General features: G+C 49.5%; 1 protein-coding gene across 3 annotated transcripts; it reads right to left on the bottom strand.

The window, feature by feature from the left end:
• Positions 1–10,658: 10,658 nt before the first annotated feature.
• Positions 10,659–125,757, bottom strand: TPO (thyroid peroxidase). Of its 3 annotated transcripts, XM_038006477.2 has the most exons (16): positions 125,664–125,757; positions 118,336–118,420; positions 103,866–104,035; positions 101,432–101,564; positions 87,524–87,653; positions 85,101–85,307; positions 64,865–65,386; positions 57,510–57,768; positions 53,481–53,651; positions 47,887–48,124; positions 45,882–46,090; positions 45,331–45,498; positions 38,100–38,231; positions 29,698–29,797; positions 13,596–13,725; positions 10,659–11,905 (listed from the first exon to the last, which is right to left on the bottom strand). In XM_038006477.2, exons 1-16 carry the CDS (start codon positions 125,755–125,757, stop codon positions 11,852–11,854), a joined length of 2,802 nt encoding a protein of 933 aa, XP_037862405.2. In that variant the 3' UTR covers positions 10,659–11,851. The 3 variants fall into 3 exon arrangements, with proteins under 3 accessions (XP_037862405.2, XP_072878830.1, XP_072878831.1); XM_073022729.1 differs by lacking the exon at positions 38,100–38,231; XM_073022730.1 differs by lacking the exon at positions 53,481–53,651.
• Positions 125,758–129,319: the final 3,562 nt, after the last annotated feature.

The following is a 129,319-nucleotide window of genomic DNA, read 5'->3' as shown; positions in this document are numbered from 1 at the left end:
CCAGTGATCCCTGTTACATCACCAACAGCCAGAGCCATGCTGTCAGCACACACGGTGTGGGCTCACCTGGCCTCGCTGGAGTCAACAGGGACCTCTGGGAAGGACCTTCTCAGGTCCAAACCTCCCAGCTTGTTGAAGTTCTGACTTTTATTTGAGCCACACAAATTGCCAACTCAATAGGGTTGGAAGACCTACTGCAAGTTTGGAGTTTTGTTTGTTATTCTTCAGGGATTCTGCTGACCCCAGATTCAAGACTGATTTTTTTTTTTTTTCCCCAGAGGTTAAGGTTCTGTTTTGAATTACTCATTAGAGTTTCTAGAACTTTTTCTCCCATTTGAAATTTTGGTCAGGGAGAAAACAGTTTCTCTTTGAAAGGAGAAATTGAAGCTTTGTGGATTGAGCAAAATGTGTAATGTTCAAAACTGGCCAGATTCTGAAGGCCGATTCAATAAAAAAATCTAAACTTTCTTCTTGAGTGACCAGAATTATAAAAGGTCCTCTAGGAGGACGAGGTAAGTCCCAGAAGGGAAGGACAGTGTTCCTCCGAACTGAAAAAGGCCCCGAATGATAGTCACGTGTGCCGCGTTAATAAACAATGAAGATGCTTTTATGAGAAAGGCTGCATTACAGGCTCGTATGGCCCCAGACAGACTCGCTGCAGCTGCAGAGGGAACCATCACAAAGACTGAACGTCATGTCCCGAACCCAGATGAATCAGATAATGACCTTAAATTAAATACCGATATGAAAACCCAATAACCAAACTTTCAGATCCAACACCCTCTCCACACAGTTGGTTAAGCAACTGGTGTGGGTCTTGGGGAACTTGGCGGAAGAAGCTGTTAATCAGTCGTTGGCTGGGTTCTAGCCATTAATGGAGGATGCAGCTGTGTAGCCTGACCCAGGTCACCACGTCACTTCCTTCATGTGGCTCCAGGCTCGGCCTATACCCCGTCAGTTCTGCATAGCTTGGCACATGGCCCTAGCCATGGGAGACAACGTCCTAGGAATGAACCTTCCTAGGTATGTGGGACTAAGCCCCTACACATACAGAGATCCCAACCATCTGCGTTCAGCTACTAAGCCTTCTTCAAAAGATCATGTTTTGATGATGTGATCAAAACATGGAGATGTGAAATTAATCCAAATCGAAAGCTGTCAGAACTATACCTGATTTTGAGCCTTGAGAGGAATGTGGCTATGGGAACTGTGTCTCATGGCGTGGAGCTGCACCTTCTGCTGCTTTATTCCGGGTCACATCTCTCCCTCATTCCTGTCCTGTAATGATTAGGAAAGACTGAATAGCACCAGAAGTGAGACCCCCCTCAAGACCATTACCCTTCTTTATGGAATGTTAAAACAATCTTAAAGTATAGTGAGCTATGACCAATCAAGTCCAATCACTATAACCTATGTCCTGATCTTGTTGGAAAAGGCTGCAACCTGTCAAACCTCTGCCTCTGACTATGTAAATGAGACTTTAACTCTCCATTTTGGGAGTCTGTGTTTCCTATGTGGCTATCCTCAAACTTCGTGTTCAAATAAACTCTACACTTCATCATATTTTTGGATTCTCAGTATTTAAGCTTGAGCACTGCAAAGACACATAATGATGTTTATATGCTGTCAGCATTCTATGGAAGTTTAATGCAATTAAAATTGTGAAAAGGGCCAGGTGCAGTGACTCATGCCTGTAATCCCAGCACATTGTGAGGCTGAGGTGGGCAGATCATCTGAGGCCAGGAGACAGACACCAGTTTGGCCAACATGGTGAAACCCCATCTTACTAAAAATACAAAAATTAGCTGGTGTGGTGGCACACACCTGTAATCCAAGCTACTAGGGAGGCTGAGGCAGGAGAATTGCTTGAACCTGGGAGGTAGAGGTTGCAGTGAGCCGAGATCGTGCCACTGCACTCCAGTCTGGGCGACAGAGTGAGACTCCATCTCAAAAAGAAAAAAAAAAAAAGTGAAAAGACTTTTTGTCTCAGTGCACATTACAACTACTCAAACTAGTTATGGGTCTATTTTTCTTACCGTTTTTTCAGCTTCTGCAGGAGGTGGCTGCCCTGTGCTGGTCAGGATGTCAAGCACCTTGGGACTCTGCCCATTAAACCACAGGGGATTTCCTCGTTATTGCGACAATTCCATCCCCAGAAATAGTCCACGTGCCTGAGGTGGCGGCCGTCTCTTCCTAGGGAGACTGTCGGAGCTTCCTTTTAAACAGACTCTGCTGTCTCTGTGAAGACGTTCAGGTGCTGAGCACGCGGAGGGCGGGGGTTGGGGGGACATGAGACGGCAGGCAGCTCTCTAGCGCCCTTTTCACACGTGGGTCGTCACCCACCGACTTTGGATCTCTGCGAGTGGGAACTGCACAGGCCGGGATGTTGTCTGGGGTCATTGCACCGAAGTGTTCCATGTGCAATGTGGTTAGAATCTTGTCACCCTGGGAACTGGAAGGTCTTTAAGATCGTGGCACCCCACCCCTCCATCATGCGGATAGGGGACCTCAGGCCCTCAGGGGGATGAGAAGGATCAGGCTTTGGGAGAGATTAAGGAGAGTCAAGTGCAAAATTCAGGGTCTCTGGAGCCCTGGGGTGGAGCCTCACCCTCATCCCGGCCCCGGCGTCCTCAGCCTGTGGGCACCCAACTGCTCCGACGCAGCAACTGGCACGCCCACCAGCCCCAGGGAGCGGCCCCGAGTTTCCAGGGTTAGGAGTCACCAGGGAGACAGCGATTCAGACTCCGGCTCCGCAGAAACCTGCAGGGACCTCCTGGAAAGGAAGCTTTGTCCTAAGGCTCCGCTTTGGGAAGACGCAGGGCGGCCGCTAGGTGGCGCTGCAGAGCCGCGTCTCCGGCCGCAGGTGCCCGCGCTGGGGAGCGGGAGGCCAGGCTGGGTCATCCTCCGCTGTCACTGCAGGAGGCAGAGACCCCACATCCCCCAAAGACGGAGGGGCTGGATTCCACCAGCAGCGGAAAGCGTCATTGCAGCAGCTGAGCCCGTCTCTCCGCCCTTGAAAATCAAACCACATCTTAGGACAGTACCAGGCTTGCGAACGAAGCGTCCAGGGGTGGCCCACGTGGGATGGATGGTGAGACCGTGGCCCCCCTCGGTCCAACCTCACAGCCTCTCCGCTCTCCCCACTTCCGAGGCAGATTTCTGGGAATTTGGGAGTTCAGAGGGAGGAGAAATAAGTCGTTTGTCAGAGCCTGATCTCCAAGGTCCCTTCCTGAAGAACAGGTGCTCCTCACACGACCAAGCCTGGCCTGGCCCAGGTCTCTCCGCCCAGCAGCCCTGCGCTCTGTCTCTCCCTTTCCCCTTTCCTCCCTCCCTGCCTCCCTCCATTTCTCCCTTCCTTCCTTCCCTCCCCGCACAGGATCTGCTATTCCTTAGCTGTGAAACGCGGGCACAGGGCCTGTGGTTGCACAATGGGTGACAGCAGTAGTAGTACCATCAGGCAGGTCAGTTGACTCAACAGAACCGGGTCAAAGTCCTCCAGCCCAACGGGTCCAGCTCAGTCAGGCTCTGCTGGTCTACAGGAGCCCAGCCCTGGAGCAGGGACATCTTTGCGTCAACAGTGCGGCATGAGATGGGCTGGGGTGAGTGCCCGAAGCCAGGGGCTGATGGAGGGCTGGGGACCCACCAGGAGAAGCCCTGCTGTCAGCTGCAGAAGAGAAGCAGCAGGTGTTAGGTGACTGGAGAGGGGGTGGGGGAGGGGTCCTATGGCAGATGGAACTTGTCCCTGAAGAGGCAGGTGTCTGGAGAGGGGGAGGGGGATCCTATGGCAGGTGGAACTTGTCTCTATTTACCTGGCTGGGGTGGGGCCACAGCACAAAATGGATGCCCTGAAAAATTCGAACCAATCTGGAAAATGTGCATCCACCTCTGCACCATGCCTGATCTGCACCATATGTCTGCTCTCTGCCTCCCTCTGGGCCAAGGCTTACCTGCCCTGCAGCCTCAGGAGTGTCAGCCGGTTTCCATGAGAAGGACCTAGAAGCCACTGAGTAACTACTATGGGCGGGCACTGTAGTCATCTCTCTGCTTGGATTCTCTCATGAAGCTTCTCAACGGGAGCCACGTGAGAGCTTGGGTTGCAGCTGCCATCTTGAATTTTAAGAAGAAAAGAGGAAAGGAGGAAAAGATGGAGGAGGGGAGGAAGAAAGAAGAAAAGGAAGGAAGGAATGGAAGGAGAGAGGAAGGGAGGGAAGGATGGATGGGGGAGGCAGGAAGATTTAAGAAAAAGGGAAGAAACGCATTGATTAGGTTAAGGTGAAGAACCTTCTCCTGGAAAGTGTTTTCTTGAATAATAAGATGGAAGACCTATTTATCCCATTACAACACTAAGGTCGTTCAGAGACAAAGTCCATCTTAGCTAATAAGTCTTAGCTAATACTGAAGGTTTGGAAAAAACCTAATTTACAAGTACAATTTTTTTCCTTACCACCCAAGGTCAGATCAGATCTTGCCCATCAAAGCTTGGCCTGTCTGCTTTTCTCTTTGGGATGGCCGTTTTTATGCTCTCCCTGGAGCACCTGTTGGTATGGATCATTGCTCTAGGGAAAGAGCTGCCAGGCTCCAGCTGCTCCGGGATCCAATTACTTACCAGGACTGAGGACTAGAGGTCCTCCGCGGACAGGTGCTGGGCCCAGCCTGGGATGAAACTCGCTCCTGTAGAGACCAAGGGTGGGTGAGGGGAGGAGGCAGGGACGTGGGGCCAGTCCCTCCCGGAGACGGTTTCCTTCTCCTCACCTGTTGTAAGGCTCGTGGTGGACACTCCTGCACCCAAAGTCACACCGACAAGAGGAGGGCATGGCACGCGTGTTTAGCCAAGGCCTTCTACCACACATGAGGACCCAACGCCCCGGGAAACGGAATTCGTCGGCTAAGCCTGAGGAAGGAAGCAGGAACGAGGGAGTTCTGAGAGTGGACAGAAAGGCATGTCCTGGAGCTGGTGAGCCAGGAGCCCGGCCAGGCCCCTTGGCAGAATCCTTCTTGGGTCTGTGCTGGAATCGTCCCCTGGGTGCTGGGCAGGACACGGACACTCGAGGCCTTTCCTGGGAGAAGCAGGGAGGCAGAGAGCTACCCTCCCAGTTTTATGGCTTTTGCTTTCAGGGAGAAGAGCCCTAGTTTCCATTATGCCTTTTGTGGGGAGAAGGAGGGTGAAGGCCAGAGAGGACTTCTCGCTTCTGTGGACTTCCGGGTCTCCCTCAGCTCAAAGCAGGCCATCCACCAAGATGTTGCATTTGGGGTATTGCATTTTGAACCCCGATGGGGGAGTCAGAAAATGCATATGAAATTGCCTGCAAGAATGGCAGAGTCATGAAAAGTGCATTACATTTTTTTTTAGTGGTAAAGCAAAGAGTCAGGCTCTGACCACTGTTTCATTCTGTACTTTAAAGATTCCCAAGAGGCGAGTTCCCTCGGTTTATTTTAAACAAGCTATTTAATGCTGTATTATGATTTCATTGAGTTTTTATGTACATAAGTTAAACACTGACTAAAAATACTTATCCTTAAATAGTCTGTCACTCACCAATGAAGTGTCATTTTTTCTAGGTAGAGTTCTTTTCTTTTCTTTCTTTCTTTCTTTTTTTTTTGAGACAGAGTCTCACCCTGCTGCCCAGGCTGGAGTGCAGTGGCGCCATCTCGGCTCACTCCAAGCTCCGCCTCCCGGGTTCACGACATTCTCCTGGCTCAGCCTCCCGAGTAGCTGGGACCACAGGCGCCGCCACCACGCCCGGCTAATTTTTGTATTTTTAGTAGAGACAGGGTTTCACTGTGTTAGCCAGGATGGTCTCGATCTCCTGACCTCGTGATCCGCCTGTCTTGGCCTCCCAAAGTGCTGGGATTACAGGCGTGAGCCACCGCGCCCGGCCAGTAGAGTTCTCATGGGTTGATTCCCCTTCGCTGATAGGGTGAAAAAAAGCCCTTCCATGCTCCTAAACAGGAGTGGTGGTGTGATATCTCTGTGTGCAGGTGTGGTTTGTGTTGTATCTGTGTGGTGTGTGTGCAGGTGTGGTGTGTGTGTGGTAGGAGGTGTGCGTGATTTTTGGCTGGCTGTGGGGAAGGTGTATGTGGTGTGTGTGTGGTGGGTGGTGTGAGTGATTTTTGGCTGTGTGTGTGGTGTGTGTGTGTGCTGGGTGGTGTGAGTGGTTTTTGGGTGTGTGTGTGTGGTGTGTGTATGTGGTGGGTGGTGTGTGATTTTTGACTGTGTGTGTAGTGTGTGTGTGGTGGGTGGTGTGTGATTTTTGGCTGTGTGTGTGGTGTGTGTGTGTGGTGGGTGGTGTGTGATTTTTGGCTGTGTGTGTGGTGTGTGTGTGGTGGGTGGTGTGAGTGATTTTGGCTGTGTGTGCGGTGTTTGTTTCTTTCTGTGTGTGTAATGCTTATCGACATACTCACATGACATACTTATTTCGCTGATCACAGGATTTCACAGTTATTGAGAGGTGTCTCTTCTTGACAATAAATATTATTTAAATCATGCAAATGCAGAGTTAGGATTTGAGGTTTTATTTCAAGAAAGTTCATGGCGATGTGGAAGGCTGAAAATCGATTCCTTGAAAGATATCTGAGTCCCTGGAACCTGTGAATGAGACCTTACGTGGAGAAGGAAAAAAGATCTTTAGAGGGAAAAGATTAGGGCCTTGAGAGTGGGAGAGCTGCCCGGGCCACCTGGGGGTGCCTGAGTGCCACAACCCATGCCCATTCCAAAAGGAGGCTGAGGGGTTTTCCACAGACAGAGGGAAAGGAGACGCAGAGTCAGCGGAATTGGATCGGGGCAGCCCCAGTCAGGTTTGCCTGGAGCCCCCAGAACCTGGAAGAGACAAGGAAGGGCCCCGAAGAGCCTCCAGGGGATCATGGCCCCGCAGACACCTCCATCTGGGAGTGCTGGACCCCGCCATGGGGAGAGCGTCTATTCCCTGTGTGGAGCCACCCTGTGTGTGGGAGTCCGTGACGCGACCCCAGGAAACCAACACAGGCAGAGGACGGAAACCTGCAGGGTCTGAAACCCAAACCCAAGACTCCACCTGTCTCTCCCAGCTCCAGGCCAAGTGCTCCCTCCCCGCCCCACCGGGAGAGTGCTCCCACTTCCCCCAGGCCTAGAGCTGCCCCCAACCCCAAGAATAGTGCTCCCCCTTGACTCCCAGGGATAACGGTCCCCCTGCCCTCAGGGATAGTGCTCCCCCTAACCCCAGGAATAGTGCTCCTCCACGACCCCCGGTCTGGTGCCCTAATTGCAGATTACATTCTTGGCTGCAGGAAGTCATGAGCGAAGAGACCGTGACCCTCTCCCAAACCCCTACACGTGCTGACATCTCCACGTGTGCTGTGTCCTGGGTGAGCTTTCTTCATAGACCGTGCTTCCCTCTGCGTGGAGTTTCTGCTTCACCCATCTGTTCACAGGGAGGACGCGCACCCCTGAGTCCAAGGCCACAACATTCATTCTATAGAAACTCTCACTGCCCAGGGAGCAGACTTTATTAGGAAAGCTCTGGGTTCACAGAGGCTCTGGCCTCTGCCTGGGCCCGACGCCCTTCACTGAACCCAGTAGCTGCCTGCAGGTGCAGAGGACATGCACCTTCCAGCCTTTGTCCTTTCCCGGCCTTTCTTCCCGTCAATCCTCCCATCTGCGGCCCTAAGTGGATGCTCGGGTAAGTAAGTGAGTCTGTAAGCAACGAGCAGTGCCTGTCCTTAGCATGTCTGGGGTCTGTGGCTTTAGAGAAGGGGTCTGCAAAGCTATTGCTGACATGGGCGTCATGAGGTTCTCTCCCTTATTCCAGAGCTCAGTAAGCCCACAGGGCGCGAGGCTCTTGACAGTCACAGCTGAGTGAGAAAGTGGTGATGTTTAACTACAAGCACGAAAAACCCAAAAAGTAAAATAAAGGCTTCCATGTGCCACGCACACATCCAGCGCCCTGGAATCAAATAGACACGTGTGCTCTTTGAGCGGAATGAAGATGCAGGTCCAGAAAAATGGTGATTCTGCTGTTTCCCAAGTCACCCAGCAGGTGGCGCTGTCTGCTCACGGAAACCCGCATTTGCTAGGATATAGTTTCCCTCTTTTTTCAAGGAAAGATAATTCACTCAGAAATTACATCCTTAGTGAGAGATCCATGGCTTGTAGGACCCCACACACCAGAACCCCCGCTCCCAGGGGACGGCTGGGTCAGTGTGTTCCGACATGTGTCATATTCACAAGGAATGGGTGTTACAAGGCCAGTAGGTCGTATGGCTCTCATTAATTTGGCCAGAGTCATTCACGAATAGCAGAATGTTTAATAAGGAAGAAGCAGTCAACCAAATAGCAAGCACAATTTGGGGACATCGAGGTTGGGTAGAGATGATGGGGCCGTGAGTGCCACGGCAGGGGTGAGGCAGTCCTACCAAGTGCTGATGGTGAAGTGTGTTGTTATCTCTTCCTGAACTTAAATTTGTTATGTGACTCTAAGCAATTCACTTCCAATGCCTGGGGCTCAGCTAGTTCCTCTCCAAAATCAAGGGGCCGTACAGAGTGACCTTGTGGTGGTCTCCAGGGTTAACATCACATGGTGCCAATCATCCCAGTAAGAGGCCAAAGCCGCGGCCAGTTTGCCTGAAATTCTCCTGTGAATGGCCCAACAGAAATAATGAAAGTGAGTGGATGGTGTGACAAACACAGAAAGGCCTGGGAAGCAAGCTGACCGACTCCCTGGATACTTAGCCAGGCGCAGTCTTCTCAGTTAGATCTTTAAATAGACTGAGATTTGGCAAACTTGTTACAAATCCTGGCAGCATATCAACCAAGATCATTAGACCCATAAAGTAACTAATACCCTAAACCCCTTTGACCCCAAGGAGTGCCAGGATTGTAGCCCTGTGAAGATGGTGCACACGAATTAAGGCTGATCCCATCATCGGGGACTGTCGAGGCTGTGAGCCATCAGTGTGTAATCATGCCGGGACTCTTAAAATACGTGTATCACTATAGTCAGCATTCTGCAGTGAGACAGAACCAATAGGCTGGATAGATAGGTAGGTAGCTATATAGAGATACAGGTGATAGATAGATAGATAGACAGACAGACAGATAGACAGATAGACAGGTGATAGATAGATAGACAGGTGATAGATAGACAGACAGACAGGTGATAGACAGATAGACAGATAGATAGACAGGTGATAGATAGATAGATGATAGGTGATAGATGATAGATTAGATAGATAGATAGATAGATAGATAGATATAGACAGACAGATAGATAGATAGATGATAGACAAACAGAGAGCTAGCTAGATGGATGGAAAGAGGATATGCAGCAGGAGAAATGTGATGATGGAGGTTGAGAAGTCCCGTGACAGGCTGTCTTAGAGCTGGAGACTCTGAGATGCTGGTCGTGTGACTCAGTACCCAAGTCGCAAGGCCTCAGAGCCAGGGAAGACAATGGTGTGACTCAGTCCAAGGCTGAAGGCCTGAGAGCCCAGGGCAGGGAGTGCTGCTGCAAGCCCAGAGTTTAAAGGCCAAGAGCCTAGAGTACTGATGTCCAAGGACAGGAGGAGAAGAGTGTCCCAGCTCTAGGAGAGAGACAGAGCTGCCTTTTAGTTCCATCCAGGATTGGATGGTGCCCACCCTACATTCAGGCAGATCTTCCCCTCAGTCTGCTGACTCACACCCCAGTCTCCTCCAAAACAGCTTATCCTCTTATCCATCCATCTAGTCGAGGCTGAGACAAGACCTCACCAGCCAGCTGGGCCTCCCTCCAGCCAGCCAGGTTGAGGCCTGACGTTAACCATCACTGTATGGCACTGCTTCTTCTGGCTAATCCTAGAGGGCGGAGGTCACGCAGCACCACATCAGGCCAGGGTTCCTGGTTTTGGTGTCAGCAAGAGGCTCCGAGATGGAAGGGAAGACCGCTCCCCAGTCAGTGTGTTCCAGTGCGTGGCAGGGCGGCGGCTGAAGTAGAAGGCCTGTGTTCCCTTCGTGGAAGTGATCCAGAGGTTGGGCAGCTGCCCCCTTCACTGCCCAGAGCAGGAGCTGATGCGTTGTGCATGATCCAGAGGTTGGGCGGCCGCCCCCTTCGCTGCCCAGAGCAGGAGCTGATGCGTTGTGCATTGCTGCGGTTCCCTGTGTCTCTCCTCAGCTGCTGATGGTAACTCTCAGCAGCTCCTCTGCAGAAGCCGGGTCATGTCCCTTCCCTGGGTGTTGATACAGTTTGGTTCTGTGTCCACCCAGCCTCATGTGGGACTGTCATTCCCAGTGTTGGAGGAGGGGCCTGCTGGGAGGCAATGGGATCCCGGGGTGGGTTCTCAGGAAGAGCCCAGCACCACCCCTCTTGGTCCTGTGCAGGGAGTGAGTCGAGTCTCCTGTGATCTGGTGGCCTCCGTGTGTGGCTGCCCCTTTCCCTCCTCTCCCTCCTCTCCCTCCCGGCTCCCGGCTCCTGCCCTGTGATGGGCCTCCTGCCCCTGCCCCTTCCGCCATGACTGTTTCCAGAGGCCTCCCCGGAAGCCGAGCAGATGGTGGCACCATGCCACCTGCCCCGCCTGTGCCGCCCGGAGCCAGTTAAAGCCCTTTTCTCTATAAATGACCCAGTCTCGGGTGGTTCTTTACGGCGGTGTGAGAATGGACTGCTTACAGGGGTGATAAGGGCAATCTGTGACATTTGCCAGGATATTTTTCATATTATTTTAATTCTGAGATCATGAATGAGTTTTACATGAACACAACTAAGAGTTTGGGAACACGTAGAACAGGATGGCCTAGCACCTAGAGAAAACAACAGTCTGGTATTTTTGGGTTACAAAAGTTATAAAAAGCAAACTACGCATTCTCTACAGAACACTCGAGCGAAATAAAACATCCTGAAGCGAAACATTCACAGCCCTCCCAGGCCACTGTTGGCATCCGTGGGTGAGACCATTAAGTGCTGCGTAGACAGCCTGCTTCATCCATGATTAGTTACTACTCTCTTCTTAGTGGAGGTAGAACTCCAGGTCAGATGCGCCTGTGTTTGCTTTCAATGCTGAAGGACCCCTGACTATTTCCTTGGGTGAGGCTGAGGGCTGCCTGGGCTGGGACCCAGCACTCTGGAATTCAGCTGCTTCACACAAGAAATGAGGACAGCAGCTTTACAGGGTCAGCGTGGCTAACGGTGCCCTCCAGACTGCCCAGTTGAGTCAAGGAGGGGGATTCCTCCAGGATCACTGGGCTGTGTTCCCCGTGAGTGAGGGGGATGAGGAGGGGTGAGAGCGGCGCGCGGCAGGGCGGCTGCTGGAGGCAGAAGCCTGGGGTCTGAGGCTGACATGTTGGTGAATCTCTGGAGGATGAGACAAGTCACTTTGCCCTGTTGGTCCTTAAGGCTCCAGCCTCTCCCTCAGAATCACTTTCCTCCTCCCACTGGCCCTGCAGGAAGCCAGGAGTGCTCTTCTCAGGAGAAGAGGGAAGCCCGATGCAGGCCCTGCGGACACCTGGTGATGGGCAGCGGGTGTGGAAATGCCCGTGCCGGAGGGACCGCCGGGCGGAACGCAGACGAGCACAGCGTCAGAGACACCAGAAGGTGGAGACAGGTGATGGCAAGAGTAGTGTTTCCAGGGTTCGCAAAATAAAGATGTGTAATCTGTAAATACATTTTAATGGCAAAGCCCCAGAAGGAACAAATCAGGCAATGCTTACAAGAAAAGGCTAGACAAATGCACAGTTACAATATTTATTCATCCATGCCTGAGAGTAATTATAACATGGTGCTAGATTTGCCCGTGTTTGGAAAACAGTCGTTCTGGTGATTTTGCATTTGCCTGTGTTTGGAAAACAGTTGTACGGTGATTTTGGGAACACGAAGCTGTTCTGTAGGATCAGTGTCCTGCCAGTTTGCCCTCAGAGGGCTCTCGGCGGCCTGTGAGTATCCCGGCCTTCCATCCCAGCACTCTCCTGCAAAAATGCAGAACAAACATTAATAACATCTGAATTTTGACTGCTCCGGTAACAGCACACACTTGATACAAGACAGAAGGGCCTGGACAGGAGCTGTTTTCACAAAGGACTGCTGGCAAGATGAACCATCCTTCTTCCTCGTCATGCCAGAGGGAAGTTTCTGGCTCCCGGGCGAACACTTGTTTGCAGGAGGCCACAGAGGATCCACGTGGCAAAGGTTCCCACTCAGAGCGGGATCTGCGATTCGCAGGCGGGTCCTTCAGGAAGAAGGCGTGCTGAGCACACGAGCCCCTGCAACCATGGATGCACAGAACACCTGGCCTTGTCCCTGTTGTCAGTCAGGCAAATTAGGGGCCCAAGGGACTTGCTGGCACTACCCTTGCTGTGGCTAACAAAGGTATCCTGGGTGCATTTAAATTCACAAAGAGCCTCACTCCCAGGCCAGGTCTTTTTGGTTCCATGTGTGAGGGCCAGGTGCAAAGACGAACCTGCTCTCAGCAGAATGACCCTGGGCTCTGCTCGTCTCCGAGGACAGGATCTAGTTTCACACTGAATTTCGGAAGCCTGATCATGCTGGCAATGCCCCCTCCTGTATGCAAGTGATTTTGTTTAAATTAAAATTTGTATTTTTAGTTGACAAATAATAACTGCATATATTTATGTTTTAAGCATGGTTTCGATACCTTTACATTATGGAGAGATTATATCAAGTTAATTAACATATCATCACCTCACATCTTTTTTTTGGCAGTGAGAACATTTAAAATCTCTTATTTTAGTGGCTGGGCATGGTCCCAGCACTTTGGGAGTTTCAGACTGGAGGATCTCTTGAGCCTAAGGGCTCAACACCAGCCTGGGCAGTGCAGTGAGACTGCATCTCTGCAAAAAATTTAACAATTAGCCAGGCATGGTGGTGAGTGCCTGTAGTCCCAGCCACGCGGGCGGCTGAGGCAGGAGGGTCAAGGCTACGGTGAGCTATGATTGTGCCACCGCACTCCAGTCTGGGTGACAGAGCAAGACTCTGTCTCAAAAACAAAAAAAACCCTATTATTTTAGCAATTGTGAAATATGTGATCATTGTGACAAAGCGTGTGCCCCATGCGGTGCAGATCTGAGGCGTCCTCCTCCTGCCGGGGACTTTGTGCCTGTGACCGGCATCTCCCCACTGCCCTCTGGAGGCCACTGTGCTGCTCTCTGCTTCTCTAAGTTCAACAGTCACTTACACAAGTGACTTTTTAATACGCCCTCAATTGGGGTTCTGCATACAAGGTCAAGTTGGTAAAACATAAACATTTTTCCGCACTGGTTATAACGATTCCACTGAAAAATCAGAACTTAAAAGTCAGCATTTTGTTTCAGCTTCTCCTTCCTCTCCTGTGCTTCCAGCCAGTCCTCAGAATAAGTGGAAGCGAACACCTGAAAGGCAGCCCTTAGTTTTGGAACCGGTTTGTACAAACGGAAGGCATTTTCCTTCCTCTCACTAAGCAGGCTCACATTCTCGCTCATTGTCATTAACTTGTAAATAAAACCTCCAGGATGAAAGTGCAGAACAGACTAGAAACCAAGGGGTACACAGAAATATGCCGGGAGCCTCGGCGGAGCTGCTCCTACACTCAGATCTTGCCCAACCACTGCGGTGGCGGCTGGAAACACGCGGGTGGTGTGGCCTAGGGAGGTCCAGGCCCACCTGCTCCGAGTCCTGAGCTGCGGCGCCCTGCGGTGAAGTCCCTGCATCCTGGTGCTTCCCGCATCTCAGCTGGGGAGTTCCTCTGCCTGTCCCCGAGATGGGCAGTGCGGGTTTAGTGCCAGCGCGTGTCCTGTGGGAGACACGTGTCCAGCTATGGGGAGAGGGCCCGGCACCGTGACTGTGGAGGGGACAGCCCGGCATGAGCGAGGGCACGGCGGCCATGCTTGTCTTTGGCAGGAAAACTCCAACCCACTTCCATTTCCCACTTCAGTCAAGTCAATCATGATCTGATACATTCTGGAAAAATCAGCACCGTTCTCTTCATAGGGAAAACGATCTTAGCATTTCGCAGCCAGGAGGACCCTGTCTCCATGCAGGTGAGCCGTGGCTTTCTCACAACAATCACGCAGGAGACACGGGCTGCAGTGAGGATTTCCACCCCCGTCACTGCCAAGAGATGCATCCAAGTGACAGGCAACGTTAAGCTTTTCCTGGGTCAGGGCGTCGTCCCTGTGCAGGCAAAGGGCCCGAAACCACCTTCCACCTGAGCCTGAAGACCCCAGCCCAGACCTGGAAAGAGGGGGAGGAAGCGCCGACCCAGGGCAGCAAGGGTAGAGGCCCCCGGTCTCCGGGAGGCGAGGAGAGCTGGGGCCGGAGCAGGAAGGGACGCTCTGGTGAGACTGGGACCTTTTAAGAAGGGAAGAGCAAGTTACCCAGAAACGCATCAAAAATACTGCGGGATTTAACGGTAAGTACAAAACAGCTTTTCCATCAGAACTTAACAGCTACTGTAATTTCCAGCTATTTGTTTGCCTTGATTAGAAGTTTTTACCTGCCCCCGGCCCCATTCCCCAAACACTGAGCTGCTGGACTCCTTCCCCTGCCTTGGCGGTCATTCATCCCTGACCTCTGCATGGCGCCATCATCACGGGTCCTGAGCATTCCTGCCCGCCTGCCTGAAGAGGAACACAGGCCCTGGAGGTGGCTTGACCCTGTGTCAACGTGGCAATGGCAGACAATACTGTAATGCCTACAAACAACTTTCGAAGTCCTCCCGGGGAGCGCAGTCCCAGCACCACAGCGCACTCCGCACAGCCATTCCAGCAGCTCCTCCGGGGGAGCGCAGTCCCAGCACCATAGCGCACCCCACACAGCCATTCCAGCAACTTCTGCTGGGGAGCACAGTCCCAGCACCACAGCGCACTCCGCACAGCCATTCCAGCAGCTCCTCCCGGGGAGCGCAGTCCCAGCACCACAGTGCACTCCGCACAGCCATTCCAGCAGCTCCTCCCGGGGAGCACAGTCCCAGCACCACAGCGCACTCCGCACAGCCATTCCAGCAGCTCCTCCGGGGGAGCGCAGTCCCAGCACCATAGCGCACCCCACACAGCCATTCCAGCAACTCCTGCTGGGGAGCACAGTCCCAGCACCACAGCGCACTCCGCACAGCCATTCCAGCAGCTCCTCCCGGGGAGCGCAGTCCCAGCACCACAGTGCACTCCGCACAGCCATTCCAGCAGCTCCTCCCGGGGAGCACAGTCCCAGCACCACAGCGCACTCCGCACAGCCATTCCAGCAGCTCCTCCGGGGGAGCGCAGTCCCAGCACCATAGCGCACCCCACACAGCCATTCCAGCAACTCCTGCTGGGGAGCACAGTCCCAGCACCACAGCGCACTCCGCACAGCCATTCCAGCAGCTCCTCCCGGGGAGCGCAGTCCCAGCACCACAGTGCACTCCGCACAGCCATTCCAGCAGCTCCTCCCGGGGAGCGCAGTCCCAGCACCATAGCGCACTCCGCACAGCCATGCCAGCAGCTCCTCGCAGGGAGCACAGTCCCAGCACCACAGCGCACTCCGCACAGCCATTCCAGCAGCTCCTCCCGGGGAGCGCAGTCCCAGCACCATAGCGCACTCCGCACAGCCATTCCAGCAGCTCCTCCCGGGGAGCGCAGTCCCAGCACCATAGCGCACTCCGCACAGCCATTCCAGCAGCGCCAGCAAAGGCACCGCAAACCAAAGGCCAGTGCACAGTCACCTCCCCACCCTTGCGGACTCCGACCAAGGTGTACATGGAAGACTGCCCTCCCGTCCATGGGGAGGGCCTGAGTCTGCCTCTCCTCTGTACAGGCCCAACAGCCCTTGGTGGCTTCAGTGCTTGTGATGGTGTCATCAGGAGCAAATGGCATTTAGTCATCACTTCAGCCTGATCACCACGGGGGACTGGGGTGTTGCTTGAGTTTGACTTGGTGACCTCTCCGCCTCTCAGTTTTCTCATTCGTAAAGTGGGATAAAATAGCAACTTCCTTCAGTGAGAATCCACTGACATAAAGTGTGTAAGGAGTTGGCACCAATGCCAGTTTCTATTAAAATTCAGTGAATGTCAGGTGTTCGTGCCATGTGAAAGTGCATTAATGCCTCATTCACTCTCTGCTCATTACTGTAAATGGAACTGGGTCTACTTGATAATCATTTCAAAGTCACATCCACCCAGAATGTGGGAATGTGACCTTGTCTGGAAGTAAGGTTTTTTCAGATGCAATTAGTTAGGGTGAGTCTATACTGGGATAGGGTGGAACCCGGAATCCAGGAGGACTGGTGCCCTTATAAGAAGAGGGGCATTTGAACACAGACACGCAGGGGAGAAGGCCGGGTAAAGACAGAGGCAGAGGTTGGCACGATGAGTCTGTAGGCCAAGCGGTGCCAGCGAACACCAGCAGGGCACCAAAGACGGGGTGTGCAAGGAAGCATTCGTCCTGCCAGCCTTTGGGGGAGCACAGCCTTCGGGGGAGCACAGCCTTCGGGGGAGCACAGCCCAGCCAACACCGTGACTTGGGTCTTCTGGCCTCCAGAACTGTGAGAGAATCAATGTCTGTTGCTTTAAGCCACCAAACGTGTGGTTCTTTGTTACGGCAGCCCTCGCCTTCCTCAGCCTGAACTGTCACCACTCCGCCGTCTTACCTCTCAATATCCCAAGTAAAAGCCACCCGAAGAAAGCCCATGTCTTAACAGAAACTGTCTTGAAAATGTTGGAAAAAGCCTTTCCCTACTTTATGAATTTGCTGCAAAATAGAAATTTAAATTAAAATATTTTGCATTCACTGTTCACTATTGTTTTACAAGCACTATGCTCATTTCAATCTAGAGCGGTCTTACGTCTTTTAAAATTATTTTCTATATTCATTGAGGTTCTGAATCGTGTAAAAGTATTGAAAACAATCCTTGTCAAGTAATCCTGACTTTTCTATACAATTGCATATATGGCTCTTTCACCATTTGAATTCGAGCTTCTTCATAAACGCTTTAAAAACAGGACGGGGCCAGGCGCGGTGGCTCACGCCTGTAATCCTAGCACTTTGGGAGGCCGAGGCAGGCAGATCACGAGGTCAGGAGATTGAGACCATCCTGGCTAACACGGTGAAACCCCGTCTCTACTAAAAATACAAAAAATTAGTCGGGCGTGGTGGCGGGCGCCTGTGGTCCCAGCTGCTCAGGAGGCTGAGGCAGGAGAATGGCATGAACCCGGGAGGCAGAGGTTTCAGTGAGCCGAGACCGTGCCACTGCACTCCAGTCTGGGAGACACAGCGAGACTCCGTCTCAAAAAAAGAAAAAAACAGGGATGGGGTGTGCCCATCCCTCTGAATTCAACCATTTTTCCCTTGTATCAGGTAGGAACACCTTGTTAACATGAGAAATATTTATGAGAAATATTTACTGCACTCTTTACTAATCACAAGATGCTTCTGGGCAAAGGAGGGAGGAGAGATTCACAGGGTGAAGAAGCCACTCCCTGCACGAGGGGATTTGAGGAGGTTGCACACAGTGGGGGGATTTAGGGGGTTGCACACGGTGGGGGGATTTGGGGGGTTACAGTGGGGGGATTTGGGGGGTTGCACACAGTGGGGGGGATTTGGGTGGGTTGCACACATTGGGGGATTTGGGGGGTTGCACACAGTGGGGGGATTTGGGGAGGTTGCACACAGTGGGGGGATTTGAGGGGGTTGCACACAGTGGGGGGATTTCGGGAGGTTGCACACAGTGGGGGGATTTCGGGAGGTTGCACACAGTGGGGGGGATTTGGGGAGGTTGCACACAGTGGGGATTTGAGGGGATTTCACACAGTGGGGGATTTGGGGAGGTTGCACACAGTGGGGGGATTTCGAGAGGTTGCACACAGTGGGGGGATTTCGGGAGGTTGCACACAGTGGGGGATTTGAGGGGGTTGCACACAGTGGGGGGATTTGGGTGTGTTGCACACAGTGGGGGGATTTGGGGGGGTTGCAAACAGTGGGGAGATTTGGGGGGTTGCACACAGTGGGGGGATTTGGGGAGGCTGCACACAGTGGGGGGATTTGGGGAGGTTGCACACAGTGGGGGATTTGAGGGCGTTGCACACAGTGGGGGGATTTGGGGAGGCTGCACACAGTGGGTGGTGTTTGGGTGGAGCCTTAGCGATGTGTCAGACTTGAACATGCAAGGCTGTGCTGAGATGATAAGGAGATAGTATTCTATGGAAAGACTGAGGCTTGAACAAAAGGCAAGAAGTGGGAATGGCTGGGCATATCCAGGGACAGATCAGAGAGACGCGAGGGCACGGTGGCAGGGCTGGTGTTGGGTAGAGAGACGCGAGGGCACGGTGGCAGGGTTGGTGTGGGGTAGAGAGACGCGAGGGCACAGTGGCAGGGGTGGTGTGGGGTAGAGAGACGCGAGGGCACGGTGGCAGGGCCGGTGTGGGGTAGAGAGACGTGAGGGCACGGTGGCAGGGGTGGTGTGGGGTAGAGAGACGCGAGGGCACGGTGGCAGGGGTGGTGTGGGGTAGACGGCCTGGGGTCAGGAGAGGGAGGAAGGCACATGTCCCAGCAACACTTGCTCAGAAGTGGGTGAAGAAAGTGGGGCTGCAGAGGGAGGGGCTGGGAGCTACCCAGAGAAAGCAGATGAGCCTGGTGGCCAGGCTTGGGTTCTGGGCTGGAAACTGGATAACACACTCAGCTGAAGCCACAGGGGGACTGGGAGGTAGGAGGCTGTCATTGCTGGGGCTGATATGTGACCAGCCTGGGAGCGGCCCCCCTGCTCATTTCCAGGGCCGACATGGGGAAGCACAGGTCCTTCCCTGGGTCCTCTGGGCCCCGAGTGCCTCACAGATGCCTTATTGACTCTGAGGGATTCCACTACAACAGGTTCAGATCCCCCGTGCCGTGTAGCCCAGGCGGCCACTCTACGTCTGTCCCCCAGCAAAGGGCCAGTTCCCTCGGACTTCCCTAACGAAGTCCTGAAGACAATTCCTGTCATCAACATGCAGTTTAGATGACCAGAAACCTCAGACTCCATCTCAAGAGACCCAGGCTGTCTCTGTCCCAAGGGTCTGGGGAAAGAGAGAACTGGGGGAGGAGGGTCCCTGGGGAGGAGGGTCCTGGGGGAAAAGGGCACCAGGTCACCCCGGCTGACCTCCATCCAGCATGCTTGTGAATCTAATGATAAAGAGAGGAAGGTGGCAGGAACCCCCAGCGCCATGCCTAGAGAAAGAGCACCCTGTCAGCTCACAGTGCGGGAAGGTGCGAGACAGCACAAAGGGTTAGACACCCTGGAGAGAGGACAAACCTGGCTGTATGCTAGGGAAGGACCTCGCGGCTTTCCCATGGATTTGCTGGAAATTAATGCAAATGATTCAACCTTTTTTGAATGTATAATGCACACTGTAAGTAGGGATATCAATACAAGATACAACTGAAAACAGCAGAAAGATATAGGGCACAGTTTACCAGAGACAAAGAAAACCTGAAAAACTGTATTTCAGAAGTCATAGAACTAAGTGATGGTGGAAAAGTAGAGTTGGTAAAAATAAGAGCAAATGGAGAAGGACTGGAACTGCACGTTTAACATTTTCCCTGGACAGTGAGAATCAACAGACAGATAAACTCTTCATGAAAGTTAAGTTTAAAATGCTGAGCTAAGAAAGCTGGGCCTGAAGAAATCGTACCACAGAGGAAAATGCCTCCACGGCGAAAGGTCTAATTGGCAAAACTGACGGAGACCAAAAAACGGATCTGGTGAATGAATTTTTAGTGTAAAAGTTTGCACAGAAAGAATTCAACTTGGTGAAAACAATTTCAACGCAATAAAACATGTATAATACCTTGGAGGTATTTTAAATGCAGTGTCAAGAAAGCAGATGAAGGAGTCGGTTTGCTGGAGTTAACTCTGAATCACAGATTTGCAGTGAAAATATATTAGCAATTTGTCACGTTGTTAATAATCACACCAAAACGTACAGTGTTAGACCCTAGACAGCTGGGTGGGTAGAAAATGAGGAGGAGAGGAGAGAAGCAAACACCTTTGTCTCACTAGGAGACACCCTACTAGTGAACACCCTCCGTGTGCCATGCTGTGCTGCGTTCTCTCCCCTCCCACGTCTCCGTGTGCCACGCTGTGCTGTGTTCTTTCCCCTCCCACGTCTCTCTCCGCTGTCTCCGTCTCTCTTTCTCCCTTTCCCTCTCTGTTTTCCTCCCTACTCCTCACCACACAATAATGCCCTAAGTTGGAAATAAGACCATGTTTTTAAAGCTGAAGAATGAGACACAGAGGGAGGCGAGGCTAGGATTGCATTGAGCCCGTTTGCTGAGAGCAGCGTGGGGGTCTCAGGGTAGGTGACGGGAAGACATTTCCTGAATAAGTGACTTGACCTTCTGAGCTCATCGAATCACAGGTCTGGGGGTGCTGTGGCTTTTGTCCAGGATGTTTCTCCCCTGGAGCCCCAGGGTCTTCCCCATTATGGTTTCTGACTCTGTAACTGCCCCTGTTCTCTGTGCTTAAGCGTGTGTTGGCAAGTTAACATCCACTTTTTCATATCTTTCAGCTAAGTGGCACTTTGCAAACTAAATTGGTGCTTGGTAGCATATTTTTAGAACTCCAGAGTCTAAAATCAACTACAGCCAAATATTTATCTCCCAAGTTTCCTTGGAAAGGTATTCATTTAATCTATGGCTGTCAATCTTAAGGAAAATTGCAATTTTTCTTATGAGTGTGAACTACAGACACTAATATTTATCATGATGATAATGTGATAGATGTCTATAGGGATGTTTGCAAATACAAAATTGTTTATGAACAGGAAATTATAGTCACATCAGTTTTTGTTACAATTACACATTTAATAGTTATAATTATAGAACCGGGGGGGCGGAGCAAGATGGCCAAATAGGAACAGCTCCAGTCTCCAACTCCCAGCGCGAGCGACACGGAAGACCGGTGATTTCTGCATTTCCAACTGAGGTACTGGGTTCATCTCACTAGGGAGTGCCGGACAATTGGTGCTGGTCAGCTGCTGCAGCCTGACCAGCGAGAGCTGAAGCAGGGCAAGGCATCACCTCACCTGGGAAGCGCAAGGGGGAAGGGAATCCCTTTTGCTAGCCAGGGGAACTGAGACACACAACACCTGGAAAATCGGGTAACTCCCACCCCAATACTGCACTTAAGCAAACGGGCACACCAGGAGATTATATCCCACACCTGGCCGGGAGGGTCCCACGCCCATTGGAGCCTCCCTCATTGCTAGCACAGCAGTCTGCAATCTAACCACAAGGCAGCAGCGAGGCTAGGGGAGTGGCACCCGCCATTGCTGAGGCTTAAGTAGGTAAACAAAGCCTCTGGGAAGCTCGAACTGGGTGGAGCTCACAGCAGCTCAAGGAAACCTGCCTGTCTCTGTAGACTCCACCTCTGGGGACAGGGCACAGCTAAACAACAACAAAAGCAGCAGAAACCTCTGCAGATGCAAACGACTCTATCTGACAGCTTTGAAGAGAGCAGTGGATCTCCCAACACGGAGGTTGAGATCTGAGAAGGGACAGACTGCCTGCTCAAGTGGGTCCCTGACCCCTGAGTAGCCTAACTGGGAGACATCCCCCACTAGGGGCAGTCTGACACCCCACACCTCACAGGGTGGAGTACACCCCTGAGAGGAAGCTTCCAAAGCAAGAATCAGACAGGTACACTCGCTGTTCAGAAATATTCTATCTTCTGCAGCCTCTGCTGCTGATACCCAGGCAAACAGGGTCTGGAGTGGACCTCAAGCAATCTCCAACAGACCTACAGCTGAGGGTCCTGACTGTTAGAAGGAAAACTATCAAACAGGAAGGACACCTACACCAAAACCCCATCAGTACATCACCATCATCAAAGACCAGAGGCAGATAAAACCACAAAGATGGGGAAAAAGCAGGGCAGAAAAGCTGGAAATTCAAAAAATAAGAGCGCATCTCCCCCGGCAAAGGAGCGCAGCTCATCGCCAGCAACGGATCAAAGCTGGACGGAGAATGACTTCGACGAGATGAGAGAAGAAGGCTTCAGTCCATCAAATTTCTCAGAGCTAAAGGAGGAATTACGTACCCAGCGCAAAGAAACTAAAAATCTTGAAAAAAAAAGTGGAAGAATTGATAGCTAGAGTAATTAATGCAGAGAAGGTCATAAACGAAATGAAAGAGATGAAAACCATGACACAAGAAATACGTGACAAATGCACAAGCTTCAGTAACCGACTCGATCAACTGGAAGAAAGAGTATCAGCGATTGAGAATCAAATGAATGAAATGAAGTGAGAAGAGAAACCAAAAGAAAAAAGAAGAAAAAGAAATGAACAAAGCCTGCAAGAAGTATGGGATTATGTAAAAAGACCAAATCTATGTCTGATTGGGGTTCCTGAAAGTGAGGGGGAAAATGGAACCAAGTTGGAAAACACTCTTCAGGATATCATCCAGGAGAACTTCCCCAACCTAGTAGGGCAGGCCAACATTCAAATCCAGGAAATACAGAGAACACCACAAAGATACTCCTCGAGAAGAGCAACTCCAAGACACATAATTGCCAGATTCACCAAAGTTGAAATGAAGGAAAAAATCTTAAGGGCAGCCAGAGAGAAAGGTCAGGTTACCCACAAAGGGAAGCCCACCAGACTAACAGCAGATCTCTCAGCAGAAACTCTACAAGCCAGAAGAGAGTGGGGGCCAATATTCAACATTCTTAAAGAAAAGAATTTTAAACCTAGAATTTCATATCCAGCCAAACTAAGTTTCATAAGTGAAGGAGAAATAAAATCCTTTACAGATAAGCAAATGCTTAGAGATTTTGTCACCACTAGGCCTGCCTTACAAGAGACCCTGAAGGAAGCACTAAACATGGAAAGGAACAACTGGTACCAGACATTGCAAAAACATGCCAAAATGTAAAGACCATCGAGGCTAGGAAGAAACTGCATCAACTAATGAGCAAAATAACCAGTTAATATCATAATGGCAGGATCAAGTTCACACATAACAATATTAACCTCAAGTGTAAATGGACTAAATGCTCCAATTAAAAGACACAGACTGGCAAACTGGATAAAGAGTCAAGGCCCATCAGTCTGCTGTATTCAGGAGACCCATCTCACATGCAGAGACATACATAGGCTCAAAATAAAGGGATGAAGGAAGATTTACCAAGCAAATGGAGAACAAAAAAAAGCAGGGGTTGCAATACTAGTCTCTGATAAAACAGACTTTAAACCATCAAAGATCAAAAGAGACAAAGAAGGCCATTACATAATGGTAAAGGGATCAATTCAACAGGAAGAGCTAACTATCCTAAATATATATGCACCCAATACAGGAGCACCCAGATTCATAAAGCAAGTCCTTAGAGACTTACAAAGAGACTTAGACTCCCATACAATAATAATGGGAGACTTCAACACTCCACTGTCAACATTAAACAGATGGACGAGACAGAAAGTTAACAAGGATATCCAGGAATTGAACTCATCTCTGCAGCAAGCAGACCTAATAGACATCTATAGAACTCTCCACCCCAAATCAACAGAATATACATTCTTCTCAGCACCACATCGCACTTATTCCAAAATTGACCACATAATTGGAAGTAAAGCACTCCTCAGCAAATGTACAAGAACAGAAATTATAACAAACTGTCTCTCAGACCACAGTGCAATCAAACTAGAACTCAGGACTAAGAAACTCAATCAAAACTGCTCAACTACATGGAAACTGAACAACCTGCTCCTGAATGACTACTGGGTACATAACGAAATGAAGGCAGAAATAAAGATGTTCTTTGAAACCAATAGAACAAAGATACAACATACCAGAATCTCTGGGACACATTTAAAGCAGTGTGTAGAGGGAAATTTATAGCACTAAATGCCCACAAGAGAAAGCAGGAAAGATCTAAAATTGACACACTAACATCACAATTAAAAGAACTAGAGAAGCAAGAGAAAACACATTCGAAAGCTAGCAGAAGGCAAGAAATAACTAAGATCAGAGCAGAACTGAAGGAGATAGAGACACAAAAAACCCTCCAAAAAATCAATGAATCCAGGAGTTGGTTTTTTGAAAAGATCAACAAAATTGACAGACCGCTAGCAAGACTAATAAAGAAGAAAACAGAGAAGAATCAAATAGACGCAATAAAAAATGATAAAGGGGATATCACCGCCGACCCCACAGAAATACAAACTACCATCAGAGAATACTATAAACACCTCTATGCAAATAAACTAGAAAATCTAGAAGAAATGGATAATTTCCTGGATACTTACACTCTTCCAAGACTAAACCAGGAAGAAGTTGAATCCCTGAATAGACCAATAGCAGGCTCTGAAATTGAGGCAATAATTAATAGCCTACCAACCAAAAAAAGTCCAGGACCAGATGGATTCACAGCTGAATTCTACCAGAGGTACAAGGAGGAGCTGGTACCATTCCTTCTGAAACTATTCCAATCAATAGAAAAACAGGGAATCCTCCCTAACTCATTTTATGAGGCCAACATCATCCTGATACCAAAGCCTGGCAGAGACACAACAAAAAAAGAATTTTACACCAATATCCCTGATGAACATTGATGTAAAAATCCTCAATAAAATACTGGCAAACCGGATTCAGCAGCACATCAAAAAGCTTATCCACCATGATCAAGTGGGCTTCATCCCTGGGATGCAAGGCTGGTTCAACATTCACATCAATAAACATAATCCAGCATATAAACAGAACCAAAGACAAGAACCACATGATTATCTCAATAGATGCAGAAAAGGCTTTTGACAAAATTCAACAGCCCTTCATGCTAAAAACGCTCAATAAATTCGGTATTGATGGAACGTACCTCAAAATCATAAGAGCTATTTATGACAAACCCACAGCCAATATCATACTGAATGGGCAAAAACTGGAAAAATTCCCTTTGAAAACTGGCACAAGACAGGGATGCCCTCTCTCACCACTCCTATTCAACATAGTGTTGGAAGTTCTGGCTAGGGCAATCAGGCAAGAGAAAGAAATCAAGGGTATTCAGTTCGGAAAAGAAGAAGTCAAATTGTCCCTCTTTGCAGATGACATGATTGTATATTTAGAAAACCCCATGGTCTCAGCCCAAAATCTCCTTAAGCTGATAAGCAACTTCAGCAAAGTCTCAGGATACAAAATTAATGTGCAAAAATCACAAGCATTCTTATACACCAGTAACAGACAAACAGAGAGCCAAATCAGGAATGAACTTCCATTCACAATTGCTTCAAAGAGAATAAAATACCTAGGAATCCAACTTACAAGAGATGTAAAGGACCTCTTCGAGGAGAACTACAAACCACCGCTCAGTGAAATAAAAGAGGACACAAACAAATGGAAGAACATACCATGCTCATGGATAGGAAGAATCAATATCGTGAAAATGGCCATACTGCCCAAGGTAATTTATAGATTCAATGCCATCCCCATCAAGCTACCAATGAGTTTCTTCACAGAATTGGAAAAAACTGCTTTAAAGTTCATATGGAACCAAAAAAGAGCCCACATCTCCAAGACAATCCTAAGTCAAAAGAACAAAGCTGGAGGCATCATGCTACCTGACTTCAAACTATACTACAAGGCTATGGTAACCAAAACAGCATGGTACTGGTACCAAAACAGAGATATAGACCAATGGAACAGAACCGAGTCCTCAGAAATAATACCACACATCTACAGCCATCTGATCTTTGACAAACCTGAGAGAAACAAGAAATGGGGAAAGGATTCCTTATTTAATAAATGCTGCTGGGAAAATTGGCTAGCCATAAGTAGAAAGCTGAAACTGGATCCTTTCCTTACTCCTTATACGAAAATTAATTCAAGATGGATTAGAGACTTAAATGTTAGACCTAATACCATAAAAACCCTAGAGGAAAACCTAGGTAGTACCATTCAGGACATAGGCATGGGCAAAGACTTCATGTCTAAAACACCAAAAGCAACGGCAACAAAAGCCAAAATTGACAAATGGGATCTCATCAAACTAAAGAGCTTCTGCACAGCAAAAGAAACTACCATCAGAGTGAACAGGCAACCTACAGAATGGGAGAAAATTTTTGCAATCTACTCATCTGACAAAGGACTAATATCCAGAACCTACAAAGAACTCAAACAAATTTACAAGAAAAAAACAAACAACTCCATCAAAAAGTGGGCAAAGGATATGAAAAGACATTTCTCAAAAGAAGACATTCATACAGCCAACAGACACAGGAAAAAATGCTCATCATCACTGGCCACCAGAGAAATGCAAATCAAAACCACACTGAGATACCATCTCACACCAGTTAGAATGGCGATCATTAAAAAGTCAGGAAACAACAGGTGCTGGAGAGGATGTGGAGAAATAGGAACACTTTTACACTGTTGGTGGGATTGTAAACTAGTTCAACCATTATGGAAAACAGTATGGCGACTCCTCAAGGATCTAGAACTAGATGTACCATATGACCCAGCCATCCCATTACTGGGTATATACCCAAAGGATTCTAAATCATGCTGCTATAAAGACACATGCACACGTATGTTTATTGCGGCACTATTCACAATAGCAAAGACTTGGAATCAACCCAAATGTCCATCAGTGACAGACTGGATTAAGAAAATGTAGCACATATACACCATGGAATACTATGCAGCCATAAAAAAGGATGAGTTTGTGTCCTTTGTAGGGACATGGATGCAGCTGGAAACCATCATTCTCAGCAAACTATCACAAGAACAGAAAACCAAACACCGCATGTTCTCACTCATAGGTGGGAACTGAACAATGAGATCACTTGGACTCGGGAAGGGGGACATCACACACCGGGGCCTATCATGGGGAGGGGGAAGGAGGGAGGGCTTGCATTGGGAGTTATACCTGATGTAAATGACGAGTTGATGGGTGCTGATGAGTTGATGGGTGCAGCACACCAACATGGCACAAGTATACATATGTAACAAACCTGCACGTTATGCACATGTACCCTAGAACTTAAAGTATAATAATAAATAAAGTAAAAAAAAAAATAAAAGAATGAGCTCGCTAATTAGTTTCATATTGGGAAAATAAATAGTGTAAAAAAAAGTAAAAAAAATTATAGAACTAGCTAATCTGAAGTTATTTGCTTACAGCCTACTCAATTTTTATTGCTTACTCTATTTCATGGTTAGCTGAGGGTTTTAATTATTAGTAATTAAAGTTTTTAAGGTTTAAAGACCAAATGATTCATAAAACATAGGGAATATTTCCTACCACCACCCCATCTAAATCTAGAGACACCATTTAAACGTTAAAGTAGTCTCTTCCCAGAACAGATCAATGCAGTGTCTTGTAGAGAGAGTAGGTGATTATTCAGTCTTCACTGGTAATGGTTATTTGAAACAACAGCCTCTGCATGTGAGATATAATCTTCCTGCGAGGAGAAGCCGGGCAGCTGCGGCACGACCTCCAGCACCAGACAGGTCTTGGGTTCAAGGATCTGCTCTGGGCTTACCAACTTTGAGCCAGTAACAGGCTCTCGCTCCACCTCCTCATGCTACACGGAAAATGGACACAATCACAGCACTTTGTTAGTTTTCTGGGGCTGCAGTCACAGAGGACCACAGACCTGGCTGCTTAAACAGCAGAAGTTTATGACCTAGAGTTCTGGAGGCAGGAGTCCACGTCGAGGTGACTGCAGGCGGCTCCCCGGCCTCCCTCCCAGTTCCTGTGGCCGCTGGCGATCTTCCCAGGCCCCAGCTTAGAGAAACCCCACCCTGATGTCTGCCTTTCCGTCAAGATGGCCTTTGCCTGCCGGGCATGACTCTGTGCAAACTCTTCTTTCTAGAGGAACACCAGCTATATTGAATTAGGGTCCCGTGTACTCCAGGGCAATCTCATTGTAACTAATTACACTTGCAGAGACCTTAGTTCCAAATAAGTTTACATTCTGAGGTCCTAAAGGTCAGGGTGTAAACACATGTTTTGGGCAATGCACAGTTCAAGCCATGGCAAACACCTGAGTCAGATGATTGATCAGAAAATCAGAGGAGACAGTGGCTAAGGATGACTTAGCATTGCATCCAACACACGGCTTTAGCTGTTACTATCACGTCTCTACTGGAAGAAATTTCTCACAGTTGTCTGAATTATGGTGTATGTTAGTTTTGACAGAAGCTATGACGCTACTCAGAAATACATCACTGAAATGTCGTGTGCCGGATGGATCAGAAGCTCTTGTGTCAAACGTGGGTGTCTGGGTCAACCACAGTAGTTGCCAGAGGCCTTGCAGAATAACTGAAACGGGGAACTGGCTTTACCACCACATCTCAGCAGCGGAGGAACAGCATGCAGAGCAGATGGCAGGCGCAGGGGCTTCCCTTACAAGTGGCCACGAAGATAAAAACAACAGAAAAGAGGCCATTGCTGTGGATTGTTGACAAGGCCCTTTGGAAACAACAGTGATCTGGGTAACTTCTGGTTGCTAAGCTTTCAAGTTTTTAAAAACCAGTTCCTGTAGGAGGTGCAAAAACTGTGAGAAAAGGGTTTCCTGTTCAAGGCGCAGACGTTCCTCAGTGTACCAAGAAGTTGCTAGAAAAATGAAGGTTTGCTAGAATGTTGAGTTTCTATTATTGGGAAGATGAGAAACAGCCTGGATGATGGCCTTAGGGTGGGAAAGTCGTGGATAATCCATAGACACGTGTCGTCGGGTGATGTTTGGGGGCTTGGATAATCCATACATATGTGGTATGGGGTGGTGCTGGGGGCTTGGATAATCCATGCGTGTGGTATGGGGTGGTGCTGGGGGCTTGGATAATCCATGCGTGTGGTATGGGGTGGTGCTGGGGGCTTGGATAATCCATGCGTGTGGTATGGGGTGGTGCTGGGGGCTTGGCCAGTGAGGAGCTCTGAAGGCCAGGGTGGAGGGTGAAGGTGAAGGCGAAGGAGACTGCAGGGGTCATCCTGGCAGAGGGCAGGGCTGGCTATAGCAGGAGCGTGCACAGGTCGTGTTGGACTGAGCCTGGCACTCAGGGAGAGCAGAGGCCGAGTAACTGTGGCCTCTATTTGCAGGTATTCTGGGCATAGCCCTGGGGGCCCAGCCTGGGGCTGCAATGACTTTTTATAGTGTTTGCTGTTATTTTTAACACTTTCTGTATAAAATGAACAATTGTGCATTAAAAATGAAGTGATGCTCAAGAAGTTTGGTTCTCAAGAGCAGCAAGGAGCAGAGCTGGTTCCTCGGGGCTAGGGACGTGGACCAGCTGCCCCACCCGAGGCAGCCTTGAGGGGTTCTTTCTGCAGACAGCACTCTCACAGGGCGGGAACTCTCAGGTTCTCTCAGGTTCGGGTCTGAGTCTTTCAACAGCAGCGCCATTTTTAACATGAAAGTTCAACTTTCAATTTCTGCCCTCAAGGGAGGAAATAAAACTGAGGAATAAAATTTTCATTCATGCATGACCTTTTTTCTCTGAGAAACCTTTATAAGAATTTTTACTCCTAACAAGAGACTACTTCAATGCAATCACTTAATGTTAGAAAAGTATGCCATATTGCTGGATCTTCGTCCACAGATACCTGACACCACCTAAGGTGTACAAATGATCGCTCCACTTTCATTATTTAAAGCATAAAGAATGATCCGGAGAGTCTAAGACATTGCACAAAATAGTTCTGAGATCAATGCCTTTGAGATACCAGTAACCTATGTTAGCTTTAGGAAAATAAAGCAGCTTCACTGCAACCATGTCCAGAGGAAAGGAGATTGTGTTGTGTCTCAGTAACAGTCAATAAATGAAGGACTTACCACCTGCAAATCACCGTCGAGGTGAGACCTGCCAAGCCTCCAATCAGCAGAGCAGCCAGCGAGATGGAGACCCAAGTCGCCCGAGGGAGCCTCCCGGGGTCTGGGGCACAGAAAGGCCTGGTTAGAAGAACCTCCCAGGGCCTGGGCAAGCCAGGTTATCCTGCCTGAGTCTGGGCCACACCCTGTCCTGGGCCAGTTGCCTTCACCCCACAGCACGATGTACAGAGGGAGGGAGGGAGGGAGGGAGGAGGGAGGGTCATTCATCTGCCCAGAAAAGCCATAGACCGTTAAGTCCAGAGCCGAATGTGACGTGGGGAGAGCCAGCAGGGGACACAGGGCAGAGAAGCTGTGGCTCTCTCTCTATGGCAGCCTCTGTGGGCTTGGCATGGACGCTGTCTTGCAGGACAGAAAGCACACCTTGCTGCCCAAACCAGGGAGGACTCTCAGTGCCCTCTGAGTGGACCGCAGGACCCAGGGAGCCCTGTGGGGCCTTTGACCAGGGCGGGAAAGTGGGACAAAGTGGTCTGTAGGGGATGTGGTGTAACACCATGAGGTTTTGCCCTTGGCTGCATTTTATTTTTCCCAGACGCCTCCTGGAGGTGAAACTGTGGTCGAGGGAAGGTGGTCTGCACCTTGCAGAGCTGGAGCCCTGGGGGGACAGGGGCACGGGATGGCAGCAGATTTTGGAGCTCATGCTGGGTTTCATCAGCCCATTCCAGAAATAAACTGAACAGGGTCAGCGTGAATCAGACAGAGAAGTGCAGAAGGTCCTGAAGACGGCACAGAGGAGAGAGGCAGCCCGGGAGCCGGCCCCAGAGCATCTGGTGAGAGGCCTGAGGAAGTGCCTCCCACCTGGACCTGTGTCTTCCTCTGAAAAAGCCGGGGACTGAGTAAGGGCTCCTGGGTCCGGCCCTTGGCTTCTATGCTCTCCGCAAGGAGATGCCAGCCTGGGGCCAGTGCGGCTTTGAACTCAGAGCTCCTTTGACCACAGTTTTATTACTGACTTTTCTGTTTAGGTGCCCATTCGAGGTGGCCAAGGAGAAATCCAAGATGAAATGAAAACTGACTTTTAAATAAGAATTTAAATACTACCAATCAGTGTTTTTTTAAAACAAACATGGGTCGCCCTGGATATATATCATCACGTGTGGTTGAAGAAAGGCTCTGGGGCTAAGGGAGCGTGTTCAGGCACCACACGAAGGCAGTGGCTGGGGGAATTGGGTGCTTGGTTTGGTTCTAGTTCTCACACTGGATTTTTTAAAGTCGGTGATGAATACGTCTGTGGGTGGCGGCAGTTCCCTGTGCCACTTAGCGCCTGGGCATGATTTGCGTCTGTGGATGGCGGCAGTTCCCTGTGCCACTTAGCACCTGGGCATGATTTGCGTCTGTGGATGGCGGCAGTTCCCTGTGCCACTCAGCGCCTGGGCATGATTTGCATCTGTGGGTGGCGGCAGTTCCCTGTGCCACTTAGCGCCTGGGCATGATTTGCGTCTGTGGGTGGCGGCAGTTCCCTGTGCCACTTAGTGCCTGGGCATGATTTGCAGGTGTGTCTCATCTCCAGCCCAGACACAGGTAGTGTCCATGACTGTCTTCCTAGCATGGGTCTTGGACACTCGGCAAGTATTTGGTGGATACAAGAATGAATGAATAAATCCTAAATGCACATCCTGACTGTTTCTCCACAACGATCCTGTCCTTTTAGCTTTTGCACCTCATGACTTTTCCTCCTGGGCTCCTCTAACCATCCTCCTGCCTCCAGGATCTCCTTCCTGCCACCTCTCACAGACGCAGGAGAGTCTGCAGGGCAACCTGAGCACACCGGCCTCCTGCTAAAAGTCCGTGGAGAGCAGAGCAGCTTGCTGGCCGTGGGACGCCGCTCCTCCCACATCCAGAAAGAGGCTGGGTTCATGCTTCCATCCGCTGCTACTCGTTCTCGCCCCCATGGCTACTACAGGTGGGGGCTCCGCCTGTGCTGCTGGGGCTGGCCGTGCGGGGAAGGCTGAGCCGATCCAGGCCTGGGTGGGGATTCCAGGTAAGCACAGGCCAGGTGAGGGCCGTCAGGACAGCACAGCCATGGAAATTCATTCTGGAATTGATGTTCGACATTTCTGGGAGGGGACTCACCCTTCCTGCTGGATTTGGGTCTGAGCAACTTGGGCTAGAGGTTTTCAGGGGTCACCTGTGTAACCTCAAAAACTGGCAAAGCCGAGCATCGGACATCAGAGCCTTGAGTAAGAGGAGGAGCCACGTGCTGGGCCATGGCGAGCATCTGATTGAAGCCCACCTCACACCAGCAAACGGCAGACGCACAGCAGGGACGTAAGCAGCTTCATGTCTACCCGAAAGTGTGAAATGAGCCCGGGCCGAGGAACGGCCAGACGCCGCACAGCAGAAACTTTTCCTTTATTCTTTGTTCCAAACTTTTCTTTCTTGGCATTTTCAATTTCAAGAACCAGTAACTGCGCCTGGAGCCAGATTTAAGGCTGTGTGTTGCTGGGGGATTCCCGGCTGAGACAGGCCCTGAAGCCCCTGTATGTCCTACGGGGGCATCGCAGAGGTCACAGCTGCTGCCAGAATGACTTCCTGACCTCTTCAGTGCCACTCCAGGGAGCCCTGGAGTTCTCTGCTGTGGGCATGGGTATGGGTGCCCCCTCTTGTGGGGCTGGGCGACGGGGGATTCCCTGAGGCTGGGTGAAGGCCTTCCAGGGCCTTTGGAAAGAAAGGGTATCGGGTTTTGGCAGGCCCCGGGCAGACAGAGGGCATCGGGATTTTGGAACATTCAGGTCAGAATAACGACTGGGATGGTTAATTTTATGTGTCCGCGTGACTGGAGCACAGGGGCCCAGATTAGACATTATTCCTGCTGTGTTTTTGAGATAGGTTCTGGAAGGGATCGGCACTGGAATCTGTGGTCTGAGAAAAGCAGACCACTCTCCCCAACATGGGTGGGCCCTGTCCCATCCTTTCAGGGACCCAGTAGAGCAGGAAGTGGAGGGAAAAGGACTTCACTTCTCTTTTCCTGGCTCTCTGCTTGAGCTGGGACATCTCATGGCAGCTTCGCCTGCCCTCAGACTGGAACCACCCCGCCAGCAACGCTGGGGCTCCAGTTTGCAGACAGCAGACCCTGGGACTCCCCAGCCTCTCTAATTCCATGACCAGTTCTGCAGAATAGAGATGCTTTTACGTATCTACACATAGAGCTAGATGCACATCTAAAACTATGTCTGTGTATGGGTGTCTACTGCTGTATTTACATCTATACCAAATCTATATTGTGTCTATATCCAAACTTTTACAGGGATAGCTACACCTGAATCTATTCTATACCTATGTGTAAATTTATATTTTTATATCTGCATCTGTACCTAAGTCTAAAACTATATCTATATCCATAACCAATATCTATATCCAAATCTAAATTGGTATAACTATATCCATGTCTACATTTTTGTTATCTATATGTCTAATCTATGTGAATCTATGTATGTATGTATATCTCAATCAATATCCATATATATTTAAATCGATATCTATATCTAAATCTATACATCTACAAACTGTGTCTCTGTGGATGTCTCTGTCTAATCTAGAACTATTTCTGTACACACATCTGCGTCTCTGATTGCTCCTGTTCCTCTGGAGAGTCCACCTAATATGACAACCAGCACACGGGCTGGCCGGGGCTGGAGCTCTCGTGGGCTGGGGGGTGTGAGCTCCTCTCATAGCCATGCCTCATCTTCCCAGGCCTCGGCGTCCTTGTCTGTAAGTCACCGTGAAGACAGAAGCAGCAGCCATGGCACCTGTGTATTAATCTCTCAGACATGGGCTCTGGTGCCCACTTTCCCTGGAACCTCCGGCCTCCAGCCAGGGCTCGTATGAGGGGCTGTAAACATGACTCAGCTGTTGCTCCTGGTTCACTCTGAGCCCTCAGCACCTGAGTGCATGTCCACCCAGCCAGAGCCTCTGCTTCTCTCCTGGTGTCCACCCTTCCTCAGGGAAGCAGGCTTGGGATTCAAGCTGTCATTCTGAAAGCTGAGGGACAGCCACGTCCATCAACCTTTTGGGGTGTTCTGTCCAACAGTGACAGAGCTGGTGTGTCCAGGGATGGTGCTGGGTCCTGCTGGCCTGCGCTGTCTGTACGGAGAAGGCACTGATGGCTGCTTGCGTGGGAGCAGGGCCCTTTCAACAGGGACATATGTGGCCTCCGTGGAACAACAGTTAGGCTTGTGCATCAGGGATGCAGAAAGGTCATGCCCAGCATCCTAATTTTCCGCGGACGATTTTGCAGGGCAGCAGTGTCATTACAAGGGTGCTGGTGGTGGGGGAAGCTTTTGCATCCCCAGCTGTTCACCTCCCAGCTCCTGAGATGCTCTGGGGGTACTTTCCCTCCCTCAGTCTCTTCCTTAGAAAGAGAAGGTCACTGTCGCTCCCCATCCGGCTCCACCAGTGGCCCGGCCCAGTGCCTCCAGAGGGCCTGGGTCCTGCCAGGGAGGCACAGGGCAGCTGTTGGAGAGGAGACTCCTGGAGGCAGCAGCTGTTGGAGAGGAGACTCCTGGAGGCAGCAGCTGCCTGAGGGGCTGCAGGTCTCAGCAGGAAGACGAGTGTCCTGCGGTGGACCCTGACTTCACGTTTGGCAGCCAGGAGCCCAGCACAAGTAGAGCGGGGCAGGGACAGCACCATGCAATCGTCACATCCACCGCACAGAACCAGAAGGCAGCGCAGAGCTCAGAGCTGCCCTGAGCACGGGCACTGCATGGGCGCTGGTCTGTGCCGGGCTCAGGGGTTCTCTCGGACGCCCTTGACAGGGGCAGGACCTGGAGAGGCAGATGGACGGCGTCCAGGCAGGAGGATTCCTTAGCAAAGAAGTAGCACTGGAAGGGAATGTCTCAACTCCAGTGACACATTTGACTTCAGGGTTTATAGATAAGAGTCCTTAAGATGTAGGAAATAGATAAATGTATGTTGTAATTGTTCTCAGGAAAAAAACTAAAACGAGACACTTGAAGCAAAATGTTGGAAATTAGCTTATGCTCCCGTGTATGAACTTCTTCTAAGGTTTTATTCTGAAGATTAAAAGATGGCACCGTGGGCCAAGTGCTGTCGTGGGCTGAACTGGATCTCCCAGATTCTCATGCTCAAGCCCCAATGCCCCTGGCCTCAGAATGTGGCTGATTTGGGGATGGAGCATTTGAGGGGGTAATTGCAGTGGCATGGGGATGTCACTATGGGCCGTGGCCCAAGGCAGCCAGGTGGCGAAGCTGCCACATTCACAGAGAGGAGCTCAGCTGCTTTCCACATTATTATTATAAACCCATGAAGGCCGATTCAGAACCCTGCTCAGGTGAAGCTGGTGGGACATATCCTTATGATATGAGGCCTCAGACACACAGAGGGACCGCCCTGGGAGGACACGGGGAGAAGGGGTGTCGCAGCCAAGGGGCGAGTCCTGAGGGGGAGCCAGCCCTGCTCTCACCTTGATCTTGGATTCCAGCCTCCAGGACTCTCTAAGAGATAAATTTCTTGTTCAAGTGCCCAGACTGCAGGGCTTTGCTGCGGCACCCCCAGTCTGCAGGGCTTTGCTATGGCACCCCCAGTCTGCAGGGCTTTGCTATGGCACCCCCAGTCTGCAGGGCTTTGCTATGGCACCCCCAGTCTGCAGGGCTTTGCTGCGGCACCCCCAGGAAATCAATACAGTTCCTTTAACTGCAACGTTAGGAACAAAACACAACAAAAGTAGAGCTCCCTCCATAATTATATTGACACCGAAATCTATGTGTGTTTCTACATCTAAACATATATAGGGATACCTATACCTAAATCTAAATCTATTCTTTTATACCTATGGGTGAATTTATATCTATATCTATATATCTGCATCTGTACCTATATCTACAATTGTCTATATCCATAATCAATATCTATATGCACACCTGTATCTAAATCTAAGTCTGTAAGTCACTGTGGAGACAGGAGAAGCCCTGAGCACCTGCATATTAATCTCTCAGACCTGGGCCCTGGTGCACAAAATGGTCTTAGGCTCATGTGCTGCTGGCCCCAGTCATGGTGCAGGTGTTCAAAGGGGGCCCAGGAGGAAGAGAGGTGGTGTGCAAGTTCTCTCAGGCACGAATTCATCTCTGGGTGCTCTCCCAGGGCTGTTCCTGACCTCCACTGGGCCTCCTTTCTCCATCCTTCTGTGGGTGAGTCCAGAAGAAAACACTGGGAGGGACGGAGGCTGGTGGCTTCAGCTGGAGGACAGCAGTAGGTGTTTTCCGGGGCCCCACGGAGCCATCTGATGGGGTGAGATATTACCAAGAATACAGCAAGTGTTTCTGGGCTTCAGTGCAGGAAAACTGCAATCTTGATGTAAATGTCCCACCAGCTTCGCCTGAGCAGGGTTCTGAATCGGCTTTCGTGGGTTTATAATAATAATGCAGAAAGCAGCTGAGCTCCTCTCTGTGAACGTGGCAGCTTCGTCACCTGGCTACCTTTGCAATTCACATCTGAACCGTTGATTTAAACATTTTATTTAAAAACTTGAATGCAAGAGCTGCTGTTTCTAGTTTTCCATGACTGAGAGTGGTCTGGTTTGAAATGAAGAGAAGATACGATTTCATATGGAGAAAAAACATGAATAAAACCAGAGGCTGATAAAACAATGAGTATGAGGGGGAAATGCTGTGCAGAGAAAGGACACCTGAAACAAGAGGGTGAGGTGTGCCTGACACAGGAAGGGGGTGTGCCTGACAGAGGATGGTGGGGTGCGCCTGACACAGGAGGGAGATGTGCCTGACACAGGAGGGGGGTGTGCCTGACACAGGAAGGGCGTGTGCCTGACACAGGAAGGGCGTGTGCCTGACAGAGGATGGTGGGGTGTGCCTGACACAGGAAGGGGGTGTGCCTGACACAGGAGGGGGGTATGCCTGACACAGGATGGTGGGGTGTGCCTGACATAGGAGGAGAGTGCACCTGACACAGGAGGGGGGGAGCGCCTGACACAGGAAGGGGGGATGTGCCTGACACAGCAGGGGGTATGCCTGACACAGGATGGTGGGGTGTGCCTGACACAGGAAGGGGGGTGTGCCTGACACAGGAGGGGGCTGTGCCTGACACAAGATGGTAGGGTGTGCCTGACACAGGAAGGGGGGTGTGCCTGACACAGGAGGGGGTGTGCCTGACACAGGATGGTGGGGTGTGCCTGACACAGGAAGGGAGGACACGCCTGTCAGGCATGTAGTTTCAGAGCACCAGAAAGAGCATCCCCGGCCTCTGAAGGCCCCACGCAGCCGCGTTCTGGCCATCTTTTTTCAGACTCACTCACTTCTTGACTGTCCTTGACCTTGGCCCTTGTGTCCTTCACCTGAGGAGCTGAGTTTCAGCAAGAATCCTATTATTCCAGCTTCTCAGAATCCCCTTAATGAAGTTGAGTCATGAAGCGTTTTGCACTGACGCCTCTCTGTCCTGGCTGGACGTCCCAGCTGCCTTTGCTGCATTTGGACATTGCACTTGGTTCTTTCTGGAGACCTCACTCCCCTATGACAGTAGCTCAAAGGAATTCTGTCTGTAACTCGAGTCTGGTGAATAATTATTTTTCTATAAGAGTTGGAAGTCAACTATTAACACAAATTCCCGGCCAGCTACGGAGTGGCTGTGTGAGCGGGAGCATCTCGCCCTCTTATCACTAGTGTCCTTTTGTATAAAATGAAGATTAAAGATAATGCTTACTTAAGAGCCACAATTTTCAGGGGAGTAAATTTGTCAAAAGTTTGGGCGTATCTGGCACCTGACTTGGAGGCAGTGGTGAGGAAGACGCTGTCCCTGATCTGAGGGCAGAGCTGGGGGACTGGGCAAGGCCATCTGAGGTGGATGTTGAGCACCTAGGCCCCATGCAGGGCAGGGACATCCAGAGGTGGGGGTGGGTGACAGGCAGGCAGCTGTGCTGCTGGCCCTGGTCAGGGTGCAGTCGGGTGCGTTTGGAGGGGGACCAGGAGGAGGAGAGGTGATGGATGGGTCTGTATTGAACGCTGCCTGTTTCATAAGTTTTGTGTCTTGGGGGTGATCTAGGTTGGGTGTGCACCTGTGGACCTTGTCTGGAAACGCGTTCTGGCTGCTGCCCCCAGCCTCAGCATGCACTGAGGTCTCTGCACAGACAGCAGACGTGAAATGCATCCTCTGCCCCCAGCACAGTGCAGATGCCCCTCGGGCACAGCGCGGACACCCCTTGGGCACAGGGCAGGTGCCCCTCAGGCACAGCACAGACGCCGGGCACCTGGGCTTGGTGTCTTATTCATCTCTGCCCTTCCCAATCAAGATGGTGATTGACAGTTGCCTAACTTGAACACACTTTTCTTCATTTTACAAAAACTCGCAAATAGATGGACAGAGAGGGAGGGGAGCAGACTCACCTACGCAGGTTCTCCCATCGTCTCCTAACTCGTAGGGGTCCGAGCAGACGCACTGGAAGCCGCCCTTGGTGTTTCTGCACCTCGCAGGGGCATGGCAGGGTGGATGGGCACCGTCTGCACACTCGTTCACATCTGCCAGACGCACAAGGCCACACACGTGAGAGGAAGCAGCTGTACCCCTTCTCTCCCGTGTGACCCCCGTTCTGGGAGGTGCTTCTGTCTGGGGAGGTCAGCCCTTTGCCTGCCACCCCACCCGGTCTAGGGGGAACCAGGCACCACCTCTGCTGTTGTGTGGCCGCCCCCTGCTCCCTGCACATCTGAAAAGGTGATGAGGAGAAGACGGACACACGCTGGCCGTGGGCTCTGAGCCTGCAGGGAGTCCACACACTGGGGTTCACTCAGGCCCAAGTCACAGGAGCCTTCCTGGAGGAAATTAGGGTCTGCCTGGGATAGGGGAATGTGGAATTTGGCCAACTGCAGGACACAGGGGCAGGAAGGGGCCAGGGGGAGGGTGGGGCAGGGTCCGCTTCGCCCAAGCAGAGGCTCCCAGCTGGCCCAGATGCTCCAGGTCCTCTGAGAGCAAAGACTGGGGCCACCTGCCACCGCCCGTGAGGATGGTACGTCCCCTCCTGCTCTCCCTGCGCTCGAATCCTACATCTAGTACCTCATCCCCTAGGCTTCTATTTCCAGATAACCTGCTGTACATTTTGTTCAAATAATGTTCCTTTTCTGGCCAATTTTAGAAAACAAGCAGGAGCATGTCACAGGTCTGCTCCACACGCCCAGTGTGTGTTCTCTGAATGGCACAGGTGCTGTCAGTGCTGGGACACATGCTCTTCCAGGAGCTGCTGTGTCTGCAGGGAACAGAGCTGGCCTGGGTGCAGTCTCTGCCGAGGGCCAGGCTGGGGGCAGCAACCTGCCTGTGCTCCTGGGGTCCTGGTGCCGACGACACCCCCAGACAGAGCAAAGGTACTGGGAGGGGTGGAGGGACTCTCCCCAATCTCACTGCTGAGTGGAAGAGCCACAGGGTCCACAGGCCACGGGGTCCACAGGCCACGGGGGTCCACAGGCCACGGGGTCCACATAGGCCACAGGGACTTGGCCCCCGACTCGGCCACCCCAGGACGAGGAGAATGTGCGAACCTGGGCAGCGCTCAGGCGACCCAGTGCCGGAGACCTGTGAGGCCTTGAAGGTCAGCTGGGGTGGCCTGCTGCCCTCCTGCTCCCCAGGGTGAGGGGCTGTATTAGGTGGGACTACCCACTCCTAACTCAGGGCTCTGGGGTCGGGGGGAGCCTTGGTCCCAGCTGGTTTTCTCAGTTACAGAATGGGTATCATTACGTCTGTTGTGAAAAACGGGCCTGGAATCAAAGATGGTGCTTATGACAACTAGCAGGGTGTTGGGGATCTCTCAGGCTTTCTAAAGAGGACAGTCTTTAATAATGACATTACTGATAATGACAATCATTCTGTAAGAGGATAAGAAGCCGGGTGCGGTGGCTCACGCTTCTAATCCCAACGCTTCGGGAGGCTGAGGTGGGGGGTCACCTGAGGTCAGGAGTTTGAGACCAGCCTGGCCAACATGGTGAAATCCTGTCTCTACTAAAAATACAAAAATTAGCCAGGTACGGTGGTGGGTGCCTGTAATCCCAGCTACTCAGGAGGCCGAGGCAGGAGAATCACTTGAGCCCAGGAAGCAGAAGTTGCAGTAAGCAGAGATTGCACCACTGCACTCCAGCCTGGGTGACAGAGTGAGACTCTGTCTCAAAAAAATAAAAAGTATAAGACAAGGGTAAAGAAATGTCAAGGGATTGGAGCTATTGACTATCAGCCACTGTTAATTGTCTGTATCTTGCAGCAGCTATTAAAGTTTTATGTATAGGTAACTATGTCAAGGCTGTTAAACATAGGTCTTTCTTGGCTAAAGCTGCCCCTGGAACCAGCCCCTCCTGCATCCCGCTATGCAGAGCTGTGAAGTGCCAGAGCTGTGCGAAGGCATCTGCAGCTGCCCCTGGGGTAGGGGAGTGTTTCTATCATGATTGCATGAGAAATCGAGATCCTCACCCATGGATGCTGCAGGCCCATTTTCTCTTCTTCACCCCTTGGGATGTGCCATGGGGCCCTCAGAGTGGGAATGGCAGCCGCCAACACATCCCTCCCTCCCTCTAGGGGAGTTCCCTTGGAGCAGCTTCCGCCCCTCTCCTCACCCACTCCCTGCAGCTCAGACTCATCCTAGGTATGAGTTCCCTGTGGCTGCTGGGAAAAATCATCACAAACTGGACGGCTCCAAGCAACACAAATGTATCCTCCAACAGTTCTGGAGGTCACAGGTCTGAAATCAGGGCGTCGGCCGGGTGGCGCTCCTTCAGAAGGCTCTCGGGGGAGGGGTCCTTCCTGCATGCTCTGGCTCCTGGTGGGTCCTGGGGAACCCATGCCTGGCAGATGCTTTGTTTCCATCCTGGGTCTTCATACATTCCCATCTCTCTGTGTCTCGTCTCCTCTTCCTATGAGGACACTGCACATTGGATCGGGACGTACCCGACAGCCTCATTTTAACTTGATGGCACCTGCAAAGGCCTTGCCTCTTCTTCAGGCCACACGCAGAGGTACACGGGGCTAGAACTTGAGCATAGCTTTTCGGGGGCACAGTTTGGCCCACAATGCTCCACCCAGGGTCAGTTTATTCTAAGCAGAAGCCTGAGACAGGGGCCAGTGCCATGTAGGTCTCCTTCCTGAGGATGCACAGGAAGAAGGGGGACAAATCAGCCCTGTCTGAAGAGCAGCACTCTCCCCAGCAGAGGAGGAAACCAGCCTCAGCCGCAGTGTACCCAGATACCAGGGCAGCCTTCACAGAGGCCGAGACTCTGCTCTCTGGCTGCTTCACCTTGAGTTTCAAGAAGAGTGGCCGTGGCGTCCACAGTCTCCATGTGCAGTGAGCGCGCAGATGTGCATGGATGTTTCCATTTCTCTAAGCAAATTAGTATTGGTTGCGAACCATATTTTCCATAATACGCCCAAAGCATTTATGTATATTCGTTTACTGCATAACCTCCTGACAATAACTGATGTAAAAAGCCACTGATTCATAGCTTTTTATCTATTTGAAATCTGCAGCATCAAGGCACTCAGAGGAGACTCACTGCAATGCATTTGCCAGTTTTTTTTTGTTTTTTTTTTGAGATGGAGTCTCACTCTGTTGCCCAGGCTGGAGTGCAGTGTTGCAATCTCAGCTCACTGCAACCTCCGCCTCCTGCGTTCAAGCAATTCTCTTGCCTCAGCCTCCTGGGTAGCTGGGATTACAGACACCCACCACCATGACTGGCTAATTTTTCTTTTTTGTATTTTTAGTAGAGGTGGGGTTTCACTATCTTGGCTAGGCTGGTGTTGAATTCCTGACTTTATGATCCATCTGCCTCGGTCTCCCAAAGTGCTGGGATTACAGGTGTGAGCCACCATGCCCAGCCTTAATATCAAAATTTTATGTGGATGAGTTTGAGTGAATAAGTAGAATTTGAATAGAGAAGAGAGCAACAAATACTATTTATTTTTCTATATTATTCAGTTAAGTCCACAGCCTTCCTTTCTGGAGCCGCAGACGTGTTGATGAGGAGATTTCACTGAGGACCTGCTTGAGTACTTACATTCTTGTCAATTTACCATAAACGTAAAGTTTCCTCTCTCTTATATTTGATGTTTTTCCCTTGTGATTCTTGATTTTGAAACTTCTAGTGCAGGGAATAGCTGTGGTAAAAATATTTGTGCACATGCACTTGTACCAGATTTTTGAGTTTTGTCATTTATTTCTAGGACATATTTTAATTATAGATCTGATAAAACAAACAAGAAAAAGAGTTGTATCGCTGCAGGTCGGCAATCCCTCCTCCCTGTTCCCATCGCAGGCTGCCGAGGTCTCCAGTATGAACAGGCTCTGGAGCAGCGCCTAGCGCTCCCCTCGCATTCGGGAGGACACTCATCAAAGTGACGTGTGTGCCCGTGGCCCACTGCTTTAAAAACACCTGAACGGATTCCCAGTGCACACACTGCTGTGCAGCCTGCATGTTTACTGAGTGACATGTCACCAACACTCTTCCAAGTCAGCAGACGCCCTGCTAACTGTGCAGCATAATTGTTCTGGGTGCAGCTGTCCCAGCATTCGGAGCACGGCTCCTGGGCACGCACGGTGTCAACAACAGGCCTGCACCCCACTCTTTACTGTGCATTTCTAACTAATTTACATTGATGCCTTATTTCTGTCCTCATTTAACATTTGAAAACCTGGAGGCGCACAGAGACTCAGCAATTTTGGGAGATAGATTAAATGGCTACTGAAATGGCCGTGGCAGGAGAACATGAAGTTGGGCCTAAGTTAGTGGACCAGAGAGAGAAGACAGAATGAGTTAGGGTTGGCCGATGGGTGTCTTGGACCTTCACATACACAGTCTAACAGGGTCTTGTGAAGTGTGTGGATTCTGACTCAGGGATTGTGGCGAGGCCCCAGACGCCGCAGGTCTAACAAGCTCCCTGGTGATGTTGCTGCCGCAGCCAGGGAACCCGCCAGGAGCACGGGCTTCTGTGCACGGACCACGCTGAGAAACACTCCTGCACCCTGGGGAGTACCCAGACTGGTTCAGAAATAGTCCTTCTAACAACGGATCTTAACTTTAGACAGCTGTTAACTGTTGGACTAAAAATCAAGAAAGATAAATGAAAAGATTTCAGTAACAGAAGAGTGATTTTGATGGCACAGGATGGTCTAGAGGAGGCTGGAGGAGCATTCCTCGTTTAGGAGACAGATGAGCAAAGTCACAGGCCAGAAGGTCAGAGGGCACGTCACAGGTGACAGCTCTGCACAGGGCAGGTTGCAGGACGCCAGCAGTCTCCCTTCCCGATCCACTCTAAGGTCTCGCCCATTTTTATTTGCACCTTGCAGATCCCTGTGATAGCACTTTGGGGTCATTCATACTTAAAATAAGCTAAAATGGACACGTGAAACATCTGGGTATTTGGGCAAGGAAGGATGTAGGTGTACAGTGAAATGTGCCACAGGAAGGCTTGTTAACAGAACATGCAACGTGCTGTGCCCTGAAGCACTTGCCATCAATTCCTTAACGGTGATGCCCACATGGAAAACCAGGAATGGGGGTGAAGTGGGCACTTCAGGCTTGCACAGTCTCTAAGCCAAGGGAACAGGAGAAGCACGATTCGTGATCCTTTCGTCACTGAAGGGTCAGTGACAGAGCCCGCGGCCAGGAGTCATGCAGTGGTGTTAACAGCAACCACAAGTTTACACAGATGTCATCGCCCGACAGAGTCGCTGTGTTTCTATCACCGAGGCTTCCGGAAAGTTCCCTGGGAGAAACATCCTGGTCTGCTGTTCTCTGGGGCATTGTCTAACCTCTGGGTGGTTTCCTTGTACATCGTCATTTGTGACCAATCCCAGAACGCGGCAGGGGAGCACGTCTACAAATCTAGCATCGTGCAATTAACAGTTTAAACGAGGGTTTCCAGCCCAGGCTGCTGGTTTCCAGTGATGACACCCTCCCTCATCTATGTAGAAGGCCTCTGCCCTATCTATGCCCAGGCAGCTCCCTGTGTCCTCAGCGACTCTGAAAGTTATTTCCGAGGCACCGTTCCCCAGCTGGCTTCGTTTCTTCCTCTCCTCATCCCTTCTCTCCTTTCCTAACAGAAAGATGGCTCCTGGGAGGGCACCTGAGACCACAGACTTGGAGGGAGCCGCACCCCTACCTGACCCCCGCCCTAGCACTGAGTCCTGCTGGGTCTCTGGTGCACGTGGGGTCTCAGCCTCTCCCTTTACGACTGAGGGTCTGGAAGCAGTTGGCCACTGCAACCCTTCAAGGACAAACATTTTGGACTTTCAAAATTGAAATGGAAATTTTGTTACTGTGCTAAATTATACATAATGTGAAATTTACCACCTCAGCCATTTTTAAATGTGCAGTTCAATGGTATTGACCTTGTGTAACTTATCCCCACATCCCCCTCCAGGCCTTTTTTTTTTTTTTTTTTTTTTTTTTTTTTTTTTTTTGTAGAGATGGTTTCACTACGTTTCTCAGGCTGGTCTTGAACTCCTGGCCTCAAAGGATTCTTTCACCTGGGTCTCCCAAAGCGCTGGCTCCAGGACTCTTTCATTTTCTGAAAACTCTGAGAAAGCAACTGTGGATTTTGCTTTTATTTCTACTTGCAAACCAGCCAGATTCTTGCACGAGACCCTCTCTTTCTTCTGCGGTCCAGGTTAGTGCAGCTCATAGCAGCAGCTCACAGGAGGCTCTGTGTCTGATGCCAGTTTTCCTCCCCTAAAACGCAGTCCCTGAAGGCAGCTTGGCCTTCTAAAGACTGCTGGTGACCCTTCCTCCGAGAACAGCAGCCATTCCTGCTCCTGCCTGCCCTGACCCCACTGGCCCATGAGACCAGAGCCAGCGGTCCGGGTTTTGTTGCAGGGCGTTTCTGAAGTAGCTGGGGGACACGAGCTGCTCCGACGGGACGCCCCAGCCTCAGGAGTTGCACCCAGAGGGCTCTGTCTCAGAACAGTCAGTGGGGGACTCTCATTCTGCTGCTCCCCGCAGAGGGACCCCAGTACATGGCTCTTCCCCTGGGAGGCTCTGCTGTCCAGCAAACCTGCTCCCAGGTGCCCTGGGCTGACACCCGCTCAAGCCAGGCACATGGGAGGAGCAGGTGGAGGTGGCCCACAGCTGTCTTGCCTTGCGGCCTGAAAGGTGCCTCCCCAACCTGCTCTCAAGTTACCGTGAGGAGCCCGCACCTGAATATGCAGGAGGCTGGGAGTGAAACCCAGTAACTGGAGAAGAACCAGGCGTGGGCTTCGGAATCAGCCACCTGTGGGAGGTGGAGGCGGGACTAACTCTATGGGTTCCTGGAGTGGAGATGTTTGCTGCCGTATTTCCTTTGAGAAAGCGGCCCTGCGAGTTCACCACAACTTTGCCTGGAACTCATGAATTCCTCTCTCTCTTCCCTCACAGGTGACCCCATTGGTCACGATTCCACGTGCCTATTCTGAGGCCTCACTACCTAGAAAGAGGCCAGCTGGGAATATGGCCAGCCAGGGGGAGAGCCCTTGCTTTCTATCCCCAAATGCTCCTGGGATGATAACAGTTTCAGAAGCATCTCTTAGCGAATAAATTTTCAATGACACTGCATTGTTAATTTATATCGGAAACATGCAGATGTTTTGTAATTGTTATTGAAGGAAGGACTGACCTTTGCAGAGCGGGGGCTGGAAATCCCATCCTTCCTGGGTGCAAGTGAGTTGCTCGTGGCCTTGGAGCTCATACCCGTGCCGGCAGGAATACACCAGCACGCGCCTCCCAGACTCCTCGCAGTGCACAAAGTCCCCGTTCTCCACGCTCTCTGGGAAGCCACACTTGTCTGTGAAATGTGGACAGGTTGACATGTAGTCAAACTACGAGAAAAGAAAACCACATACCAACGTCCCTGTCACGGGCACACTTGTGCCCTGGAGGGGCTGGTGCCGCGGCTGGGGAGCCCTGCTGTGGTCACTCACTCAGCACCCACGCAGCACACACCATCACTTCCCAGGTCGGGCCCCGCTGCTCCCACTTTCTAGGCCCCCAGTTCCTTTCTCACTAGAGAAGGGTCCCGCCCGCCCCGGGAGCTGCCCTGAGGGTGTAAGGCAGGGCGTTGACTGTTTTCTAAACAGGGAAAAGTTAAACTCAGCTCCTTGGGAAGACAAGCTTTGCTTGATGAGATGCACGTGCTGTAAGGTGGTGTGAGAAAAGACCAAACGTCACCTTGAGGAAAGGTCTCCCTCCAGGCCTCCAGGTTCATGCCAGGGATGCTGTCACAAGACTCAAAGTCTTCGGGGAATTTTCCGAATCGGAAGGCGTCCGTGGGCACCCTGGTGAGGCCGGTGTTGTCACAGATGACCCGAGACAGGGAGTGCTTCTCCAGCTCATGCCTCTGCGCGTCCGTGAAGACATGGCTGTTCTCCCACCAAAACCTCCAGGGACGGAGACAGAGCGTAAGTTCACGGTGCCTGGAGAACCCCCAGGGCAGGCACTCAGGACCAGCCACCCACTGCTGTGTGCTGCTGGCCTCCCCTGCGGCGCCTGCCCAGACCCCCAGCACCCGGGGCCGCGCAGGTGCAGGCACTGAGGAGCTGAAGGAGACGCGGAGGGGCAGCACAGCGTGCACCTGGCTGTCTGAACGAGCGGCGTCAGATGGAGGAGGGGCTCAGAGCCACTTCGCGTGTTGACTGTGAGAATCTGTTTTGCTGCATTGCTGTTATTTGGGGTGCAATGCTGTGTTAAAAACAAGAATAATTACAGCAAATTCAGCTGCTTTACAGGGTGCTGCTCTCTAGTCTGAAGTCAGCATGCCCTGCACGGTCTCGCTACCTTCAGCTTCTTCCTCCAGGCCACGGGTAATCGAGAAAATTGCAATGTGAAGAAATGAAGTCCCACTTTCCTCTCAAAATATGAAAATTGTTGCCAAAGCCCCAGCAGCTCCTGGCCTGAGTGCCATAAAGCATGCATTTCCCCGGCCACATAAAGCTCTTCTGCTTCCCATCACGGGGATGAATTCCTCTTAGAACATAAAAAAGAGGCCCCACTATATGGAAGTTAATTGACCCCATTTTTGCACTGGGGAGATATTTGGTCATAAATACACGGGATGAGAAATTGGGGGCACCACCCCAGGAATCTGCCAGCTGCCTCTGGTTTCAGATGGAGCTTCAGCCATGGGTGGCATAAAGCACGCTTGGGAGACACACATATGGGGCAAGTTGGTGAAATCCTCCCCCTTCTGAGCGAGTGGCTTCCCATGTCCCAGAGAATTCCAAACGCACGTTTACTGAAGACACAGCTATGAGGGAGACAAGTTCATCTGGTAATTTCTCCCCAGGTGTTCGTAGCTCTTTGAAATGCTGCATCTCCGAAATTAGAGACAAAAGTCACACTGGGGAAAGGACAGGAGCCTCGGCGTGTGGCAGGTGCACTCTCTGGAAAGAGCACACATCCTTTAAACAAAAATCTGACCTCGGCACAGTGACTACCAAAAATAGAGAGAGAACTGGATAGGTAGGGATGTCTTTAAAAGCAAAAGAAAACATTTTCCCATTGTTTTTGTCTGTGTTGTTCCAAAATCTTAACACTGGTATCCTGTGCACCTGCTTCTACGGGAGTGGGGAAGGACTCAGAATCAGACGGGAACAGGATCTGGCTCTAACTCCCTCCAGTACAAACCTCCACATTCCAGGTTGAACTTGAGGAGGGAGCAGACATGTACGAGGCAGGCAAAGTGGGACCTCAGCTTTCTGCTACCGGCAAACACCTCTGTGTGCAGGCAGGGGCTGGGGGACCGGGAAGGCCTGTCCAGCCCAGAGGCATCCATGAGCACCAGGCAGAGCCTGTGTCTGCGCCTGAGTCACTGTCCACCTCTGTGCTTTCCCGGGCATCGTCAGGGGACGTGGGGGATGGGATGCAGTCTCAGGGCTGTCATGAGTGTGTCACAATTTGTTTCTGTTAGGCGCCTGTTTGCTCATGTGGTTGGATCTAGGAAGAATCAGTGCTAGCTCCCATTCTAAGTGCTACATGCTTTGTAGTTGCGTCACTGTTATGAAAACACGGTTCGAGGTTAAGGAAACTATGGGTGGGAGAAACAATCTGATCAGCTTACGTAAGAGTCGAGCGGTGGAGCCAGAATTTGGATGCAGGTCTGGCTAGCTTCTGAACCAATGCAGACCACCTGCCTCTGTGCAGAACAAGAAGGAAGACATTCCGGACAGGAACCTACCAGTCTCCGTCCCGCAGAGCCTTCATCTGCTTCCCAATGAGACAGGCAAACAGGGGGCCTGTCCGAGCCCTGGGGAGGAAGTTTTCAGCTAAGCCTCCCAGCCAGACGTCGATGTTGTCAGGATGCTTGTACAAGTCCAGGATCTTGTCGGCCACGCTCCTGCTGGCGATGGCTGTGCTCAGGTCAGCGGGGGTCTCCAGGCGAGGCAGGCCACAGAACTCCCTCCACTCATTGTAACCTGCACAGGGGAGAGGCTGCACGGTTTCTCTCACAGACCTGAACCTTTGTTGAGCCCATCTCGCTCATGCCATGGTCCCCAAGACGGGAAGCACAGCAGGGCAGAGTCCCGTCCCACCCTGTGACACTGCCCGGCCGTTTGCCAGGCTAGGACATTCCAGCTCAGAAGCCAGAGCTCTTTCTGCAGGGTTTGTTCATAAAGGAGCTGGAGACAGCAAGAATGCTGAGTCCACAACATTTAAGTGCATTCCTGTTACCGCCCAGCCTGCACTTCGTTCTCACCTCTCCAGAGCAACCGAGACAGCTCTGCATCCTCTTCAGAGTTTACCTCCCACAATGACATCAGGAGCACACACAGAAGCCAGCGCTCTCTCTCGCTCTCTCTCTTTCCCCTCGCTCCCCCCTCTCTCTCTCACGCGCGTGCGCGCGCGCACACACACACACACACACACACACACACACAAAGGGACACACACAAATATCTTTATCTGTCTGGCCAGTCATCTCCATATTGAAGACTGGAGATCTCTTCTTGCTGGGAACCCTGGTGAATCCCTGGCCTCTCTTCTCACTCCTCCTCCTGCTCACTGCCCCACGCCTGAGCTGCTCACTGCCCAGGCCCTCATTCATGGTCTGACTCTGTGGCTGCACCTTTGCCTGACACTGGTGCCCCTCCCTGTGCCCTGCTCCTTACATCCACCATCGTCCCTCATCCACTCCTCTTGGTTCCACTGTCGCCTCCTCCGGAAGCACTCCCTCCTCGAGGCTGGGCGACCCTCACTCCCGCGGGGTCTGATCAGAGAGCAGTCCAGGGTCTCTGCTGCTGTCTCTGCTCATCCACCCACCCTGTGTGGTGCTTTAGCTAAGACTGTCTGGTTCTATCCTCAGCACCCTGCCCACCGCAGGCTCCCAGCAGAAGTCCCGGACAAGTGCACACACAGCAACATGTGAGCACTGGGCCGGTTCCCCCAGGGGCAGTGAGGCTTTCACGGGACAGAAGGCTGGGCCTGTGGTGTCTCATGTTTAGACCAAACAGAACTGGGAGAAATAGCCAGGCATCCTCGTTAGTCTGGGATGGGGATGCCCACGTGACAAAGAGACTCATGGAGCCAAGGGGTGGGAACAACTTGGAAGAAGACAGATTGGAGGAACAGACAAACTGGAGGAGGTAGGCATGAGCGAGATTCAAAACCTGAGCTTTTAGAGGCTGGGTGCGGTGGCTCAGGCCTGTAATCCCACCACTTTTGGAGGCCGAGGCGGGTGGACTGCCTGAGGTCAGGAGTTTGAGACCAGCCTGGCCAACATGGTGAAACCCTGTCTGTACTGAAAATACAAAAATTAGTCAGGTGTGGCGGCAGTCATCTGTAATCCCAGCTACTCGGGAGGCGGAGGCAGGAGAATTGCTTGAACCTGGGAGGCGGAGGTTGCATTGAGCCCAGGTCGCACCATTGCTCTCCAGCCTGGGCAACAAGAGTGAGACTTCATCTCAAAACAAACAAACAAACAAAAACAAAAATAAAAACACCCTGAGCTTTTAGAAAACTGCTGTCAGGTGCTATTGATCCATTTCTTAGCGGGCTGAGAACCATTTCCCTGGTTAACCGTCAGGAGGAGCCCGTGTGTGTCTGACTCTTGTGCTCCTAGAGTCACCCCCCTTGGCTGGCCCCACAGCCCTGGTGCTACTGCATCTGGCAGGGGATCCCCTGATCCCCCATGAGAAGCTGTGCTGCCTCAGCCTGACTCCTGCTGTCCGCAGTGGCTCTACTGCCCTGTGATCAGCAGATGCTGCCTGTGATCGGCAGATGCTGCCCTGTATCTGCAGAAACCACCCTCGTTTTCTGTCTCCAGATAGGCCATCCTGGCCCTTTCATCAAAGCCGCCGGGAGGTGCTTTGCCCCATCAAGAGGCACCTGTGTCCCTCCAACTCAGCACCTCCAACAAAATTTCATCTTTATCACACAGTATACTTTAGCCTAGACCATCCCAAATATACCCCACAAATTTCTCAGCTCCAGTAACAGGCAACCTGTGGACACTCGGTTTATACAGAAAACACAGATGCCCATTGCTTGCCACAGGGCTTGGGGGACACAGCCGTTATTTCATTAAATATTTACTAAAAGAATGCATTTATTTTCAGACTAGTCAAAAACAAAAATAATGAGCAAATTAAAGTTCTAAAACGAGGAGAGGTTTCTATACCGACAATTTAGACCATCGTCAAACTGTTTTAATTAGTACAATAAAAGCATTTCCACACCTGTGGGAGATTGACATCTTAATTTAAAAAAAAAAACAACGAAGTTAGGAGGGCATTTACCTTTCTTATTGCTCTGAGAGAAAACATATTTGCATCTTTTTCCAACTCTAGAGGGAAAATGTGCAAGGTCTGGGAAGGAGGTAAAGACATGGAGGCTGAAGCTCTTCACAGCTCCAGAGGCCACAGAGCGCGGAAGAAACAACATCACTTCGGATGTCCCTGCCTGTGGGAAACACTGCAGAAACGGGAATGCAAAAAAGGTGTTTCTGTTTTGTTTTGTTTTTCTGAGATGGAGTCTCGCTCTGTCACCCAGGCTGGAGTGTAGAGGCATGATCTCGGCTCACTGCAACCTCTGCCTCCTCGGTTTCAGGCAATTCTCCTGCCTCAGCCTCTCAAGAAGCTGGGATTACAGGTGTCTGCCACCACGCCCGGCTAAGTTTTTGTATTTTTAGTAGAGACAGGGTTTCACCATCTGGCCAGGCTGGTCTTGAACTCCTGAACTTGTGATCTGCCCGCCTCAGCCTCCCAAAGTGCTAGGATTACAGGCATGAGCCACTGTGCCCGGCCGCAAAAAAGTGTTTTGGGGAAGGTTGTACATTTTATATTCACTGTAAAGTACAACAAACGATTTCAGGGCGTGGCGGAAATCATCATCCCAGCTCAGCGTGCTGAGACACGAGCGTTTCTCTTTTATCTAATTCAGCCTGAGATCTAACTGATCAGATCTAACGAAGCCTCTGCTGGGTTTGGGGCCTTTCTGGTGCATCGGTGCCTCCAGTTGCTGGAATTCAGACCTGGGGACGTTGCCTAAACTGTCTGTGTGTCAGTCTCTCAATCTATCTTTTAGAACGTGATCGCAGTCCGGCCTTCCGCGGTGGCTGGGGTATAGAGTGCTAACACATGCAGTGGGCTTCGAACTGCAGGCCACAGGGACCCGCGTGGCAGCTCTTACACTGCTGTGTCGTGACTCCTCCTGTGTGCTCACACCAGGCACTCTCGTGTGTGCGTCCCCAACACTCAAATGTGAGGTTGACTCTACTGTCCTGGGCACTCAGGGAAGGAACTGGGAACCACACAGGTTAATTAAGAAATTCATCCAAAATTGAACTCCTCAGGTCCAAACCCAAGTCTTCGGAACACAAGTCGGGCTGTGTGCTGGTCTTACTCCTGTTCCCTTCCCACCAGGCCCTTCTGTCCTTGTCAGTGTTTATTTGCCCAAACATTCATTCATTCATTCATTCATCCATCCATCCATCCATCCATCCATCCATCCATCCATCCATCCATCCATTCATTCAGTGAGGGTTCCCTAAGCACCTGTTCTGTGCCGGTCAACGGTTTGGGGTGCTAGCGACCACAGCCCTGAAACACAGCCCTTCCTCCTGGGCTTATGATCTTTGGGGGACCCATAGGCCAGGGGGAACGTGGATTTTCGCCTTTGGCCACATTTCAGTTGGTGAAAAGTAGAGCAGACAAAGGTGGGGGTTGTGAGGGCCGGGATGGGGTCGCCTGCTCTCTGGTGCAGTTAGCTCAGGGAAGTCAGCAGTGGCAACACGAGGAGGTCAAGCTGTGGGGCCTGAGCAGGGCCAGCAGCAAAGGGGGTCCCAGCCAGAGGCAAGGTGTGTGCGGGCATGTGCTGGGTATGTGTAGACAGGTGTGTGCTGGGCATGTGCGGGTGTGTGCTGGGCATGTGTAGACAGGTGTGTGCTGGGCATGTGCGGGTGTGTGCTGGGCATGTGTAGACAGGTGTGTGCTGGGCATGTGCTCGGTGTGTACAGGTGTGTGCTGGGCATGTGCGGGTGTGTGCTGGGCATGTGTAGACAGGTGTGTGCTGGGCATGTGTGGGTGTGTGCTGGGCATGTGTGGGTGTGTGCTGGGCATGTGTAGACAGGTGTGTGCTGGGCATGTGCTGGGTGTGTACAGGTGTGTGCTGGGTATGTGCGGGTGTGTGCTAGGTATGTGCTGGGTGTGTGCTGGGCATGTGTAGACAGGTGTGTGCTGGGCGTATGCAGGCGTGTGCAGGTGTGTACTGGGCGTGTGCAGGCGTGTGCTGGGTATACGCCAGGCGTGTGAAGGCGTGTGTGGGCTGTGCTCCCTGAGCTCTGGCAACAAGGAAGCAGCTGTGTTTGGGTGCAGGGAGTGAGGGGGACAGTGTGCATTATCCTGACACACATGGGGCCCCTTCTGCATCCTCCAACTCATGTTTAGTCCCCAGATATTCCCAGCCTGTGTGGTTGCTGATCCCAGCCCTTCCAGATGCCACTGGTAAGGAAGACAGGAATGGGGGAAGGGCCAGGGGACAGAGGAAGGCCCAGGGATGCGGCAGAACAAGACTTGCCAGTACTGTCCATGTCACATGTCACCCATGCACAATAGGAGGGCACCTCCCAAGCTCCCAGGGTGCATGGAGAGAACAGAGCTGCACACAGAATACGAGGTCTCAGGGCATCGGGCCTGGACAGGTGCTGCAGGTTGACCAGACAACCGAACCACCTAGGAGCCCAGAGGAGGGAAGGCTGAGGCGGGCCTGAGGTCAGGGAGTTGGGAACCGGGCAGGTCAGGGAGGAGGCTGCGGCGTGGGGCCTCGGAAAGGCGGGAGCCAGGTTGGGTGTAGGGAGCACAGCGGGCTGCTGGCCTGAGAGGAGCAGCCACTCCCACCAGGGGCCAGCTTGGACCAGTTAGCTAACAGCAGTCTTGATGTGGTGGAATGATCTCTGCAGGCCCTAGGATCTCGCTGGGGGGAGGAGAAGAGGAGGGGGGCACTCTAGCCATCCCAGGAGCTTCCCGGGACACCAGACGCAGACCTGCCATTGTCTGTCCATGCAGCGCCTCCTCCCTCTACTAGAAGCGGGTGTTTCTCAAGGTCCTAGCTCATACGTCCCTGGGAGGTTCAGAACCACCCTCTTTGTGCCATTTCTCTCTCTAAGAAAAGCTGGAGGTGGCCTCTATAGCTGAATGAACTGGGGTCCTTTAAGAGCCATTACTTAGAAGGCATTAGATTTGCAATTATTTTACTTTAAATCAGTCTCTCTAGCAGCAGGTTGCTAACTCGGCAAATCCTGCAGCATGAGGTGTGCAAGGGAAGGAACTGGCAGACCTGGCAGCCCGTGGTCCCGGCCCCTCTGCAGGTTGATGGACGCCAGATCCAAGGTGCTGGAATTGGACAGCACAAAGAGCCTTTCCGTCAGTTCCTCGTTCATCAGCTGATCCTGCACCTGCAGTTTGGCTGGTCTTGCAAGAAGGCCTCGTAGTAGTGGGTCCAAACCACCTGGAAAATACCATGTGCAAGGCAAGGACAGTTCTCAGCTCAGTTCTAGAGAAACAACAATATCTCAGTCTTGTCCTTAGCAAATCTTTGTGTAAGTTCATGAATTCCGCTTGTGTGATTCCAGAGTGTCCTGAATGTCCTCAGGACACTGCCCTCGCTGGCGGGTGAACCACTGGGCTGGCACTGACGATGTGGCTCATGGGGGACGGACCCTCAGAAAGAAAGGGGCCTGGAGAAGGAGTCCACCAGTTTTTAAAGCTTTTTATTTCTTATCAACAGAAAGATTACAAAAAAAAGAAGCATTTGCTGAATTCTAACATCCAGAACAGTGAAAGGAAGACTCAGCTTAGCTGAGGGAGTGGCCAGGGTGCCTGGGGACCACTGTTCCTGTCATTTCCAAAGGCCCCGCGTGGAAAGCAGGCCCCACCGCCTGTCAGGGTCCCTCTATCTCAGTGGCGTGGGAACCCAGCACTGCATGCCACCAGTCTTTAAAGTTTGGCCTTAGGATGCCCAAAAGGAAGACTTAGGAATCACGATGTGCATCGTCCTGTGTGGGATGACCTGGGTGTCTTCAAATGCCAGGCACCTGCTGAGGACCGGGCCAGCCCCTGCCTCTCTGGTGCACTGTGCATGACTCAGCTCTCATCTAAGCAGGTATCGCCAGACACACTGCCGCACCCCTGCCCTCCCCACTCCCCACTACACCTGGAGCCGGTCAACTTTTGAGTCAGGTTAGAAGCTCCCAGAAAGACACACAGAGTACTGGGAAAGGAACATAAAGAAAAAATGGGGACGCTTAAAAATAACCCTTCCAAAACACTAATTGGGGGAATAGGATCATTTTCTTCCAAATAATTAACTTCCAAAGGTAACCCATCATTAACATTCTAAAGATGAGGGTGCTGATCATAACTATAGAACAGTTTAGCCTTTTATTTTTATTTTATTTTGAAATGGATTTTCACTCTGTTGCCCAATCTGGAATGCAATGGCAAGATCTCAGCTCACCTGCAACCTCTGCCTCCCGGGTTCAAGCGAGTCTCCTGCCACAGCCTCTCGAGTAGCTGAGACTACAGGCACCCACCACCACGCCTGGCTATTTTTTTTTTTTTTTTTTTTTTGTATTTTTAGTAGAGACAGGGTTTCACCATGTTGGCCAGGCTGGTCTCAAACTCCCAACCTCAAGTGATCCACCTGCCTCGGCCTCCCAAAGTGCTGGGATTACAGGTGTGAACCATCATGTCTGGGCCCAGTTTAGCCTTTTAAAATGCTTTAAACACATTTATTTTCCCCACAGATATTAAAAACCTTGTATAGGATCAGCAAGTGTGCCCATACGGAAGGTCTACATGGCTGTGGTGAGTCATAAGAAAGAAGGGAGAACTGTTGAACATCGATGAGAAATCCCTAATAAAATACCAGCAAACTGAATCCAGCAGCATATCAAGAAGCTTATCCACCACAATCAAGTCAGCTTCATCCCTGAGATGCAAGGCTGGCTCAACATACGCAAGTCAATAAACATAATCCATCACATAAACGAACCAATGACAAAAACCACATGATTATCCCAATAGATGCAGAAAAGGCCTTCAACAAAATTCAACCGCCCTTCATGCTAAAAACTCTCAATAAACTGGGTATTCTTGGAATGTATCTCAAAATAATAAGAGCTATTTATGACAAACCCACAGCCAATATCATACTGAATGGGCAAAAACTGGAAGCATTCCCTTTGAAAACTGGCACAAGACAGGGATGCCCTCTCTCACCACTCCTATTTAACATATTGTTGGAAGTTCTGGCCAGGGAAATCAGACAAGAGAAAGAAATAAAGAGTATTCAATTAGGAAAAGAGGAAGTCAAATTGTCCCTGTTTGCAGATGACATGATTGTGTATTTAGAAAATCCCGTCGCCTCAGTCCAAAATCTCAAGTTAATAAGCAACTTCGGCAAAGTCTCAGGATACAAAATCAATGTGCAAAAATAACAAGCATTCCTCTACACCAATAACAGACAAACAGAGCCAAATCATCAGTGAACTCCCATTCACAATTTCTACAAAGAGAATAAAATACCTAGGAATCCACCTTACAAGGGATGTGAAGGACCTGAAAGGAGAACTACAAATCGCTGCTCAATGAAATAAAAGAGGATACAAACAAATGGAAGAACATTCGATGCTCATGGACAAGAATAATCAATATTGTGAAAATGGCCATACTGCCCAAGGTAATTTATAGATTGAATGCCATCCCCATCGAGCTACCAATGACTTTCTTCACAGAATTGGAAAAAACTACTTTAAAGTTCATATGGAACCAAAAAAGAGCCCAAAATGCCAAGAAAATCCTAAGCAAAAAGAGCAAAGCTGGAGGCATCATGCTACCTGACTTCAAACTATTCCACAAGGCTACAGTAACCAAAACAGCATGGTACTGGTACCAAAACAGAGATATAGACCAATGGAACAGAACAGAGGCATCAGAAATAACACCACACATCTACAACCATCTGATCTTTGACAAACCTGACAAAAATAAGAAATGGGGAAAGGATTCCCTATTTAATAAATGGTGCTGGGAAAACTGGCTAGCCGTATGTAGAAAGCTGAAACTGGATCCCTTCCTTACACCTTATGCAAAAATTAATTTAAGATGGATTAAAGACTTAAATGTTAGATCTAAAACCATAAAAATCCTAGAAGAAAACCTAGGCAATACCATTCAGGACATAGGCATGGGCAAGGACTTCATGACTAAAACACTAAAAGCAATGGCAACAAAAGCCAAAATTGACAAATGGGATCTAATTAAACTAAAGAGCTTCTGCACAGCAAAAGAAACTACCATCAGAGTGAACAGACAACCTACAGAATGGGAGAAAATTTTTTGCAATCTACCCATCTGACAAAGGGCTAATATCCAGAATCTACAAAAAACTTAAACAAATTTACAAGAAAAAAAAACAAACAACCACATCAAAAAGTGGGCAAAGGATATGAAAAGACACTTCTTAAAAGAAGACATTTATGCAGCCAACAGACACATGAGAAAATGCTCGTTGTCACGGGTCATTTAGAGAAATGCAAATTGAAACCAAAATGAGATAGAATGGCGATCATTAAGAAGTCAGGAAACAACAGATGCTGGAGAGGATGTGGAGAAATAGGAATGCTTTTACACTGTTGGTGGGAGTGCAAATTAGTTCAACCATTGTGGAAGACAGTGTGGTGACTCCTCAAGGATCTAGAACTAGAAATACCATTTGACCCAGCGATCCAATTACTGGTCATATACCCAAAGGATTATAAATCATGCTACTATAAAGACACATGCATATGTATGTTTATTGCGGCACTGTTTAAAATAGCAAAGACTTGGAACCAACCCAAATGTCCATCAGTGATAGACTGGATTAAGAAAATGTGGCACATATACACCATGGAATACTATGCAGCCATAAAAAAGGATGAGTTCATGTCCTTTGCAGGGACATGGATGCAGCTGGAAATCATCATTCTCAGCAAACTATCGCAAGGACAGAAAACCAAACACCGCATGTTCTCACTCATAGGTGGGAGTTGAACAATGAGAACCCACGGACACAGGGCAGGGATCATCACACCCCATCTGTCGTGGGGTGGGGGCAGGGGGAGGGATAGCATTAGGAGAAATGCCTAATGTAAATTATGAGTTAATGGGTGCAGTAAACCAACAGGGCACATGTCTACCCTATGTAACAAACCTGCACGTTGTGTACATTTACCCTAGAACTTAAAGTATAATAAAAAAATAAAAATATAAAAAAAGAAGGGCGACTTCACAGGGACCAGCTGCAGGGACTGCACTCACTCACCTCCATGGAGGAGCGTCCACGGGCTGAAGAAGGCCTCATGCAGCCACAGCCCGGGCAGGTTGGGGTGCTCCTGGAAGCCAGCGTCCAGCCTCCTCACCAGCGGGTGGATCGTGGCATGGCCGAAGCGGAAGGCGGCCGTGGAGAACACGTTGGACACGGTGGGGTTGGCGGTGGAGTCATAGCCTTCATAGGGGCCCACGTACTGCTGGAAGGCCTCGGGTCCCAGGATCCTGGGGATGTAATCCCTCAGGGTGATGATCTGTGCAGAAAGGAAAAGCGTCTCAGTGAGGCCCAGGATACCAGAGGAGGGTCACCTCAAGTGGCAGTGGAGAAGAGCATCTTCCTTGACATCCCCAGGGAGCTGGACTCTTCTCACCTTGCAATAAAGGCCTCAGCTGAACTTCCCAGAAAGGTGTTCTTGTTGATTTTTTCATGAATATTCAGGAGGTGCGTTTATAGGGCTGACTACAGAGCCTCCTTCTCAGGATGGTGATGGGGCTGGCAGTGGCAAGAGACAGCGTCTCTGTCTTGCCAACAGTGGTCACCGGGCCAGGCTGGGCAGCTCGACTCCTGGCTGGATGACTGACAGCGGGGAGCAGTTCCTTTTTCTACAAAGCAACAATACCTAATTCCTAGAGCCTTTGTGAGGATTAAATCAAAGCATGTTGTTTGGCACAGAGCTCTGTCAATGGAAAATTACAGTGCAATCGCCTGCGATGGAAATTACGATTTGACACATGGCCCCAGGAGAATTACGTACAAAGATTCTACTTTCAGGTTTAACAGTGTTTCTTTCAGACAGAAAAATCAGTCTCAAATTGTTTTGGTATTTAAGGGGAATATTTTGGTCAATAAACTACATCCAAATGAAGCATAACAGGCATAATTCTAGAATATGAATCTTCTCTTTTAGCTTACCAGTTTAGGAAGGCAAGCAGATTGTTTAAAAATAACCAATATTATTTACACACTTGTAATATGTTCCTTCCAGGTGCCAGAATGCATTTCCTAAGCACGTAATTTGGCCCTTCAGGGAGACCAGGGAGAGCTATGAGTCTTGTGTGGCCTGGGCGTTTACTGAGGGCACACCTGCTCCCCGCTGTCCCGCTCCACCTCGGAGACCTGGACAGATAAGAAGGAAAAGGCGGCATCCAAAAGTTCCCAGTGGGGTTTCCGTCCCTGTGCTAGTTCATCCATTGGTGAGAAGCACCGTGCTAAGGGTCAGCATCCCAGAGAGTAGTTCTGACTTCATCCTGCAAACAGCCTCTCCACCTCAGGTGCAATTTATGTGGCAGCGTTTCTGAACCACACAGGTGTCCTGGGGCCTCCTCCCAGCCGCATGAGAAGGTCCATGTGCTTCCCACGTTCAGAACTCAGGCAGCACCTTCTGCTCCCTGGAACATTCTTTGGTTCCTTCTCACTACAATAGAAAGGAAAAGGCCTCTCTCTCTTTAGCCCAGAGACTGAGACAATTTCTTTCATTCTTTCTTTCTTTTTTTTTTTTTTTTGTGAGACAGAGTCTCGCTCTGTTGCCCAGGCTGGAGTACAGCGGCTCCGTCTTCTGGGTTCACGCCATCCTCCTGCCTCAGCCTCCCGAGTAGCTGGGACTACAGGCGCCCGCCACCATGCCCGGCTAATTTTTTGTACTCTTAGTAGAGACAAGGTTTCACTGTGTTAGCCAGGATGGTCTCAATCTCCTGGCCTCGTGATCCACCTACCTTGGCCTCCCAAAGTGCTGGGATTACAGGTGTGAGCCACGGCACCCGGTCAAGACAATTTCAAATTCAAGTGCAAGCTATTTTAAGGAAGACACCTCTTCCCCTTCTTGCCTACCTGAAGTTTGACTTGTGAGCCAGGGGATGCAGCAAGTACAGAGAGATAACTCCTGAGTCCTAAGCCTGAGGTTCCCAGCTCCACCCGTGCCCAACCAGCTACGAACAGAGAGCAAACCCGTGCCCTTCATCCGAGCCTCACAGACACTGCGCCTCCTCGGTGTCTCATCTTGCCAGAGCTCTGAACAGTGTGTCTCTCCTCTTCCCCACTGGCTTCTCATCTGATCTGAGATGTCCCCGGTAAGTGATTGGGCTCAGATAGTGCAGCTTCCCTGGGAGCTGTTGAGGTTGGGCAGAAGCACCCTTTGTTCTGACCAATAGGGCCTTAAAACTTGAATCTTGAGTTGGGTGTGGTAGCTCACGCCTGTAATCCTAGCACTTTGGGAGGCCAAGGTGGGAGGATTGCTTGAGCCCGAGAGCGAGACCAGCCTGGGCAACACAGTCAGACTCTGTTTCTACAAATATTTTTTAAAAATTAAAAATTAGCCAGGCGGGGTGGTGCACTCCTGTTGTCCCAGCAACGTGGGCAGCTGAGGTGGGAGGATTGCTTGAGCCCAGGAGGTTGAGGCTGCAGTGAGCTATGACTGTGCCACCGCACTTCCGCCTGGGTGACAGAGGAGGTGCCTTCTCAAAAAAAGAAAAAGAAAACCTTGAACCTTGTAAACAGCTCTCTGGAATTTTCATGGCAATTCTTGTGAAAATGCTTCTGGTATTTGTTTACCCGGTCATGTGGAGGAAATGGTTACTCTGAACTATTGGACCTGGGCAGATGCCACACTGTCAGACCTGGGCATCATTGCTGTCGGGTGCCCCTCCTGCCCATCTCCCAGGTGGGCCCCGTCTTCTTTCGCTGCTGGCAGTGCCGTGTAGAGGGCTTGTCTTCCCAAGCTGCTTCAAGCTGCTCCTCCAGGTCTGCTCCCACCCCAGCCTCCTGGTTCCCCACAGCCTCTGCCAAAGCTGCCGGCGCTGACTTGTGGCCACTCTCCATTTCTTGGCCTTCACAACTCACCAGTGGGAATGACCGAAAGGTCCACACTTGGGAAAATGGTGGGCGTGAAGGTGGCGGGAAGCCAGGACCCCAGCATAGGGGGAGACCAGGACTAAGAGACCTGGAGATGCGACGCTTGTCACCAACGGTGGGAAACAGCCACGCAGCCCCTGGCACAGGCTCCTCTGAACCTCCTGACTGCTTTCAACGTCACCCTCCCTGCTCTCCGCAGAACAATGTCACTCAGTATTTTCTCAAACATGCCCTATTAGTCCAACAAGAGGCTCCCATATGTTTGCTGAGGGTGCTCCGGGGAGGAGGCTGAGTAGGCACCCAGCCAGCACCCAGGTCCCCAAGCATGCAACACAGCCAGGCCTGGCTCGTGCTCCTCGGCAGGCAGCCCTGCAGCATGGCACACCTGGGCTTGTGCTCCTCCACAGGCAGCCCTGCAGCATGGCACACCTGGGCTTGGTCCAGCCTTGAGGCAGGGGCCTGGCTATCCCTGCAGAGGAACCCCTGGAGAGGAACGACTGGGAGATTTTGTCAGCCAACATTGGAGGCCGCTGGGAAATGGGGTCCTGCCAGTAAAGGCGTCTGGGTGGGGCAGCACCAGCACCTAAGTATTCTGAATGGGCAAAAACTGGAAGTATTCCCTTTGAAAACTGGAACAAGACAGGGATGCCCTCTCTGACCACTCCTATTTAACATACTGTTGGAAGTTCCAGCCAGGGCAATCAGGTAAGAGAAGCGGCCTTTCTCTTTCTTTCCAGCCTTGGAAGCATGGCTTTATCCATCTGCTCCTTTGCTCTGGAAGGGCAGCCAATCTGAAAAAGTACTCAGCCACAGCAAAGGTCAGCAGCCGAGTGGTCCGGGGATGCAGCCCCTGCCCTGAGATGTGGATCCGCCTGCCTAGGATGGGGATGTCCGGGGAGATCTGCGGTCCCTCCGGGGTCTGGTCGTACCTCCACGCACATCCAAAGCAAAGCTTCTGTGGGTCCCTGGATATCTGGGGAAATCATGGCTGTGCTCCAGAAATAGGTCTGCTATCTGATGGCTGGGGCAAAGAAAACACCCACGCCAGATGTTTGGGTTGTCTTTATCTCAAACTCTATGCAGCCTGGATGGCACACCCAGACTCACCAAGGATGGCTACCTCCTCTCTGCCTCCCTCAACCTGTGCTGGGAAGGGTTTCCTTTCTCATTCTTTTCTTGTCTGTAGAACACAAAAGTTATCGCCAAAGTGAGCATCTGATTGTGAGTTCTTGTTTTATGACACACCACAGAGCCGCTGAGGACTGCTGGGATGGAAGAGCAAGAGCTTTGGTTCCTCCTGGCAGGAAGCACGGCTTATGGAACCGGGGTCCTGTGGGATCTCAAGCCAGCAAGAGCAACTTCATCAGCCCTTCCTATGTGCGAGTCCCCCAAGAGATGCTGGCTCCCAGGAACCAGCACAGAGGGCAGCCTGCAGATGCGCACGGCAGAAGTCCTGTGCCCCAGGGCTGAGGGAGGGGATTGCTCTCGGCTGTCTACAAAAGAAATTAGAGGAGCCAAGATCCTCAGACGGGGGTGGCTGGGGTTGGGCCCTGACAGCTTAGAGTGGGTGTGGTGAGGACAGACACAGCAGCAGGGATGTGGTGTGGACGGATGCAGGAGGAAGGAGGTGGTGTGGACAGATGGAGGAGAAAGCTGTGACTCCCAGCTCTGAGTTGAGCCTTTTTGCCTCTTGCTGATGTGTGCATTATCCTGGCCCTAGCTGGCTCGTGTGTGTGTGTGTGTGTGTGTGTGTGTGTGTATGTGTGTGCGTAGGGGGTTTGGGGGAATAATAGAAGGGGGATGCTGTTTCTCTTTCATAAAGTTGCCCTGGCATTTCTTTTCATTATCTAATGCTTTTCAGAAGAAGAGAGATTCAGATCACAAAGTTACCAAACTATGAGTCGATAGAACCAGGGAGAGCAAAATGAGCCTTCCAGGCCACTGCGGATCTTTCAAATATGGCTGGAAGTTACAGCAATGGCTCTATTGACATGTTAAACACAACTTATTATTTTAATGTATCAAAGGTTTTTGCAAAAAGCACCAAAGAGGACCTATTAACTAAAAAAACACAAAAGGAAATTCAAAGGTGAAATGTAAAACCAAGAAGAAAAGAATGTTCACATTTTAAAAAAAAAGCAGAACACACAGAAAATGAACTGAGGAAGGTAAATATGAAACAGAGAAGAACACTTTTCCTATTGTTTGCTGTTGTTATTATTTCATTAATAATAAGAATAGGCAGCTGGGCGTGGTGGCTCAGGCCTGTAATCCCAGCACTTTGGGAGCCTGAGGCAGGCGGATCACTTGAGGAAAGGAGTTCAAGACCATCCTGGCCAACATGGCAAAACCCCATGTCTATTAAAAATACAAAAATTAGCTGGGAGTGGTGGCATGTGTCTGTGGTCTCAGCTACTTGAGAGGCTGAGGCAGGAGAATCGCGTGAACCTGGGAGGCGGTGGTTGCAGTGAGCCGAGATCTCACCACTATACTCCAGCCCCGGTGACAGAGTGAGACTCTGTCTCAAAAAAACAAAAAACAAACAAACAAACAAAAACACATACACAAAAGGAAGAAGAAGGAGAAGAGGAAGAGGAGGAGGAGCAGCAGCAGGCAACCAAATGTCATTATTTCCAGATCAGTGGGATTCTCAGAAATTTGGAATTAAACTATCTCTAATCTATAATGACAGGGCCTGGTAACAATTCACACCTCTAAATAATTCCAGAACTCCGTGGAGAAGGAAGACAGCAGGATGTGTGACAATTGGGCGTTTCTGGCCCTGTGAACGGGCTCCAGGGATCCGAGGCAGCCTCTTTTCTCACAGCTCCCTGGGCTGGATGAGGTTCTCACTCAAAGAAGGTTCAAACCAAATCCTGCTCCCGAGGCTACAGCAGGGCCAGGACTTCCAGAATTATTTTTGAAATTTCTACTTCATTCACAAATTCAATATATGTTTATGAAGCAATCTGGCAAATTGTGGGTCCTGAGAAAAAAAGAATTAAACAGATGAACATCTCTCTGTGGAGCTCGCAGTCAGGGAAGGGGCACGGAAGCAGCAAGGAAGCAAACAGGAGCGCCGAAGGCCTCAGGGGATGAGCAGAGGGGAGAGGGCGGCCGTCTGGGACCTGCTTCCCCAGGTGTGTGGTGGGAAGTCCAGGCTCACGGAGACGAGGACCTGGATTCCACCGCTCAGCAGCTCCTGGGTTTACATTCCCCTTTGCACAGGGAAGGAGGAAAGTGTCTGAGTCGCTGCTTGAAAGCGACGTGGGTGCCTGATGATTTTTACTTCACATAGTGACAAGGTTCCTGCTTTCATTTCTAATTCCGCTCCTCTCACCCACGCAAGCCTCCTCCGTCCGGCGGATGCTCCCAGCCGAGCACTGCTGTGTGGATGCGCGCCTTAGGACAGTGAGCTCGTCTGCCGTGTTTGCTGGAGAAGCCTGCGGGCCTGCTGCTGCCAGCCCCTGTTCCAGGAAGCTCCAGGTCTCCTCATCACCCAGGAACTGAGGGTTAACACCCAGAGCATGGGGGCTTCCCAGGCCCTCTGCTCTGACCTCTGGGACCTGGACCCCAGTGCAGCGAAGGCCAGAAAGTGGCAGGGGTGTGTGCTGCCTGGGGGCGGTCGGTGCCACGCACAGCCCCTGTGCCTCCTTGGACAAAGCTCCAGTGCCTCCTTTAGAACAGGATTGACGCGCCCTTCCCCGCAGGCTCAGGGCAAGAACTGCAGAGACGACGCCTAGGCCGCTACAGGGCCCGGTGCAACAGACACGCACATGCTAACTCTCAATATAAAACAGCCTATCCCTCTTCACAACAACCCTGTGAGACCCCCAGAGTCAGGGACTGCACTTCTAGGTGTGTAAGCGCTTTTCTCCATCACACAATTAATAAAAGGTCACCTTGAGTCTCAAGACCCTCTCATGCAATACTTAAGAGAGTCATAAAATGCAGAAAGGCTTCAAATAGACTCTAACTTGCTAGTTCAGAAACCTCACACAGAGTCAGTTCTTCATTCTCTGCATTGTCTCCGAAATACAAAAACACCAGCAGCTCTGGTCCACCTACCTCCAAGGGTTGTTCTGGGAATTATTAAATGAGTTGAAATCTGTAAAGCACCTTGCCTGGCTGCGGGCACAGGGAAACCTGGGTGACCTGGCTGCCATTGTTGGGGGGCTGTGGTTATTGGTGTCTTGGTGGGATAATCACCAGCCCTCTGGAGGGTAAGCAGGTGGGACAGAGGGGCCCCTGAGGGAGGCCAGCGCTGGAGTTACCCTTCGGCCCCTGCACAGGAGCTCACGATGACCCTCCACACACCCATGAAGGGTGCCCACCATGATTGCGCACCCACACAGGGCCCCACGACCTCGGGCTCACCCATGTGGGCGCCCACGATGGCTGTGCAAGTACCTGGGACAGAGAACCCACGATTCTGCGCACCCACATGAGGTGCCCCCGCTTTGCATGCGGCCACCCAGGGGGCCCAGGACCACCCCGCGCACCTGGTGCAGGGCGCCCACGACCTTGCGCGCCTCCTGGTACACGGCGTCCGCGCTCCAGTGCGCGTTGAGGGCCTTGAGCGCCGCGGCCAGGCGGTTGTGCTCGCGCAGCCACAGCGTGTGCAGCGCCGTCAGGGAGGGGACCTCGCTGGCGCGGCCGTCCCCGGCCAGGAAGCAGGGCCCGCGGGTCTCTCCGGGGATGCCGGGCTCAGGCGCACAGGCCGCGGGCGCGCGTGGCGGCGCGAAGGGCAGGTAGGCGCGGCCGGAGTCCCGGAGGCGCGCGTGGACGCGGAGCAGCCCCTCGGCGCTGGTCCAGTTCCGCAGCTGCCTCTCCAGGGCCGGGGAGCTGCCATACACGGTGGACGCGTCCAGGAACGAGGTCAGCCCGTTCATCTGCTGCCGCGGGTTGGCGGTGGACAGGTTCCCGAAGAGCGCGCCTTGGTCCCCGGTGCCACAGGCGGCCGAAGAGCGGTAGAAGGGCAGACAAGCAGCGGTGCCCGCGGCCGGCCGGGCCTCCTCCGGGAGCTGCGGGCAAGGGGGAGTTCAAGGTCACCCAGGGCCCCGCTCACCCTTTTTAAGACTCTAGAAGCTCGAGGCCAGCGACGACCCTGCAGCGCCGCATATGCTTCTCTGCCCCTCTAGTCCTCTCTGCAGGCGTCGGTCCAGCCAGTCCCCCGACCTCCCGCTGGCCTGCTCACCGGTGGTCTCTTGCCTGGAAGAGGCTGAACCCAGAGGATGCACCCCACATCCTAGGAGTCCACATCTCCCTAAAGCTCAGATGCTCTTGGCCTGAGCCAGTCTCGTTCCTGCTCAGACCTGCTCTAGCTGCTCATGAAATCCCAGGTCTGATTTACCTTCTGACTTTCGGAAGAGCTGATCTCTTTCTTTCTTTTTCTTCTTTTCTTTTCTTTCTTTCTTTTTTCTTTTTCTTTTTTTTTTTGAGACGGAGTCTCGCTCTGTTGCCCAGGCTGGAGTGCAGTGGCCCGATCTCGGCTCACTGCAAGCTCCGCCTCCCGGGTTCACGCCATTCTCCTGCCTCAGCCTCCCGAGTAGCTGGGACTACAGGCACCACCACGCCCCGCTAATTAAGGGCTGAGCTCTTTCTTTCCAGTACCATGGACTTGGTTTAGGAGCCCAATGAACAAACAGTCTCAGAATTTTGTGGAAATCACTGTTTAGTGTAAAGGCAGCTAGAGGGGAGTAAGGAGACCTTGCGTGGGCTTCCAACTCTGGCTGTGGCCAGCTTCCATCTTCTCTTCTGTAACATGGAGATCTAAATCATTTTTCCAGATTTACAGGTTTCTTGGGAAGAGTCACCCATGCTGGATGTCGGGCAAGCTCTGTGGGTTGCAGAGAGCACGTGCCCTTTCCCTGGCAACTCTTCCTCCCTGGGGAGGTGTCACAGGGCCAGGGCTTACTCTGGGTGTTATTAGATTTAGGAGGTTAAATCGCTCATCCAGAATCACAAGATCGACCGGGTTGGACGGACCCCGAAAGAGACTCTTCCTGAGGATCATGGTCTTCTTATAATAGGACATTATTTTTACCAGTGAAAATAAGGGAAAAGCTCTTCTCAGGGCAAAGCACAGCCCAGGCACTGAGGAGTAGGAAGGAACAGAGGACCTGGGGTCAAGTAGGGGAATGCACCCAGCAAGGCAGCAGCCACTCAGGAGTTAGCCGCCCCATGCAGTGCTGTTCAGGGAGACAGGCCGAGCTCCTGATGGACTCAGGCACAGGAGGTGCAGTGGAAAGAATGCAGGCGACAGGGAGTCAGCCTTGTGGTGAAGCAGCAAAGCAGGTGCCATGACAACCCCTCTGGGCAGCGCCCTGGCCTGGCAGCTGTGCAGCCCAAGGCCAGCTGGGGGTTGGGGCAGCGAGGATGCCCCAGCCCTGGTTCAGAGACAGCACAGGATCCACAGGTCGTGCATTAAAAAATGCACTTCCAGCTGGGCAAGGTGGCTTACGCCTGTAATCCCAGCACTTTGGGAGGCCGAGGTGGGCAGATCACGAGGTCATGAGATCGAGACCATCTTGGCTAACACGGTGAAACCCCATCTCTACTAACAAAAAATTAGCCGGGCATGGTGGTGGGCACTTGTAGTCCCAGCTACTCGGGAGGCTGAGGCAGGAGAATGGTGTGAACCCAGGATGTGGAGCTTGCAGTGAGCTGAGATCACACCACGGCACGCCAGCCTGGGTGACTGTGCAAGACTCCATCTCAAAAAAGAAAAGAAAAAAAAAAAGCGCTTCCACTGAGAGCCCTTAGGGAGGCCTGCAAGGCTCAGAGCAGAGGATGTGAGAACTTAGGGCCAGCAGGGAACCCAGGCAGGAGCTGAAATTCAGCAAGAGAATAAGAAAGCCAAGAAAACCATGACAGCAGGAACTCCAGTGCACGCCCTTCGGATTATACAGGCCCAGCGGCCCCAAGAATAAGAGGAAATAGAGGAATTAAATTGAGGAGCACAAATAATAATAAAATTACAAATAAATAACAAGGAGCTGCAAATTCTCCTAATAACTGATTGAAAGAGACTCTTAAGAAGAGCTGAAAGTCTCTCTAGAAATCGATGAAAGGTTAACTTGCTTGTTAACAAAATTCAAGAACACCAGCAAAGCCTCCCTCAAAAGAAAATCTATACTCTTTAAATTGCTATCATCAAAACAACAAAAACAAAGAAATTAAGTGGCTATTTTAAGAATTTAGTTAAGGAACAGAGAGCTAAAGCAAAAGTAAATGAGAAAGTTAAATTAATACATGCAGAACTTAAAATTAATTAATTATGAATAAAAGACCTGGTGAGAAGAAAACATAAAGCTCTGCTTCACAACCCAGTGTGAAAAACAAAGAAAGGGCACAGAGTGAGGCAGGATTTGGAATGAGAAAGGAGCAGGGCTCAAGTGTGCAGGAGAGACGAGAAGAATCAGGGGCGACTGTCTGTGCAGCTTCATGGCAACACACTGGAAAATGAAGAGCCGATGGATGACTCCCTAACAAAATGGAAATAACCACAATTTTTCCAAAAAGAAATGTAAAACTCCAAAGGACAATGAGGATGGAAGAGACAGACAAGGTGATCAGAAATCCAGGGATCAGATGGCATTGACAGTGGACTTCTATCAAATCTCGTAAGGACAGGTTAACTCCAAGGTTGCTTAAACTATTTCAGCGACAGAAAAGATGGAAAGGCCCCCAGTGCGTTCTACAGAGTCAGCAAAACTTTTGTGTTGGCCTCTGATGAAAACAGGACAAGGACGGGGCATACAGGTCAATATCCCCTTCTAAATAAAATAATGAAAGATAGGGCAGCCAATCAAAAAGCAATTACCAGAGTCAAATAGAATCTATTCACAGAATGGTTCCGTGTTGGATAGGGTTATATTATCCAGGGTGTCGATAAATTAAAGAAGAAAAATTAATATCACAGGTACTTAAAATGCAATAATACAAGGTACTATTACTTACCATTCCTGGTTAAATAGAAATGGAATAGAATAGATTGGAATTGCTAAAATATAATGTAGAAGCAATAACAAATATTATCTTGAGCAGTTAAACAATGGAACAATTTAATTTAAAATTAGGGACTAGCAGAAACACCCACTATCATTGTTGGTACTTAGTACTATCTGTTAGACCAAAGTCTAGAAATTAAACAAGAGCTGGTAAAACTACTATAAGAGAAAATAAGATTTAAACCATAATAAAATTATCTTTTTTCTTAATGCTATGTTAGATGTCTACAACATCTAAAAATTCTAAAAAATTGATCAAATTTTTTAAAAAGTGTCTTCAATCTGTGGAAAAGTATAAAATTGTTCTTTTCCTTTTTTTCTTTTTGTTTTGTTCTTTAGCAAAGTACCACGAATGGTAATGGAGAAAAAATATCCCTTTCATAATGACAAAAAAGTTGATCAAAATCAGGTGTGTAAATTTAACAAAATAATCACATGATATACAAAAAGAAAATCATAAAACATCATTAAATATACGAAAATCTGAGAAGAGATCATTTCTCTCTAAATGAGTGTATACATTAAATGCAATTTCATTTAGAATAATGATAGTATGTTTTCATTTTGAAAGGATAAATTAATTTTAAAGTTTATATGAAGACACCAATTCCATTATTTATTCCTTAATCAACTAGGGAAAAGAATAGTGATGCAGTATTGACTTGACAGACAATAGGATATACTATAAGGCTGCTATGATCAAGTCCACACAGTATTGTCAACAAGAATAGATGAATCTGTTAATAAAGGAAGACAGAGAGCCCAGAACCAGACACCAGTTCTCCTGTGACAAAGCGTTATCTAGGCCTATGGGGAGAAGGAGGGTGGAACCAGCTGGTTTTCCATCTGGATGGGAATAAAATGCACCCCGACTGTCCACTGTGCAAGATACATGGAAACCCATGCTGCAGTCCCACCCAGGAGGTCACTGCTGACTTTGAGCAAAGGAGATTCCTGAACCACAACTGAGCCTAGAAGCCATCAACACATAAGGAGACCTGGCCTCATAAAATATAAAAGTGCTCCATGCTGAGAGTTCTGGGTTGATGGGGCTGGAGAAAAATATTTGTAAGAAAAGTGAGAGAGAGTTAACATCTAGAGTGGAAAGGAGCAATTAAAATCAATTAACAGTCAAATAGTAGAAAAATGGACAAAGGTTATGAATAGATCATTCATTGAACAAATACAAATTGCCAAAAAAAAAATAATAAAGGACAAGTTTAAAATTTACTAACATTCAGGGAAAGCAACTAATGTAACAACGAACTATCTCTTTTTTGCTGCCAAACAAGCAGAAAAAAATGAGAAAAAAACAACTAAGGCTGTTACTAGTGTGGACGGTGGATGCGGGTAAGGGGTGCACTCAGTTGTTGCTGTGAGGGCACAGAATTTTTAGACAGTAGTACCAGCACAGCAGTGCCAAAGCCGCCTTCCAACCTGGCAGTGTCACTTCTGGTGATCCACGCTGTGGCAGAGGCTGCAGTACAGAAGGGCACACCCATGGCTGTGACCTGGAGCATGGAACAGTCCAGCCGTGAGCAGGGAGGGCTTGGAGCTCCATCGGGGGGATTTCCAGGATGCATCACTATTGATTGAGAACCCAAGATACAGAACGTGTACTCAGCAGAGTCCTGTTTTTATTAACAACATTCAAAAGAAAATGCTTGTGCGTGACTTCTTTAGGTGTAGCCGAGTGAGCATTCAAATCGTGGAAAGGGCACACCATGACCACTCATATCACGGGAGGAGCACGCGATGAGCACTCAGATCATCAGAAGGACACGCCATGAGCATTGGGGTCACGGGAAGGAGATAGCATGAGTATTTGGATCACAGAAAGGGCACACATGAGCACTCAGATCATGTGAAGGGCACTCCATCAGCATTCAGAACACAGGAAGGGCACGCTGCGGGCATTCAGGTCATGGAAAGGGCACGCCATGACCACTCATATCACGGGAGGAGCACGCGATGAGCACTCAGATCACGGGAAGTACATGCCGTGAGCATTTGCATCATGGGAAGGGCATGATATCAGCATTGAGATCACAGGAAGAGCATACCATGAGCACTCAAATAATGGGAAGGGCATGCTATGAACATGCAGATCGTGGTAAGGGCACACCATGAGCATCAGGATCATGGGAAGGCCATGCCATGAGCGCTCAGATCACAGCAAGGGCGTGCTGATTAAAACAGGGTGCCCAGTGAATCCCTTTGAGCCCACTATGCTGTCTACACCAACTTCTTACTATTCTAGTTTCATTTATCACGCCCCCTTCCCCTTACGCACACACTTCAAATATCAACATTTGGGAGTCAAGTGATCTGGTTTGGGGACAGAGGCATGAGTGGAGAACATGGGAGTGAGAAGCAGGAGAGTCTAGCAAGTAAGGGAGGGAGAGGAAAAGCCACGTGTCAGGAGAGTCAGGCACAGTTTAAGTTTTACATTTATGTGAAATTACACTTACATGTGGGTGCTCCAGTGTAATGTAAGAAATTCTTATTTGAATTAAAACCTATTTTGAACTAACATCAACGTAAGGACCATGCATCAAGATTTGTGGGGGCGGGGGCAGGTCATAGGAAAATACAGTCTTAACTCCACTTGTCAAAAAGTATGACGCAGTGAACGTAACTCAATTCGCTTTTACCATAAGAAGTTGAGAAATGTGAAGCAGATGAAAAGGCATAATAGGAAGGCAGTAGAAAACAAAGAACAGGAAAGACTTATGGGCCCGAATAGACTAACTGCACCCAGAACTGAGCCCATAACCAAAGATCTGCCACCCCAGAGGTTATCAGGACCAGAGTCACAAATAAGCTCTACCAGTTGTTCAAAACAAAAAACCCAAATCTCATTCTAGACAAGGTAATCCTGAGCATAGTGAAAGAAATGGGCAACCCTGACCACTGTCAGATGCTGGTGTGTAACACCCAAACAGGTGCAGCATCAGAAAAGAGCACTGTAGCATAACTCTGCTTATGAAGAGAGATGCAACATTTCAAATAAAATATTAGCAAATTCAATCCAAGAATAAGTGAAAACCTGCATCACCATCCTGCAGGCCATGTAAGGATGGCACTGCGTTGGAAGTCTACCAGTGTAGCTCACACAATAACAAAGTGAAGTGGAAGCCCTGTGGCCTCCTCCACCGACGCTGGGAAGGCATTGAGTAAAGCTAGAACCCACAAGCCTCACTGAAATTCTTGGGAATCACAAATAAAAGATTTTCAATTTTCTAACGGAAGTTGTCTAGCAGAAATTCCTAGTAGACACAATATGGGAGGAAAAACATCAGAATCATGCCCTTTACCTAAGAAACAGAGCCAGGATACTGCTCTCACCATGGCTTTTTAAAATGTTACTCGCTAAAGTAGTATTTTATGTACATAAAATCGATTCCTAATAAAACAAAGCTATATATCAAACCCAGTTTTTAATATGTTTAAAATAAAATATAGAAAAATATATTTATTATATATATTATTATACATATCAGATAAGGAAGATCTGCTCAGTAAGATAACAATTTAGATGTCATAAAGAAGAAAAAAAATTGACTAAAATTGACCCAAATTTAAATCTTATGAATAATGGCACTGTAAACAAAATGAAAAGCCAAGCAATTATATAGAGTGAAGGACCAAGGCTCACTCTTTGTCCACCTTTTTTGCCTTTGAAACCTGTTTGCAACAAAGATCTAACAAAGCTCACGTCCAAGGTTATTTGGGTCTAAGTGTTCTGGGCAGCTGTTCTCATTTTGGTTCAAGTAAACTCCTTAAAATGATATTTTGTGCCTCAGCTTCTTGCTTTAGGTCAACAAAAGATAGACAGAGGCTTTAATGCCAGTAATTAAAATTGAAGATTTTCTTCCTTAGTGCATTGGAAAATAATAGGAATTATGTAAGAATAATTGTTGCAGAGAAATAATCAATTAGAAAATACAATTTGCCATCTCATTGCTGCAGAGAAATTTGGGAGAAACTATTAAAATTCCAACATGAGGAGGATTTTTTGTGACAGACATGGAGGACAGGAGGTAGGACTAGATTTCAGCTCTCACTCAGACAAACAGAGCAGTGTGTGGAAGCTCACGTCGTGAACGTTTGCTCCAGAATGACGGCAGGAATACATCAGGAAAGCCAAGAGAACCCACAAACCCTCTGAAGGAAGCGGATGGCTCCTGCAGCACTCGGGAGACACCCCAAATACTGTGAGTGCCCAAACTGCAGAAGTGGGAGAGATCACCCACCCTGAACACGCACCCCCAATGGGGAACCGGAAGGTCTAGATTACGGGAGAAGATTCTGACTTTACCCGGAGCTGAGTCAATTTAGAGAGCCGAGTGGAATACAGGGGTAGAGGAGGCAGCGGGAAAAGCCCTGTGGGCTCTCTGAGTCCCCTAGGTAGCCACTTCCACCTTGCCTCACAGGGGTCCTTCAGGAAGGTTGCCAGGGGCACCTGAAAAAGGCCACAGGAAGAAGGAAACCTCCAGCTGAACTTTGTAACAATTTGAACTGGGTGGCTAGATCCAGAAGAGAGATAACAATCACTACACCTTGGCTCTCAGGAAGCCACCTCCCTAGGAAACAGGGAGTGTACTAATTACATCCAGGGAACACTCCGAGGGACGAAAGATGCTGAACAACAGCCTTGAGCCCTAGACCTTCCCTCTGACAGAGACTATCCAAATTTGAAGGAACCAGAAAACCAACTCTGGTAATATGACAAAACAAGGCTCTTTAACACTCCCCAAAATCACACTAGCTCACCAGCAATGGATCCAAAGAAGGTATCTCTGATTTACCTGAAAAAAAATTCAGAAAGTTAGTTACTAAGCTAATCAGGAAGGCACCAGAGTAACGCAAAGCCCAATGTAAGGAAATCGGAAAAATGATACAAGAAGTGAAGGAAGAAATATTCCAGGAAATAGATATCATAAATAAAAAAAATCAAAACTTCAGGCAACATTGGACACACTTAGAGAAATTCAAACTGCTCTGGAAACTCTCAGCAATAGAATCAAACAAGCAGAAGAAAGAACTTCAGAGCTCAAAGACAAGGTCTTCAGATTAACCCAATCCAACAAAGACAAAGAAAAAGAATAATAAAATATGAAGAAAGCCTCCAAGATGTCTGGGATTATGTCAAATGACCAAATCTAGGAATAATTAGTGTTCCTGAGGAAGAAGAGAAATCTAAAAGTTTGGAAAGTTTATTTTGGGGAATAATAGAGGAAAACTTCCCTGGCTTTGCTGGAGACCTAGACACCAAATACAAGAGGCTCAAAGAACACCTGGAGAATTCATCGCTAAAAGATCATTGCACAGGCACATTGTCATCAGGTTACCTAAAGTTAAGATGAAGAAAAGAATCGTAAGAGCTGTGAGACAAAAACACCAGGTAACCTACAAAGGAAAAACTTATCAGATTAACAGCAGATTTCTCAGCAGAAACCCTACAAGCTAGAAGGGTTTGGGGCCCTATTTTTAGCCTCCTCAAACAAAACAATTATCAGCCAAAAATGTTGTATCCAGTGAAGCTAAGCTTCATAAATGAAGGAAAGATACAATCTTTATTAGACAAACAAATGATGAGAAAATTCACCCCTACCAAGACAGCACTACAAGAACTGCTAAAAGGAGCTCTAAATCTTGAAACAAATCCTGGAAACACATCCAAACACAACCTCTTTAAAGCATAAATCTCACAGGACCTATAAAACAAAAATACAATTTAAAAAAACAGCAAAATCACAAAAACTCAAGGTGTACAGGCAACAAATAGCACAATGACTGGAATGATACCTCACATCTCAATACTACCATTGAATGTAAATGGTCTAAATGCTCCACTTAAAAGATACAGAATTGCAGAATGGATAAGAATTAAGCAACCATCTGCTGCCTTCAAGAGACATGTCTAACACATAAGGACTCACATAAACTTAAGGGATAGAAAAAGGCATGCCATGCAAATGGACACCGAAAGCAAGCAGGAGTAGCTATTCTTATATCAGACAAAATAAACTTTAAAGCAACAGTGGTTAAAAAAGACAAAGAGGGTCATTATAATGATAAAAGGCCTTGTCAAACAAGAAAATATCACAATCCTAAATAAATATGCACCTAACCCTGGAGCTCCTAAATTTATAAAACAATTACTAATAGAACTAAGAAATGAGATAGACAGTAACACAACAATAGTGGGGGACTTCAATACTCCACTGATAGCCCTAGACAGGTCATCAAGACAGAAAGTCAACAAAGAAACAGTGTAAACTATACCCTAGAACAAATGGATTTAACAGATATTTACAGAACATTCTACCCAACAACCACAGAATACACATTCTATTCAACAGTACATGGAACTTTCTCTGAGATAGACCATATGATAGGTCTCAAAATGAGCCTCAATAAATTTAAGAAAACTGAAATTATATCAAGCACTCTCTCAGACCACAGTGGAATAAAACTGGAAATCAACTCCAAAAGGAACCTTCAAAACCATGCAAATACATGGAAATGAAACAACCTGCTCCTGAATGACCACTGGGTCAAAAATGAAATCAAGATGGAAATTAAAAAATTCTTTGGGGCCAGATATGGTGGCTCACGCCTGTAATCCTAGCACTTTGGGAGGCCGAGGCCAATGGATCACCTGAGATCAGGAGTTCCAGACCAGTCTGGCCAACATGGTGAAACTCCATCTCTACTAAAAATACAAAAGATTAGCTGGGCGTGGTGGTGGAAGCCTGTAATCCCAGCTACTCGGGATCCTGAGGCAGGAGAATCACTTGAACCTGGGAGGCGGAGGTTGCAGTGAGCTGAGATTGTGCCACTACACTCCAGCCTGAGCAACAAGAGTGAAACTCCATCTCAAAAAAAAAAAAAAAAAAAAAAAAAAAATTATTCAATCTTAACAACAATAATGACACAACCTATCAAAACCTCTAGGATACAGCAAAGGCTGTGATAAGAGGAAAGTTCATAGCCCTAAATGCCTACATAAAAAATCTGAAAGAGCGCAAACTGACAATCTAGGGTTACACCTTAAGGAATTAGAGAAACAAGAACAAACCAAACCCAAACCCAGCAGAAGAAAGGAAATAACCAAGATCAGAGCAGAACTAAATGAAATTGAAACAACAACAACAACAACAACAACAACAAAAATACAAAAGATAAATGAAACAAAAACCTGGTTCTTTGAAAAGATAAATAAAACTGATAGACCATTAGCAAGGTTAACCAAGAAAAGAAGAGAGAAAATCCAAATAAGCTCAATTAGAAGCGAAATGGGAGATATTACAACTGGCACCACTGAACTACAAAAGATCATTCATGGCTACTATGAACACCTTTATGCACATCAACTAGGAAACCTAGAGGCGATGGATAAATTTCTGGAAAGATATAACCCTCCTAGCTTAAATCAGGAAGAATTAGATACCCTGAACAATAACAAGCAGTAAGATTGAAATGGTAACACAAAAATTACCAACAAAAAAAGTCCAGGCCAGACAGATTCACAGCAGAATTCTGCCAGACAGTCAAAGAATTGTTACCAATCCTATTGACACTACTCCACAAGACAGAGAAAGAGGCAACCCTTCCTAAATCATTCTATGATGCCAGTATCACCCTAATAGTAAAACCAGAAAAGGACATAACCAAAAAAGAAAACTACAGACCAATATCCCTGATGAACATAGATGCTAAAATCCTTAACAAAATACTAGCTAACCAAGTCCAACGCATATCAAAAAAGATAATCCACCATGATCAGGTGGGTTTCATACCAGGGATGCCGGGATGGCTTAACATACACAAGTCAATAAATGTGATACACCATGTAAACAGAATCAAAAGCAGAAATCACATGATCGTCTCAATAGATGCATAAAAAGTATTCGACAAGATCCAGCATCCCTTTATGATGAAAACTCAGCAAAACAGGCATACAAGGGAAATACCTCAATGTAATAAAAGCCATCTATGACAAACTCACAGCCAACATAATTCTGAATAGGGAAAAGTTTAAAGCATTCCCTCTGAGAAGTGGAACAAGACAAGGATGCCCACCCTCACCACTCCTCTTCAACATGGTACTGGAAGTCCTAGCCAGAGCAATCAGACGAAAGAAATAAAGGGCATCCAAATCAGCGAAGAGGAAGTCAGTCTGTCACTGTTTGCTGAAGATATTATCGTTTACCTTGAAAACTCTAAGGACTCTACCAGAAAGCTCCTAGAACTGATAAAAGAATACAGCAGTTTCCAGATACAAGATTAATGTACACAAATCAGTAGCTCTTCTACACACCAACAGCGATCAAGCTGGGAATCAAATCAAAAACTCAACCCCTTCTACAATAGCTGCAAAAAAGAAAGAAAAAGAAAGAAAGAAAGAAAGAAAAAAAGGAAAAAAAAGAAAAGAAAAGAAATACTTAGAAATATACCTAACCAAGGAGGTGAAAGACCTCTACAAGGAAAACTACAAAATAAAACACTGCTGAAAAAAACTACAGACAACACAAACAAATGGGACACATCCCATACTCATGGATGGGTAGAGTCAATATTGTAAAAACAACCATACTGCCAAAAGCAATCTATTAATTCGACACAATTCCCATCAAAATATCACCATCATTCTTCACCAAATTAGAAAAAAAAAATCCTAAAATTCATATGGAACCCAAAAAGAGCCTGCATAGCCAAAGCAAGATCAAGCAGAAAGAACAAATCTGGAGGCATCACATTACTTGATTTCAAACTATACTGTAAGGCCATAGTCACTCAAACAGCATAGTATGGGTATAAAAATAAGCACATAGACCAATGGAAGAGAATAGAGAACCCAGAAATAAACCCAAATACTTACAGCCAATTGATCTTCAACAATGCAAACAAAAACAAAAAGTGGGCAAAGGACCTCCTATTCAACAAATGATGCTGCGATAACTGGCAAGCCATGTGTAAGAGAATGAAACTAGATCCTCATCTCTCACCTTATACAGAAACAACTCAAGATGAATCAAGGACTTAAGTCTAAGACCTGAAACTATCAAAACTCTAGAAGATAACATTGGAAAAACTCTTCTAGACATTGGCTCAGGCAAGGATTTAATGACCAAGAACCCAAAAGCAAATTCAATAAATCAAAGATAAATAGTTGGGACTTAATTAAACTAAAGAGCTTGTGCACAGCAAAAGGAACAGTCAGCAGAGTAAACAGACACCTCACAGAAAATCTTCACAATCCATACATCTGACAAAGGATTAATATCCAGAATCTACAATGAACTCAAACAAATCAGTAAGGAAAACCAAACAATCGCATCAAAAATGGGCTAAGGGCATGAATAGAGAATTCTCAAAAGATGATACACAAATGGCCAACAAACATATGAAAAAATGCTCAACATCACTAATCATCAGGAAATGCAAATCAAAACGCAATGCAATAGCACCTTACTCTGGCAAGTGGCCACAATAAAAAAATCAACAAATAATAGATGTTGGTGTGGATGTGGTGAAAAGGGAGCAACCCTTCTACCCCTGCTGGTGGGAAGGTAAATTAGTACAACCACTACTGAAAACACCATGGAGAGTCCTTAAAGGGCTAAAAGTGGAACTACTGCTTGATCCAGCGATCCCATTACTGGGTATCTACCCAGAGGAAAAGAAGTCATATACGAAAAAAATACTGGCACACACACGTTTATAGCTGCACAATTCACAATTTCCAAACTGTGGAAGCAGCACAAATGCCCATCAATCAACGCGTGGATAAAGAAACTGTGAAATATATGATTATATATGATTATATATATATGATGGAATACTACTCCGCCATAAAAAGGAAAGAATTAATGGCATTTGCAGCTACCTGGTTGAGATTGGAGACTATTATTCTAAGTGAAGTAACTCAGGAATTGAAAACCAAACATTTTATGTTCTCACTCATAAGTGGGACCTCAGTATGAGGATGTAAAGGCTTAAGAATGACACAGTGGACTTTGGGGACTCAGGGGGAAATGTTGGGAAGGGAGTGAGGGATAAAAGGCTACAAATTGTGTTCAGTGTACACTGCTTAGGTGACAGGTGCACCAAAATCTCACAAATCACCACTGAAGAACTTACTCATATCACCAAACACCACCTGTTCCCAATAACTTATGGAAATAACAAAATTCCATCCTGAACATAATTCATAATCCACTAACTCCACTTTGTATTATGTACCTAGAGAGACACACTGGTGTGCACGAGAAGGCTTGGGTAGCTTTTAGGTTTTCGATACATTCATAGCTACATGTTTTCTGCAGTGGATGGGGGGTTTGCAGCACCCAGTGGAACATCATCGGGCTGGCTGCATCCCCACTTAGCTGAGACCAGAAGGAGCGAGGGCATGAAGAAAAGCCTGGTCCTAAAATAGAGGATGCTGCGAAGCTCTCACAGCTCCCTAGAAGCTACTGGGTTGAGTGAGGCAGTAGTCAGAGACTCAAAACACTTTAATTTATAGTCTCATGCAGTTGCTGGAAACACGTTTCTCTAAGGAAAATTGAATAAACATAGATATGATAAACTGTGTGGATCATTTTCTGTTTTGCTTTGAGATTCTAAAGTCCTAACTTGCTCCAAGCTCACTAAGAACTTTTACCCTCACACTCCACCGTAAATACTCAGAGACCAAACTGGATGGTTTCAGTGCAAAGGACATCAAACATTTAAAAGCACTGACTTATGATGCGTCATCTACTGGGTTGACGGAGCTACTCCTAGAGTATACCATATATTTTTCATCTCACTGGAGTGACTATTAGCTCAATCACTCAACTACTGAAGGCTGCCCTGGGGATGGACAGGATCTGGATAATTGACGAACACTCTTAACTACAAGCCAGGAGGTTCGTGCCCGAGACCAAGAGCCCTGAAAAGTGCCTTGGAGACCCACCCTGGGGCCTCTCTCACATTCTCACCCACAGGCACACAGGTGTCCTCTCTGCCAGATGTGGTCTTGCCTTTTATTTAAAAAATTGTTTACAAATAATTTAATTGTTATTTTTCTCTAAGTACAAAGATAATATATGCTCAATAATGAACATTTTGAAATAAGAAAAGTGACAAGGAGAATATCATCTAAAATTTTACTAACCCGGGAAACATTTCACCATTTCCATAGTGTCACTGTATAACATGATTGTTTAAAGTTGCTTGTGTTTCTCATGCTCCTAGCCTGTGATCAGTGTTTAAAGTTTTCCAGTATTTTGGAGATATAAAAATAGTGACAAACAAATATATTCACCCACTTTTATGGGCAGTTTTGACATTGTCCCTAGGAAAGATTCTTATGGTGATGTGAATGGGCTTGATTTCATTTCATATTTTATGTCACATCGTGTCCCAAATGCATTCACCAATTTACATTTGCACAGCAATGTATGGATGCAAATAATTTCTCAATACCCTCAACGACACTAAATTAAATTTCTTTCCAGTTTGTATGTTTAAAAACAGCATCTTGCTGTTAATTTATCTTTCATTTATATCTGTGTGTGTGTGTGTGTTTACATACACATTTGAGTTTTCTTGTAATTTTCCTGTTCACATCAGGGGTTTATTCCATTGGGTGTTTATTTTTTCTCGTTGCTTTATAAGAGCCCGTTATAGAATGAAGATAACAATTCCTTGTCATTCCGTATTTTCAAGTCGTCCCCTGAGGGTTTGCCTCTTGTCCATGTACTGAGTTTGTGTCCAGAGCCCTTAGCACACAGCCCTGAGGTCTGGAGTCTCAGCTCCTTAGTTTCTTGGAACAAGCCCTGCAGGCTCCCGCCTGAGATGGTCCAGCCCCTCCCTCCCTGCTGCCCACAGCACCTGCCCCAGCCTCTCTGCCTTCAGGGCCCCACAGGCATGTGCTTCGTGTAGAAGAGAAGTACCGTCAACACCAGTCCTGTGCCGTGGAAGATAGGCTGGCCCAGAACAGCCAGAACAGAAAGTTGAAATAGGGCAGAGAGATGGTACCTGGCGTGACCGGGCTCACTATAACTGAGCCCTAAAAAGAAAGGAGGAGCTTGGAGAGTGACATGGCTGATGAGAACACCCGCCTTTCCCTGAGATCCAGTAGGAAGCACCCAAGGAGCTAGTGCCCGGACCCCCCAGAACGTCTGCGGGGTTCTCCATGAACATTACAGAATCCTGCTCCTCTCCACGGCCTCCCCTGCCCTTGTCCAACACACTCCTGAGTTACACAGGGTCCTCTTAGAACCCCATGGCAGCAGAAGGAGCCTGGAACAGCTGTGTGCATGTGAGGTGTGTGCATGTGCCTGTGTGCACGTGTGTGTATGGGTGTGTATGGGTGTGGGTGGGTGTGCATGTGAGGTGTGTGCAGGTGTGTGTGGGTCTGTGTGTGCATGAGCATGATTAGGTGCATGTGCCTGTGTGTGCATGGGTGTGGGTGGTTGTGGGTGTGTGGGTGTGTGTGGGCGGGTGTGCATGTGTGTGGGTGGGTGTGGGTGGATGTGGGTGGATGTGGGTGTGTGTGTGGGTGGGTGTGCAGGGGTGTGCAGGGGTGTGTATGGGTGTGGGTGGTTGTGTGTGGATGTGGGTGCATGGGTGTGGGTGGGTGTGTATGGGTGTGGGTGGGTGTGCATGTGTGTGTGTGCACGTGGGTGGGTGTGCGTGTACGTGGGTGGGTGTGCGTGTGTGTGGGTGTGTGTATGTGTGTATGTGTGTGTATGGGTGTGGGTGGGTGTGCATGTGTGTGGGTGGGTGTGTGTATATGTGTGCATGTGTGTGTGTGGGTGTGCATGTGTGTATGTGTGTGCATGTGTGTGTGGGTGTGCATGTGTGTATGTGTGTGCATGTGTGTGGGTGGGTGTGCATGTGTGTATGTGTGTGCATGTGTGTGGGTGGATGTGCATGTGTGGATGCACAAGGGTGAACACACAGGTTATGGGTGGTCACATGTGCCTGTGGGTATGTTTCTGCCTGGTCGTGCAGGGGGCCCTGGGGCCCAACTCACTTTTGCTTTTCACTCCCGCTCAGGTTCTTCTGAGGAGACTTTTCTTAGGACAACAGGCCAATTTCTCTCCTAAAGCGGGTGGAAGTCCAGTTTCCCCAGGGCCAACTTATCCAGGAGGCACCATAGCCACAGTGCCTACGGCTACAGGAGTAAGTGTGCTCACAAATGTTTAATTTATTTTAAAATCAGAAGAAAATAAGAAACATTTAGGCCAAAGAAAAAGCTTTACCTACATGAATAGATTTACCTCTCTATGAACACAGCCATCCATGTAGCTTTGATCATTGTGGATGGAGGAAGGAGCCCCTGTGGGCAGGTGTGTGGGGCTCACCCCAACCGTCACGTGGCCCTGGATATCAGCGGAACATGCCTGGGATGATGCCCTGGCCGGAGGCCCCCGACCTCCCCCACAGTGTGCGTGGCCCTGAAGGGCTGGGCTTTTCCTGGGGTCCTTGTCTGGCCTCAGTGCCACCCGTGTCCTTCCCACCCAGCTGGTGGCCCCCAACTGTCCCACTTGTCTGGACGGGCAAACACAGATTACCCCAATAGCAGCCGCAGACTTGCACGAACAACCCCTCCTTCTTCCAGGCTGCTTTTGACCAGCTCTTGCCCAAACCGGCTAAACTCCAGGGGAGCCCCAAAAGTGGAACCCCCACACAGAGTGGTTCTCTCAGTGCAGCTCCCCACCCAACGTGCTCCCTCCTTGCTGAGTTTCCCTAATCACCTCACATCCCTCCGGCTAGGCTTCCAGCAACACAGCAATTACAATGCACATTCATCGAATTCCTTCTCCGAGTCTGGTTTTGCAAATTCAATCTCATTTCATTTTAATTGCTACACTATTAGGTGGGAAATAGACTCTTTTTACAGACAATGAACCTATATACAAGCAGCTGATAAGTTACAAGGCAAGCCTGGAACCCAAGACCTGACACAGAACAGGTGCCCGTCTCCACCGCTTCTCCAGGCTGCACAACTCAGTCGTTTTTGCAGAGATTCTGCTTGGGAGCCACTTAGCTGGGAATGAGGGCCTCTGCTTGGCAGACTGTTCATTGCTGAAGATACAGGTACTTCTGCAAGATCTGATAGCTCCAATGTTAACAGATGAGAACTTTGGGGTCCTGGGTATGAAGAATGAACACTAGGGCCAGGCGCGGTGGCTCACACCTGTAATCCCAACACTTTGGGAGGCCGAGGCAGGTGGATCAGTTGAGGTCAGGAGTTTAAGACCAGCCTGGGCAACATGGTGAAACTCTGTCTCTACTAAAAATAGAAAAATTAGACAGGCATGGTGGTGCATGCCTGGAGTCCCAGCTACTCAGGAGGCTGAGGCAGGAGAATTGCTTTAATCTGGGAGCTAGAGGTCGCAGTGAGCTGAGATTGTGCCACTGCACTCCAGCCTGGGCAACAGAGCAAGACTCCAGCTCAAAAAAAAAAAAAAAAAAAAAAAAAAAAGAGAATGAACCCCCCGGTTAGAGGGACATGCTGCAGCGGGGGTCACTTCAGGGAAGGCTGGTGAGGAGGCTCTGCAGAGAAGAGCAAGGGACCCTCCCGTCATCCAGGGTCTGAGCCCTGCATGTGAGAGTGTGACCTCCTCCCAGGGACAGGCTGGACCTGGTTGAAATTCAGTTTCTACAATTGACACAGTCTTTATGGTGCTCCTTTTCCTCCTTTCCCCCAATATTATTCCTTTTGGGATATTTGGTTTAGATACCTTGATTTTGCCCATTGGGACCTCCTTTGCAGATGCCCAGAATTTTATAATTGCTGGTTTATGTAACTGTCCTGCCCATCTTCCAGGGACCAGCCTGTCTTCCTTTTCAGCCTGCCCAGCACACAGCACAGCATGGCACAGAATAACTGCCAGTGAAGTTTTATTGAACAAATGTTAGAGAGGACATGAGCCTGAAACCATCTGTGCTCTTAAGTAGAAAATGTCCCTTGTTGGCTGAGCACGGTGGCTCACACCTGTAATCCCAGCACTTTGGGAGGCTGAAGCAGGTGGATCACAAGGTCAGGAGTTCGAGACCAGCCTGGCCAATATGGTGAAACCCCGTCTCTACTAAAAATACAAAAATTAGCCAGGTGTGGTGGCGTGCACCTGTAGTCCCAGCTACCTGGGCGGCTAAGGCAGAAGAACTACTTGAACCGGGGAGGCAGAGGTTGCAGTGAGCTGAGATTGCACCACTGCACTCCAGCCTGAGTGACTGAATGAGACCCTATCTTTAAAAAAAAAAAAAAGAAAAAAGAAAAAAGAAAATAAAGAAAATGTCCCTTGTTAACTTCAAGGCTGGCTTCCAGAGAGAAATAAAATTAAAAACCTACCTATATTGTCTCTTTCTTTTCTGGTAAGAGTGAACATTTGTGCAATATTAATGGAGAGTAATTCTGCAATATTTATCAAAATTCCACAGGCACCTCCACCGTGACTTTGCAGTCTTACCCCTGGATCCATCAGGTGTACACATGTGCACAAAGACTGAGGGCCAAGTGTGCTCTTTGCTTCATTATTTGTGACAGCATAAAAACAGCAATGAAGCAGAAAGCAACTCACGCTCATTAATAAGGGAAGTGGTTAGACAGATTATAATGCACACACAAATGGAATATTAAGAAGTCACAAACAATTAACATTTCTGTTCACTTAATGTTATGCAGACATGTATAAGAACTATTGCTAAGTGGTCCTTACCAGGCACTGAGCATGCACATGATGTGACACAGAGGATGAGAAAAAGCGCAGGTACACATGGGGTCACATGCTCTATTTACACACGTGCCCACACACTAACTTACATGCTACAAACACATGTGCCCACACAGTATCTTATATGCCATATACACACAAGTCCACAAACTGTCTTATATGCCATATACACATGTGCCCACACACTGTCTTATATGCTATATACACACATGCCCACACACTATCTTATGTGCCATATACACATGCCCACACACTATTTTGTGTGCCATATACACACGTGCCCACACACTATCTTATATCCTATATACACACGTGCCCACACACTATCTTATATCCTATATACACACGTGCCCACACACTATCTTATATGCCACATACACACATGCTCACACACTATCTTATATCCTATATACACACGTGCCCACACACTCTTATATGTATAAACACACATGCCCACACAGTATCTTATATGCCAATATGCCATATACACACATGCCCACGCACTGTCTTATATGCTATATACACACATGCCCACACACTCTTATATGCCATATACACATGTGCCCACAATCTTATATTCCATATACACATGTGCCCACACACTCTTACATGCTATATACACATGTGCCCACACATGATCGTATATACTCAAGTGCCCACACGCTATCATATATGCTATATACACACATGCCCACCCACGATCATATATGCTAATACACGTGCCCACACGTAATCCTATACGCTATATACACGTGACCACACACTATCATATATGCCATACACACATCTGCCACACGCTATCTTATATACTATATATATGTGTATCCAGATAATTTCCAGTGAAATGCACGGGATATTCACAACTGTTACCCCTGGGACTAGGACAATAGAAACAGACTTTCACATTTTATTTTATACTGTTCTGTTTGACATTTTAAATAGCACTTAGTTTCATAATAAACATAAAAACGTTTTCTAAAACTTACTTGTATGGGAAAACATGGGTTTTGGTTCTCACAAGTCACCTGGCAGTCAGCCCCTCCCCCGAAGGCAGCTTTGCTGGTGCTCTGCGGTGTGAACGCGATGTCATGGTCGATGTATTGTCCCCATGCCATCAGGAGGTCAGAATAGCGGTCATCATCTGTGACAACCTCATTTGAAACTTGAATGACATGTCGTGTCACCTCCCGGACCTGGGAAGGAAGAGACCATTGGTCAGGACATAGGAGACCCCGTGGGAGAAGAAAGACGACCTTTGGGACCATGCAGTTCCTGGTGTGGTTCCTGTTCACAGAGCTCCAGGTGCCCCTAGGAGATCTGTGCCCTGGAGCTAGGGCGGGAGGAGCGTGAGCTTTGAAGACAGACGCCCTTGGACTCGAATCCCTGCCTTGATTTGTGGTGGCTGGAGGGCCTGGCGTTAACTTCCCTCAGTCCTGGTTTCCTCATCTTTCAGTTAATACAGAAAGGTTGATCTTTCAGGGTTGTTGTCAGGATTAAGTGAAGAGTCCTCTATTTTGAGTCCCTGACTCAGAGGGCAGAGCCTCCAGCCACAGGCGATTACTCCTTGGCCTTGAAGCCTAAGGGACGTTGCCTGGCTGGATTTCCACGTGGGTTGGGAGGAGCGACTCCCCTTCCTTTCCTTTCTCCACCCAGACGTCTGCTGCTGTTACGTTTAACACCGTTCTGCCAGGGCATCTGGAGAGCAGACGACAGGCTTCCCTGTCTCACAGGCTAGGTCCAGATGGAGAGGAATTTTGTCCTGGATGGATCTTACCCTGAGCCTGCCCTACCTGATGTGGATGATTTATATGGCGAAATTTGGATTGGATTTTGGGCCTGGAGTTGGTGCTGTCACAGGATGGGGTTTGGGGGAACCTTGGGATGGGGTGAGCATGCTGTGCACGAGGACGGGCCATGAATCTTTGAGGGTCAGTGGGTCATCTGTGGAGGCAGAAAAACGCCTCTCGCACAACATCCATTCGCGAATCCTTGGAGCCTGCGGATGCGATTACATTAAGGGCCTTGAGATGGGAAGGTTGTCCTGGGTCTCCACGAGTGTCCAGTCCAATCACCTGGGTCCTTAAAGTTGGAGGCCCTCTCCTGACTGGAGGTGGAGCTGTGACTCTAAACAAAGGCACAGAGACACACAACATTCCTGGCTTTGAAGGAGGGGCCACGAGCCAGGGGATGCGGGCACCTCCAGAATTGGAATTGCCAGGAAAGGGGTTCTCCCTGAAGCCCCCAGAAGGAACCAGCTCTGCGACACCTGGATTTGAGCCAAGTGAGACATCAGACACTGATTACGAAACTGGAAGATCACATTTATGTTGTTTTCAGCCACTGAATTTGGAGTAATTTGCCATAGCTGAGTAGAAAACTAACACAATTTACATTTAAGGACACTTGAACTCTGATTTTTCTCAACAGTGAAATAATTCTGAGCAAATATGGGTTTACAGAATCACAGGCTCATAATACAGAGAGTTTAAGAAGCCTCGGGGGTTGAACTGGTCTCTACCGTTGAGCGCAAGGTGGGTAAGACAGTGTTATCCCATTTTAAGGATTGTCACTGGCCAAGAAGGCAAGTGACTTGCAGGAAGCCAGTGGGAACAGAGCGTGAGCCCAATCCCCTCGTCCCTGCTGCTGGGAGCACTGAGCCGTCCTCAGTGACTCAGCCTCCAGCTCTACCCAGGGCTGCTCATGGCTTCTGGGCACACCAGGTCCTCTTACTAAAACCCCCCTGGGAAAATTGCCAAGTTGCTGGCTTTCATAGGGGAACTCTGTGCTGGTATATCTGTGCACGGCTGGTCTGAGTCAGACCTGAGTCCTACCACCTGGCCTCTTTGGGCTAAACAACATCCAGTGCTATTTCTAGATAATTTCGTCACTGAACATGGCACAAGAGCAAACAGACTAGCTGATTCATTGAAATGAGTAGTTAAATTACAAGCAAAATGATTCATTTTTTGACCAACTAGACCAGTAGATTCTACTAGGCTATGACTGTTCAGCAAATAAATTCACCTCTGGGAGAAAAGTGATCATCTTTACATCAGTGAGTGGATTGCTGAACTCAAAGGCATCTTGGGATGTACCGAGCCCGCATGATGGGTAAAGGAACTTATCTGAAAACACCGAAGTGATTTTCAGCAACAGAAATGTTAGGGTTGAGAAAACTTAATTTAAATCTGCAGGGTTCCACTCACTAAGAGATTTTAATCTCCCTGAGCCTTGGCTCCTAAGCCATAGGGCAGAAACAGTGATTGCTACATCAAAGGGAGGCTGGGAGGATCTGAAGGAGTTGCATGTGGCACCCAGCACGAGCAAGAACCCAGTAAAAGGTTATTTCCCTCCCTCAGCATCACAGGACCCAATGTTCGTCCAGGGTAGCAGCGTCCCGAGTACCCACCGGGGGCAGTGGGAACCCGTTGTGCAAGAAGCCGGGGTTCCAGCCTCGGGGCTGACTGAAGCCATCCTCGTAGACTGGAGGGAGCCATCGTGCCAGGGCTGTGTTGGAGGCACCCCATCTGGGGTGGTCTCTGCGGAGACAAACGCAAGGATGTGTTTGAGATGGCGGAGAAGAACACGGAAGCAGAGTGTCCCAGATATAAGGAACCATTCCCAGGGAGAATAAGTGGGGTCTCTCCAGAGGCCCAAGGGGCACAGCTCCCCAGAAGACCCGAAATGCCTCCTGGAGGCCCAGGTCATGGCTGGATTCCAGGGAGCTCATCCCAGAGGCTCGGTTCCCACAGGCGCCCTCTCCTGAGCGCGGCACATGCAGTCTGGAGGCGGCTGCCTACAGGGTTCCTTCCCACTCCCCTTCAGGAAAGTTTCTCCTACTGTTTTCTGAAGGAGGGTGTCCCACCCTTCTAGAATGTACCAGGGGCAGTTCTCTGGAGGACAGAAACTTCTGGTACTCCAAACAAAGAGATCATTTAAATCCTGTGGCATAAAACATCCTTTAATCAAAGCACCACGAAGCCACCAGGGTGTCATGCCTGTGCCTGCCCCGTGTGATTGTCCAGGCGAGCTTGCGGGAACTGAGGAAGTTGCTGGTTTTCTGATTTGAGAAGTGAGATGGTTGTCAAAGGAACCATTAATATATGAATTTGAATTAAAAATAAAATAAGTTAAAAATAAAGTTAAGTCTCTCCTGAGAGAGAGAGTCGGTTGTACTTGGCTGTTTGATTTGGCGATGAGAATGGATTCAGCCAGTAGGCTAGATGGTGAAGTTTCCCATAAGTTTCCTTCTACTGGTCAAAATATATTCTGACAAAAATGTATTTGAAGTGCATGATAAGGCAAAGGTGTGTTGAACACTTTGATTTCACACCTAGTTCTGAGTGTACTGTGTTAAGCAAGGTGCCCCTAAGTTGAAGGGGTGGAGGCACAATTAACAGTCACTTGATGTGTCTTGGAACATTTTCTAGAAATTGAGGAAATAAAAGACTAAAGATTCGTAACTAGTCCTTGTGTGAATCAGGTATTTTCCAATATTTTGTTTAGAAATTTGGAGGACAATGTTATTGAATTGTTTGCTGATACATGAATAAAAATCATTTTAATGATAGCTCATCATATGTTCATTTTCTTCTACATCTCAGAAGGAGTTTTGAGGGCCAGATGGCATTCCTATGGCAGAACTTTTCCCAGCGACATAGTCACAGGGGCAGGTTTCTAGACACGTCCATCTGTGAAGGTAAAAATAATCACAGGGTTGCGGCTGAACTGTCTGATCTATAGTATGTAGGACGACCACATAATTCCTAACCACAGTGGAATAATTTTGAGGAGACAGGAGCACTGTTAATTATTAATAATTTCCTGGGATAGAAGGCATAAATAGGAAGGATATCGGGTAACCAGCATGCATGGCCCCTCGGCCAACAGCTGATGTTCAGCCAACTGCTGAAGGAACTAACGGAAACTCCACCCATCTCATCAATAAACTAATTCCATCAAATATTTATCTCTATGCACAATAATTACCAACATCTGTCATAGATCCGTGCTGATTAAATCGATTATGTTCTAATAATGTGTAAAAAATAACTCAATCTTGAAGAAAACCATGAACACTGAGACCCTTGTACTCACTGAACATTTTCTAAATATGAAATTTAAATTTATAACATATATAAAAATGTAACATACAAAAAATACATATTAAAATATGTAAATGTATGGTAAGACTATAAGAATGTGAAGAATATATAAATGAATGTACCAAATATATGACATGAGCATACATATCTGTAGAGGATAGGTAAAATAAAGAACTATGTAAAACATATTAAAAATAAAGGACTTTCAAGTATAAAATATTCTACATTTGGAATAAAATGGCTCAATTTACAAGGCATAAATTATTCTGGATTTGGAAGGAAATATGGAGGAATTAGAATATAAAATTCAATTCAAAGAGAAAAAATCAGAAATTTTTTGTTGGTAAAAAGTAGGTTCCTTTGGTTAAAAATAAATACAGATTGTTTTGGGTCTAACATTGTCATGATATCCGGGTTCCATTGGTGTCTGTCAGTCAAGCCCTGTGGGAATAACCGGCACTGGGGTTCTGTGTGTGGCAGCTGCAGAGTCATGCAACACAAGCAGGGCTGAGTCTGCAGAGTCTGAAGCTGCATCGTGGACAACTGGTACTGGAAGGCTTTGCAAGGCACACGACGAAAGAGTCAGGCGTGACCAGGATGCAGGCTTTGAAAATCCTTCCATGTATCTGATGTGTACGCACTTAGAAAATACAAGGAGTGAAGTCTACAAGAATCATGACAAGATAAACAAGTTTTTAAAACATTTGGAGTGTTTGGGAATATAAATATTTAAAAATTAGTTGTGGTTTTGTCACTAAGTTACCATTGCCTTTATGGTTATAACATACATTAGTCATTCGTACTAAATGTGACTGATTTAGATGTTCTGCACAGGCGTGAAGGGACCAAGGTTCTGCTCAGAACTGTTTGTAACCTGGGCAACATCTGTGAAGGAAAGATTCGTTTTGTCCTTGAGGTAGACTGAAGAGCTGAGACTTCCGGTTTAAAAGCCTCTAAGGCCACCATGCAGCTCCGGACATTAGAGGAGAGGAGGTTTTATTCCTACTGTCGTGCACCTGCTGCTACCTCATCTAGGACACTTTCGAGGATGAGTGGTCAGCAGCGGCAGGTGGCTTGGGGACATGGTTACTTCTCTATGTCTGCAAGGATCGTAAGGGGAGAATAATTCTATTATTAATACTTTGTTAATCTCCAGCACACCAAAGTGGCTCAATTTGCAAAAATGTGTGGGAGAGTAATGCATATAATTACATCAGCATCTGAAGACTGGAAAGATTGCTTTCATAAAGTGTTCAGATTTGTTATGGTTGGTTGGTCTTTATTGAAATTCCATAAAGTGTGGCTCATAGGGAGGTGCTAGATCACTCAATTAAAAATAATGAAATGCTAATTTAACTGCTTGAGCGGTGATTTTTTTTGCTGATTGACTTTTCTATTTCAGCAGTTCACTAGGACATCACAACAGCCCAAGAGCACTCACAGATGTTTGTTGTGGACGTTCCACAAATGTGTCACCTTCATGGTCAGCAGGTCAGCAGGACTGAGAGGGTCCCTCTGAGACTTTGCTCAGCTCCTGTTGGAAAGACCCTTTCCCAGTGGACACCTATTGCACCACACTGTTCCTTCATTATTTCTGGATTAACGGCAGCATCAGAAAAAGGATCATAAAGCTGACAAAATGAGCAAAGAGAAACATTTCTGGAGGAGAGTTTCAGGAGGGAGACCGAGGTCTGTGCTCCCACCGAGGCTCCGAGTCACTCTGATTTCCCTGGGACACTAGCTCCCCTCTCCCAGGCACCTGGCAATGGAGACTTTGTGATTTCTGAATTCCAAAGAGAAAAGAAATTCTAAACTTCCATCTTGAAGAGAGCTGGAGCATGAAGCTGCAGCCTGAGGCTGAGAGACACAGGTCAATATGTTTGCCAGGTGTGGCCGTCCAGTAATGGCACACGGACACGCTCAGTGCCAGAGGCGTGTGCCGCCCGTGAAAAGAAGCACACAGCAATGCAGTGTGACACGCTGGGAGAGAAACAGTGGAAGAAGTCAGCTTTCCACTCCTCTGCAACCACACCTCTTTCTCAGCTGGGTGGCGGCGGGACATGGGATGAGGGGGTTTGCTTCTCTGTATGGGAGGTGCTCACCCAGGAGCAGCCGACACCCTGCAGCCCTGCTGGGCCAGGTGCGCGAGAATCCAGCTTGTCACCAAAGATGCCTGATGCCCTGTCAGGTGGCCGGAAGTATGAGGAAACTCAGCTGTGATTTTTCCCATCTCGGTTGGAGCGACTTGATTGAAGGCAATTAAGACCAGAGAGTTTGCAAAAAGCTGGGATTGTCACCAGCACAATCCCTGAGGGATATCTGAACCCTCAGAGGAAAACCCTTCAAAAGATGCAAATGCTTTCTATAATCGGCATGAGCTCAGCTTTTTCCAAAAACTTTGAAAATCTTGTTTATTCTGGCGTCGTTTATATCCATTGTATGTTCTGCGATTTCCTAAGACATCAAGTGTCTTCAAGTCCATGAGTGTCCTCGTCTGGGAGTGGGTATAACCCAAATGCGTGGATGCCGGCAGGGCACAACATGTGGCCTCCTGGAAACCTCTGGAGGCGGGAGCAGCCCTTGCCTCCAATCCTGGGCTCCTCCTCCCAGGCGAGGCAGGACCCATGCGCTGTCAGGCGGGAGGGGCTGAAGCCAGCCTCTCTTCCTGCTGGACAGAATCCCGTGAGGCTTCTGTCACCTGCGCCCCAGTGCAGAGCTGCCCCAACAAGGTGTTCTGATGCCGCTGGGTCCCTGTGTCTTTTTCTCAGCAGGTGTAAAGAGGAGTGTGGCTAATTGCCTAACTCACATTCTCTCCCTCTCTCTCATAATTATATACATGATGGTAAGAGTCTAGCAGTCCTCACCCACACACATATGGCTACTCAATTCATGATACAGGCACTGGTGCAGTTCACTGGGTAAAGGATGGTTCAGAATACATTAAATGTCATATACATATGCTTTCACACACACACATCTATACATACACACACCCACACCTCTATAAATACAGACCTCTCTATTATATACATACACACACACACAAATCTACCTACATATACATGCCTCTATATATACATACACACCTACAGATATTGTCAGTAAAGAGTCAAGCTCTGTAAAATAGTTGAAGAGATTTATTCTGAGCCAAATATGAGTGACCAATGGCCAATGACTCGGCCCTCAGGAGATCCTGAGAAACGTGTCCAAGGTGGTTGAGGCACAGCTTAGTTTCATATGTTTTAGGGAGACACGAGACATCAGTCGAATACATGTAAGATGTACATTGGTTCCGTCCAGAAAGGCAGGACATCCGGAAGAGGGGGCTTCCAGGTCAAAGGTAGATTCAAGAATTTTCTGATTGGCAATTTTTTGAAAGAGTAAAGTTATTGTCTAAGGACTTAGGAGTGTCTGGGTTAAGACACGGGGTTGTGGAGACCAAGGTCTCATTATGCAGGTGAAGTCTCCAGGCAGCAGACCTCTGAGAGAATAGACTGTAAATGTTTCTTCTAGAGTTAAGTCTGTTCTAGCAGTAATTCCAAAAGGGAGGAGGGTGTCATAAGGCACATCTGACCTCGCTCTCCCCATCATGGTCTGAATTAGTTTTTCAGGTTAGCTTTGGAACGCCCTTGCCGAGAGGAGGGGTCAATTCAGATGATCGCAGGACTTAGAATTTTATTTTTGGTTTACAATATATACACACACACCCAGACACAGACACAGACACACACACACACACACCTTGGTTGCCACCTCATATATTGCACAAAACATTAAATGAGATGGGTCACAGATCTAAATGTGACATGTAAAACAATAACATTTTCAGCAGAAAACACAAGAAAAATACCTTCACATCCTTCAGAGAAACCAAGATTCTTAAACACAACAAAAAAAAGTTTTCTTTCCACGAAATAAGTAATTGATAAATGGGACTTCATTAAAAATATGAACAACTTTTCTCCAAAAGACAGCATGGAGAGTGGAAAGGCCAATCTCGGGTGGGAGAAGACATTTGTAAAACATTTCTCACTGAAGACATATTTAGAAAATATGAGCGTCTATAAATCAAAAAAGACTCATCAAAAATGGCAAAAATGTTTGAACTGGCACATCCCCCAAAAAAGTCTCCAAATGGCCAATGAATGTGTTTTAAAAGTGCTTAGTCACCAGGAAAATATGAAGTTAAACCACAGGAAATGCCACCCTCCCCTCAAGAAGGGCTAAAATGAAAGGGCTCGCAGTGCGGGGATTGGGGAGGGTGGTGGGGGCGGGGACTGGGGAGGGCTCGCAGTGCGGGGACTGGTGAGGGCTCGCAGTGCGGGGATTGGGGAGGGCGGCGGGGGCGGGGATTGGGGAGGGCGGCGGGGGCGGGGACTGGGGAGGGCGGCGGGGGCGGGGACTGGGGAGGGCGGCGGGGGCGGGGACTGGGGAGGGCGGTGGGGCCCTTACACTTTGCTCCTGGGAGTGCAGATTGGAGCAACCACTTGGGAGCATTGACCAGCACTCAGTACCCATGCCTGCCCTGTAATGATGAGTGTCTCCCTCCGCAAGGCAGGAGCAACTACATCTCCAAGGTGAGTGGAGGTGGAGAAGCCAGGCCCAGGGGTTACCATCTGACTTCCTTCCTATAAAAGCCAGGTCAGGGAAAACTGACTATGGTGATGAAGATCAAAACAGTGGTCACCTCTGGGGAGACAGCAAAATCTGGGAGGGGCCAGAAGGCAGCCCTCTGGGGTGTAAAGTCCTTGATCTGCATCTGGGGGCCCCTCATCTGGGGGTGCAGGCCCATGGGAGACTTGGCCACCTGTGCCTCCAGATTCACCCCCAAGCCCTAAATAAGTTGTACTCCAATTTAATAGCAGAAATCCACTCATGGTCACAATGGAGATGGATTCTATCCACTGTGCCACTTATCCAACATGGTACTTCATCCAACATGGTACCTCCTGCAGCAATGACTAGATCATACAAGTAAGAAGAAGCCTGCCCCATTCCCTTCCAACATGGTAGTTCCTGCGTCACGGACTACACCATACAAGCAAGAAGGAGCCTGCCCCATTCCCTTTCAACATGGTAGTTCCTGCTTCATGGACTACACCATACAAACAAGAAGGAGCCTGCTCCATTCGCTTACAACACTGTGAGACACAGCGGTTTACCGCAGTAGTTCATCAGGTCAAAACTCAGGAAATATCATAATTTTTATTTTAATTTTAGAGATGAGGTCTTGCTTTGTTGCCCAGGCTGGTCTTGAGCTCCTGGGCTCATGCGATTCCCCCACCTCTGCCTCCCAAAGTGCTGGGACTACAGGCGTGAGCCAACATTCCCAGCAAGAAATAATGCAGTTTCTCAGAGATAAATTACACCTCTTCAAGAATCAAGACTGAGACTCTTTGAAGAAAGGGGCTTCAAAGGTGGCCATTATTTACATAAACAGTCGCTGACCTTTGCACTATTATTGCTCACTAAGTATTTCTGCTGCCATTATCTCACTTCAGCCTCATGACAACCCTAGAAATGAGCATCACTATCTTTGCCATTTTCCAGATGCAGAGAATTTGAGAATCTAAGCAAGACATGAAGTCTAAGCAGCTTGTAACTGACAATGTGGGGGCCAGAATCTCGTGCTCTATTTCAAAATATGATGGTGTTTCCATTATGTACAGGAATGTGAGCACTTTCTCAAGAACACACAGAGCAGTTATTATCACACGTATCAATGTAAAACTGAAGGCAAATTCTGTATGAAGTATCTAAGTGAATTAATCATATTGTATAATGAATACTATCTTACAGTATATAGTCTATATTTGTATTTCTGCTTATGAATATTCATACATAATACACTGTCTAACATTGCATGTGATAAGATAGTTCATTGATTTAGACGACAAGCAAACTGGCTCGTGGCTCCTCTGTTTTCTAGATACTGTGGCACACAGGTCTTCACAATGGCCCTGCTGCCTGTGGAGGACTGACCATGAGTAATTCCACCCCGACTGCATCTATTTCCAGCAGCTAAGAGGCTTCAATTCTTCAGTAGCCCTCCCCTACACCATCTGTGTTAGTCTGTTTTCATGCTGCTGATAAAGACATACCCAAGACTGGGAAGAAAACGAGGTTTAATGGACTTATGGTTCCACGTGGCTGGGGAGGCCCCACAATCATGGTGGAAGGCAAGGAGGAGCAGGTCATGTCTTACATGGATGGCAGCAGGCAGAAAGAGAGCATGTGCAGGGGAACTCCCCCTTATAAAACTGTCAAATCTCGTGAGACTTATTCACTCTGATGAGAACAGCACAGGAAAGACCTGCCTTTGTGGTTCAGTTACCTCCCACCAGGTCCCTCCCACAACACGTAGGAATTCAAATGAGATTTGGGTGGGGACACAGTCAACCATATCACCATCCCGCCATGGAACACTTGATTACTTTTTTTTTTTTTTTTTTTTTTTGAGACGGAGTCTCGCTCTGTTGCCTGGGCTAGAGTGCAGTGGCGAGATATCCGCTCACTGCAAGCTCCACCTCCCAGGTTCACACCATTCTCCTACCTCAGCCTCCTGAGCAGCTGGGACTACAGGAGCCCACCACCACACCCAGCTAATTTAAAAAAAAAATATTTTTAGTAGAGACGGGGTTTCACCACGTCAGCTAGGATGGTCTCGATCTCCTGACCTTGTGATCCACCTGCCTTGGCCTCCCAAAGTGCTGGGATTACAGGCGTGAGCCACCGCACCCGGCCAGAGCACTTGATTTTTAAAATAGAATTTGTCTTATCTCTAGGCTGATGGCAAGCTACACACTAAAACCCAGTTTCCTGCAGGATATCGTCAGGCCCTGGGGATTCTGTTCTCAGCCGATGTGACTGCTTCTAGCAAACGTAACTTGTAAGCGATGTGACCCCTGCCCACACCCACCTCCTACCCCCAACTCCTAGACTTCTATAAAAACACACAGGCGGGAACAACAGCCTCAGCTGGCTGGGAGCGCAGGAGTGTTGAGGACCCTGATCTGAGTCCAGGATGATGAAGAGGTCTCCACAGGTTGGTAACAGAAACAGAAAGAAGCTGGAAATCCTTTAAATGACACTACAAAAACACCATCACCCCAAAGGCACAGTTATCAGCAGCATTACTAATATCTTAAGCTTTATATTTAAAGCTTAAATTTTTAAGCTAAATTCTCTAAAATTTTTAAAGGGACCAGTTTGCCATGCATGCACACACCCCCTCCCTGTTAAAAAATTGGGGCTTTATGCAGAGACCTGATAATTTCCTTTAGGACAAAGTGAAAAGAAAAAAAGACTCAAAATTTACAACGAGCCTACCCCACTCTCTTCCAACATGGTACATCCTGCAGCTCTGGCCACACCATACCAAGAAGGAACCTGCCCCGTTCCCTTCCAACATGGTAGCTCCTGCGGCACTGACTACACCATACAAACAAGAAGGACCCTGCCCTATTCCCTTCCAACGTAGTGCCTCCTGCAGTACTGACTACACCATACAAACAAGAAGGACCCTGCCCTATTCCCTTCCAAAGTAGTGCCTCCTGCAGGACTGACTACACCATACAAACAAGAAGGACCCTGCCCTATTCCCTTCCAACGTAGTGCCTCCTGCAGGACTGACTACACCACACAAACAAGAAGGACCCTGCCCTATTCCCTTCCAACGTAGTGCCTCCTGCAGGACTGACTACACCACACAAACAAGAAGGACCCTGCCCTATTCCCTTCCAATGTAGTGCCTCCTGCAGGACTGACTACACCATACAAACAAGAAGGACCCTGCCCTATTCCCTTCCAACGTAGTGCCTCCTGCGGGACTGACTACACCATACAAACAGGAAGAAACCTGCTCCATTTCCTTCCAACATAGTGCCTCCTGTGGCACTGACTACACCACAAAAACAAGAAGCTGCCTGCCCCATTCCCTTCCAATATGGTAGCTCCTGTGGCACTGAACACATCGTACAAACAAGAAGTCCGGGTGTGGCATTAGCTACACCACACAAACGAGAAGCAACCTGCCCCTTCCTCTTACAACAAAGTAGCTTCTGCAGCACCGACTACACCATACAAACAAAAAGTCCAGGTAAAACGGCAAAAGAAAAATCATTCTTTCCCACTACTTGTTAAGTAATTTTATGTGATATGTCCTAAGCAATTAGGAAAATGCCAACAAAGGAAAAGCAAGCCTTAGAAACCCTGTCATCCATCTGTGACATGCAGACATCACACCATAAAGCAAGAGAACTAGTAGAAATGAATGAGCTTTAAAATCTACCATTTCGACATTTAGAATTTCAAAAGTTAATTCCAAATAACATTTGTCTTAAAGATGTCATTGCAGCCAACACCCGAAGGTTGCTTGGAAATACAGCACGGTGGGCAGCAGTGGTGGGTGAGGGACAAGAAACCACCTTCAGGAAGGAACAAGCGAGCAGGAAAAGAAAACACGGCGCCTTCAAGTTAGAAACAAAAGGAAGAAACAAAATGAAAACAAAAGCCAAACACAATCAGAAATAAACATGGGTGAAATTTTAGACAATAAAAGGGAAATGCTTAATGCGAGATTTAATTATCCGAAACCTTTTGAGGAATGTTGGTGAGCCTCAAACATAAAAATCCAAACTCACTGCGGAGGACCCACATGCCCTTCATAATTGGAATAAAAAACGCATCATCTGACCCAGCAAGGATATAGAGGCAAAGCTGAATCACCAGAATTAATCAAAAGGAATATAAATTCTCTAAATTAAAAATGATGTATCAGAAACAAATATCTGTCTTAATTCTTTAATCCCATATGTGAAAAACCAAAGCAAACCTAACCAAAACAAATGCTAAACATGTTGACTGGAAGTTGCAATGACAATTCTAAAACATATTCGGATTTTTAGGATCACGTAAAGAAGCCCGCGTATTAATATGTTCTATAAGATTAATGTGTTCTATAAGATATAATATATACCATCAGGACAGCCATATGGTGATGTGCCGAGAATATCAACTAGGGACTTCCTGCATGGAGTGTTAAGCTGTTAATCTGAAAATTTCACCTGACATGGCCGACACATTAGTCAAGAAACAATAAAGAGAAACGCAACCAAACCCAGGCCAGAGAGCTAGTGCCATGCAAGGACACTGTCACAGTCTCTCTGGGTGCCTGGAGAGGCCAGGTCACCTCCCCTGGGGCAGGGAGGGTCCTAGTGAGTCGGCACCAGCCCAGGCAAGGATGGGAAGGTGTAGGTGGGGAACCAGGTGCTGGTGACTGAGAGGGATGCTGACGTGGCTTAGGAGACCACTGGAGGGGAACTTAGCAACTTACTGGGTGTGGGGAAGCTCTGGGAACTCAGGGCTGAGCAAGGCAAAAGTTAGGACCAGGGGAGGCAGAGACACACACATGCCTTTGGGGTGGCTCTTGGGCACAGGTGCAGAAGAGGGGACATCCCTCAAGGCAGGGGACCATCCAGAGGCTAAGGTGAGGGACTGCCACCCAGATGGGAAGGATGGTGAGGAACTCACGGTGGGGCATCAGAGGGTCTCTGTGTCTGATGACATTACTCAGCAACATGGTGAGGTGGAGGGGGAGTCTCTGGGCAGGCAACTCCAGCGGCAGCAGCGACCTGGGGTCTGATGACCACAAGGCTGTATCTTACCAATGGCCTGAGATACTGGGAGAGGTTTTGTGGAAGACACAAGGAGGTAGGCTCCAAGTGGCTAAAAATCTGCTTGTTTGAGCTGTTTTTTTCACAACTGGGCATGAATAAATTCGAGCTTGGTCCTAGGAGGCTTTGGCACTAACAGGTCTCAGCCTGCAGAGAAAAAATAAACTACCCAGGGGCCAAGGGGCAGGGCCCTCTGTGGCTTACTTTTATAACAAGTGAGACACTAACGATTTCTGAGCAGATGTTTTATTTTTGGTGGAATACAATGTGTGAAGCCTTGAACATAGGGGACTTTAGATCCAGATGCTGTAAATTCTTAATGAAAACTGTAGCCGTCACCACAGAAGGAGAGAAACCAGCTCAGATCTAAGTGTACCCAGATCACGGCTGCCAGTGCCAATGTCGTTGTATGGTCAACAGAGATTCTCCCAGGAGCATCAGTGGAGCTCGCCCAGCAGCAGGGGCAGAGGCGCCTGAGACAGCAGCAAGGCCTCTAGGAAGGGCCGAGCGGGAACTCATTGGTGCTGGCTGAGGCCCTGGTCTTGAGGTTGTTAAATTGTAAACTGAAGCACAATACATTTTTTAAAGAGGTTTTTTTTTTTTGTTTTTTGTTTTTTGTTTGTTTGTTTGTTTGTTTTTTTTTGAGTGAACAGTGATTTATGAATGAGGAAGCACCAAACCAAAGACAGGTTCAGGCTCTATTGCAGGACCCAGGGGCAGGCTTTGAAATCCATTCAGAGAACAACCCTGCCCCCACATCTCCAACACCACTGTCCCCAGGAATCCCCACCCCGAACGTGCATCTGCAGGTTAGACCGCACCCTGCCCTGCTGAAGACCCTGCTCCTCCCCGTGTAGTCGAAGCCGTCTCTGCTCTGGCCTCTGGCTCAACAGTGCACCTGCCCCATCCCCTCCTCCGTCCAGGCCCGGTCCCTCCAGCTGTGCGTCCCACCAGCCTCTTCAGTGTCCCCAGACTCCCAGGCATCATCTCCTGCACATCGTTTGTCTACACCTATGTCTTCCACCGAGCTCTGAGGACAGGACACGTGCCATCTCCACCTCTGATCCTGCTTCCATGCATGAGCACAGGCATCCCAGGCTTCAGGGGAGGAGGGGTGGACAATAGCCTCCTGTGTGGTCCTGACCCACCTCCGCATTCAGCACAGGCTGCCTCTTCCAGCTGGGGCTCCACGGTCCTAAGATCCGGTCCTCACACATAGTCAGGTTATGCGTTCCTGCTGTGGGCTTTACAAACAAGCTCTTACAGCTCAAAGAATGGAAACAAATTGCCCTCTGATAAGTGGTGATTCCAGGTCTCAAATCCAGGGCTGTCCATTTGCAAAGCTGTTGTTCTTAACCATCATCGACCCAGGACGCTGATTCCTGTTCATTGTCCCAGAGCCCCTGCCCTCTGTCTCAGGACACTGCCTGTCCAGGCCAGGGCTCTGCCTGGGTCCTGCTGATCCCTCTCTCACAGGGTCGGCAGGGACGGGGCATCTTCCTTCTGACCTCAGCACACCCAGCAGCGAGGAGCTCGAGTCCCTTTGAGGAGCTCTTCCATGCTAAGCACCTTTGCTGCCTGCATCGGTGGACATCAAGCCTGCGGCCATCCTGACAAAGCCTCCAGGTGACCACGGGGTGTATTATTGCCCCCAGACCCCACAGGCGCCACAATCGCAGCTGCTCTCCCTCTGCCCCTCTGTGTGCCAAAGGCTGCATGTTTCTGCCCAAACGTGTCTTGCTCTTTCTGGCCTTTGCAAAGCCCTCTCCTCTACCCTGTGGCCCATTTGAGAAATCCCCACTCATCCTTAAGATTTGGCTCACTTCTGTATCACCTTCTTCAGAAAACCAGTCTGAACCGCAGACTGAATCACATGGCTGTGTGTGTGGCCAAAGCTCCTGTCTACCTCCTGCCACCGTGGACCAGAGCAGGTGGGCAGTTGCCACTGTTGGGCAGATCTGAACTTACTCTGAGTGCAGTGGGGACTTGAGTGGGGGGCACTGAGAAGGAGGGTGCTGAGATGGTGTTGGCCACAACAGGAAGCGTGAACGGGGAAAGCAACAGTTAAACTAGGAGAACCAGTGAGGGGCACCGCGTGATGGCAGCCGGCTGGTTATTTTGGCTTCAGCTAAGGTGACAGGGAGTGGAGAGCACTCACTTCGGAGGTAAAAGTGACAGTCTTGGGGGTGCATTGGAAACAATGGGTAGAGGAGTTAGTGAAATCAAGGATGGCACCTAAACGTATGGCTTGAGTTATTAGGTGAACGGTGGTGGAATTTGTGGGGTTAGGAAGTTAAGAGTGACCTAGAAGCACCTATGGAAGGGGCGTTGTGGCTGGGAATGACGGTGTGGCTCAGCACGCTGCTCGAGGCACCACCAGGTGTGCAAGAGGCCACATCAGGGAGGCCAAGGACAGGAACCAGGGGCTCAGGGGTGGGTACGGATCCACCAGTCATGGTAGAGGCTCCTTTATGATGGCACCTAGTCATGTTCAGGTGCAACTTTCATGAGAATATTAAGAAAATCCACAAACAATACCTGTTGTTGCAAGCTCCTGTGATGAGCCTGTATTTGTTCGCCAGGCATGTGTTTGGGCATTTTGGGGGCAGCATGTAAGGGAGACATCCGGACATGTTTGCAATGATGCTCAGCAGATCTTCTGATAAAGCATCTGTGAAAAATGGGAAATCGTGAATTCTGTGCTTGTAACCACAAATCCACCCAATAAATATTCTACGGCAGTCTCAAAAGTGGCTCCAGCATCTGAATTTGGGATTCGTATGTAACTGGGGTCATTGTTTTTGAGAAAATCTGCTTTCTCCCTTTACATCAAGTACTTACTCATTTAATTCTCTTGAGCTTCCTTATTGCTAGAAATGTGGGGTTTTTAAAATTTATTTTTGCTCTGTGATCTTTCAGAAAAGCAATCTAAAAGCTCTCAGCCCCCAGGGGGATAAGCCAGCAAGTAACTTCGCAGTTACCATCAACCCTCACTGAGCACATCTCCAGGGCTCATTCAGCACAACTGCACAGTGAGGTATGTGTGCCTAGCAACGGCCCCAGTGCTTTAGAAGACAGTGAGGAGTAGAATTTATCCCGAACCCTAATGTAGAAAAAAATCTTGCCTTGATGAAGATGGTACGCTTATCTATAAAACCTTTCATTTTTCCTTTGTATTGATTTTTGGTTCCCTTGTAAATCTTTCCAGATGAGACGAGAGCCCACGAAACAATTTCCTGTTTTTTATTTTTTGGATCAATTCTGTCACTATAATTTATATGTTATTCAACAAATCAAAGTGAGAGTGACTTTACTGTCCATTAGTAGAGGTAATCATCGATTACTTCTCCAAGACGGTTTGTATAAATCTTTGAGGATAATGCTACAAAACTTGGATTAACCAGATACCAGTGAAATTGAGATATTTAATAGAAAAAAAAGCCGGGAAGGAAAATACATTCCATTTTCAGATATGAGAGAAACAAACTAGTCTTTCAATCATGAATGCTCACTAACAGGCCAATGGGAATGGCTCTATGGGAACAGTTAAGCAAACCTTGGACTGCAGTGTGCATTCAGTTACTGCAGGAATAGGCATTCCTCAAAAAGCTGAGCACAGATTCTTCTTCACAGGAATGTCCTCAAGCAGGTGCTTGCAGACAACAAATCATGTGCAATAGAAAAGAACCATTAGGTTATAGTCACGTAATACACAAGACCAACGTGAAGCAGCAGCCTAGAAGGACAGGCGCTGACATTTAATGGAGTCCTGGCTTGGTGATGAAGTAATGGGAAACCTTTTTACATTCTTCGCGTTCTAAATTTTCTAGATGGGCTATGTTTACAATGGACATCATTTTAAAATATTCTAAATTATGGAGTCCTTAAGTTCTATGTTATAGCCTGGACCAAATACCTCAGCCTATTCTCCTAAACATTTATATCTACAGACCCAGCAATGAGCATGTGGCTCTAAAGCATGGACCAGAAAGACCCACATCTTCTCACGTCAGGATTCCACAGGAGGCCTGGCAGGACAGTGGACAGGATGGTGGACCAAGAGTTCTTAGAAACATCGTTCAGTCACATGGTTTGAAAGAAAGGACATTTCAAATGAATCTTAGCTTGCTGTGAAGTTAATTAAACTTCACTGTTAAGTTCAGGATTTGAGAATTCTGGTTAATACTGGTTTAGCCAAGTTTGTCTTATTTTAAAAGCTAAGTAAACCAGCACCAAATTGATCTGTAGCTAGTTAGAAGGAAGAACTCAGAGGCCAAGTAGCTCATGGCACTGCACAGAAAAAATTATTGATTAATTAAAAAGACATTTCGCTTACTTGCTCCCCATCATAAGAAGCACCAATACGCCTTTTGGCTGCCTGTATTACCATCTCAGTATCTTATGTCCATAGAGTGCTTTAGAGCTGAAGAAATAATGACATTTGCTCCTGGTTTATGCGTTGGTCTTCTGACAGCCAGCGGAGTGAGCAGTGCTACTGTCCTCATTTTAGAGATGAGTCAGTTGGCTCTCAAAGGTCCTAGGTAGCTCTGCTAAGGCAACAGCAACTCGGGGAAGATGGGGCTCCCTGCAATACACTGCCTCACACATGAAGTCCTTTCATTGAAGAGGTTTTATGAATGAGCTCGCCAAGTTTCAACTAAGAGGGGGGCTGTGGGAAAAATCCCTAAATTATTTTGTACCATACAAACGGATGTTTAGCTTATTGAGCTCGTTTTCAGATTTGATTTCAGTTGGAGAGAAACAGCTATTTTCCGGAGTAACAAAAATAAGATACTGAGACTGTTTGGTAAGCATTTTAAAAATTGCAGCTCGTATGTTTTGAAAGAGCTGGGGTCCCATCCTGCTCGGTCTCAAGTAAAAAACACACCTTGAACAAGCAGCCCCTGGACAAAAATCAAGGCGTCCTCCCTGGGGAGTTGCGGCTTCTCGGTGGGGAGGGGGCGCCCGTTACCGGTTGGATGCTGTGATTGTTGAATTTTCAGGTTGACTTTTCTTTTCATCGCTTGTATTGATGTTTCCATTATCTCTGCTGCTCGGGCAATCTCTCCGCTAGTTGGCTCGGGAAGTTTGGAAAAAGACAGAAGCTGATGTGGGGAAAGGATTTCTCTTTTTTTGAGGTTTCTATGGCACATAAAGAAGATATAAAAGAGATTATTTGTCTGTGGTAGCCTTGGCACTTAATTACGAATTAATTAAGCAGACATTTATTGAGTAACTACTGTGTTCCAGACAATGTGCCAGGCACTGTGGGGTGTGCACAGGGAAAACACGCGCAGTCCCTGTCCACGGGGTCACCGCTGTCCACGGGGTCGTCGGGTTTAGGAACAGGAATAGGGTGTAGGTGATGCATCGGTATTGAATGATGAGGAAAATGGCAAATCCTTGCCCTTTACAAAACTGCTGTATCAGAGTGAATTGGATTCTCATAACAATTGCTGACAGGCCGTCACATCCAAACCAAGACATGATTTGTTTATGTCCCAGCTAATGAAACAGGAGACTGGGGAGTGCACGGCCCTGCCCTGATCTCAGAGCCAATGCCAGCTGAGGCTGCCTGTGTCCCAGCTCCAACTTCTTCGCTTCCCACTCCAGTGCAGAGCATCCGCTCAGTGCAGCCCCACAATGGGCAGCAAAGCTGTTCACAGTGAGAGCTAAACACACTCTCACAGAGGAAGAAACATGTGAAGGCCTCCCCTCACCCGCAGGCCTCCCCTCACCCGCAGGCCTCTCCTCAGCCCCAGGCCTCTCCTCACCCCCAGGCCTCTCCTCACCTGCAGGCCTCCCCTCACCCGCAGGCCTCTCCTCAGCCCCAGGCCTCTCCTCACCCGCAGGCCTCCCCTCACCCGCAGGCCTCTCCTCCCTTGCAGGTCTCTCCTCACCCCCAGGCCTCACCTCACACGCAGGTCTCTCCTCACCCACAGGCCTCCCCTCACCCACAGGCCTCCCCTCACCCGCAGGCCTCCCCTCACCCGCAGGCCTCCCCTCACCCGCAGGCCTCTCCTCACCCCCAGGCCTCCCCTCACCCGCAGGCCTCTCCTCACCCGCAGGCCTCTCCTCCCTTGCAGGTCTCTCCTCACCCCCAGGCCTCTCCTCACCCACAGGCCTCCCCTCATTTGCAGGCCTCCCCTCACCCACAGGCCTCCCCTCACCCGCAGGCCTCTCCTCACCCGCAGGCCTCTCCTCACCCACAGGCCTCTCCTCACCCACAGGCCTCTCCTCACCCACAGGCCTCCCCTCATTTGCAGGCCTCCCCTCACCCATAGGCCTCTCCTCACCCGCAGGCCTCCCCTCACCCCCAGGCCTCTCCTCACCCCCAGGCCTCTCCTCACCCCCAGGCCTCCCCTCACCCCCAGGCCTCTCCTCACACGCAGGCCTCTCCTCACCCACAGGCCTCCCCTCATTTGCAGGCCTCCCCTCATTTGCAGGCCTCCCCTCACCCACAGGCCTCCCCTCACACGCAGGTCTCTCCTCACCCCCAGGCCTCTCCTCCCTTGCAGGTCTCTCCTCACCCCCAGGCCTCTCCTCACCCACAGGCCTCCCCTCATTTGCAGGCCTCCCCTCACCCACAGGCCTCCCCTCACCCGCAGGCCTCTCCTCACCCGCAGGCCTCTCCTCACCCACAGGCCTCTCCTCACCCACAGGCCTCTCCTCACCCACAGGCCTCCCCTCATTTGCAGGCCTCCCCTCACCCGCAGGCCTCCCCTCACCCCCAGGCCTCTCCTCACCCCCAGGCCTCTCCTCACCCCCAGGCCTCCCCTCACCCCCAGGCCTCTCCTCACACGCAGGCCTCTCCTCACCCACAGGCCTCCCCTCATTTGCAGGCCTCCCCTCATTTGCAGGCCTCCCCTCACCCACAGGCCTCTCCTCAGCCCCAGGCCTCTCCTCACCCCCAGGCCTCTCCTCACCCCCAGGCCTCTCCTCACCCACAGGCCTCCCCTCACCCGCAGGCCTCTCCTCAGCCCCAGGCCTCTCCTCACCCGCAGGCCTCTCCTCCCTTGCAGGTCTCTCCTCACCCCCAGGCCTCCCCTCACACGCAGGTCTCTCCTCACCCACAGGCCTTCCCTCACCCCCGGGCCTCTCCTCCCTTGCAGGCCTCTCCTCACCCACAGGCCTCTCCTCACCCCCAGGCCTCTCCTCACCCACAGGCCTCTCCTCACCCACAGGCCTCTCCTCAGCCCCAGGCCTCTCCTCACCCCCAGGCCTCTCCTCACCCACAGGCCTCTCCTCATCCCCAGGCCTCTCCTCACCCCCAGGCCTCTCCTCACCCACAGGCCTCTCCTCACCCACAGGCCTCTCCTCACCCACAGGCCTCCCCTCATTTGCAGGCCTCCCCTCACCCGCAGGCCTCTCCTCACCCACAGGCCTCCCCTCACCCGCAGGCCTCTCCTCAGCCCCAGGCCTCTCCTCACACGCAGGTCTCTCCTCACCCCCAGGCCTCCCCTCACCCACAGGCCTCTCCTCATCCCCAGGCCTCTCCTCACCCCCAGGCCTCTCCTCAGCCCCAGGCCTCTCCTCACACGCAGGTCTCTCCTCACCCCCAGGCCTCTCCTCACCCACAGGCCTCTCCTCACCCCCAGGCCTCTCCTCACCCACAGGCCTCCCCTCATTTGCAGGCCTCCCCTCACCCGCAGGCCTCTCCTCACCCACAGGCCTCCCCTCACCTGCAGGCCTCTCCTCAGCCCCAGGCCTCTCCTCACACGCAGGTCTCTCCTCACCCCCAGGCCTCCCCTCACCCACAGGCCTCTCCTCATCCCCAGGCCTCTCCTCACCCCCAGGCCTCTCCTCAGCCCCAGGCCTCTCCTCACACGCAGGTCTCTCCTCACCCCCAGGCCTCTCCTCACCCACAGGCCTCTCCTCACCCCCAGGCCTCTCCTCACCCACAGGCCTCCCCTCATTTGCAGGCCTCCCCTCACCCGCAGGCCTCTCCTCACCCACAGGCCTCCCCTCACCCGCAGGCCTCTCCTCAGCCCCAGGCCTCTCCTCACACGCAGGTCTCTCCTCACCCCCAGGCCTCCCCTCACCCGCAGGCCTCCCCTCACCCGCAGGCCTCTCCTCAGCCCCAGGCCTCTCCTCACACGCAGGTCTCTCCTCACCCCCAGGCCTCCCCTCACCCGCAGGCCTCTCCTCACCCGCAGGCCTCCCCTCACCCGCAGGCCTCCCCTCACCCGCAGGCCTCTCCTCACCCGCAGGCCTCCCCTCACCCGCAGGCCTCCCCTCACCCACAGGCCTCCCCTCACCCACAGGCCTCTCCTCACACGCAGGTCTCCCCTCAACTGCAGGCCTCCCCTCACCCGCGGGCCTCCCCTCACCCCCAGGTCTCCCCTCACCCGCAGGCCTCCCCTCACCCGCAGGCCTCCCCTCACCCGCAGGCCTCCCCTCACCTGCAGGCCTCTCCTCACCCCCAGGCCTCTCCTCACCCGCAGGCCTCTCCTCACCCCCAGGCCTCCACTCACCCGCAGGCCTCCCCTCACCCGCGGGCCTCCCCTCACCCCCAGGCCTCCCCTCACACACAGGCCTCCCCTCACCCGCAGGCCTCTCCTCACCCGCAGGCCTCTCCTCACCCGCAGGCCTCTCCTCACCCGCAGGCCTCTCCTCACCCACAGGCCTCTCCTCACACGCAGGTCTCCCCTCAACTGCAGGCCTCCCCTCACCCGCGGGCCTCCCCTCACCCCCAGGTCTCCCCTCACCCGCAGGCCTCCCCTCACCCGCAGGCCTCCCCTCACCCGCAGGCCTCCCCTCACCTGCAGGCCTCTCCTCACCCCCAGGCCTCTCCTCACCCGCAGGCCTCTCCTCACCCCCAGGCCTCCACTCACCCGCAGGCCTCCCCTCACCCGCGGGCCTCCCCTCACCCCCAGGCCTCCCCTCACACACAGGCCTCTCCTCACCTGCAGGCCTCCCCTCACACACAGGCCTCTCCTCACCCGCAGGCCTCTCCTCACCCACAGGCCTCTCCTCACCCACAGGCCTCTCCTCACACGCAGCTCTCCCCTCACCTGCAGGCCTCCCCTCACCCGCGGGCCTCCCCTCACCCCCAGGTCTCCCCTCACCCGCAGGCCTCTCCTCACCCACAGGCCTCTCCTCACCCACAGGCCTCTCCTCACCCGCAGGCCTCTCCTCAGCCCCAGGCCTCTCCTCACACGCAGGTCTCTCCTCACCCCCAGGCCTCTCCTCACCCCTAGGCCTCCCCTCACCCGCAGGCCTCTCCTCAGCCCCAGGCCTCCCCTCACCCACAGGCCTCTCCTCACCCACAGGCCTCTCCTCACCCCCAGGCCTCCACTCACCCGCAGGCCTCTCCTCACCCCCAGGCCTCCCCTCACCCGCAGGCCTCTCCTCACCCCCAGGCCTCTCCTCACCCGCAGGCCTCTCCTCACCCCCAGGCCTCCACTCACGCGCAGGCCTCTCCTCACCTGCAGGCCTCTCCTCACCCACAGGCCTCCCCTCACCCGCGGGCCTCCCCTCACCCCCGGGCCTCCCCTCACCTGCAGGCCTCCCCTCACACGCAGGTCTCTCCTCACCCGCAGGCCTCTCCTCACCCACAGGCCTCCCCTCACCCACAGGCCTCCCCTCACCCGCAGGCCTCTCCTCAGCCCCAGGCCTCTCCTCACACGCAGGTCTCTCCTCACCCCCAGGCCTCTCCTCACCCACAGGCCTCTCCTCACACGCAGGTCTCTCCTCACCCACAGGCCTCCCCTCACCCGCAGGCCTCTCCTCAGCCCCAGGCCTCCCCTCACCCACAGGCCTCTCCTCACCCACAGGCCTCTCCTCACCCCCAGGCCTCTCCTCACACGCAGGTCTCTCCTCACCCCCAGGCCTCTCCTCACCCACAGGCCTCCCCTCACCCGCAGGCCTCTCCTCACCCACAGGCCTCCCCTCACCCGCAGGCCTCCCCTCACCCGCAGGCCTCTCCTCAGCCCCAGGCCTCTCCTCACACGCAGGTCTCTCCTCACCCCCAGGCCTCTCCTCACCCCTAGGCCTCCCCTCACCCGCAGGCCTCTCCTCACCCCCAGGCCTCCCCTCACCCACAGGCCTCCCCTCACCCGCAGGTCTCTCCTCACCCCCAGGCCTCCCCTCACCCGCAGGCCTCCCCTCACCCGCAGGCCTCTCCTCACCCGCAGGCCTCTCCTCACCCCAAGGCCTCTCCTCACCCGCAGGCCTCTCCTCACCCCCAGGCCTCCACTCACCCGCAGGCCTCTCCTCACCTGCAGGCCTCCCCTCACACGCAGGCCTCCCCTCACCCGCGGGCCTCCCCTCACCCCCGGGCCTCCCCTCACCTGCAGGCCTCCCCTCACACGCAGGTCTCCCCTCACACACAGGCCTCTCCTCACCCGCAGGCCTCTCCTCACCCGCAGGCCTCTCCTCACCCACAGGCCTCTCCTCACCCCTAGGCCTCCCCTCACCCGCAGGCCTCTCCTCAGCCCCAGGCCTCTCCTCACCCACAGGCCTCTCCTCACCCCCAGGCCTCTCCTCACCCCCAGGCCTCCCCTCACACGCAGGTCTCTCCTCACCCCCAGGCCTCCCCTCACCCGCAGGCCTCTCCTCCCTTGCAGGCCTCTCCTCACCCGCAGGCCTCTCCTCACCCGCAGGCCTCTCCTCACCCACAGGTTTCTCCTCACCCCCAGGCCTCTCTTCACCCCCAGGCCTCTCCTCACCCACAGGCCTCCCCTCATTTGCAGGCCTCCCCTCACCCACAGGCCTCCCCTCACCCGCAGGCCTCTCCTCACCCGCAGGCCTCTCCTCACCCGCAGGCCTCTCCTCACCCCCAGGCCTCCCCTCACCCGCAGGCCTCCCCTCACCCGCAGGCCTCCCCTCACCCCCAGGCCTCTCCTCACCCCCAGGCCTCTCCTCACCCCCAGGCCTCTCCTCACACGCAGGTCTCTCCTCAGCCCCAGGCCTCTCCTCACCCCCAGGCCTCTCCTCACCCACAGGCCTCTCCTCATCCCCAGGCCTCTCCTCACCCCCAGGCCTCTCCTCAGCCCCAGGCCTCTCCTCACACGCAGGTCTCTCCTCAGCCCCAGGCCTCTCCTCACCCCCAGGCCTCTCCTCACCCACAGGCCTCCCCTCACCCGCAGGCCTCTCCTCAGCCCCAGGCCTCCCCTCACCCACAGGCCTCTCCTCACCCACAGGCCTCTCCTCACCCCCAGGCCTCCCCTCACCCGCAGGCCTCTCCTCAGCCCCAGGCCTCTCCTCACACGCAGGTCTCTCCTCACCCCCAGGCCTCCCCTCACCCGCAGGCCTCTCCTCACCCCAAGGCCTCCCCTCACCCGCAGGCCTCCCCTCACCCGCAGGCCTCTCCTCACCCCCAGGCCTCTCCTCACCCGCAGGCCTCTCCTCACCCGCGGGCCTCCCCTCACCCCCGGGCCTCCCCTCACCTGCAGGCCTCCCCTCACACGCAGGTCTCCCCTCACACACAGGCCTCTCCTCACCCGCAGGCCTCTCCTCACCCACGGGCCTCTCCTCACCCCCAGGCCTCCCCTCACCCGCGGGCCTCCCCTCACCCCCAGGTCTCCCCTCACCCGCAGGCCTCCCCTCACCCACAGGCCTCCCCTCACCTGCAGGCCTCTCCTCACCCGCAGGCCTCTCCTCACACGCAGGCCTCCCCTCACCCGCGGGCCTCCCCTCACACCCAGGCCTCCCCTCACTCCTGGTCTCCCACACAGGCACCTGACTTTTTTAGATTCCCAGCAGCAGCAGCAGCTACAGGGAACCAATCCAAGGTTTCACAGTTGACCTGCCTACTAGCATTTGGGAACCTGGGGAACCTGGAGAGAAAGGACAGAGGTGACCTTTGCAACAACGCTGCCAACACCTGGGTGGATCAGAGCATTGTCCAAGCACCTGCAAAGTGGAATTACTGAGTCCCCAGGACCCAAGGGAGGACTACATCAGGTTCACCATCCTTCTTGCCTGAGGGTTGAGTCAATCACCTTTGACAGCAAAGCTGGCAGGGCCAGGCCCCAAAGGAGAAGCAGAGTGACCACAGTGGACTGCGCTCTGGGGGCTCCAGGCAGCTGCCCTGGCTGAGTTGTCTGCAGTGGGGCCTCTCCAGCTGACAGGAGGCCAGCACTGCCAAGTGACCACAGGAGGTGTGTGAGTGTCAGAGGCCAGGCAGAGCTATGGAGCTGGCAGGAGAACCTCCTTCCCTCTGCAAGTTAGACATGAGGCTCGGGACTCCAAATCACCCACTGTGGCTTTGGGAAAAGTGACCTAGTTGTTCTCTTCAGTTGTTCTGCCATAATTAAATGGATTGTTTATATTTTTATTAATAATAATCCCAAAATACATAGTGCTTACAAGTGAAAATAAAGTTTTAAGTGCGGTGTTAAGCACTTGTATTCCTTCCATAGTTAATAATATTGAATACTGAAAACAAATGTGCTAAGAGAGACACCAATCACTATGGAAGGTGATGGGTACGTTAATTTTGTTTGATGGTAGTGATCATTTCATTATGTATCAAAACATCATTTTGCAAATCTGAAACATATACAACAAAAATAAAAATTTTTAAAGCTTACATGTTAAGCTCTTTTTGCATTGCTATAAAGAAATACTTGAGACTGGGTAATTTATAAAGAAAAGGGATTTAATTGGCTCAAGGTTCTGCAGACTGTGCAAACACGGACCCAGCACCCGCTTGGCTTCCGGAGAGGCCTCGGAAGCCACAATCATGGTGGAAGGTACAGCAGGAGCAGGTGCCTCACATGGTGAGAGAAGGAGCAAGAGGTCAAGCTGGCAGGTGTCACACAGTGTAAAACAACCACGTCTCACATGGACCTCCTGGGCGAGAACTGACTCATCACCAAGAGAATGGGGCTAAACCATTCATAAGGGGTTTGCCCTTGTGATCCACTTGCCTCTCACCAGGCCTCATCTCCAACATCAGGAATCACATTTTAACATGAGATTTGAGGGAAAAAGCATCCACACCATATCCTTCTACCCTGTTCCCTCGAATTCCATGTCTTTCTCACATTCCAAAATACAATTACGCCTTCGCAACAGTCCCCCAAAGTCTTAATTTATTCCGGCATTAACTCAAAAGTCCCAAGTCCGAAGTCTCATCTGGAGATGAGGTCCTTCTACCTATGAGCCTCTGAGATAAAAAAAAAAAACCAGTTACATGTTTCCAAGATACAACGGTGGCACCAGCATTGGGTATATTTTTCCATTCTAAAAGGGAGAAATCAGCCAACAGAAAGGGTTGATAGGCCCCACACCAGTCTACGCTCAGTAGACAGTTCGATAAATCTTAAAGCTCCAAAACAATCTCCTTTGACTCCGTGTCCTGTACCCTGGTGTGAGGAATGGACTCCCAAGGCCTTGGGCAGGTCTGCCCTGTGGCTTCCTTGAACACAGCCCACCTGGCTGCTCTCATGGTTTGGAGTTGAGCACTTGAGGCTTTTTCTGGTGCAGGATGCAAGCTGCTGGTGGAGCTACCATTCTGGGGTCTGCAGGGAGATGGCCTCCTTCTCACAGCTCCATTAAGCAGTGTCTCAGTGGACACTCTGTGTGGGGGCTCCAACCTCGTATTTCCCCTCAGCATGGCCCTAGTAGAGTCGTTCTGAGAGGGCTTTGCCCCTGAAGTAGGCTTCTGCCTGGGCACCTAGGCTTGTTCATGCATTCTCTGAAATCTAGGGGAAGCCACCAAGTCTCCTTAACTCTTGCATTCTGTGAGCCTGAAGGCTGAACACCATGTGAAAGCTATAGAAACTTATGGCTTGAACTGTTCAGGCTGTGGCTTGAGTAGTACCTGGGCCCCTCTGAGCCAAGCCCAGAGCCAGAGCAGCTGGGATATAGGGATCTGTGACCCCGGGCTGCACAGGACAAAGAGGCCCAAAGTCTAGACTCTGAAGCCATTCTTTCCTCCTAGATCTCTGGGCTTGTGATGGGAGGGGCTGTCCTGAGGACTTACAACATGCTTTCTTCGAGGCCCTTTTCCTGTTGTCTTGGATAGTAGCACTCAGCTCCCTTTTAGTCATGCTAATCTCTCTAGCAAATGGTTACTCCAGCAGCTCCCTTTAATTCTTTCCCTGAAAACAGGATCTTGTTTTCTATCATGTGGGTAGGCTGCAGATTTTCCAAATGTTTATGCTCTGCTTCCCTTTTAAATATAAGTTCCAAATACAAATCATTTCTTTGCTCTCATATCTCATGGTTGGTTGTTAGAAGCAGCTAGACCACCCCTTGAATGCTTTGCTGCATAGAAATTTCTTCTGCCAGGGAGAATGGCGTGAACCCGGGAGGCGGAGCTTGCAGTGAGCCGAGATTGCGCCACTGCACTCCAGCCTGGGCGACAGAGCGAGACTCCGTCTCAAAAAAAAAAAAAAAAAAAAAAAAAAAAAAAAGAAATTTCTTCTGCCAGATACTCCAAGTCATCACTCTGAAGTTCAAACTTCCACAGATCCCACAACTTGGACACAATGCAGCCAAGCTCTTTGCTAAGGCATAACACAGGTGACCTCTACCTCCAGTTCCCAGTAAGTTCCTCATTTCCATCTGCCACCATGTCAGCCTGGCCTTCACTGTCCTTATTTCTAGCAGCATTTTGGTTACAATCATTTGGCAAGTCTCTAGGAAGTTCTGAACTTTCCCTTGTCTTTCTGTCTTCTTCTGAGCCCTCCAAACTCTTCCAACCCCTGCCATTACACAGTTCCAAAGCCACTGCTACAATTTCAGGTATCTTCATAGAAACACCCCACTCCTCAGTACCAATTTTCTGTGTTAGGCCATTTTCACATTGCTATAAAGAAATACCCGAGATTTGGTAATTTATGCAGAAAAGAAAAGAAGTTTAATTGGCTCACGGTTCTTCTGGCTATATAAGCATTGCTCTTGCACCTGCCTGGCTCCTGATGAGGGCTTCAGGAAGCTGACAACTATGGCAGAAGTTGGATGGGGAGTGGACAGGTCCTGGAGCAAGAGAGTAGAGTGGGGGAGGTGCCACAGACTTTTAAACAACCAGATCTCCTGTGAACTAACTGAGCAAAATCTCCCTTATCACCAAGGGGATGGGGCAAATCAATCACTCATGAGGGATCCACCCCCATGACCCGATTCTTCTCAGCAGGCTCCACCTCCAACACTGGGAATCTCGTTTCAGCATGAGATTTGGGGGGACACACCAAACCATATCAGCTTGTGAGATAAATACAACAATTATGCCCATTTTATAGGTGAGGAAATTAATTCATTGAAAACTAAGTAGCTTGCACCACGTAGACATCCAGTAAATGATAGAGACAACAGTAAGATACAAAAATTATACACATGCATCATGTATCTTAGAAATAACTTTATGTACATACAAATGCATGTGATATTTAACTTAAAATATACAATATATGTGTTTTAGATCTGCTGACATGTTTGTAAAAGGTACTATATAGTCATGAACTTTGAGGACACTGAGATTGTAGCTACTTATAACACATTAGCCAGCCACAGTTCCTGGATGCCAGCTGAAGACAGGAGACTCCTGGCCCAGACGCAAGTGACATTGTCAGTCGCAGCAGCTGCGGCAGAGACAGAGCGTAGGCACCTGTGCAGGTTCCCCAGGACTCGCCATGGTAGAGAGGATAGCAACCCTCCCAAAACGCATGCTTTCCTTGGAGATATTTATCTAAAATCTATCTGAGCAAGACATTTGGTTAACAGGAAGAATGAGAATTCTCTGGAGATCTGAAGGCCAAGGGTGCTCCTTTTGAGGAAATCTACTCCTGCCTCCTAGAACAACACCTATACCCACTCGAGGGCTCACTGTCTCATCCCTTCTTTTGCCTGGCACCCATGGGACAACACAATCAGGACCCAAAAGGGGTATATCAGGAAAGCAGCGGTCTGGGAAACTGATCCCAGCTCCTGAGCGTGACCTGGAGGGGTCTGGGAAACTGATCCCAGCTCCTGAGCGTGACCTGGAGGGTATCGCCCAGCAGGTCCCCTGGATGGGTCCCCAGGTCACACTGCCCACACCAGCCCTTCCTGTCCCTGCAGCTGCTGTGCAGCTCAGACGGCTCTCCCTTGCTGGCTGGTCACTTTCCCAACATGTCCACGTTCTGCAGAGCCCAGCCTGCAGGCAGCTCAGTTCAGAAGAGCCTGGAGAGGTGCTTCAACCCCCCAACAAGCCACAGTCTGCTCTGTTCATCTGCTGCTATTTCCCAGGGGCCGCAGCCATGGCTCATTCTGGACACAGATGCAGTCTGCAGCCCAGGTCAGGGCTGCATGTTACTTTAAGACCTCAGCTTCAGAATATAAGCAAGGTATTACTAGGTGACACTTGCAGGCTCTTAATTGCAGCAAAATATCTGAAAATCAAACTCAAATTAGGGGAACTTTGACTCCAGTTGGTTTTGCATTCTTAAGGTGAAGAGCCCACACAGAGCCGTGCATCATATGTGTGTTCCCACGAATTCTCTGGATCGCTCTCGGTTTGTGGATACCATCCAGTAGCTTCATTTGATTAAATAATAACACTCCTTTAGCTGTTCTGTCTGCCACCCCAGGAATGCCCAGAACGCTCCACTGTGAACAGTAAACAGACTAAAATGGTATCTCTAATCTAGGTGCGGATATTCCAGGCTGAATACACCCTGGACCTCACAGCAAACTGTCAATACTGGAAATGGTCCCTGAATGCTAAAAAGGAATGAGTTTACTGCTCAAGGAATGTGAGCCTGGACAGACCATGGGATAAGTAACTGAGACTGATGGGAACATTTGGTTTCTCGGCCTCTGGTCTACCCGACCCAGAGCCTCATGCAGACACTTCTTCTATCTATGCCAAAATTATGAAATTACGAAGTGGAGAAAGGAAGGGAGTTGCTCCCACTCTCATGGCAGGTGGAGGGGGCAAATCTACAGTGCCCGCTCTCTGCCATGGTGGGAGAAAAGCACACTGCCCTGTCCAAGGGGTGCCTGCCAGGTCGAGGGCACACTCACCCCTGCCCCCACACTACCAGCCACACCTGGCCAGGTGGCCCAGACACAATGGATGGGCAGATCCTGCCCCTGCCTGCCTCCCTCACAGGGTCTGGCTGCTGCAGATGAACCTGGTTGCTGATGCAGCCTGGGCCACAGGCCCCGGAACCCTCCGCTGCCTCCCTGGAGGTTGTATCTTCCTCCAGAATACACTGCACATTCTCCAGATTCTCCAGTCAAACAAGGGTGCTCTTCCCCAGAGCCCGGGCCAGCACGCTCACCGCACAGCGGAAAGATCTGGGTCCCCAGGCACAGGGCCCCCCTCCTCAGACGCAGACCCTCCTGTGTGCAGCCTGCCCTGGTCTCCTTTCCATTGCTCTGTGGGAGCTGGTCTCAGGGAACGAGTGCAAACACTAAAACTCTGGCTCCATCTACCTTGGGAGCGAAGTCCTTTGTCCCTGGCCCCGTGCTATCCAGGTAAGCGAAGTGATGAGTGAGGGGATAAGGAGTCTCAGAGGCTCCCTTTTTGTAAACACTTTCATGGGCAGCTCTGTGCTTTCCTATCACTTTCCAAAAGCCCGGGGCCATACCACTGTCCATGGGTGAGTGGAAGAAATGACTCAGGCACACTCTAGCTCCTGATATTATTATTTAGAGAAGTTTTTTTTTTTTCCTTTTCGGCTCTAAAGTAACTAGATGTGTGTTGAAGGATAAAAGTGTCTTATTATTATTAAAACTGTTACTCAAAGTCAGTTCTCTAACCAACTAACCATCATGTTTCCTGATGATCCGTAATAAATTCATGCCTAAATGAGGTGCCCCCTTCAGGTATCTGTCTTTACAGAAGGAGCACGGACTTCGGAGAATATGAAACGATCTAACTCATCTCTGTATCCCGGCATCCAGAACAATGACTGTTCCACAGTAGAAACAGTATTTCTTAAGGAAAGAAACATAGCTGGAATAGGTGTAGAGTGTATTTTTTCAGTGATATCAAAAGGCAAATTTTTCCAATAGTGTCCCCAGCTGGCATCTCTCCTGGGCTTCCCTCACTCTAATGCATCCTTAGGATCAAGGCATTGATTTCAAAAGGGTCCTGTTAACATGTAATTTGTAAACCAAAAGTAAAATTCTAATGTCGTCGCCTAACCACCTGAGTGGACCCCGTCTCTCGGCCAAGAGCATTCCAAAGTTAGCCTGAAAAGCTGGTTCAGGCCGTGATGGAAGGTGGTGAGTCAGACACGCCTCCTTCCACCCCTCCAGCATCAACATCGACACTGACCTTAAGTCTGATAAGAGGCATTCACAATCTCTTCTCTGTGAAGCTCATGAAACCCTGGCGTCCACAACCCCTTCACATAACCCAGACATTTCTTCCCACTGATAATAATTCTTTCAACTGATTTTTGCCAATCAGAAAACTGTTACATCTACTTATGACCCGGAGACTCCCCATCATGCAAATCTGACACGTTTTGACGGACGTCTTCTGTCTCTCTAAGATGTGTAAAAGCAAGCTGTGCCCCAGCCATCTTGGGCAGGTGTCCTCAGGACCTCCGGACACTGTGTTACAGGCACATCCTTAGCCTTGTTAAAATAAACGTTCTACACGGATTGAGATCTGTCTTAGATACTTGGGTTCACAAATTGTTACTAAGAGGGCAGCACACACTTCTTACTACGCACTTGGTATCCACCCCCACTGCCATGTCTTCCCAGGAATTCTTGTCCATTTTAGACTTACTAAAGTGTGCATGAGTTTATGAGAAATAGTGGTTCTCTTTCTTTTCCCTTTGATTCAATTTTTAGAAAATAAATAATAATTTGTTTTCAGCCACTATGAACAATAAGGTATTTTTCTGGCTGGAATAATAGAAATTTGGAATAAATTAACTGCTGTCTTTTGATATTTTGTATCTTGAGAACTTATATAATTATTAGTCAACTTCCTACAAAATAATAAGCTTGGGAGGACAAACTGCTTTACAGGTTTTTTGATTTTCTTTTCTTTTTCTAGACAGGTAATATGAGACCACAATATTCTTAATAGTGGTGTCTGTTATATAATTACAAATGCTAATTATTTCAAAAATGAAGGAGAGCCCCATTTAATTCTTTATCCTATGCTCCAGGTTATGTTACAGTTACATCACACCACCAAAGATCTGGGATCTAGGTCTCCCTTTTCCTCTTTAATCTGTCCTAGTCCTTGAGGAGAGAGTCTGGTTTCACTATCAGGACGTCAGCCTCTACTGTCTTTTAACCAGGATATATGTAATTGCTGACTGGATCATGGTGCTTTTCCTCTGTGTCTTGCTAAAGAAAGAATTGGATATTAAATACCATTTCTATCCTCTGCTTGCACATGACACTGGGGAAGCAAATTAACAATGGGAAGCTTCAGGTTTTCATTTGCAATTGTGAATATTAGGCCACACGTGTGCAGATGTCGGGGAGGACGTGCCCGTAGGTGGCATTCGGGGCGGTGGCCCCTCCCCAGGGCTCACCTCTGCATCGTGGCGTACATGGCAGTGTCCACCAGCCGCTTGCTTTCCTCCAAGACGCTGGCGACACGAGACTCCTCAGGCTTTCCTACAGAAGAGAACACCACATAGTCAGAGCACAATGACGGTTCGGGGATTCACTGACAGTGTTGCTTTGTCACTCAAGCCCATCTGGCTGTGGTGATGCCCACGTGGTTTCCAGGGCAGGCAGGCGACCAGGTCCGCGGGAGGCTTCTCCTCCACGGGCCTTTACTTCCTTGCTACGGAGAAGTGTCCATCCCCCTGCATGGAGCTGCCTGGAGAATGGGATGAGAGAGCTGCTCACCTAATTTCTCACTTGTCCAAACCACTTCAAATGATTCTGAATAACTTTTGTTCTGAACATTTATCACTGGTTGCCTGAGCTAGTGGTAAAGTTGATAATAATTTGCCTATCTTAATTTGTGTACTTAATAAAAGATAAAATAATTCTAATATACCAGCAGTTTCCAATGAAAACACTCCTGTGTTATTTGTTTTAGCACCTGGAATGTTTAAGAGGTTAAAATCCCATTTCTGGATAGCAACATGAAGTTCCAGATGGGTAACAGGAAGATGGCAAGTGCTTCTGGCCATGTTCACACGTGAGTCCTGTCACTAAATTCACCTGTGTAGCATCAATACTCCACCAAAGGAATGCATTGGTTCCTAAAAGCAAATAGAAGTCCCTGAAGGGGACACCAGGCTCTCCCCACGGCCCAACGTGGCACCTGCAAGAGGTTGGCCCAGGAGAGGCACCTGCACGAGGTCAGCCCAGGACAGGCGACTGCAGCCCCAAGTGCCTTCCATGCTCGTCCCCACCCAAGGAGCACACAAATTCCCCACCATCCCTTCTTCCTGCTCACTCTGCCCTGCTCCGTCTGTTCTGTTGTCTACCCAGTTTCTTACAGTGTGATACAACAAAGTTAAGAAAACCTCCATGATGGATCTCTCTTGGGTTCTGGGATGAGTAACCAGTGGTTAAGCACTTGGGGTAGAGGGTGACCTCTCAGGGTTGGGCAGAGAGCAATGAACAGAGCCCCCCGGTGTGGGGCTCCCTGGGGCCAGGGCGGGTGGGAGGGGGGCACCCAGCATGGGCTCACAACACCACCAGGGCCCCGCAGTATAGTCGTCAGAGCTGCGGGCTCTGGGTGTGGAGTCTGAACAGGGGACCCGGTTTCGCGCCAGCACATGCATGCTTGGGAAAGTGCGATGTGGAACGGATGCCACTGGGAGTGAGTAGGAACCGAAAAAGGAGGGGTGGCCTGGGCATCGCAGGACTGGTGGCAGGTGTGGACCTCAAGGACCAGCATTCCGGGCTTTATGGAGATTTCTTTCAGCTCTCAAGAGCAAGGGAACCTCCTATTCCCACAAAAGCTTGAGATATAAGACACTTGGAATTTTCGTTTATTTTCCTCGTATTTCCTTCTAAACCCACTGCAACTGCCTGGGCAACTCAACTCACATTTAGTATTCTGAGGTCAGTCACGGCCGCTTACTTGCCAAATGCAGTAACCACCCCCGAGGACTCTGGTGCTTTTGGGATGTTGCCGGCATTCTTAGGTGGCAGAGGGGTGACGGCCATGAGCTCTGGAGTGAGACAAATCAATCTCCGAGTGACGCAGCAGACCACTTCACCTGGCGCGGCTTTCTCTCCTAGCGGCAGAGTTACATGGCAGGATAGTTTCAGAGAGAAGTTTGCACAGCTCTTGGCTCAGGGCCTGGCAAGTGCGCAGAGTTATGTCTTAGGATGGTTTTAGAGAGAAGTTTGCACAGCTCTTGGCTGAGGGCCTGGCAAGCCTCAGTGCTCCCGGCCGTCGTGCCTTCTGCTTTCAGTTTCTGGCCGCTCGCTCTCTCAGCCTCAGTCACCGTGGCTCTCTTCCCTCCACGGTCTCCCTCCCGTGAATGTCACCACGGGTGCATTTCTGGCTCCTCTGATCTTTGCCGTCTCCTCTCACCCTCCTTTCATCCTCACCCAAATGCCCGTTTTCACTTGAACTTCTCTCCCGAGTCACGCCATCCCCCTCTGCTCCCCACTCGGGGGAATTAACAGCCTGAAATAACCAGCTGCCAGCTCAGGTCCCCAAGCCAGAAACCCAGCCACGGCTCTCCTTGCCTTTCATTCGCCGTGTTGTGCTGATTTCCCCATAATATCTCTGGTAGAACGTTCTGCTCCTGCCTGGCCCTGGCCAGTCTCCCTTTCTACTGCTTTAGTAGAAGGAGCTCTCGACTGTCTCCGGCACTGATCTCTCCCCCATCCTTCTGTCCCTCCTGCTGTCACCCAAGTGACCTTTCTAAAACAAGGCCTGCTTGTGCCTGTGCCTTTGATGAAAGCATCTGAAGGCTCCTGATGCCCACGGAATTGCGTGCAGGTCCTCCTCAGAATCGAGGACTTCCACAACCCGCCCAAAACCCATCTCCATGTTGCAGAGCTGTGGATGTAAAACTCAATTTATCCTTCATCTCATGAAACTGTCAATCTCAAGCTCCCAGCTCTTCCTTTATGAAATGTTGATCCTGCTGATCTTTAGGTACCAGAAAAAAAAAATCAGCTCTGTCACTCACACCACCTGTGTTTATGCACCCTGTCACTGAGAGTTTCTTCAGGGCTCTGCAAAGTTCTGCGCTATTCACGGCCAAGACCAAAGGCTGGTTTTCAGCAGGCAACTTGACAATTATTTAAGAACCAACTGATGAAATGCCAAGAAACATGCTTATTTTTCCCTACTATGCTTGGAAATGGCAGTTTCTAGAGAGATCGTTCCTTGTTATTGACAAATATTAATATATTGTTATTTAAGTTTAACTGATCACATGTTGCTTAGTCTCTAGTTTGTTTTCTTATTGTGAAATATTTCACAAAATTAAAACATTTTTAGAGGCTTGCAGATTATTATTGTCTTTTAAGTTTCATAAAATAAATCCATTTTTGTATTGAAAACTCCCATCAGAGACAGATAATTCTCAGATAGTCTCAAGTCTCTGCTGGAACTGGTGGTGTTTTCACTGTTTAGGTTAACTACTTCTTGGCTGAGTAGAGGTGACTGACATCCATCTGTAGGGGAGGAAGAAATCTTTTCTCTCCCTGCATCTTAGGTTAATTTTCTGGGGCATTGTAAATTATACTGACAAAAGGCAGAGTCCCAAGAGGAAAACACACAGGGGATTATTAACCTGGCCTCCTGCTTCCACGAGGGAGCACCCTGAGCGCCCCAAGATGGAAACTTGAACGGACAGTTAGAACTCGGCCGCACAGCCCCTCAACAAAAGGACAATCATTTTCCAAGAAGCTACAAGACCAAAGCAAAGGGCTTTGAGCTCCCGGGAAACACATTGTGAGGAGGCCTCTCTGGGGCAGCTACAGGAAGGGAGGCCAGGGCTGCAGAGGTTTGCCACACAGATGCCTCTGGGACTGGTCCCAGGCTGAGGCCTGGGGTCCCCCATGGTGATTTCTGTCCTTTCTGCTGGACAGGGAAAGGGACACTTTGCGGATTTATGTTCTACTTTTAGCCAAACAGAGGGAGGGCAGATGGCTTTTCCTTTATCTGCTGCTTCTCAGTTTCCATCGGCTCACGTCAGCTTTCCTGCCGCCAGGGAGCAGGGGTAGCTGGCTCTGACCCCCCCGCCATCGTTAGCTCTGCAGCTGCCCCTCCTTCCTCGGTTCCCAGCAGTCCCAGGGAAGAGGCGTCGGATGCAAGGACCATAGACTTAGGGAGTCTGAACCTGAACTTTATTTTTTTCAGAACTGAACACTGAATTCTAGGGAGTCACGGGACTTAATTACTTGCTCTGGAGAAGCTGCCCACTGCTCTCCACCTGCGCCTTCTCAAGATTGCTCCTGCTCTGAGAGGTGCATGGCACGGTTCCCCCAAATTCTCCTTTATGCATATTCATATTGTTCATAAAAGAGGTGGGATTCAGGGACACATTCGGCAAGAACATACTATATTTCAGAAAGAAGAAGGAAGTTGCCTTGTTCCAAAGGCTGTTTATGTAAAAAAACCTATATATATATAACTACATATATATATATTTATATGAAAGCCAAAATTCTTCTCCAAAACCCTAAGCCCCCAGGGCCAGAGCTTCGCCCCTAATTCTAAGCGCTGGATTCCTGTTTAGAGTCGTGCGTTGATTCTCACTTTAATCATTGCTGTCTGTTGAAATTTAATGAACTGGAATAAGGTTTGCCAACTTTCCTTTGAAAACAAATTCACTCATCAGGCTAGCTTCCCAAATTTTCCCAATCTGCAGGCAGTGCCTCTGCTTCCTGTTGTTCATTTGCATCTTGTTTTCTTTTAACAGCTATAACTTGTGGAACATTTGCCATAAAGATAATCGCACATAAATCTTGATTTTGCACAAATGCTGGAATGCCGCTCAGCCTGCGAGGGGATGAATACACAGGGCTCCGGTGATGAACACTCTGTTCAGGGTTTTAGAGGAGGGACTGGTAGCAAACTTCTCTTAGACAACAATGGTCATGCACAGACTTTGGAGGGAAAATGAAATCTTTTTCCAATTTCAAAGACTTTTATTACAGAATTTTCAGGTGCTGAAGTTTATTTCTCTTTGTGCTTTGACCCTAGGGGATCCTGCTCTGGAGCAAGAGTCTCTCCTGCACCCACCCAGTCTGAGCACTGGCCGAGATCGTTCCCTTCTTATTCCACCTTCCTAAGGTTTACAGACAAGCTGATACAACCTAAACTCTATCCAGGACTGATGCTTTTCTTTCTCTCTCTGTTTTTTTTTTAGATAGATTCTCACCTTGTCCCTAGGCTGGAGTGCAGTGATGTGATCTCGACTCACTGCAACCTCCACCTCCTGGGTTCAACTGATTCTTGTGCCTCGGCCTCCCAAGTAGCTGGGATGACAGGTGGGTACCACCACGTCCAGCTAGTTGTTATTTTTTTTTGCGTTTTTAGTAGAGATGGGGATTTGCCATGTTGGTCAGGCTGGTCTTGAACTCCTTCCTAGCCTCAAGTGATCTTCCTGCCTCGGCCTCCCGAAGTGTTGGGATTACAGATGTGAGTCATGGCACTGGCCTGATACTTTTCACTGAGTACTTATCATCAAGCTTCAAGTATGAGGATGTGTGTTGGTTCTCTGTGAAGACCTGGGACTTGAGGCTGAGTGGCCACAGCCTTGCTGCTTCTGAGACTTCCAGACCTCTACGCTTTGATCCGTAAAAGGGGTGCCTGACACATAATGGGTGAGCCACCCACCAAGCAGGACCCCCCGGGACCCCCCGGGCACCATCTGCTTATGGTGACCATGTGTGGTCCGGGGAAGCCTGGATCCTCTCGGCCCTGCCACTGGCTGCTCTTTGGCTTGTCCTGCACAGAGGCTGGGGAGCAGACCAAGGTTTTTGCTTCACATGGCTGTGAGCATAGGTGACATAAACCCACACGCAATCATTGGGTATCATCATTTTCCAAACGGATTTAAAGCTGCAAAACAACTATTAAAGGATGGAAAACTGAAGTACTGTGAGACACATGTTTTTTCAGTAACTCATTTACATGTCAAGCAAATAATAAGTCAGCTTGGAAACATTGGAGCGGGCAGAACGATGTGCCCAGTGTGTGGCGTAGCCGTCAGCTGCCGTCCTGTGCACTCGTGACGTATCAACCAAAAGTTTAAGCAAAAGGAAAAGGTCAAATCTCTCAGAGATGGAAAAATAATTTTTAAAAACTGCTTTAGCAAAAGTTGTGGATGCTGCATTCCTGATAGCTTTTTAAATGTGATTTTTTAAATTAAAAAACATGTTACAGAGTTTTAAATATTTCATTGAACAGCTCTCATGTATAACGACTTGCTCATAACTAGCTCTTGACTTCTAATATGTTTTACTTTGGTTTTATACAACCAGGTCCTTAATAAGTATGAAATAAAATAACAAATTAATTAATTTACAAACCATTGGCTGAACATCTAGCATGTTCGGGGTGATAGAGTGACTGATTTATTCTTGGAATTTGCAAAATCACTTTTTCCTGAGGTTCTTTATATTGTGACTCAGTGTGTGTGTGTGTGTGTGTGTGTGTGTGTGTGTGTGTGTGTGTGCGTGTTTGCCAGGGCACTGCATTCGCTGCTTTCAATGGAGTATCTCATTCTTGCTCATGAATAACGATTGTGATGGGCAATTTCCCAGTGTTCTCCACTTGCAGGTGAGGGACAGGAACTGGGGGTGAGTAGCCCATCCTTGGGGCATGGATGGAAGCTGGCAGGGAGAGGCCCCACAGCTTCCCTGATCTCAGAGTGGGCAGTGACTGGCACGTCCTGGGGGCTGTGGAGGGAGAGAGTGTTTTAAGGAGTCTACGAGTCTGTTACGGACTTCACTGCAGCTCCTAACATGGTTTGTGAAGTCCTGAGATGCAGAAACATTGGGATAAAATGTGGCCCCCAGCAGGCGGCTGGGCTGGGTGTGGCTGGGAGCAGTGATGACTCCAGAGTCTGTGACCCTGAACTACAAACAAGGCTGCAGTCCCGGGAAAGGCCGGCGAGGGCAGAGGTGCTAGGGCTGTGCCACGGCCCTGAGACTGTGTGCAGAGGCCTAGGGACCTGCCCAGCGAGGTGTCACCTGCTCCAGGGGCTTCGGGACCATGTCCAGGGGTCCAGGGACCTGCCCAGCGAGGTGTCACCTGCTCCAGGGGCCGCAGGACTGTGTCCAGAGGCCCAGGGACCTGCCCAGTGAGGTGACATCTGCTCCAGGTGTCTCAGGACTGTGTCCAGGGGCCCCAGAGACCTGCCCAGTGAGGTGTCACCTGCTCCCAGGGCCAGCAGTGTCCGTGGGGTGAAATGTCCAGGCAAACGCCCCTGCAGTGTTCGCTCTGGTGAAACCTGTTCCCAGGGTTTTGGACTTCATTTATTTTATCAAAAGAAAAGCAAAGAGTTTGATCTGTGATTATTTTAACCACTGCATCTCAGTAACTTTCTTAACTTGTTTTCACATAGTAGCACACTGATTCCAGAAAATACATCACAGAAGTTATTTAAGAAAAAATAATTCTGTAGCAAAGGAAGAAAAACACTCCCAAAGAAATTTTTTTTTTTTCAAATATATGAATAGGTAAAAGTGAAAATTTTCTATTGTGTTATCCAAGGAAAATCAGCTCTTTTTAAAAGAAAGAAATGTACAGTATTTTAATCCTTCTAAAATCAAGAATTACAATTTTGTTTCTTAAGCATAACAAAGCATACACTACAGGGGCCTAAACTGACTCTCGGGAGCTACCATTATGCCCTCTATTTTAGTAAGTGTGAAAAATAACTTTATAAGGCCAGAAGACCACAATGTATTTGCTACTTACCCCAAAGGAGTTCTTTGCCTCTTGAGATGAAAGGGAAGAAGGCTTCTGTGCAGGCCATAATCAGCGTGACAGCCAGGACAGCCAGCGCTCTCATTCTAAAATTAACGGAAGGAAACAGAGTATGCAACATAAGCACTGACGAGGCCATGAGAACCACTGCGTCCACTTCTCCTTGCTGAGCGGCTCCTGCCGCTGACTCTACGCAATCTCTACCACGGTGAGTGACCCTCACAGACCTGGGGTCTGCGAGGCCAGAGTCACCCTTCATGTCAGGAGGTGCACAGAAGCTGCAGTGCTGAGCAGGCCTCCCCAGGCCCTGATAATTCAAAAACAGAATTTTTATGTTTGGCAGCTCCAGTTGCCAAAATATCTCAGTAACAACCTATTTAAATTTTTGGTAATGTCAAATAGTATAACATTACTGGGAATAATTATTGGGAATGAAAAAAATCTCTTTCCCCTAATGTATCTATCTGGCAAAAAGTGAATACTATTAGAAATCTAGCCTTTATAAAAGTGATCAATAAAACCCCTAAATGCCTATTGAATTTCTTAAAGCATTCTTATGTCCATAAAATGATTTCAGAATTATAGTTGTTAAGACAAAACAGAAGATTCAAAATTCATCATTTCTACTTTCAAATCCTGGTTTTTTCTCTTAGGCTTTCTGTGACTATTTTTGAGCCACTAATTTTGTTAAGCAGGATAGCACCAGTGAGTCCGTGCTGGCGGGAATGTGTCTCCGTAGACGATGATCTAGGAATCGACCCTACGGGACCCACATGTTCCAGCAGAGGTCATTGCAAACAGCACTCATCAGTCAGTCAGTCCGTCTTGCTGGGAGACGCCACCTGCACCTGCCATAATGGCCCAAATTACAGCCTCTCTTGGACCAGTTTACAAGTTCCAGTGATGGATTTCTCTTAGAAAATGGAAAAATAAAAATTTTACAACCTGACCTTTTTTCTCTTCTCAGCCAACTGCACTGTTGGGCACTTTCTGCGGCTGTAACTCTTCTGAGATGTGCGCCTCAATTGCCTTCCAGGGACTTGGTTACACGCCTTATAAACCGACTCCATGCTCTGATACCCCATTAAGATGCTAGGAAGTGGAGTGGTGCCCGTTCTTCGTGGGAACAGAATGTCTTCGGGCTTTGTTGTGTTTGCACCAGGCTTCTTGTATGTCCTGACTGGTCAGAAACAAACTGCCATGTCATCGGGGTGCACATGTGGTCCAACCTCTGGCCGTATGAGTTAGGAAGAAGAGGGGAAAAAATTATACAGGGAGAAAGAATAAACCAACTAAATCCAACCTTGTGACACTCGCATTTTCCTCCCTGTTACTTTCTCAGTTAAATACCCTGTGAAAAAGGGGCTGTTAATCTCCCGAGGATTGGGTTGGGTGCAGCTCCCGGGCCCACCGATGACTCACTCTACAACTCTGAGCCTGTTGCTTTCTGTCCCTGAAAACCAGTTTTCTTATCATTAAGAGGTGAATAAACTACACTTTTTCCCAATTTGTTGAGGTGAAAAATGAGCACAGTCCAGCGTGTGTTCACCAGCACGCAGACATTCTCCCCTTAATCCACATCACACACCCATCAAAAGAGTCCCCACAAAGACAGAGATACCCAGTAGGAAGGTCACCACGATTGCATTCTCAACACTGGGAGATGAGGTGTCTTCACGGTTGATCTGCTTTCAGGCTGTATCTCATCATGAAAATGATAAAATAACATGTGTCTTCAATGACCCGCTCCTGAGACTCTGAGCCTCTTCACGCGTCCGGAAGTCCTTTGAGTTTCTACTTTGTGAAAATCATATTAATCTTTCTCCTCTCTTTCCCCCTCTCCAAATGTGACTGATGCTTCCTCTAGGTAACTTGAAAGTAAATGCTAAAACATGATGCAAAGGCTTCCAAATATTAGTCTGTTTGTTAGAAGATCTTCTGAAGCCTAAGAATGTGATGATTTGCCTTTAAAAGAACATTCTCCCCTCAATCACCATCACACACCCATAAAATGGGTAAAGATAACAAATGAGTTAGGCAAGCTCTGAAGAGCAGGGAGATCAGTCAACAGTGATATAATCCCTCCATGCACCCTGAACATGGTCACTAGGAGGGTGGGGTTTGGACAGAGAGGAAGGACCAGACTTGGTGGCTCGTTAAGGAGGATTCCATGGCTCAATGACGAGTTATTGTTGGGAACAGAAGAAAAGCAGAGCCTCTGAAGATTCAGCCATTCTTGGTTTGATGCCTGAGCAAGTGAAAATCTCATGTACTGATCCTAGGAAGGCCAGAGAAGAAGGCAGACTGGCTATGAAAAGCAAAGTGGGAGCAGGCTCAGGCTTGGAATTGTGTTGGAGGTGTCCATGGCACAGGCGGGCAGTGAGCTCTTGGGCATTTGGAAATGTTCTTTCAGCCATTGGGTGGAGTCCAGCTTAAAGAGACACATTTGGGAGTCCTGAGGGGGATACAGTGTGGACTGAGAGTGAATGGGGTTCTTCTTGGGAGAACATGGATGGAAAAGACGTCAAGAGTAGCTCAGAGCACTAGTGGGATGCAGTCCCCGAGCCTGTGACTGCACCCTGCGTGGCAAAAGGGGCTTTGCAGATGGGATTCAGTAAAGATTTTGAGGTGGGGAGGTTAACCTGGATTATCCACTGGTCTTCGTGTTAGCACACAGCTCCCTACAAGACAAAGGTGGAAAAGTCTGTGGGGGAGGAAGGGGGAAGTGATGATGGAAGCCGAGATTGGAGGGCCGTGGCCATGAGCCTCCAGCAACTGGAGGAGGCCAGGAGCAGGGCCTCTGGGGCCTCCAGGCAGAACCAGCTCTGTCCCTGGGCCTTGCTGCCAAAGGCTCATTTGGTTCTGTGACCTCCGGAGCTGATGGAGGAAAGTCACTAAGTGTGTGGCCCTCCGTTAAGGCATTCACAGGAAATTCACACAGCCAGAAAGGTGGGTGGTAAAACGAGATAGTGTGGGGCAAATACTCAAGGAAGAGTTCGGAGAAGAGAGCATTAAATGTAAATTAAATACTGACTGGACACTCTTTTCATCACAGAAGGACACTTGAAAACGCCGAGTGCCGATGGAGACCTGGGGAGAAGAAGGGGTTTGTGTGCACGGCTAGGGGAGGCCAAGCCAGCACATCACCTCTCCAGGGCGTTTTGTAGCCTCTCCTCTAAGTTGCTGTTACCAAGTGACCCTGCACAAATATGAGAAACGTATCTATCATTTGAAAATACGTATTTTAGCTAGATTACATGATGTGCTTATTTTAATACTAATTAAACAGTATAAATAATGCATCAAGTACAATGGAAGCTGTTACACTGGAAATGTTGAGACGTGAGCGGACAAAAGCCTGAGAATGGCGGGTTTGGAGAAGGCCCACTGGACGGCACACGTGTTTTGGAGAAAGAGGACAGGGGAGTTGGGAAGGAAGATTTCTGCAGGGAGAAATGGAAAACCCAAGGGTGTCACATAATGGAAGAATGAAAGAGAGGCAACTAAAGATCTGGCTGAAGCCCCCAGGCTCTGTCAGGAAGGAGCATTTGGAAGACGTGGTCACCCAGCGACGCAGAGCGGAGAGATTGCAGGGGAGACTCGGTGAGAAAGAGGACAGTTTTAGCCACGAGAAGGAAAGAAAAGAA

This window comes from Chlorocebus sabaeus, chromosome 14 (genome assembly GCF_047675955.1).
Source record: "Chlorocebus sabaeus isolate Y175 chromosome 14, mChlSab1.0.hap1, whole genome shotgun sequence".
NCBI classification, from domain to species: domain Eukaryota; kingdom Metazoa; phylum Chordata; class Mammalia; order Primates; family Cercopithecidae; genus Chlorocebus; species Chlorocebus sabaeus.
This window is presented reverse-complemented; position numbering and strand designations above follow the sequence as displayed.

Coding starts and splice junctions, on each gene's coding strand:
- TPO (XM_038006477.2), bottom strand. CDS start 125,757: ATGAGAGCGCTGGCTGTCCTGGCTGTCACGCTGATTATGGCCTGCACA. Junction 53,652..57,509: donor GTGGACGCTCCTCCATGGAG/GTGAGTGAGTGC, acceptor GGTATTTTCCAG/GTGGTTTGGACCCACTACTA. Junction 29,798..38,099: donor CGATGGGAGAACCTGCGTAG/GTGAGTCTGCTC, acceptor TCTGTGCCCCAG/ACCCCGGGAGGCTCCCTCGG.